General features: G+C 39.1%; 1 long non-coding RNA gene across 1 annotated transcript; it reads right to left on the bottom strand.

Moving 5' to 3' along the window:
- Positions 34,135 to 137,729, bottom strand: LOC106503198. Its single transcript, XR_001296840.2, has 4 exons — positions 137,673 to 137,729; positions 48,281 to 48,371; positions 34,873 to 34,983; positions 34,135 to 34,238 (listed from the first exon to the last, which is right to left on the bottom strand). It is a non-coding gene; the product is annotated as an uncharacterized LOC106503198 (long non-coding RNA).

Here is a 144,179-nt window from a genome sequence, read left to right as displayed (position 1 = left end):
CTTTCTGCATTCCTTGGCTACTGTTCACCCTCCATCTTCAAAGCCAGCAATGGCTTTCTAATATTGTACCTTTTTAAAAAAAAATTTGACTGCACTGGGTCTTTGTTGATGTGCATGGGCTTTCTCTAGTTGTGGCGCACAGTCATAGTTGCCCCGTGGCATGTAGGATCTTAGTTCCCCAACCAAGGGCTAAACCCATATCCCCTTTACTGCAAGGTGGATTCTTAACCATTGAACTACCAGTAAGTCCCTCATATTGCATCATTTTGACACTAACTTTTCTGCCTCCCTCTTCCATCTTTTAAGATGCCTCGTGATTACAGTGGACCCACCCAGGTAATTAAGGATAATCTCATCACTATTTTAAAGTCAGCTGATTAGCAAACTTAATTCCATCTGAAACTTTAATTCTCTCTTGCCAGATAATAATGGCATATAACAATATATTCACAGATTCCTGGGATTAAGACATAGACAATGGGATTGGGGGTGGGGATACATTATTCTGCCTACCACACTTGTCAAACCCATGCAGGTCAAGTGAATTGTTGATTTCTGTCCTATTACATCTAAGTATGACACACAATAATAGCCACTTAACTGCCTCTGAATTGAATTTATTAACAAATCATACTGCTATTTTAGACACACTGATCACAAGATTGTTCAATATTGAACGATGAGTTTATTCTTTACATCCTTTTATCAGCAGCCATGTAACTGGCATGAATCTCACTCTGTACAGCATAGAACCAATCTAATTCTTATCCTGTCTGATATTGTCTTAGCCATAGAGCAAAATATTATGTATTAAAGCAATATTGTTAAGACATCTGCAATAACCTGGCTAACAGTTGTGGTTATTTCCATTTTCTTAACCAAACTGAACTTCTCTTTCAGTGATTGCTTTAGTCACTCTTACAATTAGAGAGAAAAATGTCAAACAATCTTTACTTGCTCATTTTTAATGGAAACACAACTTTAAGATGTCCAGGGGAGTAAGTGGACCAGAAGAACTTAAGTTTCTTCAAGTTCTAGCTTTCCATGATTCTACAGAAGCTTAAATGATGATTGAGGAGGACTACCTGTTTGGTGTTCTTTACTGAAGGTCTTTTGCCCTTGTGTGTCTAACTCTCTTATCAGAGAATTATTCCACACTTTAATTCATTGAGAAATAAGAAATAAGTCCATGAATCTGGACAGGAGACCAGACCCAGGAGATGCAGACTCATGTCGTTACCCTGAGATGGGACCAACCTAGCCTCACCTCCCACTCTGCCTTCTCTGGATCATTTTAACTCTCTCAACATCCCCTAACAGTCATCTGTTTTTCAACAACCTCCCTGTGCACTGGGATGACCCAGAGGGAGCGTACGGGGAGGGAGGTGGGAAGGGGGTTCAGAATGGGGAACACATGTACACCTGTGGTGGATTCATGTTGATGTATGGCAAAAACCAATACAATATTGTAAAGTAATTAGCCTCCAATTAAAATAAATAAATTTATATTTAAAAAAAAAAAAAAAAACCTCCCTGTTATGTGGGAGCAATCCAAACACCCATACTCCTTGGCTCTACTCCTTGGCTGCTGAAATCCTCTAGGAGAAATTATTGAATCCTACAGATTCCTTTTTCTATAGATTTTTGGTCTCCAATATCAGTGATATCTACAGTGACCAATGGTTCTGGCTTGTCTCAAACTGAAGGAGTTCCTGGGATGTGAAACTTAAAAATTGGAACAGTTTCTAGCTTACTGGGACAACTTAGTTTCATCCTTAACAAGTCTCAGTAATCCTTTTCATGACCCAATTCAGTTTCTCTCCCCATCCCACACATTCACACCCCTCCTCTCTCTTACACTCCCCAAAGCATATGACTTTTCCTCTTTACTGAGTAGACTGAGACCAGTAAACTGAGACCATCATTTGAGAAGAAACGGATACATATAGGAATGTGACAACAAAGATTCTTTCCTTGGCCAAATGTACTCCAGCTATTCTAAGACCTTTTTCACCTAGGCCCTGACTTTGGGTCTTATGTTTGTCTCTGCATTGTCCAATTTTAGCAAAAATCCTGCTAAGTCTGTTTAAGCCAGAATGTCCCATTCTCAGTAACTAAACACCCTTAGTATCTGATCATTTTCCATGTGATGTCTGATCACCCTGGACTGCCTTCAGCAAGAATCCCCCCTTACTCCTGATGTTTTTTCTTAGTAAATTTTCATTCATTAACCCTCCTGCTTGGCTATAAAGTCCCACTGACTCATGCTGCATTTGGGGTTAAACCTAATCTCTCTCCCCAACTGCAAACCCCATTGCAGTGGTCCCTACACCTACTTCAGTAGTCCCATCCTGAGTAGCCTTTCTTACCATCTTCTACAAGTACCATGAATAATTTTATCTTTAACAGCATCAATAGGAAAAGGTCAGATGACTGCCTGAAATGAAACTGAACAAGTAAGTGTGAAGTTGCTCAGTCATGTCTGACTTTTTGTGACCCCATGGACTGTAGCCTACCAGGCTCCTCCATCCATGGGATTTTCCAGGCAATAATACTGGAATGGGTTGCCATTTCCTTCTCCAGGAGATCTTCTTGACCCAGGGATTGGACCCAGATCTCTGGCATTGTAGGCAGACACTTTACCATCTGAGCCACCAGGGAAGTCCCCTGAACAAGTAAAACTGAGCTTAATGAATTCACCACAGTCTAGAAACTGGCCTCTAACTTGCAAGAACAGGGGGAGATCTATCATTTTGTTAGTGTACTGAAGTAGGTCTAACTCAGAGGGGTTAATCAAGTTTAATTAATCAAGTTCTCACTAACCACTATTATACACCAGAATGATGATATATTCATTTAAGAGAGGCCCAACCATCAGGCAGAAACACTCATGTCAGCATGCCAACACAGTCTCTTTTTGTGGTCAAGTGACATGAAGAACCAAATTATCATCAGAAGACCACTTTATTAATGTTCAATTTAAAAACAGTTATCAAGCAGAGCAGAGTCTCTGATCCATCAGCCTGATTGTTGAATATCCTTGAATAAACATATAAGTGGGAACTTAAATGATCAAAAGATTACTCTTATGAATATTGACCAGAATAAAGGAATATGAAGAATGTTAAAAAGCAAAGGTAATGTGAAGCACTGTCTCTCACACCAGAGGGATGTCACCTAAAAGACACACAGTCACCTAAAAGACACACAACACAGATCCAGAGGCATATCATTCACATATTAGTACACAGTTCACATGACCATTTGTCATAGCCCTGGCAGGATAGAATATTTACCTTTTATTTTGCATTCACAATATATACTAGAGAATGTCCCATACCGATGCTAAAGAATGACTTCATTCTTCCGTAGGGTTGCAGAGATGGCACCAGTGGTAAAGAACCCACCTGCCAACACAGGAGACCTAAAAGATTTGAGTTTGATCCTTGGGTTGGGACAATCCCCTGGAGGAGGAAATGGCAACCCACTTCAGTATTCTTGCCTGGAGAATGGACATAGTAGCCTGGAGGGTTGGGTTTATGGGGTCACAAAGAGTCAGACATGACTGAAGCAACTTAGCATGCACACATAGCATTCCTTGCTTTATGGTCCTTAATTTGTTTATGCTTCCAATTCAGAAGACCTGGAGACTCTTAATCTAAACTCACCTTGTTTTCTCCAGTATCTTGACCAATTTGTTAGTTCTTCTCTCTCCTCTATTTTGTTTCTGCACTCCACTCACACCTTCCCTAAGACCAACACATGTGTTCAAGTCTTTTCCTTGATCGTTTAAACCTTTCTCTCACTAGAATAACATTGCCCTTTTCTTTCACAATCAAGATGTTAGAAAGGATGGCCTTTACTTAGACTCCCTTTCTCCACCCATTCCCTATTCAATCCATTGCAGTTAAGCCTCTGCCCTCATGGTTATACTGAGAACGAGCCAGATACAATCATCAGTGTCCCACTATTTGCCCCAAACTATTTAATCATTTTGTTTTGCTTTCTGGCCATCTGGCTTCTGGGCTGGAGAATTCCATGGACTGGCTAGCCCATGGTGTTGCAAAGAGTCAGACACAACTGAGCGACTTTCACTTCACTTTCACATGGGGTATTAGTTCCCCAATAAGGGGTTGAATCCTGAACCCACGGCAATGAAAGAATGGAGTGGTAACCACTGGGCTGTCAGAGAATTCCCCCAAACAATTTAATCTTAAAATCCAACTTATTTGGCCTCCTTATTGACCATGACCCACTTGGAAGGAATTCTTTCCCAAACTAGATTTGATGACAATGCTCAGTCCTGAATCTCCTTGGATCTAGCTCTTTTTCCTTTCTCAGTCTCTTTTGCTAGTTTCTCATCTTTTCCAGGCTCTTGTAAGCCAGGATTCTGCCTTTGACCGTCTTTTCACTTTATTCTACACCCTCTTTAGACTGTCTCAGGCTTTCAACATTCTAAATATCCACATTTCTAGCCAATGTCTGTCTGAGTTCCATCCTGTGCACCCCACCACCTGCCAGGTACTCCCATCTGGATGTCTCACAGCTACCTGAAACTTAACACTCAAACTCCAAACTAAACTAAATTTTTCAATATTTGCTTCTTAATGCAGCTGTTTCTGTTTTCCCTTTTTTTCTTTTGTCTTTCATAAGTATTCAGAGACCTACAGTATCCTCAGCACTACCAAATGTATCTTTTTGTTAGGCTTGTCACATATATTTCCAGGATTCAAAAATCTGCTGCAATATCAAATAGCATTTGATGGACAAAATGAAGATGAAGCGATGTTGGTTTTCTCTTATGGAACCTGCCAACATGTGGCTTCTGAGAAATTTTCACAGATCCTTTCCTGGACAAACGTTGGGAGTTCAAATTCTCCCATTTTGACAATTTCTCCTGTGTGCCCTTGTCACAGCATTTAGTCAGACAGCCACTCACCTCTCAGATTTTTCAGGTGTGAGTCAGAAATTGGCCTAACGTGTCATTCAAATCCATAGAGGTATTACAAAACTATGTGAGGTGAGGAAAGCTGCAAGCACACCGCATTCATTTCCTTGGAGGGGAAGAAGAGAGACTCACAACAAATGAAGAACTTGCACCTAAAATCCCCTCTAAAATTCAAATCATGATCCTTTCATACTCTTGATGTTACAGGAGAATTAAGACAAATGTAACTGGCTTTTAGTAATCTCCTTGAACTTTAGCTTCTTGGGTGGCAGCTCCTCTGTTGTACCTTGTTACCTCAGCCAAAGCCTCCATTTCACTATCTCATTATATGATCATACCCTTTGACTAAAACCTCTACCCTAACAAATCAACCATAGAAAGGCACTCCAAATACCAGAAAAAGCCACATTCACAGAGATTTCTGTCTCAGTTCTACTAAAATAGTGAAAAATTGTAAACTTTCCACTTGAAAAGTAAAAAAAAATTTTATTGAAAATTTTAATATTCAAAAGTATGATAATGGCTAAGTAAGTCAGGAAACACCCACTCAAAAGAACTCTCAACTCATTAATAGCTGTAATTTGAATTAACATCAGACATTGTTAGGTCAGAATGTTCAGCTGAAAAAAAAATGTTCAAAATGGAACATATGGATGGACAACTATATATGAAAAAAAGTCTCTGCACAGAAAATATTTTAAAAATAAAATTAAAATATCAATAGTTTCCTTCCTATGAAGAGATTTTTTAGTAATTTAGTTTTCCTCTTCAAATCAAGTTTTCTATAATGAACATTTGTTACTTTCATGAGGAAAAAAATAAAGCAACTTTTTCAATGTGTATTCATAAAATCCCAGTCTGCCCAATAAATAGATTAACTTCGGCAGTAGTCTTGAGACCACTGTCTTTGAGCCAAAGCCCCATACTGGAGTAGATGGAAACTTCTAAACTGAGTCATCTTTCTTTAGCAAAATAAACTGGCCACCAAGTGTTTTAATTGTATGCACAAAAAACCTAACATCTGGTAGTAAGACACTGGGCTTTTCATCTCACCATCCAGAAAGGATGCTTGAGGAATAACTGAAAAATATCAGAGACTGAATAATTATCCAATATTTTCTGAATCATACCAGGTAGTTCTCTAAAGACTGGAAAAATACTGAAATTTTTATTTTTTAATCAGTACACCAAGTAAGAAAACACAACTCTGAGAGATAGTGAAGCTACAGCAATTAACCCAGCCATGTTTACTACTTTGCAGAATTAGTTTACCTGCCAACCTCAATCTGCCAAGATTCTCCTAATTTTTTAAGTGTGAATTGTGGCAATTTTGCCACAGAAGCTATTGGGCAGTCTGTCAAGAAATAACTGCTACTGTCCATTACATTTTGTCTTTCCTAATGGAGTTATTGAGGAATACTTCAGGTTTTTAACATTTTTAAATTGACATGTTTATTGATTCTTGCTCTCTTTATGTGCATTATACACATTACTGCCATTGCATGTCAAAATGCTCAACTTTACAACTCAAAACTCACCATCACAGTAGGTAACTTCCTTAGGTTATTAGCAAATGTCACCAATGCAATTGAATAGCGAGTGTTAAAATAAAATGTCTTTAGAACTTCTTGATAATCTAAAACCATAATTATATGCATTAGTAATACTTTCTGACAGTGAAGTCCTTAATTTTTTTAATCCAAAGTGACCTTTTCTACAATTTCTTAGAAAAAGTGGAAAGAAACCTCAATTAGGCTATCAGGACCATGTTATCATCATCATCTTCTTTTAATCCAAAACAGTGGGTGATATAAGAGGGAAAGTTCTAAAGTTATTTAATTGAAACTAATTCCTATCAACCTCCAGCAACTTTAGCAAAGCTCAAAATAGCAGATAATAGGATGATTAATGCTTTAATCCTCTAACAAAAGGATATTGAGCCTGCTACTATTGCTCATTCCCTTCTCAGAATTTATTTTTGTTTTCCTTGATTCAAAACAGTTGCTTTTAAATGGGAGAATCATGTCTAGCCCAGTAATGTGCTACTTAACAGCAAGAGGAAACGCGGTTCAGGAATAAGGCTGAATGGACGGGGATTCTATTAGACTCTGAAAACTGTTCCCTTCATTTTATGGTGCTGTGGTATTTGCATGATCAGTTGCTTCAGTTGTGTCCGACTCTTTGTGACCCTATTGACTGTAGCCCACCAGAGTCCTCTGTCCATGGGATTCTCCAGGCAAGAATACTGGAGCGGGTTGTCATTCCCTCCTCCAGGGGAGCTTCCCAACCTAGGGATCGAACCTGCCTCTCCTGCACTGCAAGTGGATTCTTTACCCACTGAGCAACCTGGGAGTGATATTTAATTTGTATTAAATGCCCCCATCACTCAGTGACTTTCTCTGCTTCTGCAGTCTTTATCAGCATCCAAGTGCATATATTATGTGCCTAGCATACTAGCCGAGAGGAGAAATGTAAGATGTCCCTGCCCTCACAGAGTTTATAATTCCACGTTGAGATATATGACTACTTAATACATATCTATGAAACATTAGAAAGTATATGACTCAAACTGATCCTACTAGTGTGGGGTAGATTATTAATAAGATAGAAATTCAGAGAAGGAAAATTTAAAGGGGTTCTTGAGCGATCTCAGAAAAGCTGCCCAGGGAATGTTGAATAGGACAGCCTTGAAAGACAACTTGACTTTGAATGAGTGGGAAGGAAGGGTCTGTCCTAATCTCTTGTAAGATCTATCACTCATCTCACTTTGTCTTTTCTTATTTTCTACTTGTGTGATTACCTGCAAATTTTTTTAGATAAAAATAATAAAATAAAATTATTTTTTTCTTTTTCTATTTTTTTTGTTTAAATTTTTATTTTTACTTTATTTTACTTTACACTACTGTATTGGTTTTGCCATACATTGACATGAATCCGCCACAGGTGTACATGCATTCCCAAACAAGAACCCCCCTCCCACCTCCCTCCCCATAACATCTCTCTGGGTCATCCCCGTGCACCAGCCCCAATCATGCTGTATCCTGCATCAGACATAGACTGGCTACTCGATTCTTACATGATAGTATGCATGTTTCAATGCCACTCTCCCAAATCATCTCACCCTCTAAAGAGACCTCAATAAGGAAAATAAATACTGGAGAAAACCTTGGGGAACTCATAATCTTAACTCTTCTTTTCTTACATGATATGGAATTTGAGGAATTGGCCTGGGTCAAGAAAAAAGAAATTTTAGCAGATGGTCAGTGGGTCAAAGGAGATGCTAAAGAAGCATATTTGTGACCAGTTGATGATGACAAGTGTTTCTTTTTAATGTTTCAGTCTTTGCAAAGGGTTTCATAAGTCTCCACATCCTACTCTTCATCACCAGTCTTAAGTAACAGCCAGCTCTAACGTTCCATTCAGGTACACAGCCTTATTTATATGAGACATACGACAGGCAAGCTAGCCCAGTTTCTAGTCCAGGTTAAAAATACTTTTCAATAGGTTCTTAGGAGCCAGAGGCTACAGAGCAATTGAAAAATATGAAATAAATATACCAGTAAAAACTTTTAAATATAGTACATCACCTTTTCAGACCACTATAGAAAATAGTATCTTTGAGCATGCTTTGGATTTTGCTTTGTTTTGAAGTTTAAAATGTTCTTAAGGATTTTCTCTTCAGATTGATCCAACACTTCATTGAAAATAAATTTCTGACCTAGAAAAACAATAGCCCTGGTTTATTCTCAGTCAGTTTGGTTCCCAGCATTTATATGATGGAGCTTCCATCTCTGCTCTCCAAACTGTAACCTGAGACTAGTCAGTTCTTTGCAAGCCACTTGATTTTCTCAGAATGTCTCTAAAAATTTCCCACTACCACACCCAAAACAAAACAACTTTGAAATTCTATTCATGCTTTCTCCTGCCCTTGGAATTGTTTATAGAAAATAGATTTCTCTCTTTATTACTAAGAAGTGAAACAAAAGAATTATGAAGCTCAGAAAAAGTTTTCCAAATTGGGATACCCCAAAGCTGTATATTTATTTTGGTAAAAGGAGTATTTTACCATTTCTCCCTAAAATCGCAAGGTTGCTGTTGAAAACAGATCCTCAATCAATGTTACCTCCCCATAGCAGTTAATAATTTTAAAGTCTTTTGGCCTGTCGTTACTCTTTGTCTCCTCACAACTTTGTGGTAAATGTGAAGCTCATGATAGAAATTTCCTTGAGCTGTGGGTTTACTCTTTCAGCAGATCTGGAGTGCTCAAAACCTTCACTCCCTGGCTGTTGCCACCATACCCTGCTGCTTGATGTCAAAGCCAAGGCCACAGATGGCCACAAAAGAGTTTCCTAAGGATCACGAGTGTCTTCAATCACAATGGACAGCCCTGTGATGCTACTGGTGGCCTGGTGGGCCTGGAATTCTAGTCTCAAGGCCAGGATAAGCAAAACAGTGTAAGCATGTGGAGACACAACATACTGTTCCTCTCTCTAGGTCTGAGAGGGGTATGGGTATGGAGCACCCATCAGAGATGCCAGCTCATGGCACAAATAGTGTAATAAAGCTATCTTTTAACATGTTCTATTTCATGTTTTACTGTTAAAGGAATGTTGTGAGGCAGGTATTTAGGGTTTGTGGGGTTAAGCACACCAGAACTGGGGGTTTATACTTACATACTCTTCATGAAAGGTCCAGGTATACAGTGTGGTAAGAGAAGTTTAGTGACTTGTCCAAGGCTACTCAAACATCAAAAAAGAATAACAAACAGTAATAACAGTAAAAATAACCCCTCTTCTCTGAGCCTTCAATTCTTAACATTTAGAAGTACTCTCCAATTGACAAAGCATGTCATCAGAAATAGAATAATGTGAATTAATTTCTGTTATTAATAATATGTAGAGCATTTTGAAACTATAAGACCTTCATTACCATGTAATTTTTTTTCCTAATATCACTAAAATGAATATTGGCAGTGTCAACCTAATTTTTCAGATGAGGCAAATAACACACTTAGACTTATATGTTGGTGAATAAGAAAGGACTAGAGACTATGATCAATCTAATGAACAGTTAATGTAGAACAAAGAGAAGTATAGAGTTTGAATGCCTTTCAAAATTTTCTCTGATTTTGAAAGTTCCTTGTCTTTGAAAGTGTCATTACTTAAATCTAAGCCAAAGGCCTTGACGATTTCTAAGGGGAAGGAAGCATATTGCATCAATCACAGAGCAATGTTCTCCAACTCAGACTCATCTTTAATTTTATAGATAGTGAATGAAGCACTCTGTCTTCTCTCTTTTTGACTTGAACAAAAGTAAAATCTCACTAAATTATTCTTCTCTTTCTCCATTACTTTCATAGTTGTTCATCACGTCAGTGATTGGAAGCACACTAATTCTTTTTCTCCCAATTTGATCCTGGATTAGCGACTAGTCTACTTTGGAAAGAAAAAAGTTCGAAATATAAACAATGTATTCTCATTGATTATAGATTTTAAGATTACGGATGTAAGCACCTAATAGGAAAACATTATTTCCATATTCATTCAAATAATGCTCCTTCCATAATGGGCATCAGGAATATTACCAAGCTTTTTATTACATGGATATTTCGGTTAAAAATCAGAAAAACGTCAGTGGTAGTAAGTGAAACAATTAACCTATTGAAAAATCACTAGAAGTGGTAAAATAGCCATTACTCATACAAAGAGGATATAAAACACAAAAAGCATTCAGAGGAGTGAAAAATTCTTCTATGTTAGAAGTGGATTTGGTAATCTTAATAGGTCTATTTTCTGTTATGAGGATTTCTGATTCTGTCTCCTTTCCTTGTACTTGGGAAAAAAAAAAAGATCTTTTTGTTGTCAGTCATCTGTGATGTGATTGCTAGTCAATCAAGTCATTTGGCCCCAAACGACAACAAAGCAATCATCCCTGTGGTTTTGTGCAGCTTAGTAAGGAGCAGGACTCTCAGACCTATGCAGGAGTAGGGGAAGGAGGAATATCAGAAATCATTTCCAAGTGGAGCCTGGTATAATCTCAACCTTTTTTAAGAGTCACTATCAAAGGTCAGTAGAACAAATGCCCCTGAAGTGCTGAGGCAGAGAAAAGCATAAGCAATTCTCTGCCAATGCCCTCTGCTATTAACCAATGTACACCCCTCCAAAAGGGACATTCCTAAACCAACACTCTGGACAAGTTAATCCTGCTCCAGAGTCACCCATGGCTCCCTGTTGCCTGCATAACAAAAAGAAGGCTTAGATGTAAATATCCACCAGGACTTAATCCTACTCTTGTAAATATTATTCTACACATTTCCTCTTCTGTATATTCACCACTCCTTGAGCTTTTCCATGTGTTGGCTCAACATGTTCTACCTGCTAAAGTGGCCCCCTCCAGTCTACTACTTTCTGTCATGACCCAGCCCAAGTCATAACTCCTGACAGTTTCCCTCAGTTGCCCCCTTTCATAATCATCTCACTTCTAAGTATTTACCCTCACTCTTCATTGGTCATTCAGCATATGCTGCCCTCTTTTATCCTAAGGTTATAACTTTAGTATAACTTTACTGGAGGCAAGGGCTATATCTTAAGCAACGTTTGTCCTATATCCACCATAGTGTCCAGTATATGGGAGTAATATTACACATTTGTGTAGCACTGGAGTATACAAAGCTCTCTCAAGGCAGCTCTCAAGGTAACCAAACTCCCAGCAATATTATCACTGGACCCCACTGTCCTAGCCTCTGAGAATCCCCCAAGCCATTCATCCACTGTTCTCACCTTTACCTGTCTATCTGCATTTTACAGATAAAAAAAACCAAGACTCAAAAAAGCTGCTTCCCCTATATTTATGGGTTTGTGAGAACCTGAAGGCAAGTCGTGGTCTTCTAACTCCAAATTCAAGTATCTCTCTACTTTATCATGCTACTTCCATGAGAAGCATTCAAAACATTTTTGTGTATTTGGACCTTGACTATCAGCACCACCACCGACTCCAGTAACTTGATAGGGAAAGATGTGTATATGTGTGCATGCACATGCATATGTGTACGTGTTGTGTCAATAACTGAGTGGGGTGGATTAAAAACATAGAAGTAGTAAAGGCATAAAATTAAAACAAATGAAAGTTATGACTATTAGGAAGTTCCAAGTGCTAAGCCTGAACCGATTTGCTATATATTCTTGGGCAAGTCATCTTTCTAAGCCTGAGTCCATTAATGTCAGATTGAACAAGACAAACTCCAAAGTGCCTTCAAGTTCTAACATTCTGTGATGCCCTGTTTAGCTCTGGAAGGAGGTTATGCCAGAACCTCATCCCCTTCCAAGCCAGCATCAAGAAACCTAGTAGCTCTTAATCCACGTACCACACTTACACTCTTCATGCTCTCACAGAAGAAAACGAAAGTGTTCATCATTCAGTCCAACTCTGCGACTCCATGGACTGTAGCCCACCAGGCTACTCTGTCCATGGAATTCTCCAGGCAAGAATACTGGAGTGGGTTGCCATTTCCTTTTCCAGGGGATCTTCCTGTTCCAGGGATCAAACTCGAGTCTTTCACATTGTAGGCAGATTCTTTACCATCTGAGCCACCAGGGAACAGAGGAACCCAAAATCAAACCTGTCTTGATGCTCAACCCACAAATGCCCCCCTTTTAGCTCTACTCCAAATCCATATTTGGTGCCCCAACCCAGGGCAAATATGATGTGACTCCAAACACACTTGTCCTTGGTCCCTTAGTCCAAAATAAGAGTCCATAGATCTGTGAAAAATGGTACCACATTTCTGACCATAATCAATATCTAAACAAGAAAGATAAAGATAATTATTACTCAAAGTGCCAGCAGATATCAATTGAAATCAAAGCTGAGGCACCAAAGAATCCTATCACTTACACTGGAATTTTTTGTAAAGAAAGATCATTACATGTCTGGAATGAATTTTTTAGGTATATCTGGTTCTGTTTAAAGCAGGAATATGGACTTAGCTATAAGCCTGTTACCACCTTTCATAATTTCTGATTCTAGAATTTATATGTGAAAACAATATGAAACTCTAAGCTTGGAAACTGGATTCTAGTGAGAATTAGCTGTGTAAGCAGGTGGAACAGTTCACTTAATCTTTTGGCACTCAATAATCCCATCTATGAGATGAGGAGAGTGAGTGATAGGGAGGAGATATTAAAGTAATATACATATATAAAAATTGGTTATTTAAATTCATCAAATGCTAATGATGAATTTAAAATAGCCTCTTCAAAGAAGTTTTTTTTGAAAATCCAAGCTGAGTTTTGACTGAGCTTTATAGCTACAGGACAGGGATGTTAAACAGTACATTCAGTGAGTACAACTTTTTAGAACTTAACCACTAAGCTTAATGAATGTTACTCATTCATGCCCAGATATCAACCTGAATCTTTACCACGATTTTAGGTAAGTGGTACCTCTCTCTGTGATTCTGTCTGAAAGAAAATAAAAGCCCCAAAATCTTCTTTAAGAATACTGTCATGAGGGTACATGAAACAAAGTCCCCTGCTATGAACTCCAATTCCAAGTCATGGCCTCAGGAAGGGCTGGGAGGAAGCTCAGCATAAGTCAGAATAACAGGCTCTCTTCCTATATTTCTTACTGACCATTGGATAAAGAGTAATGAGTAACAACTTGTTCTTTCTCATCTTTATTCAGTTGTAAAGTGGAGGTACTCCTACAGTCAGGGGCTGTTTTCCCCACAAGCATGGGCAGAAAAGATCCATTTCCATCTCTCACATGATTCCCAAATGGCCTGCAAGAGTTTTCTTGTTCTATTTACAAATTAAAACAAATTTAGCAGCTTAAAACACAGTCCCTATTATTTCAAAGTTTCTGTAACTCAGGAGTCAGAGCAGCTTACCTGGGTTTGAGGTCCAGGTTTACAGGCTGAAATTAAGGTGTTGGCTGGGCCGCATTCCCATCTGGAATCTCAACTGAGAAAGAATCTGTGTCCAAATTAATTCAAGCTGTTCACAGGTTCATTTCTTCTTGACTCTACTACCAAGGGCCCTGGCTTTTTACTAGGTATTGGCAGGAGGTCACCCTCAGGTCCTGGAGGCTACATGCCATATGGACTTCTCCAACACGGCTGTTTACTTCATCAGGACCACAAGAAAAGTCCCCAGACCCAATCTACTAAGACCAAAGTCATATAATGTAAGATAATTACAGGAATGACAATCACCTTTACCATATAAATAACCTAATCATGAGAGTGATATCTCATCATCTTGCCAGGTTCTATTGCTTAGACACAAGTCATGGGTCCTACCTAAAGCAAAAAGTGGAACATGGAACAAATCTGTCAACACCAGGAGGTTGGGTTTTCTGGGGGTCACCTCACAGTCAGTCTGCCCTACTGGCCCCCAACAGTGAAATCAACCATGACACTCTACAGCTGAAGCCCTCCATTCTTACCAGAGAATTTCTTCCTTACCACCTCCCAATTACCACTGCTTTCACAGTTGTTCTAACAGCCCTGAGACTTAAAGCCACTCATACTCACAAGAGATCCTGTCCATTCATTCTGCAAATTTATCTCCGAACATAAGTCAGATGCTATGCTAGTGTGGTGGGCAGAATAATGCCACATGGATACACATAGACACAGCAAAAAATATGCCCAGGTCCTAATTTCCAGAATCTATGAATATGTTTGGTTAAATGTCAAAGCAGAATTTAGATTGCACATGGAATTGAGTTTGTGAATCAGCTAACCTGGAGATGGAAAGATTATCCTGAATTATCTGGGTAGGTCCAATTTAATCACAAGCATTCTTACAAATGGGGAAGAGAGGCAGAAGAGAGTGTGTCAGAGTGATGCAATGTAAAAAAGACTCATCCAGCCCCTGCTGGCTTTGAAGATGGAAGGAAACCACAGGCCAAAGAATGTGGGAAGCCTCTGGAATCTGGAAAAGAGAAGAATGTGGAGTCTTCCCGTAAGCGTCCCAAAAGGAACTCAACCCTGCCAACACCTGACCGTAGCCTAGTTAGCTTAATTTCAGACTTATGGTCTCTAGAACTATAAGATAATAAATTTGTGCTGTTTTAAGCTACTAAGTTTGTGGTGATTTGTTACAACAACAATGGAAAACCATTGCTGCTAAGATCTGGGGACACAAACATAAAAGAGGCATGATTCTCGCCCTCAAGAAACTAACTCATAGGGAAATGGGATGGGAGACAACACAGATAACCTCAGAAGAGGGGACAGAGCGGCCACTAGCCTTAGCACCAAGGTCAATTTCTCAGCACCACTTACCACCCACAGTGAACTCCTCCTGAGCCACTGCATAAGCTCCTTGTGGCTTTGGGGCAAGAATTTTCCCTTTAGTAATGCAGAGGTGGCAGTTTCTGCCTCACATTTTAAAACGGAGGAAAAAACAACAACAACAACAACAACAACAAGGTTTAACACATCCAATTCAACACACAACTATAGAAAATTTTATTAAGTGCCAAGAACAGGAGATACAAAAATGAATAAAACAGGGGGAGAGGGAAAGATGGCGGAGAAATAGGACGGGAAGACCACTTTCTCCCTCACAAATTCCTCAAAAGAACATTTCAACGCTGAGCAAACTTCACAAAACTACTTCTGTAGGCTGGCAGAGGACATCAGGCAACCAGAAAAGCAGATCATTGTCTTCAAAAACAGGTAGGAAAAAATATAAAAGACGAAAAAGGAGACAAAGGAGGTGGGGAGGGAGCTCCGTCCCGGGAAGGGAAGCCCGTCCCGGGAAGGGAATTTTAAGAAGAGAGGTTTCCAAACACCAGGAAACACTCTCCCTGCCGAGTCTGTGGCGAGCCTTGGAAACACAGAGAGCAACATAACAGGAAGGAAAAATAGATAAATAATTAAAACCAACAGATTACAAGCCCAACAGTAACTCCCCCAGGGGAAAAGCAGCACAGACTGCATCCGCCACTGGGAAGTGGGGGCAGGGCAGGGACGCGCGGGAGGCGCGGGCTGCAGAGCTTTGTAAGAATCGGGCAGGAACGCCCCACGCACAACCAGAACGATCTAACTTGGGCTAGTAAACCAGACTGTGGGATAGCTACCACGCGAAAAGCTCGAACATAAGACACCGCCAGGACCGAGCACAGAACAAAGGACAGAACGGGAAAAGCCGGCTGCAGACCATCCCCCGCCGGGGACAGGCAGCCAGAGCTGTAAGGACTGGAAAGGGGCAATTGCAGACCCGGAGAGACTGTACTTACCTAACTGCAAGCAAGCTCCTTTGCTAAGACTTCTGGGGGTGCTGGACAGTCACAATCTACCGCACGGGGTGCGCCAGCGGTCCACCCAGAAAGCTGAGCAGCAGCGGCAGAAAAGGTGACAAGCCGCGGCGATCGCGCTCGCCAAACTCCTGAGCTACTCGGACCTGGGAAGGGCACAAAGCACAGTTCCAGCCGAATCTGTGCCTCTGAGGGCTGCCTGAGCACCGAACCTGAGCGGCTTGGACCGGGGAAGTGCACGCAGCCTAGGGCCGGCCCCAGACGGTTCCCGGCTGAGCATCCTAGAGCCGGAGCGGTTTGTGCGCCTCGAGAAAGGACAGGTCAAGCGGGGCAGAGATACTGTGTGCACACGACAGTGCTGTTTGTTAGCAGCAGCCCCCCTCCCCACAGCGCGACTGAACTAGTGAGCCTAAAAAACCAGCAAACAGAAGAAGTTAAACAGAGGGAACCACCTTGGAAGTGATCCCACACGGCCCATTACACCAGAAAGGGCCAGATATTTTTAATATTTTTAAAATCATTCCTTTTTTTTTTTTTTGCTTTTTTTTCTCTAACTTTTTTTAATTGTTAAGTCTTCTATTTCTCCTCTAATTTTTATTTCTATAACCTATTATTACTGTATTTTTTTTGTTTGTTTTTTAAAAAAGACTTTTTTTCTTTTTTTTTTTTTAAGACAAACACCATATACAGTCTTTGGATGGTTGTTGATGGCTTTTTTTTTTTTTTGGTTGTTTGTTTGTTTGTTAATAATTCTTTTTCTTTCTTTTTTTTTTTCTTTCTTTCTTCCTTTTTCCTTCTGCTTCTCTCTAATATTGTATCTTTGAAAATCCAACCTCTACTCTAGATTTTTAATCTTTGCTCTTAGGTTTTTGTGGTCAATTTTGTACATTTAAAAACCCAAACTTCACTATCCCAGTTTACCTGAGAGCAAAATTACTGGCTTGACCACTCTCTCCTCCTCTGGACTCTCCTTTTTCTCCACCAGGTGGCCTCTGTCTCTTTTCTCCCCCATCTCTCCTCTATCCAACTCTGTGAATCTCTGTGTGTTCCAGACGGTGGAGAACACCTAAGGAACAGGTTACTGGCAGGATTTGTCTCTCTCCTACTCATTCCTCTCTCTGATCCTCCTGGTCACCTCTGTCTACTTCCTCCCTCTCCTCTTCCCCGTATAACTCTGTAAATACCTCTGAGCGGTCCAGACTATAGAGCGCACATAAGGAAGTGACTACTGGCGCACATAAGGAAGTGACTACTGGCTAGCTTGCTCTCTTCTCTTTTGATCTCACCGCATCTCATTCCAGTTACCTCTAACTACCCCCTCCATCTTCTCTTCTCCTTATAACTCAGTGAACCTCTCTGAGTGTCCCTCAATGTGGAGAAACTTTTCATCTTTAACCTAGATGTTTTATCATCGGTGCTGTATAGATGGAGAAGTCTAGAGGCTACTGTAAAAATAAAACTGAAAACCAGAAGCAGGAGGCTTAAATCCAAAGCCTGAAAACATTAGAGAACTCTTGAATTCAGGGAACATTAAGCAATAGGAGCCCATCTAATGCCTTCATACCTACACCGAAACCAGGCTCCACCCAAGGGCCAACAAATTCCAAAACAAGACATACCACACAAATTCTCCAGCAACACAGGAACACTCCCCTGAGCTTCAATATACAGGCAGCTCAAAATTATCCCAAAACCTTTGATGTCTCGTAACCCATTATGGATCACTCCATTGCACTCCAGAGAGAAGAAACCCAGCTCCACCCACCAAAACTCCAACACAAGCCTCCCTAACCAGGAAACCTTGACAAGCCTCTGATAGAACCCCACCCAAAGTGAGGAAGCTCCATAATAAAGAGAACTCCACAAATTACCAGAATATAAAAAGGCCACCCCAAACGCAGCAATATAACCAAGATGAAGAGACAGAGGAATACACAGCAGGTAAAGTAACAGGAGAGTTGCCCACCAAACCAAACAAAAGTGGAAGAAGTAGGGAATCTACCGGAGAAGGAATTCCGAATATTGATAGTGAAAATGATCCAAAATCTTGAAATCAAAATGGAATCACAGATAAATAGGCTAGAGACAAGGATTGAGTAGATGCAAGAAAAGTTTAACAAGGACCTAGAAGAAATAAAAAGGAGTCAAAATATAATGAATAATGCAATAAGTGAGATCAGAAACACTCTGGAGGCAACAATTAGTAGAATAACGGAGGCAGAAGATAGGATTAGTGAAATAGAAGATAGAATGGTAGAAATAAATGAATCAGAGAGGAAACAAGAAAAATGAATTAAAAGAAATGAGGACAATCTCAGAGACCTCCAGGACAATATGAAACGCTCCAACATTCGAATTATAGGAGTCCCAGAAGAAGAAGACAGAAAGAAAGATCATGAGAAAATCCTTGAGGAGATAATAGTTGAAAACTTCCCTAAAATGGGGAAGGAAATAATCACCCAAGTCCAAGAAACACAGAGAGTTCCAAATAGGATAAACCCAAGGCGAAACACCCCAAGACACATATTAATCAAATTAACAAAGATCAAACACAAAGAACAAATATTAAAAGCAGCAAGGGAAAAACAACAAATAACACACAAGGGGATTCCCATTAGGATAACAGCTGATCTTTCAATAGAAACTCTTCAGGCCAGGAGGGAATGGCAAGACATACTTAAAGTCATGAAAGACAATAACCTACAGCCCAGATTACTGTACCCAGCAAGGATCTCATTCAAATATGAAGGAGAAACCAAAAGCTTTACAGACAAGCAAAAGCTGAGAGAATTCAGCACCACCAAACCAGCTCTCCAACAAATTCTAAAGGATATTCTCTAGACAGGAAACACGAAAAGGGTGTATAAACCCGAACCCAAAACAATAAAGTAAATGGTAACGGGATCATACTTATCAATAATTACCTTAAACGTAAATGGGTTGAACGCCCCAACCAAAAGACAAAGACTGGCCGAATGGATACAAAAACAAGACCCCTCTATATGCTGCTTACAAGAGACCCACCTCAAAACAAGGGACACATACAGACTGAAAGTGAAGGGCTGGAAAAAGATATACCACGCAAATAGAGACCAAAAGAAAGCAGGAGTGGCAATACTCATATCCGATAAAATAGACTTTAAAACAAAGGCTGTGAAAAGAGACAAAGAAGGCCACTACATAATGATCAAAGGAACAATCCAAGAAGAAGATATAACAATTATAAATATATATGCCCCCAATATAGGAGCCCCGCAATATGTAAGACAAATGCTAACAAGTATGAAAGGGGAAATCAACAATAACACAATAATAGTGGGAGACTTTAATACCCCACTCACACCTATGGACAGATCAACTAAACAGAAAATTAACAAAGAAACGCAAACTTTAAATGATGCATTAGATCAGTTAGACCTAATTGATATCTATAGGACATTTCACCCCAAAACAATGAATTTCACTTTTTTTTCAAGTGCTCATGGAACCTTCTCCAGGATAGATCACATCCTGGGCCATAAATCTAAACTTGATAAATTCAAAAAAATCGAAATCATTCCAAGCATCTTTTCTGACCATAATGCATTAAGATTAGATCTCAATTACAGGAGAAAAACTATTAAAAATTCCAACATATGGAGGTTGAACAACACACTTCTGAATAACCAACAAATCACAGAAGAAATCAAAAAAGAAATCAAAATATGCATAGAAACTAATGAAAATGAAAACACAACAACCCAAAACCTGTGGGACACTATAAAAGCAGTGCTAAGAGGAAAGTTCATAGCAATACAGGCGTACCTCAAGAAACAAGAAAAAAGTCAAATAAATAACCTAACTCTGCAACTAAAGCAACTAGAAAAGGAAGAGTTGGAGAACCCCAGAGTTAGTAGAAGGAAAGAAATCTTAAAAATTAGGGCAGAAATAAATGCAAAAGAAACAAAAGAGACCATAGCAAAAATCAACAAAGACAAAAGCTGGTTCTTTGAAAGGATAAATAAAATTGACAAACCATTAGCCAGACTCATCAAGAAGCAAACAGAGAAAAATCAAATCAATAAAATTAGAAATGAAAATGGAGAGATCACAACAGACAACACAGAAATACAAAGGATCATAAGAGACTACTATCAGCAGTTGTATGCCAATAAAATGGACAATGTGGAAGAAATGGACAAATTCTTAGAAAAGTACAATTTTCCAAAACTGAACCAGGAAGAAATAGAAAATCTTAACAGACCTATCACAAGCACGGAAATTGAAACTGTAATCAGAAACCTTCCAGCAAACAAAAGCCCAGGTCCAGACAGCTTCACAGCTGAATTCTACCAAAAATTTCGAGAAGAGCTAACACCTATTCTCCTCAAACTCTTCCAGAAAATTGCAGAGGAAGGTAAACTTCCAAACTCATTCTGTGAGGCCACCATCACCCTAATACCAAAACCTGACAAAGATGTCACAAAAAAGGAAAACTACAGGCCAATATCACTGATGAACATAGATGCAAAAATCCTCAACAAAATTCTAGCAATCAGAATCCAACAACACATTAAAAAGATCATACACCATGACCAAGTGGGCTTTATCCCAGGGATGCAAGGATTCTTCAATATCCACAAATCAATCAATGTAATTCACCACATTAACAAATTGAAAAATAAAAACCATATGATTATCTCAATAGATGCAGAGAAGGCCTTTGACAAAATTCAACACCCATTTATGATAAAAACTCTCCAGAAAGCAGGAATAGAAGGAACATACCTCAACATAATAAAAGCTATCTATGACAAACCCACAGCAAACATTATCCTCAATGGTGAAAAATGGAAAGCATTTCCCCTAAAGTCAGGAACAAGACAAGGGTGTCCACTTTCACCGCTACTATTCAACACAGTTCTGGAAGTTTTGGCCACAGCAATCAGAGCAGAAAAAGAAATAAAAGGAATCCAAATTGGAAAAGAAGAAGTAAAACTCTCACTGTTTGCAGATGACATGATCCTCTACATGGAAAACCCTAAAGACTCCACCAGAAAATTACTAGAGCTCATCAATGAATATAGTAAAGTTGCAGGATATAAAATCAACACACAGAAATCCCTTGCATTCCTATACACGAATAATGAGAAAGTAGAAAAAGAAATTAAGGAAACAATTCCATTCACCATTGCAACGAAAAGAATAAAATACTTAGGAATATATCTACCTAAAGAAACTAAAGACCTATATATAGAAAACTATAAAACACTGATGAAAGAAATCAAAGAGGACACTAATAGATGGAGAAATATACCATGTTCATGGATCGGAAGAATCAATATAGTGAAAATGAGTATACTACCCAAAGCAATTTACAAATTCAATGCAATCCCTGTCAAGCTACCAGCCACATTTTTCACAGAACTAGAACAAATAATTTCAAGATTTGTATGGAAATACAAAAAACCTCGAATAGCCAAAGCAATCTTGAGAAAGAAGAATGGAACTGGAGGAATCAACTTGCCTGACTTCAGGCTCTACTACAAAGCCACAGTCATCAAGACAGTATGGTACGGGCACAAAGACAGACATATAGATCAATGGAACAAAACAGAAAGCCCAGAGATAAATCCACACACATATGGACACCTTATCTTTGACAAAGGAGGCAAGAATATACAATGGAGTAAAGACAATCTCTTTAACAAGTGGTGCTGGGAAAACTGGTCAACCACTTGTAAAAGAATGAAACTAGATCACTTTCTAACACCGTACACAAAAATAAACTCAAAATGGATTAAAGATCTAAATGTAAGATCAGAAACTATAAAACTCCTAGAGGAGAACATAGGCAAAACACTCTCAGACATAAATCACAGCAGGATCCTCTATGATCCACCTCCCAGAATTCTGGAAATAAAAGCAAAAATAAACAAATGGGATCTAATTAAAATTAAAAGCTTCTGCACAACAAAGGAAAATATAAACAAGGTGAAAAGACAGCCTTCTGAATGGGAGAAAATAATAGCAAATGAAGCAACTGACAAACAACTAATCTCAAAAATATACAAGCAACTTCTGCAGCTCAATTCCAGAAAAATAAACGACCCAATCAAAAAATGGGCCAAAGAACTAAATAGACATTTCTCCAAAGAAGACATATGGATGGCTAACAAACACATGAAAAGATGCTCAACATCACTCATTATTAGAGAAATGCAAATCAAAATCACAATGAGGTACCACTTCACACCAGTCAGAATGGCTGCGATCCAAAAATCTGCAAGCAATAAATGCTGGAGAGGGTGTGGAGAAAAGGGAACCCTCCTACACTGTTGGTGGGAATGCAAACTAGTACAGCCACTATGGAGAACAGTGTGGAGATTCCTGAAAAAATTGCAAATAGAACTACCTTATGACCCAGCAATCCCATTGCTGGGCATACACACTGAGGAAACCAGAATTGAAAGAGACACATGTACCCCAATGTTCATCGCAGCACTGTTTATAATAGCCAGGACATGGAAACAACCTAGATGTCCATCAGCAGATGAATGGATAAGAAAGCTGTGGTACATATACACAATGGAGTATTACTCAGCCGTTAAAAAGAATTCATTTGAATCAGTTCTGATGAGATGGATGAAACTGGAGCCAATTATACAGAGTGAAGTAAGCCAGAAAGAAAAACACCAATACAGTATACTAACACATATATATGGAATTTAGGAAGATGGCAATTACAACCCTGTATGCAAGACAGGAAAAAAGACACAGATGTGTATAACGGACTATTGGACTCAGAGGGAGAGGGAGAGGGTGGGATGATTTGGGAGAATGGGAATTCTAACATATATACTGTCATGTAAGAATTGAATCGCCAGTCCATGTCTGACGTAGGGTGCAGCATGCTTGGGGCTGGTGCATGGGGATGACCCAGAGAGATGTTGTGGGGAGGGAGGTGGGAGGGGGGTTCATGTTTGGGAACGCATGTAAGAATTAAAGATTTTAAAATTTAAAAAATAAAAAAAAATTTAAAAATTAAAAAAAAAAATGAATAAAACAGATCTTCACCCTCAGAGATTTTAAACTCCTAAAGAAAGCAGACACATACATTCATAAATTTAATTCCATGATAAGTGCTGTGATAGAACTACGGACATGATCCCTTGGGAATACAGATAAAAAGGAATTAATTATGCTGAGAAACATGGAAAGGGAGGGAGTGACATAAAGTCCCAAGAAGAAGGTGACCTGTGAAATAGGTCTTGAGGAGTCATTAGGAGGATGACATGTAGATTTAAAAAAAAAAAGTAAAGCAGAAAGAACAAGATGAAAATGCACGAAAAATAAAGGAACACATTGCATTTGAGAAATCTGCCCAAAGCAATTAGAACCTGGGATACAAAGCAAAGGGACAAACTGAGGGGATATCAAACGGAGACTGACAAGGCTAGAAAGACCCAGTGGAGAAAGGATCCATATGTCTACAAGCATGGACCTGAGGGCCCATAAGGGACCCTGCCATTAGGGGCATCATCCCCCATGTGTTTTATGTTTATTCTTGTCACAGTATGGACATTGAGCTGAAGGGACGAGAAAGCGGGGAGGGGTGCCTGATTGGAGGTCAACCATGAACCAGGAGAAAAATTAGGAAGATTTGACTTAAGTCAGTGAATGAAGAAATAGAGAGGAAAGGGAGATTTCTGAGAGTGATGTTTGAGGTTTGAGCAAATGAACTTAATATGGGACATAAGGGAAAGGAATTAGAAAGAATTCCTTCCGTGTTTCTACTTAGGTGACTTAGAGGGAAGGGATGGTGTTTCTGATTCAGTTGCCTAGTTGGCACATAGCTGTAAACTGATCTAGGGAAGGCAAGTGAAGGAACGGGTTTTAAGAGATGATAATGCAACTAAATTATTTCATAAGAAAAGGAGGATCAGTCTGAATCCCTTTAGAGAAGGAGCTATATAAATTTGAACTGTGTTATCTTTAAAGGAAAATTTCTGTCAAAAGCTAATCAGGCTAGGATTAATTGGCTTTGTATTATCTGAGAGATTTATCAGAGACTGATAAGTATTGACTAGAATCTAGTTGCTACTTCAAATCTAGAGTATCCTAATGTCAATTACAACAAGGTTTCATCAATGTAGAGACAGAAAAGATGAAATGCAGCATTACTTTAGCTGCTAAAACAAAAAATGTTTCAATTAATTTTACTTTCATCAATTACCAACATAATCATCCTCTAGGTGGCTCAGAGGTTAAAGCATTTGCCTGCAAGGCGGGAGACCCGGATTCAATCCCTGGGTTGGGAAGATCCCCTGGAGAAGGAAATGGCAACCCACTCCAGTATTCTTGCCTGGAAAATCCCATGGACGGAGGAGCCTGGTAGGTTACATTCCACGGGGTCGCAAAGAGTTGGACACGACTGAGTAACTTCACTCACTCACTCATTATTTAAAGGGAGAGGGCTGGGAAGAGAGAGAAAACTAGACAGTGAAATTTCTCATGGGAATTACCTATAATGTATTTTTAAATCTAAGATTATGGAGACTGGACAGTTCACACTTCATGCCTCATTGATGATTATCTCTCTTCCCACTTCTCTTTGTTAAAATGTCCACAAGTATGCGCTGACTCAAATGTTCACATTTATCTATGCAACTGTATGGCTGAACCTTGATTTTTCTCTGGTTTGTTTTACTGTATAAGCAATAACAAGATTATAATTAACTAGAAAGTTACGGTTTAAGGTCATAATTTCACTGATCCTACTGAGAACTGAAGAAAAGTCTGACATTCTGGAAAAAGAAAGGGTCGTTTGTCACATGAATGTGGTTGTGAGAACACAGACCCTTCACATCAGCACATGAAACTCAAAGGAGCATTTTTGTAAATTTCCGAGTGCTGAGAGGTGAAGAGAAAGCCTGGAAGATGAGCATGTTGCTGTATGAATGTTATAAGATCACAGAGAAAGATGCAACTTCTCTGCTGAGGGAGCTCACCTCAGAAAAAGACTCTTCAGGGACTCGACAGTCACCATGCATCTGACCCATTCTTTCCACTGAGTACTGTTTGCTGTGCAGCTGGTGGCGGTGGTGCTTTGGTCGCCAAGTCATGTCCAACTCTTGCGACCCCATGGACTGTAGCCCGCCAGGCTCCTCTGTCCATGGGATTCTCCAGGCAAGAATACTGCAGTGGGTTGCCATTTCCTTCTCCGTACTGTTCCAGGCTACAGTCACAGAATACTCTCCACCATCATTATCACTATCACCAAGAATTTGTACAGTACCCACTCTGTACCTGGCCAACTTCCCTTATACCTGTGGAATTAACAGATTGGAATTGAAATAAGTGAAGCTACAAAACCTGAAGCACAAACCTAGTGTTACTGTTATTTTTTAAATTGACTTTTTGTTCTACAAAGTAGTCACTCTCCTCTCATCACAGCCCAGCTGGCTGCTACTAAGCAGCTGGCAGCTCATCACACACACGTGTGACATTACAAATACGTGAGTAAGGGAGAAAAGTAAAAGAGTTTGCATCTCCATATTCAGCATGGATCATGCTTGAAAGATGAAATTTGAGGCTCAAAGAAATGTCATGTCTTCCCTAAACTGAATGAATCAGAGTCAGAGGAGAATTAGACCCAGGACATAGGTCTCCCAATCCCTACCTAGTCCAGAGTTATTCCCACAGTTACTCACCTTTAAAAAAATCATTTATTTGGGCTTAAAAGTGGATTGACTTAGAACTATTAAGCTAATGAATCCTATGCTTGCCTGCTTCTGAGCTGTACTCGAACCTGTTACAGTTTTCCACTGATAATGCAAACACATGACCACCAGCTATTTTTCTAGCCCCAGAAAAGAGCTTGTGTCAAGGTTTTCATCCACTCTTATCTGGTCTGATAGTATAATATCAGGGCTGGTAGAAAGTAAGAATAAGCTTTGTAGTGATGGACTTTTCAATGCAAAACTGACCAAACTGTAAATCAAATCTGTGCACCTAACAACTTAAAATACAGTCAGTGGACCAGCAATATTAACATTTCTTGGGAGGTTGTTAGAAATGCAGAATCTCAGGCCCAGTTGCCCATCTACTGAATCAAAATCTGCACTTTAATAAGATATCCAGGTGACTCACATACACATTAAATTTCATGAAGCACTGTCCTAGACCTGGTGAGCACCAAGTCACCAGAGCTTCCCAATTGCAGTGAGACAAAAGCCTTATAGCTGTGCTGAGTCAGCAGTTTCCTCAGCTCTTAGCAGAGGTGGGCAGAGCCTAAATTCTTCAAAGCCGCTGGGCCAGCTGCCTCCAGTCATGCACAGCCTGTCCACTTACCCTGGCATACCACATAAACACAGGCTTGTATTTCTTGCATGTACATGAGAAAAGGTCATGTACTTTTCACGTATTCTCTGCATGAGAAAGATTAAATACTGTTCTAACAACTGAGTGAACTTGAACAAGTATTGGAAGCATGAATTCAATTTTATAGGGTTCTTTGATGTCACAAAACATGCCATAAAATCATCAAGGGGTTATTTTTATCAACGCTAACGGGACACACTGGGATTCCAGAAGGCACACAGCTGCTGCTTTGTTCCGAGAACTTACTATTTGGTATCCCAGAAGGCAGGATGATATCCCAATCCCAGTACTCTGTGACAGTGACTTTCGGAGTAGGTTTGAGGCATCTCTTTTTATCTGATGGGAAATAGCCATTACATTGAATTATAAGATGACAGCACACTCTAAGAATGAGAGGAATTCAGGCTTATAAAACAGCCCCTTCTATTTTCCTATTGAGAAAATATCTGCAACTTATTTTTCTCTGGAAATATTTGATTTTACATGCTTATTAGAAAGGGAGCATCAGTGTAAATGAAAGCATGCCAGTTTCTTTGTAATGCAAGGCACTCCAGTGCAAAACATTCAGCGCGCTTAGCCATCTTCAGTCTCAGCACAACCCAGGTACTCTCAACCTACCTACTTTAGTCCAACATAGCCGACATTAGTTCAGTTCAGTCACTCAGTCATGTCCAACTCTTTGTGACCCCATGAATCACAGCACACCAGGCCTCCCTGTCCATCACCATCTCCCGGAGTTCACTCAAACTCAGGTCCATCGAGTCCGTGATGCCATCCAGCCATCTCATCCTCTGTCATCCCCTTCTCCTCCTGCCCCCAATCCCTCCCAGCATCAGAGTCTTTTCCAATGAGTCAACTCTTCGCATGAGGTAGCCAAAGTACTGGAGCTTCAGCTTTAGCATCTTTCCTTCCAAAGAAATCCCAGGGTTGATCTCCTTCAGAATGGACTGGTTGGATCTCCTTGCAGTCCAAGGGGCTCTCAAGAGTCTTCTCCAACACCACAGTTCAAAAGCATCAATTCTTTGGTGCTCAGCCTTCTTCACAGTCCAACTCTCACATCCATACATGACCACTGGAAAAACCATAGCCTTGACTAGACGGATCTTAGTCGGCAAAGTAATGTCTCTGCTTTTGAATATACTGTCTAGGTTGCTCATAACTTTTCTTCCAAGGAGTAAGCGTCTTTTAATTTCATGGCTGCAATCACCATCTGCAGTGATTTTGGAGCCCAAAAAAATAAAGTCTGACACTGCTTCCACTGTTTCCCCATCTATTTCCCATGAAGTGATGGGACCAGATGCCATGATCTTCATTTTCTGAATGTTGAGCTTTAAGCCAACTTTTTCACTCTCCTCTTTCACTTTCATCAAGAGGCTTTTTAGTTCCTCTTCACTTTCTGCCATTACGGTGGTGTCATCTGAATATCTGAGGTTATTGATATTTCTCCCAGCAATCTTGATTCCAGCTTGTGTTTCTTCCAGTCCAGCGTTTCTCATGATGTACTCTGCATATAAGTTAAATAAGCAGAGTGACAATATACAGCCTTGACGTACTCCTTTTCTTATTTAGAACCAGTCTGTTGTTCCATGTCCAGTTCTAACTGTTGCTTCCTGAAAATAAGATGAGTTGAAGTTTAAATTTAAATATAAATTAATTTAAATCAAACAGGATAAAAAATTCAGTTTATAATTAGCCTTTACTATATTTCAAGAGTTCAAAAGTCTCATATGAAACTTAGTAGTGGATATGCATATACAAATTATTTCCACTACCACAGACAGTTCTATTAGAAGGTGCTAATCCAGGTTATGCAAAGAATGTATGTTCTGGCCCTAAATTCTTGCAGGACAAGGGTCAAAGGGCCTTTCTTTATCATATTTCTATTCTTTTTTTTTTTTTACTTCATATTACTATATTTTTTTATTTAATTTGCACTTTTTGTGGCATTTATTTCCAGGCCATAAGTTTTTGTCTCTTCTGCTTCTTCTGGGATATCTTTTTCTTCTGTGCAACCTCTTCTGGTTTAGGAACAACCTGCTCTTTTTCAGTAAGGATCATCTCATTGTGGCAGGGAGAGCTCAGGTATGGGTTGATCCAACCATGAGCTCTGTTAGTCGTGGGCTGCATCTTGGGGCTTTGTCCACCTGGATGTACTCAATGACCAAAGAATCTATATCTAAGCCTCCAGGTTCAGCATTACCCTATGCCTTTTTGAGCATGCATAGTAAAATTCAGTACTTTTTGTACCACTAACCCTGCATCCAATGCCACTGTTTGGCCTGGGCACACCTACCAACTTCACCATTGTAAGGCTAGAATGAAAAGTGACATCCTTCAGATGTTGTCATTGTTCAGTCACTAAATCATATCTGACTCTCTTGTGACCCCATGGACTTCAACAGGCTCCTCTGTCCTCCACTGTCTCCTCAAGTCTGCTCAAATGCATGTCCACTGAGTTATGAATTGGAGCAAATCCTTCAGATGCTTGGTGGCTTTTTATAGGCACGTCCTTAATGGCCTGGGCAGTTTCACGAGTGTTTTTAATGTGAACATGAAGAACCTACTGATTTGTATAATTTTGTGGGGTTTTCTGGGTTAAGAAAATAGTGAATCATTTTTAGAGGTCACCGCAAGCCGCTTACCAGAAAAGCATCATATTACTATTCTTAACACAACCAGCTTTAGCCCAGTAAGATAAGATTGTGAGCCAATCATACATTTACTCTCAAGAGTGTCTTCCCTCTGTCTCCACTGCCCAACCCCAGGATCAGGAGCTAGTGAGACTTCCTAGAACACTGCAGGAAGATCACTCCAGGAGAAACATAGTTTGTGTTTTCTAACCATGCCTCACATCCACCCTTTACGGTAAATTCTTAAAGCATGCCCACTCCATCCCTACAAACCCAAAATACTCCACCAAAATGGCCACCATAAAAAGAATTATATAATGTCTGCTAGCTCATTAATTCTCATGAGGTCATCCATCTTACAAATGTGAATCAAAAGATCTCTCTCTACCAGGCACTGTGCAAGGCACAGAAGATACAGTGATGGATACAACAGTCATGGTCTCCTTCCTCAAGGAATTGATAGTCTAGCAGGAAATAGTGAGCAAGCTATTACAAGTGTGCCACAGACAACACAGGGGAGGCAGCAAATGATCCAAGAGGAAGGTCTGACCTAGTCTGCTGGGTTAGGGAAGGTCTCCTTAGCAAGTGATGTTTGAGGTGAGGTTTGAAAGGGAAAATGCTAGTTAGAAAAAGAAGAGAGGAATGGCATTCCAGGCAGTGGTAATGCCATGGCCCAAGGCTTTGAAGTTGGGAAGAACACAGAATTGAAAGAGAATTGGTGTGATGGGCTCCCAGAGACTAAGTGGAGAGGGGCAGAAACAAGGGGAAGAGAAAAAGTGGAGGCCACTCAGGCTGCAGAGAACAGATAGGAAGGGAGCAAAAATGCATTCACAGAGATTATATTTGAAGTCCTGCACAGGATCAAGGACTATGATGAAGGCACAGTAAAAGTGAACAGATTAACGAAACATTTGGACATAAAGAGAATCAACAGGCCCTAAGGCTGAATGGATATCAAGAGTGAGAAAGAGAGAAGTTTTAAATTGATCTCAGATTTCGGGGTTTCAGGACGGTTTAGATGGTAAACTGGCAAACACTGTAAAAGGAGAATGTTGCAGAGATCCAAGTATTAAAGTTAAGATGGAATTAACAATGTCTGTGAGACACTCACTCATCTCACATGCTAGTAAAGTAATGCTCAAAATTCTCCAAGCCAGGCTTCAGCAACACGTGAACCATGAACTTCCAGATGTTCAAGTTGATTTTAGAAAAAGCAGAGGAATGAGAGATCAAACTGCTAACATCCACTGGATCATAGAAAAAGCAAGAGTCCCAGAAAAACATCTATTTCTGCTTTATTGACTATGCCAAAGCCTTTGACTGTGTGGATCACAATAAACTGCGGAAAATTCTGAAAGAGATGGGAATACCAGACCACCTGACCTGCCTCTTGAGAAGGTCAGGAAGCAACAGTTAGAACTGGACATGGAACAACAGACTGGTTCCAAATAGGAAAAGGAGTACGTCAAGGCTGTATGTTGTCACCCTGCTTATTTAACTTATATGCAGAGTACATCATGAGAAACGCTGGACTGGAAGAAGCAGAAGCTAGAATCAAGATTGCAGGGAGAAATATCAATAACCTCAGATATTCAGATGACACCACCGTAATGGCAGAAAGTGAAGAGGAACTAAAAAGCCTCTTGATGAAAGTGAAAGAGGAGAGTGAAAAAGTTGGCTTAAAGCTCAACATTCAGAAAACAAAGGTCATGGCATCCGGTCCCATCACTTCATGGGAACTAGATGGGGAAACAGTGGAAACAGTGTCAGACTTAATTTGGGGGGGCTCCAAGATCACTGCAGATGGTGATTGCAGCCATGAAATTAAAAGACGTTTACTCCTTAGAAGGAAAGTTATGAGCAACCTAGACAGCATATTCAAAAGCAGAGACATTACTTTGCCAACAAAGATCCGTTTAGTCAAGGCTATGGTTTTTCCAGTGGTCATGTATGGATGTGAGAGTTGGACTGTGAAGAAAGCTGAGCACCAAAGAATTGATGCTTTTGAACTGTGGTTTTGGAGAATACTCTTGAGAGTTCCTTGTACTGCAAGGAGATCCAACCAGTCCATTCTGAAGGAGACCAGTCCTGGGTGTTCATTGGAAGGACTGATGCTAAAGCTGAAACTCCAATACTTTGGCCACCTCATGCGAAAAGTTGACTCATTGGAAAAGACTCTGATGCTGGGAGGGATTGGAGGCAGGAGGAGAAGGGGATGACAGAAGATGAGATGGCTGGATGGCATCACCAACTCGATGGACCTGAGTTTGAGTGAACTCCGGGAGTTGGTGATGAACAGGGAGGCCTGGTGTGCTGTGATTCATGGGGTCACAAAGAGTCAGACACGACTGAGCGACTGAACTGAGCTGTGAGACATAGTATAAAAGGCAGGTGTCTTTTATACAAAAAGTGGCTAGCAGTTATATCCGGGGATAGCCATCAGCGGTGTAGATGAGATTGAAACCCACGGAGTCAATGGTATCACCTCAGGAGAGAGCACAGATTAGGAAGAAAGGAAGCTGATGCCCCACCGAGCCCCACAAGGAACCTGAAGCCCATGGCGGGCTGCAGCTACCTTCACGAGATCCACAATCTCATCAGTGATCCATTCAGAAACATCCAAGATTCAGTCTCAGCAATCAAGCGTCTGCAACTGGCAAGAGACTGTTTTTCCAAGGTTTTCTGCAAGATTTGACATATTTGAACACTTTCAGATCTTCATTTCTGTCTCTGGCTTAAAGCAGATAGTGCTCAGTTAGACTTCTGGCAGCTCTGCTCCAGTAGAGCCGTCTTCGCTCGATTCCTTGAGGTCCACTGCCACCTGGTGGCCATTGCCTGACAGAAGCGATCTCGCCCTGCTCTTCCTTCCTGCTGGTTTGAGATCCACAAACTCATAACGTTGCCTTCTACCCAAACTAAGCTATTTTAAGCTTCTTTCACGGTCTCATTGAGCTTGAAGTGCAACTGTGCAGGAAGGTAACTGAAGTGTAACTGAGCAGCAATCACTGATTTTTTTTCCCTCCTCTCTTCAAATATTTTTGTAATACAGGTTGGAACTGTTAATGGAGACAGGAAGTACAAACGACAGAACTCATAAATTGCTATAACACCATAGATATGTTCCTACTAATGACATTAATCATATTTTTAATTTATTTGTATATAATTTAATTAACTCGTGGTAGCTTTTCTTCCCACTAGCATTAAACCAAATTCCAGGCAACAAAATATATTTAATGGCTGATAAAATAAACCAACACAGTTGTTTAATTTTCCATTTTCAGAGTCAGTTACAAGCATTAAAATACAGAAAGTTATTTTAACAGTAAATATAAAGCTAATTCATAGTATACTCTTCTATTTTTTCCCATACTTTTCCTTTCACAGATAATATGTAAAATTATGGAAAAATAAGATATTTTGCACTTTTAAGGATGAGCTAAGTTATGATGATGGTGTCCTCTGAACAATTCTATCTAAAAAAACAGTTTTCAATTTAGGTTAAATGTAAACAACAAAAAGTATTTAATACTAATTTTTGTTTTTGTCCAAACTTCCCAATTATATATCATATGAAGTAATTATAAAGGTTCTAATTTACTGAGAATTTCTAATTGACAAGAGATCAAACACCCTGTGTTACATGATATTCAGTCACTTTAAGAGAGGTGAAACTCAACCAAAGACAAATTTTAAAGCAAAATTAAACAGATAACACAATTATAAAACAAAAGAACTAGTATGAACTGTGTGCTTTCTTAATTATCTCAGTTTATTTCAGTTCAGATGTTTATAAAAATGTATATTTGGAATATTTGGTCTTCTATCAGAAACATGCCCAGAACTTTTATTTCTCTAAATTCTACCATAATTATTGAATAAACCATCGGTGAATAAATATGGAGAATGCCAGGCTGTGTAGCACTCAAAGACGAATGATATAAAACAATTCTTGATCTTGTATTAACTTGAAACCTGATTACCAATGTGTAAATCAATTCAAATAGAAGATTGGAAAGCACTCAAAATTATACATCAGGCAAATCTAAATAAGTATTATTCTCATAATAGAGTTACCTCACCAACATCATTGTAAAGGAGAGCTCCATCACAAACACACATGTACAATTTTACCAAATAGATGAAGTAAATTAGATGAGGAAATACACAGCAGAAGTTGAAAACTTATGGCCACTGCAAAAGTAAGACCCAGCTTTGAAACTTTCCATTAACTTTTGGTTTGAAGACTGACTGTTTGTGAGACAGCTTCTTCTTATTTTTTTCATCATAATTCTCTGATTTTCTATCCTAATTCTCAGAATGAATATGGAGCAGCAACCAAACAGAGACCAGAAGGCCAGACTGCCAGCAGCACCTATCTAAATACTATTGTGCTGGGCAGAGAGCAGTGATGTGTGTCCAGTCGAAGCACACAGCAAATTATGTGGAACATCCAATCCCCAAGTGTCCTGTGATGCCATGTAGGGAAACTCACAGTGCATATCTGAGGGAGCTCTTTGCTCAGGAAGGTTTAAGCAAAGTTCAAAACAAAATCTGCTCCCCAGTGGATAATCTTAAATCAAAATCAGGATGCCACAGGCTTGATTCATGAGCCTATAAAACCCTATGAGTCCTGACACATATAGACACATTCTCAGATTCCCAGCAATCCTTTTGCTCTTTCCTCTAACAATGTCAACTTTCCTTGGGTCATCATCACATCCCAGCAGTTTGTATAGGAAAAGTAGGATCACAGAAGAAATTTAAAAAGCTCTTCTTACAGAGAAATTAAAACTCTTGCTCCTTGGAAGAATGGCTATGTCAGACCTTGACCATGTTTTAAAAAGCAGAGACCTCACTGTGCCGACAAAGGTCCATATAGTCAAAGCTATGGTTTTTCCAGCAGTCAAGTATGGATGTGACAGCTGGACCATAAAGAAGGCTGAATGCCAAAGAACTGATGCTTTCTTACTGTGGAACTGAGGGGAAACTCTTGAGTCCTTTGAGTTGCAAGGAGATCAAACCAGTCAATCCTAAAAAAAAAAAAAAAAAATCAACCCTGAATATTCACTGGAAGGACTGATGCTAAGCTGAAGCTCCAATACTTTGGCCACTTGATGTGAAGAGATGACTCATTAGAAAAGACCCTCATGCTGGGAAAAATTGAGGGCCAGAGGAGAAGGGGGCAAAAGAGGATGAGGTGGTTGGATGGCATCACTGACTCAGTGGACATGAATTTGAGGAAACTCAGGAAGACAGTGATGGACAGAGAAGCCTGGCATGTTGCAGTCCACGGACTAGCAAAGAGTTGGACCTGACTTAGCAACTCAAGAACAGCATTTGTTTACAATTTGTAACAAATGTGAGTACATTTGTTTACAATTCCTGAATGTTCTCTTAGACGCTTATTGAAGAACAAATCATTAATATCAGGATCTAGACCCCAGCCAAAGATTCACTTTGCTGCTGCTCTGTTTTTGCCACACAGACTTTGAGATGATCTGCATCACCAATTACCCTAGAGGAACTGATAGTGACCTTTCATGGCAGTGGCTTCTAGAGACACCACCTCATGTCTCCCCAGTTCAACTCTGTACTAGGCAGCCAGGCTGCCTTAACAATATACCACAGTCAGGGGGCTTAAATAACAGAAATGTGTTTTCTCACAGTTCGGGAGTCTGGATGTCCACAATCAAGCTGCCATCGGGGTTGGTAACTTGTGAAATTCCTCCACTTGCAGACAACAGTTTTTCCATGTCCTCACATGGCCTTTTCTCTCTGTGAGTGCATGAAAAGAGAAAGTTCTTTATCTCTGCACTTATAGGGACACTAATCACATTGGACTAGGGCCCCACCCATATGACTCACTTAACTTAATTACCTCCTTAAACATCCTGTCTCTAGATAACAGTCACATTAGGTTAGATCTTCAACATATGAATTTTGTGAGAACACAGTTAAGTCCATAACAAATTCATGTTTATCGATAGTCTAGTATAAGAAAGATATGTCACTAGACTCAGGAAATACAAAAGTAAATAAGACATTTTCCCTGGCCTCAAAAAGTACACAACTTAGTGAGGAGATCAATGTGTATATAACTATCTAGGACCCAAGTCAGCTGCAAAAGTACAGATATTAGAATCTAAAAGAGTGATAAAATGCTGCAGAAGAAAGGGACCATGGATGAGTTTAAACAAAGGGTGTGATGTATCCTTCTGCCCTTTAGAATGATCACTCTGGTAAAGTAAGGAAATGGACTGGGATAGAGACTGAAAAGCAAAGAGGAAAGTTAGAAATTTCCTATTAACCTAGAAGATGAAGAAAGAAAACTGAAACTATATCAGAGAAATATGATTAAAGGCAAGGAAACAGATCTGAGAGACTTTTAAATAATAAGGTCAAGAAAATTTGGGGAAATTAATGATTTCTATCACAAAGAACTTCTGGGGAGCATCACTCTATTTTTCACTTTTCTCAGTGTACTCAATTAGCATTTCCACATCTCCTTGATTTATAACTAAATTAGTACATGTTGAAAAATATCTTTAATTCAATCGAACTTGCTTTCTAACATACTCTGATCACCTTTCCCAAGTACACTAATTTTACAAATTTAAACATGCTAGGCATTGTCAACTTGATATTGAAAAAAAAGATCTATTAATGCAAATCTAACAGCCTTGGATATTAATATATTCCTCAATATATATTTAGGAATTATATCTCAGAGTTTACCTGTAGACTCTAGACATATATTATTCTTAAAGCCAATACTAGTTGGGCACTCTTTTTTTTCTCCTTTTGTGGCCATGATACACCACCATTCTTTTGGGTACCCAGCTCATGCCTTAGAATCATCATGAACCTTTCCTTCTCCCCAAATTCTTCACCCAGTAAGTCACAGAGACCTGCAAGCCTTCCTTCAGATTTTAAAGTGAAATTTGTTGCTATTGAGTCTCCAGGTGTGTCCAATTCTTTTGCAACCCCATGGACTGTAGCCCACCAGTCTCCTCTGTCCATGGAATTCTCCAGGCAAGAATATTGGAGTGGATTGCCATTTCCTTCCACAGGACCTTCCCAACCCAGGGATCGAACTTGCTTCTCTTGTATCTCCTGAACTGTAGGCAGATTCTTTACCACTGAGCCACCTAAAATGGCTTTATCAGTCATCTTTTCCTTTCTATTTCCAGGGCCAATCCTCAGTAGCACCAGAATTATTCCAAGCCATTCCACTGGCGGCAACTACATGCCTTCCAAAGACATGATTCCATTCAGGCACTCAGATTAGGGCTTCCCCTGACCCAATCAGAGCTAGCACCTTCTCTTAGAAATTGTATCACAGTTATCTGTATGTGCCTCCCTCCAACTAGAAGATGAAATTGTTAACTGCAAGAGCGTACCTTGTTCAATCAAATCCACACACATGCTTTGGACCTGTATATACTTTGTGTGTTGAATTAATTGCTTAAAAGATTCCTGGTGTGAAGAGAGTTTACATTAGTGATTGTGTCAAATACAGTGTTGCAGGAGTATATGCTGTTCTCCCACTCATATGTAAAGTATTTAACTGCCAGGCCAGGGTGTTCCATTTCTTTATACTTCAGAGAATCTAAGGCAATGCCTTAAAGTTAGTAGGTGCCCAGGTGGTAACTTGTATTTGATGTAGGCAGCATCTTTCTACTCAATGCAGCACAAACTGGAACCAGGTTGCAACCAAAACACATTTCCCTACTTCTCCTATATTATAAGCTACATTCAAGAGATCATTTAAGACTACCATTTTGCAGATACTCTTCCAAAATCTATTATGCTAACATGAAGTGTAAGTTGGCCCCTGAATCTTATTTGGCTTCTAACACTGCTTTGTGTGGAAGTACAGGGTGATAAAGGGAATTTAGTCACTACAGGAGGTTAAAAACCAGACTTTAAAACTGAATTCTGTAGCCAAAGCCAACTATTCCTCTTCTGTGTTTCTTGAAATGCTATCCTGCCCAGGTTCCTTAAAAGCTTTGGCGCCAACTAGCTGCCAAATTTCAGCTGATCCTGATCACTACAGAACCAAGAAGTTAAGCTATGGGAGTAAAAAATAAGCCCTGTTCTCACTCCACTTTCATTCCATACTCCAAAATGACAGTGTTTTATTTATATAGGTTGTCTTACTGAGAGAAGTCAGACATGGAACAATGAACTCGTTCAAAATTGGGAAAGGAGTACATCGAGGCTGTATATTACCACCCTGCTTATTTAACTTCTATGCAGAATACCTCATGTGGAATGCTGGGCTAGATGAAACACAAGATTGCAGGGAAAAATATCATTAACCTCATGCAGATGATATGCAGATGATACCACCCTTACGGCAGAAAGCAAAGAGGAACTGAAGAGCCTCTTGATGAAAGTGAAAGAGGAGAGTAAAAAAGCTGACTTAAACCTCAACATTTAAAAAAATAAAATCATGGCATCCAGTCCCATCACTTCATGGCAAATAGATGGGGAAACAATGGAAACAGTGGCAGACTTTATTTTCTTGGGCTCCAAAATCACTGCAGATGGTGACTGCAGCCATGAAATTAAAAGACACTAGCCCCTTGGAAGAAAAGCTATGACAAACCTAGATGGCATATTAAAAAGCAGAGACATTATTTTGCCAACAAATTTCATATAGGCAAAACTCTGGTTTTTCCAGTAATCCTGTATGGTTGTAAGAGTTGGACCATGAAAAAACTGAGCGCCGAAGAACCGATTCTTTTGAACTGTGGTGCTGGAGAAGACTCTTGGAGTCCCTTAGACTTCAGGAGATAAAGGAGATAAACCAGTCAATCCTAAAGGAAATCAATCCTGAATATTCACTGGAAGGACTCATGCTGAAGCTGAAACTCAATATTTTGTCCACCTAATGCAAAGAGCTGACATATTAGAAAAAAACCCTGCTGGGAAAGATTGACGACAGAGGAGAAGGGGATGACAGAATGAAATGGTTGGATGGCATCACTGACTCAATGGACATGAGTTTGAGCAAGCTCCAGGAGATGGTGAAGGACAGGGAAGCCTGGTGTGCTGCAGTCCATGGGGCCGCAAAGAGTTGGACACATCTGAGTGACTAAACAATAACAATAACTGAGAGAAGTACAAACCAAAAGGAGCAACACTAAAGCAACTCTGATATTTTCTAGGTTTCTTTTACATCGTAGAAAGCCATGCTTAACTTGGTACCATTGAAAAGACCAGATTGTTTACATGCAGTGAATGAGAACACATGAATGGTTCAGTGTAATATCCAAATGACTTGTTCCTACACTGGTAATGTCTATTAGCTTGCTCTGTATTGGTACCATACTAAGTGCTTTATATACTTTCTGTCCTTCTGTGCACATTCTATCATTTAACCTTCACAACAATTCTATGTCGTCACAATTACTCCTTTTCATGGGTGGGAAAAATGAGGCTGAGAGAGGCCTGTTTGTACCTATGGATACACAACAAGTAAGCTGGAGGAGCTGGGATAAACCTAGTTCAGTTTAACTCCAAAACCTATCATCTTTACCACTGCTCCTATCTAACCTTAACTGAAAAATTCAAATGTGAGGAGTAACCACTGGTTTGGCCGCAAGGACTCAAAGTCACAGGATAAACAGGATAAACCTTCCTAGAACAATTTCGCACAAATTGTTGTTGCATTGCACAAATTGTTGTAACAAATTTTGTTACATTTTGTAACAAAATGTACTTCAATATATTAAAACAAAAAAGAATGCATATAAGTCTAATATGTAATTCATACACATTTTTTAAAATAAAATAGAAGGCACCAAAATATTATCTTTTTTGAAACAGTCCCACCTGAGACTATGTCTCACATTCTGCCACCTTTCCTTCCCTTCCTACTACCAGGGTTATTTATTTGGCCCTACATTTCATTAAAAGGTTCAGGTGTGACCCAGGCAATATCTACACATTAGGAGGTACACTCTAGGGGCAGAGACATAGGAACAAGATGGACAGTTTTATTTAAGGGGGCTATTTGTGTTTATAAGACTGTAGCCTCCAGCCAGAGGACAGAGGATTGGGTACCGTGTCCATCAGAGGAGAAGTTCAATACAGGGCCAAGTAAAATCCAAGACAAAGTGAAAGCAGAGAGAAAACAAAGTGGGAGAATCCAAAGCTGGAAGAGCACCCTTCGGGTTCCAGATCCAAGACCTTCTGGACCATAAAGAAGAGAAAGAAAGGGAGGGATGGAGAAAAACAGAAAGGGTAGGGGAGACATACATTAGCAGAGAGGAAGTGGGGAAGAATGCGCAGGACAGAGGAGGTGAATGGGAGAAAGGAAGGAATACTAGCTGAAAGAAAAAGAAAGTTGGGGCACTAGTTGCGCTCAAGTATCTTACCAATTGTGGGTGAATTTAGTCTTGGTCAATATTCCAATATCGCTGTTATTCGTTGCCGGCGCATGTGTCCTAAACAATTCACTCCTGCTCAACTCTGCGACGCTATGGATTGTACCCTCGCCTGTCCAAGGTATTCTCCAGGCGAGAACACTGCAATGGGTTGCTGTGCCCTCCTCCAGGAGATCTTCCTAACACAGGGATGGAACCTGTGTCTCGTCAGTCTCCTGCATTGGCAGGTGGGTCCTTTACCACTGGTGCCACCTGGGAAGCCCTGAACCAGCATCTAAATCATTTTCCTCTTCTGTGAATTTCTTAACCACGGGACTCTTAGTAAGAGGCAGAAATTAGTACCCCCCAAGAAACCAGACACTTCCCATATAGGACCACAACTCTGCTGATGAAAGGCACTTACACAGAGGCAGCTGCTACCCCTCCTGCTGTGAGGAGTTCTTGGGATTTGGGGCTGGCGTGGGCTGAAAGCAAAGGCCTTTAGTAGTTTCAACTGCAAAAATACTGAAAAAATGCCCAAACCAGGCAAAGGTAGGGACTGCTATTTAAGGATGACACAATATAATTTTTGCATAAAGTCAAAAGATCTTTCCTAGTATGTGAGATGAGTGCAATTGTGCAGTAGTTTGAGCATTCTTTGCCATTACCTTTCTTTAGGATTGGAATGAAAACTGACCTTTTCCAGTCCCATGGCCAACTGCTCAGTTTCCAAATGTGCTGGCATATTGAGTGTAGCACTTACACAGCATCATCTTTTAGGATTTTAAATAGCTCAACTGGAATTCCATCACCTCCACTAGCTTTGTTCATAGTGATGCTTCCTAAGGCCCACTTGACTTCGCATTCCAGGGTGTCTGGCTCTAGGTGAATGATCACACCATCATGGTTATCTTGGTCATTAAGACCTTTTTGTACAGATCCTTTGTGTATTCTTGCCACCTCTTAATATCTTCTGCTTCTGTTAGATCCTTACCATTTCTGTCCTTTATTGTGCCCATCTTTGCATGAAATGCTCCCTTGGTATCTCTAATTTTCTTGAAGATATCTCTAGTCTTTCCCATTCTATTGTTTTCCTCTTTTTTTTTTTTTTTTTTTTTTGCATTGATCACTGAGGAAGGCTTTCTTATCTCTCCTTGCTATTCTTTGGAACTCTGCATTCAAATGGATATGTTTCCTTTTCTCCTTTGCCTTTCACTTCTCTTCTTTTCTCAGCTATTTGTAAGGCTTCCTCAGACAACCATTTTACCTTTTTGCATTTCTGTTTCTTGGGGATGGTCTTGAGCCCTGCCTCCTGTACAATGTCATGAACCTCATCCATAGTTCCTCAGGCACTCTGTCTATCAGACCTAATCCCTTGAATCTATTTGTCACTTCCATTGTATAATCGTAAGTGATTTGATTTAGGTCATACCTGAATGGTCTGGTGGTTTTTCCTACTTCAGTTTAAGTCTGAATTTGGCAATAAGGAGTTCATGATCCCCCTCAGTCAGCTCCCGGTTTTGTTTTTGCTGACCATATAGAGCTTCTCTATCTTCAGCTATAAAAAATATAATCAATCTGATTTCAGTGTTGACCATCTGGTGATGTCCATATGTAGAGTCTTCTCTTGTGTTATTCGAAGAGAGTGTTTGCTATGACCAGTGTGCTCTCTTGGCAAAACTCTGTTAGCCTTTGCCCTGCTTCATTCTGTACTCCAAGGCCAAATTTGCCTATTACTCCAGGTATCTCTTTACTTCCTACTTTTACATTCCAGTCCTCTATAATGAAAATGACATCTTTTGGGGGTGTTAGTTTTAGAAGGTCTTATAGGTCTTCATAGTACAATTGCACTCATCTCACACGTTGGTAAAGTAATTCTCAAAATCCTCCAAGCCAGGCTTCAACAGTACATGAACCATGAACTTCCAAATGTTCAAGCTGGATTTAGAAAAGGCAGGGGAACAAGAGATCAAATTGCCAACATCTGCTGGATCATCGAAAAAGCACGAGAGTTCCATAAAAACATCTACTTCTACTTTACTGACTATGCCAAAGCCTTTGACTGTGTGGATCACAGTAAACTGTGGAAAATTCTGAAACAGATGGCAATATCAAACCACCTGACCTGCTTCCTGAGAAATCTGTATGCAGGTCAAGAAGCAACAGTTAGAACTGAACATGGAACAACAGACTGGTTCCAAATAGGGAAAGGAGTATGTTAAGGCTGTATATTGGCACTCTGCTTATTTAACTTATATGAAGATTGCATCATGCGAAATGCCAGGCTAGATGAAGCACAAACCGGAATCAAGGTTGCCGGGAGAAATATCAATAACCTCAGACATGCAGATGCCACCACCCTCATGGCAGAAAGAGAAGAACTGAAGGCCTCTTGATGAAAGTGAGAGAGGAAGTGAAAAAATTGGCTTAAAACTCAACATTCAGAAGCTAAGATCATGACATATGGTCCCATCACTTCATGGCAAATAAATGGGGAAACAATGGAAACAGTGACAGACTTTCTGGGGAGTAGGGGCTCCAAAATCACTGCAGATGGTGACTGCTGCAGCCATGAAATTAAAAGATGCCTGCTCCTTAGGAGAAAAGCCATGACCCACCTAGACAGCATATTAAAAAGCAGAGACATTACTTTGCCAACAAACCTTCATCTAGTCAAAGCTACATTTTTTCCAGAAGTCATTTATGGATGTGAGAGTTGGACTATAAAGCTGAGCACTGAAGAACTGATGCTTCTGAACTGTGGTGTTGGAGAAGACTCTTGAGAGTCCATTGGAATGCAAGGAGATCCAACCAGTCCATCCTAAAAGAGATCAGTCCTAAGTGTTCATTGGAAGGACTAATGTTGAAGCTGAAACTCCAAAACTTTGTATGGCCACCTGATGCAAAGAACTGACTCATTTGATAAGACCCTGATGCTGGGAAAGATTGAAGGCAGGAAGAGAGGGGACTACAGAGGATGAGTTGATTGGATGGCGTCACCGAATCGATGGACATGAGTTTGAGTAAACTCCGGGAGTTGGTTATGGACAGGGAAGCTTGGCGTGCTGCAGTCCATGGGGTCACAGAGTTGGACACGACTGAGTGATTGAACTGAACTAAAGATCTTGCAACAATCTTAGACCTCAAGCCAATATTTTCCACCAGTGTTCAAAGGAATGAGATTCATGCATTCTGTCTGTGATAAAACCTGCCATGTTACCTAATGACAGATACGCTTCCCCCTTGGCTTCTGCACCGTCAACCTGATAAACAACCCAGGGATACTTTTCTGCATTCCTCTACCTCCATCTAGTGGATTAAGAGTCAACTGCAGTTCAGCCTTCCCTGTAGTCTGCAATCCGCGCAGTCTTTTTCCCAAGTCTGTAACTGCAAATCTGTTCAGGCTTTTGTGGCTGGAAAATACCTCTACCTCTCATGGGGAAAAGTATCCACAAACTATGGAAAAACCAATACCTTGATGTATCTTTAGAAGCCTAGGGCTAGAACTACACACTCTGAAGTTGTTGATTTAGCGAAGAATGATGCTTTTGTGTTTACAGTATTTCCTATTGAAAATTCTACCTTTAGAATATTTTGTTCTTGCCAGAAATTTCTGCTGCAGTGCAGCACACAAAAAATAGTGCACAAAGAACTGACAGAGAAACAGGAGCTGTTGCTAACAAATAAATGTGCTCTCTGGGATCTAACTTGCATGGAAGTCAAGCAGAGATGCTGTAGCAGAGAATCTAAGAAGTTTTGAGCTGAGGAACTCTTAATGACCATCTGATAAAAATGGAAAATAACTTAGAGCAAAGCAAAAACAAGAGATAGGGCCCAGTGAATTTATTTCGGGCCAGAGTCACCAGTGAAATTTCTATGAGCTGCTCTGACTTTCTCTTCTCTCTCTCAAGGTCATTCCACCTGCACATCCAACCCATTCCTCCTTCTCAAGATTTATTATGGATTTTTTATTGGCAAAAAGTTAACCCTTTCCTCTGACAAACTCATTAAAGCATAGAATCACAGAATGTTAACGTATTTTTGCAGATTATTTCACTTCTCTCCTATGTATAGGATGTACGCACTTTGAATAACTTGGCTACAACTAAAATCAGTTATTTTCAGAACCAGTGGACAACTCTAATGCAAGTAAGCAACACTGAAAAAGAAAAGGTCATCATAGGGTAAAGATAGCCATATGTAGCAGTGTCCATAGGACTTCAAGATAAGAAATAGTGTTTTGACTAGAGGAGGCGGGGGGATTCTTTGAAAGGCCTTTCTTTCCTCACTTTCTTTTTCAGATGTCTGTTCCTGCCCTGGAGAAATGCCTTCAGGGACCTGGTGGATGACAGAAATGTCTGGAACCCTATGTATGTGGTATCCTACAAAGTGGTGGTATTATCGCTGGGAAGCCTATAGACAGTTTGCCCATTTGAAGACATGAAACTTTAAAACTGTGAACCCTATGCTACCCAAAAAGACTACTCATCTTGGTGACAACTCAGTCATAACCTGTAATTTATGGCATCACCAAGGAAGAGTTCCAGAGTAAGGCTTTCAGAATGATTATCAATGAGTCATTTCCAATAAAGGAAACTGAGTTCTACTACAGCTGTCCTCTTTAAGTCATATTGAAGAAGAATAATTAAAAAAAAAAAAAGAGGAGGAAAGCAATACATATAGGGCCAAATACAATGGTACATGTTTTAAGTGTCTCTCTCAGGTAGACCAAGCCCATGGCTGAGTATAAACTGTAAAACTGGATAGACTTGAATATAGTGATCATTCCATTCAGTGCACACTTTATATGCCATCTGCTAGAATTGTGTAATTGATTGCCACAGGACATAATCATTTTAAAATACAGTTAATTTGATCACCAGTGATGAGGTTTTTATCTATACAAACTAGGAGCCTGGCAATGAGATGAAGAAAGTAACCAAGTTCCAAAATCAGAATGCAAAATGCATAATTCAGGAGGCTGGAGAGAGGAGCCCATCACCTGGGAAACGCTGGACTGAGAAACTGCGTTTTGAGGATTGGTGATGCCCACTATTAGTGATGGTAATCTCACTTCCCGAAACAGATCTTGAACTACACTGAATTCATCTCCTCTTTTATGTGCATAATATACTGTTAGAAATTTTATTTATTGATTAAATGAAGGTACAAACAGGGAATATTGCTGAGCATCTATTGAGTACCACGCAGCCAGCTAGATACATCATCCATCCTTTATTTTAACCCTCACAACCAATTATAAGAAGGAGGTCAAGATGATAGGACCAAGATCACACAGCTGGTAAGAGATTGTGCCAGGTGAATAATGGTTCCAAAAGATGACCATGCCCTAATCCCAAAAACCTGTGAGGGTAATACGGCAAAAGGGACATTGCAGGTATGATTAAATTAAGGATCTTGACCTAGGAAGATTCTCCTAGATTATCTAGGTGTCCTCTAAATGCAATCATATGTGTCTTTATAAGAGGGAAATGTGGCTACTAAAGGGAAGGTGATATGACCAGCCATGGGAACAGAGACTGGGGTGCTATATAGGCAGGAGCCAAGGGATGCCAACAGCCCCAAGAAGCAGAAGAGGTGAGAAACAAATTCTCCCTTGGAGATTCCAGGAGCCAGCCCTGCTCACACCTTGCTGCCCCTTGAGACTCACCTTGGAATTCCAGCCTCCAGAGATATAGAATATATTTGTATTGTTTCAGCCATTCAGTTTGTGGTGATGTGTTACAGCAGCAATAGAAATTAATACAGAGATGAGCCAGAATTCTACCCAGGTCTGTTCAAACTTGAAACCTGCATTCTTTTTCCCTACTTTACACTGTCTGCAATTTTATTGAAGACTGGGAACTAAGTACACAAAGACTCATATCTTGTCCTGGTTTGAACATTCCCAAAATCTGGAATTGAGTATTGAATCAAATTACCAAATGTTCCTCTAATTAAATCACAGCTATCCCATGTATTGATTATTGTCATGATAGTTCTAAAGAGTATATTCATAGAAGAAAAAAAAAAAAACAGAAATTCACCATTAGAAATAGGCTTCCTGATGGTGCAGCGGTTAAGAAGCTGCTTTGCAATGCAGGGGACATGGGTTTGAACCCTGGTCAGGGGCTAAGATCTCACATGCCACTGAACACTTCAGCTGATGTGAGCCACAACTAGAGAGTTTATTCACTGCAGTGAAAGATCCCACTTGAGGCAATGAGGATCCGGAGTGCCACAACTAGACTCGAGGCAGCCAAATGATTTTTTTTTTTTAAGAATATTTATCACTCATTATCAGAGAAATGCAAATCAAAACCACAATGAGGTACTATCTCATGCCAGTCAGAATGGCTGCTATCAAAAAGTCTACAAACAATAAATGCTGGAGAGGGTGTGGAGAAAAGGGGATCCTCTTACACTGTTGGTGGGAATGCAAACTAGTAGAGCCACTATGGAGAACAATGTTGAGATTCCTTAAAAAAATGGAAAAGAACTGCCATATGACCCAGCAATCCCATTGCTGGGCATACAAACCGAGGAAACCAGAATTGAAAGAGACACATGCACCCCAATGTTCATCGCAGCACTTTATAATAGCCAGGACACGGAAGCAACCTAGATGTCCATTGACAGATGAATGGATAAGAAAGCTGTGGTACATATACATAATGGAATATTACTCAGCCATTAAAAAGAATGTATTTGAATCAGTTCTAATGAGGTGGATGAAACTGGAGCCTATTATACAGAGTGAAGTAAGTCAGAAGGAAAAACACCAAAATAGTACACCTCTTGAGAAACCTGTATGCACGTCAGGAAGCAACAATTAGAACTGGACATGGAACAACAGACTGGTTCCAAATAGGAAAAGGACTACATCAAGGCTGTATATTGTCACCCTGCTTATTTAACATCATGAGAAACGCTGGGCTGGAAGAAGCACAAGCTGGAATCAGGATTGCCAGGAGAAACATCAATAACCTCAGATATGCAGATGATACCACCCTTATGGCAGAAAGTAAAGAAGAACTAAAGAGCCTCTTGATGAAAGTGAAAGAGGAGAGTGAAAAAGTTGGCTTAAAGCTCAACATTCAGAAAACTAAGATCATGGCATCCACTCCCATCACTTCGTGGCAGATAGATGGGGAAACAATGGAAACAGTGGCAGACTACTTTTCTGGGCTCCAAAATCACTGCAGATGGTGATTGCAGCCATGAAATTAAAAGATGCTTACTCCCTGGAAGGAAAGTTATGACCAACCTAGAGAGCATATTCAAAAACAGAGACATTACTTTGCCAACAAAGGTCCATCTAGTCAAGGCTATGGTTTTTCCAGTGGTCATGTATGGATGTGAGAGTTGGACCATAAAGAAAGCTGAGAGCCAAAGAATCGATGCTTTTGAACTGTGGTTTTGGAAAAGACTCTTGAGAGTCCCTTGGACTGCAAGGAGATCCAACCAGTCCATTCTGAAGGAGATCAACCCCAGGATTTCTCTGGAAGGAAAGATGCTAAAGCTGAAGCTCCAGTACTTTGGCCACTTGATGCAAAGAGCTAACTCATTGGAAAGATTCTGATGCTGGGAAAGATTGAGGGCAGGAGGAGAAGGAGACAACAGAAGATGAGATGATTGGATGGCATCATCAACTTAATGGACATGGGTTTGTGTGGACTCTGAGAGCTGGTGATGGACAGGATGGTGTGCTGTGGTTCATGGGGTCGCAAAGAGTTGGACACGACTGAGCAACTGAACTGCACTGAACACATATATATGGAATTTAGAAAGATGGTAACAATGACCCTATATGTGAGACAGCAAAAGAGACACAGATGTATAGAAGTCTTTTGGACTCTGGGAGAAGGTGAGGGTGGGAGGATTAGAGAGAATAGCATTGAAACATGTATATTATCATATGTGAAAGAGATCACCAGTCCAGGTTCAGTGCATAAGACAGGTTGCTCAAGGCTGGTGTATTGTGATGACCCTGAGGGGTGGGATGGGGGGAGGGTGGGAGAGTGGTTCAGGATGGGGAACACATGTACACCCGTGGCTGATTCATGTCAATGTATGGCAAAAACCACTACAATATTATAAGGTAATTAGCCTCCAATTAAAACAAATAAATTAATTTAAAAATAAACACTATTAGAATCAATGTATTAAACATAAAAAAATGTTTCAACTGCAGTCAGTAATTTTGATTGAGTTTCCATATGCTTTCAACTAAAATATTCAGATATTGAACTGAAACTGCCTTGATGATTTTGACTCACAGTATTCAAAAAGCCATTAAGTTTGTATATTTCAGCTTATCCTTATCAACATTTAAACATATTTTCATATTGATTTTTCTTTGATGAAAGTGTCATATTTGCATGGAAATATAAAAGCCTGGATTCTATCGTTAGTGTCTTTACTATCAATTAGCTCTTCAATCTTTCAGTCAAATCACTCAACATTTCTAGACCTCAGTCTCCTCACCTGCAGAATGGAGCAGTGGGTGGGATGCTTGCTAAGCACATCATCTCTAAGATTTCTTCCAGTTTTAAAATAAAACATGGCAGGATTTCCACAGCAAAGCTTCTAGGTATATTTCAAGTGTGCTCATTATTACCAAATGCCACTAGAGGTCAGATTAAGTTTGGTAATTCCATCTAATCTGGCATACACATTGAACAAATGCAGAAGCTTACCTTATATTGATGCCTTGCCAGCATGCCTGAACCTAGATCCTTCTGAGCTAATGAATGTTGATCCCAGTGTTATAGAGTAAAATGGGAAAATCTGTGAAAACAAAATCACATTCATTAGTCTGTAATTTGTAATTGCCTGGTACCAGAATGCTTATCTTTCTTTGCATGCCTGAATGTCATTAATTGAATGTGTCACCTGAAGCCCGGGGCTTAGTGCTTGCTCATGTTACTGTGCTAATCAATCAGTTGCAAGGAAGTGGGGCTGCAAGACTAAAAATGGTTCCTGTCCTCTTTGTGCGTCTAGATGTGACTGTGTTAATAATACGTGACTGCCTGTGTATGTGGCACTTGACCCATTGCCTGTATTCCTATTGAAGTGTAAAGGAATGAGTGGGAAAAGAATGAGTAATAGTGAATACACATTATCCTTGGATAGCTGCCTTGTCAGTCTACCAATCAGGACCAGTTCTAGGCATAACTGTGGTGTCTGTAAACTCAGATATTTTGTAGCTACTATTCCCCTGTCTTTTCATCACTCCTACTCTCTCTCTCTTCTCAATATCCTTAGTCAAACTCTCCTCTCAGGAGAGATCGAAAAAACTCAAATTCAGTAAGATATATGGATCTGATGATGAAATTTTGCTCTCCTGGGCACATTTGCATTTTGTCAGAGAACAAGACTTTTTATTGGTGGAATTCCAAAAGTAGAATTGCAATCATCCAGAAGCATAGTAACTGGGGGAACAGGGTGATTGACAGCAACTTCAAATCATCCCATGGAACTGACATTATAGGCCAATGACAAAGGCTGGCCTTGCCTCCCCAGTGATGCATGCAGCCTGACTGGGTAAGGCATTCTTCTTCTTTTTTTTTTAACAGCAGTTATTGAGCATTTACTGCATATGAGGTTTTGTGTGAGGACCCAAGATCAGGTTACTGCACATGAGAAACACACTAACTGAGTTCCTGACCCAAGTGCCCTGGGTTCGCTTCCCTAATGCATGGGATCACTGCTTGAGGTTGTGATTTCTTCCTGCACAAGGTACCAAAACGCAGCTGGAGCCTCAGCACCATCTCCAGGGCAAGAATCTGCAGAATGGGGATCATCATCCTCTTTCCTCTACAACCTCTATTCAACAATAAATGACAGGGACAGGGATGGGAGGTTCTGAGAGTTGCACTGAGGGATGGAATTACAGGGTCTTGAACTGAAAATGGGGGTTTCCGAATATTCATTATTTCTAGATAGCTCTGTGAAATGAAGATAAGACAGAATTTTCTAGTGGCCATAACTTAATAACACTAGAGGCAAACAAATCTTAAAGCCTTAGGGACCTCGAAACTCCCAAGGTGCTAATGCATTAATACTTGGGATCACAGCCTTGACAACCTTGTCTCCAGATTCTTCTCTGTGAAATCAACATCATGGTTGCATCTGCCTTAAATCTGCCACAACCAGTGCACAGAAAAATTCTCTTTGACATTTATTGTCTCAGAAACAGAAATGTCACTTTATATTTACCTAGTAATTTACAGAGTGACTCGGAAAATCCCTTTGTTTGTCCCATAAGGTACAATGTTCTCACACCTCACGGATTTTATAGAGTTGGTAGAACCCAGTGGCTCAGCAGCAAAGAATCCACCTGCAATGCAGGAAATGAGGGTTTGATCCCTCAGCTGGGAAGATCTCCTGGAGAAGGAAATGGCAACCCATTCCAGTATTCTTGTTTGGGAAATCCCATGGACTGAGGAGCATGGTGGGCTATAGTCCACAGGGTCCCAAAGGAATTGGACACGACTTGGTAACTAAACACACACAGAGAAAATGGTCTATATCACCTTTTGCTCACACTAACCCACTTACAGTGCTGGATGAAATGCCTAGCACTTCCTGACCAACACCCCTTACCCAGACCATCCAACACCATCTTTCATAAGCACCATATTTCAGATAGTTGAATTGAGACTCAGGTATGTTAACTGACTCTCTTAGCAGTAGAAATGGGTCTCAGAATAACTGAGAGACTTTTCATTCTCATTTCATAAAACATCCCTGCAGCACCCAACACTGTTGACCCCTATTGCTTTCCTGAACCATCTCTCCCAGGGTTACCTCTGCACACACCCTTGATTTTTCTACATAGACCTTATTCTCTTTAAGGAGATAGAATTGGCCAGTCTTAGTTCTGAGCTCTCCTATGCTACAGTCTTACCTTGTTTTGTCTCTTATTCTCATGGTTTTAAATATTATCTCTGCCACATATATTCCCAAATTTCTATATCTCAGTCATGCCTCCTTTATGAGTTCTGGGTTTATTCATCCAAATGTCAACTTGTTATTTCCATCTTGTTATTTTCACACATCTTAAACTGAAGTCTTCATTTTCTCCCTCTCACCACCTCTACATTTCTCCTCATATCAGCATACAATACCCTCACTCACTCAAAAAATCTTTACCTTCAAACTCTTTTCTCCCACATTAAACCAAACAGAAAGTACCATGGCAGCTACTCCCAAAATGTATCCTCAACATATTACTTTAATCTCAAAAATAAAAATGAAGTTATAAAACAATAGCAGAAATTTGAACACTAAATATTTAATAATATTTTAAAGCATCATTCATTTTAATGTGTTCAACATTATAATCATTTTTGAAAGTATATACCAAAATATACACAGGTAAAAGGATACATTGTCTGAGAACTGATTTACAATAATCTGAGGTGAGATGAGTAGGAAGATATATATATAGGGGAAATAAGATATACCATACAGTGATAATTACTAAAACTAGGTGAAAGGCATATCAGGTTCATTATACTCTTTTATTTATTTTATTTATTTGCAAAATTCCGTAATAAAGTAATGGAAAAATTTTTGAATGGCTTGCCTCAAATTTTCCAGGCTAGAATACTGGAGTGGGTTATCAGGGTATCTTCCCAACCCAGGGATCAAACCCATATCTATTTTTTTTTTTAATTTTAAAATCTTTAATTCTTACATGCGTTCCCAAACATGAACCCCCCTCCCACTTCTCTCCCCATAACATCTCTCTGGGTCATCCCCATGCACCAGCTCCAAGCATGGTGTATCCTGCATCAGACATAGACTGACGACCCTGTATGCAAGACAGGGAAAGAGACACAAACCCATATCTTTTGAATCTCCTGAATTGGCCAGCAGATTCTTTATCACTGTGCCACACTGGAAGCCCATTTGCCTCAAGTAATTTAAGGCAATAAGACAATGTCAGACTTTTTACTTTTATTCCAAGTAAGTTGTCACCAATTTAACCTAATAAGAATTTGCCCCAAATTATTCAAATTGTCAAGAAGAGTCTGTGAAATACACATTTATATTCACCATCATTAAAGATCTACCTTGACATAAGTAGATACTGTACCTTGAAACAATGACAGTTTGAAAGCCATCATCATTACTAAGACACACACTAATCATGTGGAACATGATGACAAATGTCAAAGTTTTTTTGGTAGTGGTTCAAAGTACCATGCTACACCTAACCCAGGCCTTTATAATATTTCTCTAAATATGTAATACATACTAAATTCCCTGCTGCTGCTGCTAAGTCGCTTCAGTCGCGTCTGACTCTGTGCAACCCCAGAGATAGCAGCCCACCAGGCTCCCTGTCCCTGGGATTCTCCAGGCAAGAACACTGGAATGGGTTGCCATTTCCTTCTCCAATGCAGGAAAATGAAAAGTGAAAATGAAGTCGCTCAGTTATGTCCGACTCTTAGCGACCCCACGGACTGCAGCCCACCAGGCTCCTCCATCCATGGGACTTTCCAGGCAAGAGTACTGGAGTGGGTTGTCATTGCCTTCTCCGACTAAATTCCCTACTTAAGCACAAAAAGAAAAACTATGTACCATTAGTAATGATTGTCCTTCCTACAGTAAAAATAGCTGAAAAAATATGAGAAGTAATATGGCTATAAATTAAAACATTTTTTATCAGAAAATACTATTGGAAAATATAAACATATTGCATATTTAAAGAAATAAGTATGAACCAGTATGGGAGGTTTACTATACAATTGGATGAAAATATATATTTTTTATGTCTATACTTATTATATACTCTAGTTTTTTTTTTCCAATACCAACATTTATGTAGCACTAATTTCCTTGTGAACAACTAGACTAAAAGGATATGCAAAGATTTATTCTAGTTAGTAAATTACTTCTCTGATATAGGAATGAAAATCATTTAAGCTAACTCTTGATGGATTGAAATCTTTGAATGTAATAAAAATAATAACAATTTAAATTTTGGGAGTACATTTTGGAGAGAGCAAATCAAATGAAATCTATGTACTCTATCATTAAAAGACAAGCAATTACAGCAAAGAAAATGAAACGGAAGTGCACAAAGTATTACACAATGTCATTAATGCAACTGATTTTATAAAAACAAGATCTCTGCAATACTTTGTAATGAGATGGAGAGTAATGATAAAAATCTTTTAAAGTGCTTAAAATTTCCTGATTATTTCATGGCAAAGTACTAGAAAGGTATCGAACTTACTGATAAGATAAGTTTTCTTTCACAAACACAATGGATCCAAATTTGCTGACTTTTTCTTAATGATTAATTTTTAAAATGAATAAGCAAATGAAACCTGTCTGAGTAAGGCTGTAGCTGATTTTCAATAAAAATTATAGAAAAAAGATTCTTAAAGTGAATACTAAGAAATATTTTCAGCATTATGGGTTTGTGTTGCTATAAATGATGTGTATCACCTATGACAACTTCCATGTCTGTACACTTTAAAATATAGGGACAGAATTATTTAACCCAAATAAAAATCTTCCAAATGAAATACTTCAGTATATATTGAATTCATTTTGATGAATTTTAAAACAGTAACTGTCATAAGGGAAGATAGATATTACAAGCTGAATTTTAATAAAACTTTAGCATAATTGATGCATTGAGATTAAAAATTATCACATAAAGCAATAGCAGCTAATGACATACTTCTTCATTAGGGTCTATATATCAATGTGAGGTATCTTTTCCACCTATAACATTATGCCACTAAAAGTAAGTGCTGAAATGAACTATACTTAAAACAAGAACTTAGATTCTCAATATCACATTGTTTTAAAATAACAAAGATATCCAATAAAATAAATATTATTATTGGCAAGATTTTTTATCGTTTAAAAATTATTTGGAAGTTGATTTATTTCATCTTATCCCTTTTTACTTCTACTCTTCTATGTGTTTTATAATGTATATAATGTATCAGTATGGTAGTACCTCTATACAGAATAAGTATACATTTGGGGGGATAGTTGGCTACTTTATTGGGTAAACTACCTCCAGGAATTCAAGTTGGAGGGTAGAAGTTTAAAGTAGCCTCATGTTCAACCATAAACAGTTCTTGAGGACCTCCTTCCTTATGTTTATAAAAGTGAAATCAAGCCTTGGAGCACGAAGAAGAAAAGAGGATGTCTTGAGAGTTCAGCTCATAGACTATGTTTAAGATGTCTGTTGCCAGGTAGCCAGAATGCGGGCCTTGGTGAGCACTGATTGAAATGGCATGAGGAAATTGTACAGGATAGAAGAGTAAAGAATCGTTAACAGCTAAATCCTCTCCTCTATACTGACAATATAAACTATGCATGGTCTCAAACTTTCCTCATGTCCACGGATAAGAACCAGAAAAAAAAGATTTATTATTCAAGGTTATTATTATTTTTGAGAATATGTTATGATTAGAACACCTCAGCAAATCTGCTGGATGACAAGCCTCTTACACAATCCTTTGCTAATGGAATTTTCCCTGAACTTGTGACAAAGCGGTTTGTTAAGCAACTAAATAATATAAAGACAAGTCTTCTCAAAAGAGAGGAATTTAGGTTTATCCTATTAAATCCATTAGTACTGCCAATTAAGAATTATCCCTATCTAATTATTAAAAAACAAGATTATCTTATAGTTATTAAAATACAAGGTTTTATTTCAATCTTAAATATATTTTAAATTATAAATTAAATATAATATTTAAAATTTATTAAAATACAATATTTTTATTTTAATCTTTTTAAAATACAAGATTATCTAAAAATTAGAAAGCTTGTCTAACTTCTAGATGAAGACTCACAGTAGGAAATGCATGTTTCATCCTATCCCAATACACACATAAATATGCAATTGAAAAGGATTCCATAAAACAATTTTTGTCTGGATAATGTAGAACAAAATGAAACACATCTACTTTATTCCATTTTTAAAATTCTAGTCACACCTTCCTCAACCGGTTTCCCTTTCCACTAACGAGTCTACCTCTGTGGTTTGAAACACACCACCCGAGCATCAAAAGCCCAGCTCAGCAAGCCCTGATGGCAGCATTATCCTACATGTCTGAAGTAGCCAACTACATTTCTCCCTCTTTAATATTGTTATTTCATACGTAAAAAAAAACTCCAGACAGACTGTCCCTCTGGATGAGAGTGAGCTTGTAACATTTCACTATTCTTAAAACTTCTGATGGAAAACTCAGAGTCAGAGATTTGGTGTTTGGAAGACACACAGGCGTGTGAGGGAGCTGCACACAGAGAACAGGAAGGGTACACAAATGGGATAGGCTTCTTGGTGCTAAGCAAGCTTCACAACAACATGACTATAAAAATAAGAAGTAGGTGACATCAGACACACGCAGCACTTGCCAAGTACCAGGCACTGTTGTGGGCACTTTACACATATTGCCATTTATTCCTCTATATTCCTCTAACTCTTCCACACCCACTTAGTAAGAAGTCTAACTGGGATTTGAACCAGGGCTCTCAGCTCCAGGAATCACGGTCTGTCCACCTCCAGATCTTTTCTGAAATCCTCCATTTTTAAATAATGACAAATGATTTATTTTTACTTATATTCAGGCCAAACAAAAGTTGCTCATGGGTTAAATGTGGCTCCTGAGCTGGCAACGGAAAGGTCTACGTTAGAGAAAGAGAGGGAAAGAGAGCCCACTGTGGAGGGGAACTGAGTTGGGGGTCAGAGGACAGGGCTCCTGTTCTGTGAACTCTGTGAACTCTGAGCAAATCTTGTTACCTGACTGGGCTTCAGCATCTTTACCTTAAAGATGAGTCTTGAAGCAGATGATCTCTAAGGACCTGCTGCTTCCAACATGCTATGAATCTAAAGTGCTCAAGAGAAAAGAAGGCCCAAATCAAGAGAGAACATAGGAAATAAATGTTATCTAAACTGGAGCCTATTATACAGAGTGAAGTAAGCCAGAAAGAAAAACACCAATACAGTATACTAACGCATATTAGAATTTAGAAAGATGGTAATGATAACCCTGTATGAGAGACAGCAAAAGAGACACAGGTGTATAGAACAGTCTTTGGACTCTGTGGGAGAGGGAGAGGGTGGGATGATGTGGGAGAATGGCATTGAAACACATATAATATCATATAAGAAATGAATCACCAGTCCAGGTTCGATGCAGGATACAGGATGCTTGGGGCTGGTGCACTGGGATGACCCAGAGGGATGGTACGAGAAGGGAGGTGGGAGGGGGGTTCAGGACTAGGAACATGTGTACACTCATGGGGGATTCTTGTTGATGTATGGCAAAACTAATACAATATTGTAAAGTAATTAGCCTCCAATTAAGATAAATAAATTTTTAAAAAATAAAAAAAATGTTTTAAAAGTTATCTACCCAAGAAAGTGCGAAGGAAGAAGAAAGAGATGAGAAGAAACAGAATGAGGGGAAGAGGAGAGAAAAAATAGAAGACCCACAAATGAGAAGAAGTTCATGGATGTTGCAACTGAGTTAATGAGTTCTTCTAGCATCCTATTAAAGAAAGTAAAATGCTGCAGGTTAGATTATAGTTCCAGAATATTTGCATGACTTTTTTTTCTTTAAAATAAAGATGGGGGAAAAAAAGATAGGAAAGCCAGACAGACACTAAAGACACAACTTGAGTGTAGAGCAAGAAATGTCTAACATAATTTTTGCCAGTTAACTGAGACACTGACCCAGGGTAAGAATTTGGATATGGAGGTTGCAGGAAGTGCAACAAGAAGGCATCAGAAAAGCAATGTGCCTGACTGGCTTAGAATCAGGGTCTAAAGATACTTCTCATGGCCAAAATAACTCCTGTCACTGAGCCATCTGTTCTAAATCGCTCCATTTTTCTTCAGAAATTCTTTTGACAAGATGCAGAAACTCAGCCATGGAATGCCCAGAAATGAATTCATGTTGAGAATTAATTGCTTTTTGAAATCCATCTGTCTTAAATGGTTTGAAGAGAGCCTCCTAGAAACTGGGAGTTATGAAAATAAATAAAGGAAACATTTAAAATAGAATCATAAATGAGCTTTCACTAACTACTCAGATCCCTGTAAAGGAAGGTGCCTGAAGAAAAAAGAATTTCTCCTTCCCCAGCAACAGTTCAGCCATTGAGAGGCATTTACCACCTTGGGTTCCTTGAAACAATTCTTCCCAACTTCCTTTTTTCCTCTATAAAAGCAAGTGCTTCTCTTCTATTCTTTGGACTTGCCTGTAGTCACCATAATTTGCATGTCCCGAATTGCAATCCTCTGATATTGCTGAATAAATTTGCTTTTACGGTAAATTACTCTTTTTATTTAAAGATCAAAAGAATTAAGCAGTCAGTCCCTCAACATTCCCCACTGCCAAGGAAGCCTGTTCCATCTCCTTGTGCAAATGGAGCAACCATGAGACATGTCTTTAAAACCCTGACTGGACATGAATTTCCCATGAAAACTAATGCCCTTGATGTGTACATAAATTAGGCCAGTTTTCCCTTTAATTGTGGCTCTTGTTTAAGATAATTACAAAGATGCTAAATTAAAGTGAAGATTCATAGGCCTCACCCTCAAGGAAGGGAAATTTTCATTCTTACCAAGTTCCCAGGTAAAAGGTGGGCAGATGTTTCTGGCTAAGCCCTTGGCTAGACCACATTCTAAGGGGCTCAGCTGAGATCTACAGGTACCCAGAGTTGCTGCAGGAACTAGTACAGGCCAGAGACTCCAAGTTCTGTCACTTATTTCACCACTTACAGCAATGATTCACTTCATCTATTTGAGAAGTGAAATCTTCCCATCCTGAGAGAATATACTTTTGCACCCAACATATCGGAAGACCTTCCTTTTCTCTGAGTTATTAGACATTATTCCAGGATTATGTGCCAACATTCACATTTTTCTTTTAATTATCATCATTGAGTAACTGTTATGTTCCAGGAATATTTCTTTTTACTGGAGACATTAAAGTCCACCCTAATGGAACTCATGTACTATTTGGATAGATAACAAACAGACAAAAAGTAAATTATACAGAATGTTACAAGGTGATGAGTTCCATGGGGGTAAAAAAGAAAAAGAACAGGGTGAGAGAGTGACTGGAGTGCTGAGGACATTGCAATTTTTAAACCCAGTAGTCCAACTGGCCTCATTATAAAAATAAGATCTGAGCAAGGACTTTAAGAAGGTAAGGTACTCATTTGGAAAGAAATTCCAGGCAAAGGGAAGAGCCAGTGAAAAGTATATGTACCTAAAGTATAAATGTACTTAGTTTAACGGGGAATCATTTAGGAGGCCAAGATGGTTGGAGCAACATCTAAGGTCAGTAATGTAATAAAGTTGGGCAGAAAAAAGTCCTAGGGACTCCTGAGGCCTTTGGAAAGATCCTGATTTTACTCTGGCTGAACTGAAATTACTATAGGGTCTTGAGTAAAGTGTTCTGACTGACTTGTTTTTTTTTAATTAGCATTAGATTTATTGCAATTTGTTAGACTGCTAGATTAGATGCAACATCTAATCTAGACATTATCTAGACATAGTTAGACATTATCTAACTCGATAATATCCAACAATGCCTTCAAGCCATCACCTTTGTGTTTCACTAGCAGACATTATTTACATTTTTTACTGAACAAAATTTATAACAAAGAGTTGAGGTTATTTTCTCTGGAATGTTTCCCATGACTATTTTAAATATCAAACTAGCAGATGCATTTTGAATTTCATAAAACTCTGAATCTGGTAGAACATTTGTATCCCCATTTTATAGTTGATAAATTATAGAAAAGCAAAGTGACATGCTCAAAATTAAAATATATAAATACTTACATATAATAAGCATGTACATATATATATATTACTTTTCTAAAAAATATATTTATCTCATAGATGGCAGAGCTAGTATTTTACTTTCTTTTTTTTATTTTATTAAAGGATAATTGCTTTACAGAAATTTGTTGTTTTCTGTCAAACCTCAACATGAATCAGCCATAGGTATACATATATCCCCTCCCTTTTGAACCTCTCTTCCATCTCCCACCCCATTCCACCCCTCTAGATTGATACAGAGCCCCTGTTTGAGTTTCCTGATCCATACAGCAAGTTCTCATTGGCTCTTTATTTACACATGGTAATGTAAGTTTCCATGTTACTCCTTCCATACATCTCACCGTCTCCTCCCCTCTCCCCATGTCCATAAGTCTATTCTCTATGTCTGTTTGTCCATTGCTGCCCTGCAAATAAATTCTTCAGTACCATTATTCTAGATTCTGTATCTATGCATTAGAACATGATATTTATCTTTCTCTTTCTGACTCACTTCACTCTAATAGATTCTAGATTCATCCACCTCATCAGAACTAACTCAAACGCATTCCTTTTTATGGTTGAGTAATGTTCCATTGTGTATATGTACCACAACTACCTCATCCATTCATCTGTCGATGGACATCTTGGTTGTTTCCATGTTCTAGCTATTGTAAATAGTGCTGCAATGAACAATGGGATACATGTGTCTTTTAAATTTTTGGTTTCTTCAGGGTAAATGCCTAGGAGTGGGATTGCTGGGTCATATGGTGGTTTTATTTCTAGTTTTTTAAGGAATCTCCATACCATCTTCCATAGAGGCTGTATCAATTTATATTCCCAGCAACAGTGCAAGAGCATCCCCTTTTCTCCACACCCTCTCCAGCATTTATTGTTTGTAGACATTTTGATGAGGACCATTCTGACCGGTGTGAGGTGATATCTCACTGTAGTTTTGATTGGCATTTCTCTAATAATGAGCTACATTGAGTATCTTTTCATGTGTTTGTTAGTCCTCTATCTGTCTTTGGAGAAATGACTGCTTAGGTCTTTTTTCCACTTTTGGATTGGTTGTTTGTTTTTCTGGCATTGAGTTGCATGAGCTGCTTGTATATTTTGGAAATTAATTCTTTATCAGTTGTTTCATTTGCTATTATTTTCTCCCATTCTGGGGGTTGTCTTTTCACCTTGCTTATAGTTTTCTTTGCTGTGCAAAAGCTTTTAAGTTTAATCAGGTTCCACTTGTTTACTTTTGTTTTTATTTCCATTACTCTAGGAGGTGGGTTATAGAAGATCTTGCTTTAATTTATGTCACCGCGTGTTCTGCCCATGTTTTCCTCTAAGAGTTTTATAGTTTCTGGTCTCATATTTAGATCTCTAATCTATTTTGAGTTTATCTTTGTGTATGGTGTTAGGAAGTATTCTAATTTCATTCTTTTACATGTAGCTGTCCAGTTTTCCCAGCACCATTTATTGAAGAGGCTGTCTTTGTCCCACTGTATATTCTTGCCTCTTTTGTCAAAAACAAGGTGCCAATACGTGCTTGGGTTTATTTCTGGGCTTTCTATCTTGTTCCATTGGTCTGTATTTCTGATTTTGTGCCAGTGCCATACTGTCTGGATAACTGTAACTTTGTGGTATAACCTGAAGTCAGGAAGGTTGATTCTTCCAGCTCCATTCTTCCTTCTCAGGACTGTTTTGGCTACTCAGGGTCTTTTGTGTTTCCATATGAATTGTGAAGTTTTTTGTTCTAGATCTGTGAAAAATGACATTGGTAATTTTATAGGGATCACACTGAATCTGTACATTGCATTTGGTAGTATAGTCACAATATTGATTCTTCCTACCCAGGAACATGGAATATCTCTCCATCTGTTTATGTCATCTTTGATTTCTTTCATTAGTGTCTTATAATTTTCTGTGTACAGTTCTTTCATCTCCTTAGGTAAGTTTATTCCTAGATATTTAATTCTTTTTGTTGCAATGGTAAATGGGTTTGACTCCTTAATTTCTTTTTCTGATTTTTAATTGTTTGTATATAGAAATGCAAGTGATTTCTGTGTATTGATTTTATAACCTGCAACTTTGTTAAATTCACTGATTAGCTCTGGTAATTTTCTGATACTATCTTTAGGGTTATCTATGTACAGTATCATGTCACCTGCAAACAATGAGAGCTTTACTTCTTTCCCAATCTGGATTCCTTTTATTTCTTTTCCTTATCTGATTGCTGTAGCTAGGGCTTCCAGAACTATGTTGAATAATAATGGTGAAAGTGGACACCCTTGTCTTGGTTCCTGATCTTAGGGGGTGTGCTTTCGGTTTTTCACCATTGAGGATAATGTTTGCTGTAGGCTTATCATATATGACCTTTACTATGTTGAGGTAGCTTCCTTATATGCACATTTTTGGAAGAGTTTTAATCACAAATGGGTGCTGAATTTTGTCAAAGGCTTTTTCTGCATCTATTGAGATGATCATGTGGTTTTTTCTTTCAATTTGTTAATATGGTATATCACACTTTGACTGATTTGTGTATATTAAAGAATCCTTGCATTCCTGGAATAAACCCAACTTGATCATGGTGTATGAACTTTTTGATGTGTTGCTGAATTTTGTTTGCTAAAATTTTGTTGAGGATCTTTGAATCTATGTTCATCAATGATATTGGCCTGTAGTTTTCTTTTTGGGTGTTGTCTTTCTCTGGCTTTTGTATCAGGGTGATGGTGGCCTTGTAGAATGAGTTTGGAACTGTTCTTCCTCTGCAAACTTTGAGAGTTTTAGAAGGGTAAGCATTAGCCCTTCTCTAAATGTTTGATAGAATTCTCCCGTGAAGCCATCTGATCCTGGGCTTTTGTGTTTTGGTAGATTTTTGAATACAGCTTCAATTTCAGTGCTTTTAATTGGGTTATTCATAATTTATTTTTTTCCTGGTTCAGTCTTGGAAGATTGAACTTTTCTAAGAATCTGTCCATTTCTTCCAGGTTATCCATATTATTGCCATATAGTTCTTCATAATAATTTCTTATAATCTTTTTATTTCTTCATTGTCTGTTGTAACCTCTCCTTTTTCATTTCTAATTTTGTTGATTTGATTTCTACTCTTTTTTTTTATTGATGAGTCTGGCTAAAGGCTTGTCAATTTTGTTTACTTTCTCAAAGAGCTAGCTCTTAGCTTTATTAATCTTCCTTATGGCTTCTTTCATTTCTTTTTTATTTATTTCTGCTTGGATATTTATTATTTCTTTCCTACTACTAATTTTGGTTTTTTTGTTTGTTTGTTTCTCTTTTACAGTTGTTTTAGGGGTAGAGTTAGCTTTCTATTCTATGTTTTCTTGTTTCTTGAGGATTGTATTGCTATAAACTTCCCTCTTACAACAGTTTTTGCTGCATCCCATAGGTTTTGAGTGTCATGTTTTCATTGTCATTAGTTTCTAGAAATTCTTTGATATCCCTTTTGATTTCTTCAGTAACCTTTTATTTAGAAACGTGTTGTTTAAACTCCATGTGTTTGTGTTTCTTACAATTTTTTTCTTATAATTGTTATTTAGCCTCATAGTGTTGTGGTCAGAGAAGATTCTTGCTAAAATTTCAATTTTCTTAAATTTACTGAGGTTTGATATGTGACCCAAGATGTGGTCTATCCTGGAGAATGATCTGTGTGCACTTGAGAAGGTATATTCTTCTGCATTTGGATGGAATGTCCCAAAGAAATCATAGCGGTCCATCTTATCTAATGTACCGTTTAAGATCTGTGTTTCCTTATTAATTTTCTGTTTTGATGATCTGTGTGTGAGTGGGATATTAAAGTCTCCTATTATTGTGTTACTGTCATTTTCTCCTTTATGTCTGTTAGTGTTTATCTTTATGTATTGACATACTACTATGTTGGGTGCATAGATATTTACCATTCTTATGTCTTCCTCTTGGATTGAGTCCTTGATCATTATGCAGTATCCTTCATTATCTCTTGTAATCTTCTTTATTTTAAGGTCTATTTTGTCTGGAATGGGTGAATTTAACTCAGATGACCATTATATCTACTACTGTGGGCAGGAATTCCCTGGAAGAAATGGAGTAGTCATCGTTGTCAACAAAAGAGTCCAAAATGCAGTACTTGGATGCAATCTCAAAAATGACAGAATGATCTCTGTTCATTTCCAAGGCAAACCATTCAATATCACAGTAATCCAAGCCTATGCCCCAACTAGCAACACTGAAGAAGCTGAAGTTGAACAGTTCTATGAAGATCTACAAGACCTTTTAGAACTAACACCCCAAAAATATGTCCTTTTCATTATAGGGGACTGGAATGCAAAAGTAGGAAGTCAAGAAACACCTGGAGTAACAGGCAAATTTGGCTTACAGAATGAAGCAGGGTAAAGGCTAATTGAGTTTTGTGAAGAGAATGCACCGGTCATAGCAAATACCCTCTTCCAACAACACAAGAGAAGACTCTACACATGGACATCACGAGATGGTCAACAGAGAAATCAGATTGATTATATTCTTCGCTGCCAAAGATGGAGAAGCTCTGTACAGTCTAGGGTCTTGGAGTCAATGCTCCCACTCCAAAGGCTCAGGGCATGATCTCTGGTCAGGAATGAAGATTCCACAAGTGGTTTGTTATGGCATTAAGTTAGATTAAAACAAAAATGAGAAATGAAAGATGATCCCCAGGCAAATGGCAGTTACAAGATCAGAAAAATAATATTAAAATAATAGAATATACACATATACATATACACCCATGAGCAAAGTCAAAACAGTCCAACAAAAATAAAGTACAGTAGATTGACTCTGTGAACAAAGGAAATCAAAATTATACTTATCAGTTAAGAACAAAACTACAGCACAAACTGGAAAACAAAACTAAAGCAAGGTGCCAAGTGGGGAATAAAGCAATGAAAACAAAACTAACAAATATGTTGAGAGGAAAGGAAAGAAAGAAAGATAGAAAGGATATGCAAAGTTAAATAGAGGTAGGTGAAGATTTATATACATTAAAGATTAACTGCAAGGGGAAAAGAACAGTAGGAAAAGCAAACAAAAGAATAAATGTAGAAAAATAATAATAGGTTTAAAAAATTAAAATAAGAAAAAAGAGATAGAAAAAAAAGGAAAACTCCGCAGAACTGTAAAAGCTCAATATAGAGGTACAGGTTTATAACAGTAATAAAAAATATGACTAAGAAGGAAAAAAAAGCCCTCAAAAGCTTAATTAGATTTCATAGTACTAATAAAATCAACAATTTCAATGGGGTGGAGGGGTAAGGAACAAAAAAAGAAAAAAAAAATCCAAAATCTTCCCAACCCAGGGATCAAACCCGGGTCTCCCACATTGTAGGCAGATGCTTTACCGTTTGAGCCACCAGGGAAGTAAAAGAATCTACAGAGCTAATCAAAACATAAGAATAATAAATGTTTTTCTTGAGTCACTGCTGTCAGAGTCCTTTCCCTTGCTGGGAGTCACAGTCCACCTCACCTCCCCAGGATGCCCTCCAACACTGTGCTGATCCCTGGTCCTGCTGTGGGGGGGGCTCAGATTCTAATCTGATCCTACTCCTATGTGTTCTTGCTTCCAATGTCCACAGCTATCAGAACTAGCACATTTTCTTTTGTAGGAGTTCTCAATGACCCTTTATATATTCCAAAGACACAGAGTCTGCCTAACTGATCATGTGGATTTAATCTGCAGCTTGTACAGCTGGTGGGAAGGTTTTGGGTCTTCTTCCTTAGCCACACTACCCCTGGGTTTCCATTGTGGTTTTATTTCCACCTCTACATGGGAGTCATCCACTGGGGTTTGCTCCTGAGGCTTCTCTGGAGGACTTGGGCTTGCCCCTGTGAGGGCCAGGTGTGGAGTTGTTATAGCCAAGTGTTCTGTGAAACAAACTCACTCAAAGGACATCGCAAGTGGTGGAGTTCAGTTTATTACACCCATGGGCCCAAGGCAGAGTCTCCTCTTAGCTAAGGACCCTGACCAGTTTTTGCCAAAACTTTATACACCTTAAGTGTACATGCTCAAACCCACCTCCCCAAATTCCCTGAAACTAGTCTGGACAAAGGAAAAGAGAGATAAAATCAAAGTGAATCCATGACTCATGTGCTTAAGCCTAAGTAGTTAACAGTGTACAATTGTCAATAGGCCTGTGGTCATACCCCAATAAGCATAATATTTATGACTCCATTCTGTTACAGAGATAATTAGAGTATTATTTTTGGCAATGGAGAGTCTAGGTACAAATCCTGCTGCTCTTCCATCTGGGGGGCCGGTTTTCCGTTGGTAGCTGTTTCCATAGACACAGGGTACAGAGTTCAGAGTCCATTTGGAGGGTGACTATGCATGTAGCCCAGTGTTCACAGTCCGGCCTGAGATAGAGTCATGCTTTCAAGATGGATCCTGTTCTGTCTGTTCCCTCCTTCTGAGGTGGCGCAGGTGCTTGGATCCCAGGGCTTCTGGTGACACCAGGTACTCAGGGGAGTTGGCAGCTAGAGCAGCAGGAAATATAGTGCTCTAGAAGGGTATAGCAACTAGTATTGGCCAATATGCTCCACTATCATTGCCTGGAGAACCCCCCTCCCTGACAGAGAAGCCTGGCAGGCCAGTCTACAGGGTAACAAAGAGTGGGACGCAAACGAAGCAACCCTGCACACATAGATGTAAGACTTTTCTGCATGTGGCAGCTCTTCCCCAGTGAGAGCTGAGTGTGAAGGTGGCACAGCTGCTTGGTTTGTGTGGATTCTGGCGGCGCCAAGTGTGCAGGGACACGGACTGCCTCCGCGGCAGGAGTTATGACCCTATCAGAGTCTTTTTTTGAGCCTCTTGTAGCTAGTGATCAGAAGGCTTCTTTGGCCAGTCTTTCTCCGTTGCTCCACCTGTTCAGGCACTTAGAAGGCTCCTTTGCCTGGCGTCCGTCTCTGCTGTACATCGTGTCAGTCACATGGAGGGGCCCCCTTGGCCGGGGTCCCACTCTGTAGATAGGCATATCAGGCACTTAAAGGAGCACCCTGGGTGGGTTCCTGCTTTGTAGTTCAGTGCATCCGGCATTTGATGGGCCAGCCTCTCTATTGTTCAGCTGCTGTCACTGGTGTGCGGGGGGAGAGAGAGGCTGTGGTGATGGCTCCACCCACTACGCAGGACTCAGCAGTATCGCCTTGCCTCCACGACTTCCCAGCTTTCCTCCGCAGGCAATTCCCATCACAATCTCCTCCCTCACCTTCCTTCAATCCATCTCTCCACATTCAACAACAGCCCTCACCCTGGGGTTGCTCCACACTCCTCATACTCCAGTTCTAGGCTGCTATGCCTTCCAGGGAACCCTCATCCCTGTCTGGGGTATGTATGGCTGCAACAAGGACCACGTGATTCTCATTCTATTTAGGCCACAGATCAGCTGTTTCACTCTCAGCCTTAAATGCTTCTCTGACTCAAACAATTGCCCTGATGTGGGGATAGGACCCCTGCTTCAGTTCCCTCACTCGCCGAGGGCAGGTCCAATTTTCCTAACACTCCTGTTTTTACCCCTGGTTCCTTCATGCTCCCAAGATTTGTGTGGTTCTATATATTCTTTTCCACTGGTTAGGTACTCCTATCTGCTCTCGAGTGATGTTCTCCATGCACTTCTGTGTCTGAAGGTGTATTCCTGATGTATCCGTGGGGAGAGATGTACTCCATGTTCACCTACTCCTTCACCATCTTATTATGCTTTTATTTTCTTTATTAACCTGGAAATACCAGACCACCTGACCTGCCTCTTGAGAAACAACAGTCAGGAAGCAACAGTTAGAACTGGACATGGAACAACAGACTAGATCCAAATAGGAAAAGGAGTACACCAAGGCTGTATATTGTCATCCTGCTTATTTAACTTCTATGCAGAGTACATCATGAGAAACGCTGGACTGAAAGAAGCACAAGCTGGAATGAAGATTGCCGGGAGAAATATCAATAACCTCAGATATGCAGATGACACCACCCTTATGGCAGAAAGTGAAGAGGAACTAAAAATCCTGATGAAAGCGAAAGAGGAGAGTGAAAAAGTTGGCTTCAAGCTCAACATTCAGGAAACGAAGATCATGGCATCTGGTCCCATCACTTCATGGGAAAGAGATGGGGAAATAGTGGAAATAGTGTCAGACTTTATTTTTTGGGGCTCCAAAATCACTGCAGATAGTGACTGCAGCCATGAAATTAAAAGACGCTTACTCCTTGGAAGTAAAGTTATAACCAACCTAGATAGCATATTGAAAAGCAGAGGCATTTTGCCAACAAAGGTCCATCTAGTCAAGGCTATGGTTTTTCCTGTGGTCATGTATGGATGTGAGAGTTGGACTGTAAAGAAAGCTGAGCACTGAAGAATTGATGCTTTTGAACTTTGATGTTGGAGAAGACTCTTTAGAGTCCCTTGTACTGCAAGGAGATCCAACCAGTCCATTGTAAAGGAGATCAGCCCTGGGTGTTCATTGGAAGAACTGATGCTAAACCTGAAGCTCCAATACTTTGGCCACCTCATGCAAAGAACTGACTCATTGGAAAAGACTCCTATGCTGGGAGGGATTGGGGGCAGGAGGAGAAAGGGACGACAAAGAATGAGATGGCTGGATGGCATCACTGATTCAATGGACATGAGTTTGGGTGAACTCCGGAAGTTGGTGATGGACAGGGAGGCCTGGCGTGCTGTGATTCATGGGGTCGCAAAGAGTCAGACATGACTGAATGACTGAACTGAACTGAACCATACAGTTTACTCAGAAAACTTGGAAATGAATCTTTAAAGGAATCAAATATTTATATTCTTATACTTCTGGTGGTATTTTTATGAGTAGCTAACATATGGTAGGAATTAATTTAGTGGTTTAGACAAAAAGGAGTGCACTTGTGGCTTACTAATCCTAAAGAGATTGACTAGGTGTTCATAAAATATGCTGGCCAAAGAGGCAAAACTGTCATGTGCACAGTTAACAGATGCAATAGTCACATGATACGTGTTTTGAAGTGGGAACCATATTTTATTAACTTCTCTATTCCTCACACTTGAAAGCACAAAATAGACATTAGATATGCATACTAGTCCTTGATCTCTAAATAGAATTCTCTTCATGTTCAGATTTGGAGTTCACAATCCAAGCCTCTGGCATGGTGGTGCCTCTGCATTCAGGCTAACTTGGCCTCAGTGTCAGCCTTCATGGACAACTTGTACATACAAGTTAAGTGGTAAATAATAGTAGCTGAAGGTTTCAGCCACAGATTTAATGCAACTCCTGTCAAAACACCCATGACATTTTTCACAAATTGCTAAAACTTATACGGAACCACAAAAGACCCCAAATTGGTAAAGCAATCTTAGGGGGGAGAAGCACAAAGCTATATTTCTGCCCAGATGTATGCACTTGCTTAGATTCAGGTGTGGAGCAGACAGAAAATTGGTTTTAATCAGGGATGGAGTTTTGACAAATGAGTACAATAAAGCAAGAGAGCAGTTTGAGGGATTTGAAGTTGTATACATGAGAGTAAGTAATAATTGACATAGAATCAGATCTAGATAAAGAGAAATAAAGGCATGGAGAGTAATAAGCACTGAAAAGGCAGAAGAATCAATAACTTGAAACCCATGCTGGGATGGAGGGACTGATGAAATTTGAGTACTACAGAGTGTGACCTGGAAATACAGGTCACTAAAGGGAGTGATCAGAGGTTGGGATATATTTGAACTAAGACTTTGAGGGAGTTGTAGTTATTGAAAATAAGGCCAAGAATATCACCAAGAAAATGGATAGTTAAGGTAGAGTAGAAGGTGACATTATCAGCAGAGAAAAGTTTCAGAAGTGAAAAAGGCAGAATGTTGGAGAGGTCATTTACCTGAGTGTTCATATATGCAAGAATTAAGGCAGGAATCATACTGAAGAGAATAACAAAGAGCAGTAGCTAATATCATCCATAAATGAATGACCCAAGGAGGACAAGATGAAAGAGAGTAGATGACATAGTCTAAATGAGATTGAGATTCAAACTTGAAATGCCTTACAGAGAATGGAAGAACAGTACGAAAATGGCGGTAAGAAACAAGCAGATATTTGACTCACATATAGATTCAATAGGATATAAAAGCTGTTCCAAATTGGAAGTACTGCTGAGGAAATAGGATCCTCAGAGACAGATCTTGGTTTCAGTCAGAGCAGGAAGGTGAAAAAAAGTGTATTTAAGGGATTGGGTCAGAAGAAAACCCACACAAGGTAGCTCCTTTTTTTTTTTCTTTTTCTTTATAGCTAACATTATTTTTTATTTATTTTTTTAATTGGAGGATAGTTGCTGTAAAATATTGTATTAGTTTCTGCCATATATCAACAAGAATTTGTTCAGTTCAGTCGCTCAGTCAAGTCCAACTCTTTGTGACCCCATGGACTGCAGCACTCCAGGCCTCCCTGTCCATCACCAACTCCCAGAGTTTACTCAAACTCATGTCCATTGAGTCGGTGATGCCATCCAGCCATCTCATTCTCTGTCGTCCCCTTCTCCCACCTTCCATCTTTCACACGATCAGGGTCTTTTCCAATGAGTCAGCTCTTTGCATCAGGTGGCCAAAGATCGGAGTTTCAGCTTCAACATCAGTCCTCCAATGAACACCCAGGACCAATCTCCTTTAGGATGGAATCTCCTTGCAGTCCCAGGGACTCTCAAGGGTCTTCTCCAACACCACAGTTCAAAAGCATCAATTCTTCGGCACTCAGCTTTCTTTATAGTCCAACTCTCACATCCATATATGACTACTGGAAAAACCATAGCCTTGACTAGATGGACCTTTGTTGGCAAAGTAATGTCTCTGCCTTTTGATATGCTGTCTAGGTTGGTCATAAGTCTTCTTCCAAGGAGCAAGTGTCTTTTAATTTCATGGCTGCAGTCACCATCTGTAGGAATTTTGGAGCCCAAAAAAATAAAGTCTGACACTGTTTCCACTGTTTCCCCATCTCTCCCATGAAGTGCTGGGACCAGATTCCATGATCTTCGTTTTCTGAATGTTGAATTTTAAGCCAACTTTTTCCACTCTCCTCTTACACTTTCATCAAGAGTCTCTTTAGTTCTTCTTTTTCTGCCATAAGGGTGGTGTCATCTGCATATCTGAGGTTATTGATATTTCTACCTGCATTCTTGATTCCAGCTTGTGCTTTAATCAGCCACAGGTATATGTATGTCCCCCTGCTCTCCCACCTCCCACCTCCTACTTTATCCCACCCCTCTAGGTGTCACAGAGCAGTGGATTTGAATTCCTTGCATAATACAGCAAATTTCCACTGGCTATCTGATTTTACATATGGTAATATATATGTTCCAGTTCTCTCAGTTTGTCTCACCCTCTCCTTCTTCCCACCACCACACCCCTGTCCACAAAGACCTGGTTATAAAGGTCCTTGGAACAGCTGAAGGTACAGCAATGAAACTCAGAGATTGGCAAGAGTATGCCCATCACCGATTTGTCTGGGGAGCCCAGAGGAGGAGGTGATGGTACCAGAGCCCAGGAACTGGACCACCTGGCAGGAACTGGAATTTGTGGGAACTGGGGCCACAGAGGAAAGTCATCCAAAAGGAGTAATAGCCAAAGAGAAGCTGTAGCCACTGTTGGAGACTGAAGGGGAGAGAATAAGAAGGGTGCCCTGGCCTCTCTTTTCCTGTCACCCTTTAATGTCCCATCTATACTTTCTATTGGCTGAATCTAGATGGCAGCCAGCTAACAGGGGAGTTTTCAGGAGCTCTGCCCTCTGTAATAAAGGGCATGGGAGGGGAGAACTGGAATGTGGGCTTGAAAACATAAGGACACAAGAATTTAAACAGCTGATGCCTTTAAATTTTCACTATGATGTCTCAGGAGTTCCAAAAGGTCCAATAGAAGTTCAGGAGTTGGGGAGGAATTGAACATAATACAATATTGTAAATTTCCCAAACTATATGAGAACTTAAGTGTTAGATGAAATGGGACCTGGGAGTCTAGTATTTTCTATATCAATTGACACAAACAGGAGCTAAGAGAATAATGAGATTATTTGAAGTCTGGTGGGCTTCAAACAGACTGTATTAATAAGGTATAGGTCCTGGGTTTTACAATTTTTTGGCATCAGTGTTAGAAAAGTCCTGAATATGTATGTAAATCAAGATGAAAGAAGCTATGGAAAGTGACAGAGATGGATAATACAAAATGAGAAAGCAGAAGAAAGGAGGGAGGGAGAGAGGGAAAGTAATGAGAGAGGGAGAGAAGGAAGCAAGGAGGAAGGAAAGGAGAGAACCGAAGGAAGGAGGGAAGGAAGAGAGAAAGAAGGAAAGGAAGAAAGGGAAGAAGGAAGAAAGAAATAAAGGCAGAAACAGACTTACTGATATAAAGAACAAACTAGTGATTACTAATGGAGAGAAGGCAGTGCGGAGGGACAAGGTAGGGTAGACAATAAAGAGGTATGAACTAGCATGTATAAAGTAAATAAACTACAAAAATAAGTTGTCAATATTTTCTGAAAACTAAAAAAGGAGTATAAACTATAAATATTTTGAATCTCTATGTTGTATACCTAAAACTAACATAATACTGTAAATCAACCATACCTTAATTTTTAAGAAACAAAGAAAAAATGAATTTAAATTTTTTATATTTTGTAACTATATAAGCATCTGAATGCAGAATTCCAAAGAATAGCAAGGAGAGATAAGAAAGCCTTCCTCAGGAATCAATGCAAAGAAATAGAGGAAAACAACAGAATGGGAAAGACTAGAGATCTCTTCAAGAAAATTAGACATACCAAGGGAACATTTCATGCAAAGATGGGCTCAATAAAGGACAGAAATGGTATGGATCTAACAGAAGCAGAAGATATTAAGAGGTGACAAGAATACACAGAAGAACTGTACAAAAAAGATATTCACGACCAAGATAATCACGATGGTATGATCACTCACCTAGAGCCAGATATCCTGGAATGTGAAGTCAAGTGGGCCTTAGAAAGCATCACTATGAACAAAGCTAGTGGAGGTGATGGAATTCCAGTGGAGCTATTTCAAATCCTGAAAGATGATGCTATAAAAGTGCTACACTCAATATGCCAGCAAAATTGGAAAACTCAGCATTGGCCACAGGACTGGAAAAGGTCAGTTTTCATTCCAGTCCCAAAGAAAGGCAATGCCAAAGAATGCTCAAACTACCACACAATTGCACCCATCTCACATGCTAGTAAAGTAATGCTCAAAACTCTCCAAGCCAGGCTTCAGCAATACGTGAACTGTGAACTCCCTGATGTTCAAGCTGGTTTTAGAAAAGGCAGAGGAGCCAGAGATCAAATTGCCAACATCTGCTGGATCATTGGAAAAGCAAGAGCACTCCAGAAAAACATTTACTTTTGCTTTATTGACTATGTTGTGTGGATCACAACAAATTGGAAAATTCTTAAAGAGGTGGGAATACCAGACCACATTACCTGTCTCTTGAGAAGCAACAGTCAGAAAGCAACAGTTAGAACTGGACATGGAACAACAGACTGGTTCCAAATAGGAAAAGGAGTACGTCAAGACTGTATATTGTCACCCTGCTTATTTAACTTCTATGCAGAGTACATCATGAGAAACGCTGGGCTGGAAGAAACACAAGCTGGAATCAAGATTGCCGGGAGAAATAACAATAACCTCAGATATACAGATGACACCACCCTTATGGCAGAAAGTGAAGAAGAACTAAAGGGCCTCTTGATGAAAGTGAAAGTGGAGAGTGAAAAAGTTGGCTTAAAGCTCAACATTCAGAAAACAAAGATCATGGCATCTGGTCCCATCACTTCATGGGAAAGAGATGGGGAAACAGTGGAAACAGTGTTAGACTTTATTTTGGGGGGCTCCAAAATCACTGCAGATGGTGACTGCAGCCATGAAATTAAAAGACACTTACTCCTTGGAAGAAAAGTTATGACCAACCTAAATAGCATATTCAAAAGCCGGGACATTACTTTGCCGACTAAGGTCCATCTAGTCAAGGCTATGGTTTTTCCTGTGGTCATGTATGGATGTGAGAGTTGGACTGTGAAGAAAGCTGAGTGCCGAAGAATTAATTCTTTTAAACTGTGGCATTGGAGAAGACTCTTGAGAGTCCCTGTACTGCAAGGAGATCCAACCAGTCCATTCTGAAGGAGATTAGCCCTGGGTGTTCTTTGGAAGAAATGATGCTAAAGCTGAAACTCCAGTACTTTGGCCACCTCATGCGAAGAGTTGACTCATTGGAAAAGACCTTGATGCTGGGAGGGATTGGGGGCAAGAGGAGAAGGGGACGACAGAGGATGAGATGGCAGGATGGTGTCACCAACTCGATGGACGTGAGTTTGAGTGAACTCCGGGAGTTAGTAATGGACAGGGAGGCCTGGCGTGCTGCAATTCATGGGGTCGCAAAGTCGGACACGACTGAGTGACTGAACTGAACTGATCGTGACAAATGGTCATTGTAGTGATCATGTTGATTATATCTCAGTAAAAAAAAAAAAATAACGTAAAAGAGAAATAAATAGAAAGAAAGGATAGTTAATAAATTGTGGCAGATATATATCTTAGTCTACAAAGCCTGATGTGTAAAAAACACAATTTATTTTTTCCAGAATCCAATCTGTCTTATTCTCCAGTTCACTACAGTAGTAGAAATGTAATCTAAGTTTCCTTGAGTTTTGTTTTCACCTAAATTCTGGAATCTTACCTAGTGTTAGGGTATGCGTGTATATGTACATGTTTGATGTATACAGGCAAGGCTGACATGTGTTTGTCTGTATGTCTATGTGTCTTGTGTGTTTGCAGTAGGGATGGAGAATTGAAAGAGCACTTGCATTCCAACCTCTAAGGCATCTCCCCACACTGGCGCCTGCTGACCCATCCATAGTCACAGCTTGTCTGTGGCGGCTAGTGCATCTGGGAACCTGGAAACATATCCTTTGATTTCTGTCTGCACTGTCCCTTCTGCAGCAGCCTTTAATGCAAAGGCATCATTGGCTACTACCCTCATCACAGTGCACAATAGTATGGGACACTCTATGAGGTGTCCCATCTGGCTGGAATAATACCACAGAGCCATTTTTCTCTATTGTCTCACTACCTACCCAGAGCTCTAAAGGGAAGTGAGTTATCGGCTCTTTCTGCTCTCAGGTCACACAAGTTTTCTGGAGTTATTGCCAAAGCCCTGGACGTGACCCAGAGCAGGATGCATGACTTTCCTCAGAAACTCCCCAGCTTTCCTGCCCTTCCTTGTCCATCTGTATTCTGACAACCCAAGGAATCCTTAGTGGTGAGGGAAGTAAACAGAGGGAAGTTACATTCCTTACTATTCAAGTCACATTGATCTAGGTCTCTCTCTTCCTCTAATCCTTAAGAGGAAAACAGAAGTCTCAGACCTTTCTCCCACTCTTGAGACAGTGAGTACGGGCTTGTTATTTTTACAGAGGCAAGGTAGAAAGAAAAATGGAAAAGAAAGTATCTGAGGGAAAAACAACAGCACCAGTTAATATTTCAAAAACATCACACTTACAGAATCAAGTTCTGAAAGAAGGTAGCAGACTGAGCTCAAAATTAGAGAGGGACAGAGAAAGATTGGACATAAAGGAACATTTTGAGTGGAAATTACAAATCAACTGAATGACTATGGTTTTTTAGATATTTCCCTCTCAATTAGGAATAAGATAAGGTACTTTCTGGAAGAAAAATGAAGTTGAGTTGAAGAAAGCTTACAAAAAAGAAATCAGCTATGTAAACCCTCCGTACCATTATCACATGAATTTCTCACAACAAATGGCAAGTTTGGCATCATAATTCTCTTTCACATATGAGGAAACTAAGGCAAAGAAAGGTTTGGAATTTGCTGTAATTCACACAGACCAGTAGGGGTGCTCTGAAGGCTTGAGGCAAATGGAAAGATTTAGTCCAAAAACTTACTGCTTGCTTCTTCTCTAAGTTCAGTTTAGTTCAGTCACTCAGTTCTGTCCGACTCTTTGCAACCCCATGAACCGCAGCATTCCAGATCTCCCTGTCCATCATCAACTCCCAGAGTCTACCCAAACCCGTGTCCACTGAGTCAGTGATGCCATCCACCATCTCATCCCCTTCTCCTCCTGCCCTCAATCTTTCCCAGCATTAGGGTCTTTTCAAATGAGTCAGCTCTTCACATCAGGTGGCCAAAGTATTGGAGTTTCAGCCTCAGCATAAGTCCTTCCAATGAACACCCGGGACTGATCTCCTTCAGAATGGACAGGTTGGATCGCTTTGCAGTCCAAGGGACTCTCAAAAGTCTTCTCCAACACCACAGTTCAAAAGCAGCAATTCTTTGGCGCTTGGCTTTCTTTATAGTCCAACTCTCACATCCATACATGACCACTGGAAAAACCATAGCTTTTACTAGACGGATCTTTGTTGGCAAAGTAACGTCTCTGCTTTTTAATATGGTATCTAGGTTGGTCTCTTAGAATTGAACTTAAAAATAAACCTTGTCTTTAAGAGTGTAAAACTCTCTAATTAGTAAAATGTTTTTGTGTCACTGACAATAACTATCATCTGACTTGAGAATATGAAAGAAGCAGGACATGACTCAGCACGGAAAAGTAGGAAGTGATTTTGTGGGAACATGTTTGCTATAGTAACCATAGCAGGCTCCAATTTTGTTAAGCCTTCATTGGGCTAATCAGTTAAGCTTCCTTAGAAACAGCTATGTCTCCATCACATAACTCCTAAACACAGTACCCTTGTCCCAGCCCCCCAAGCAGCTGGCAAGAGTGCACACTCCTGCCGGGATTTGTGCCCCAGGGTTCAAGCTGGATGGGTAGAGGTGGAATACTGTTACAAAACAAGCTGCAGCAGGAAGAGCCAGGGCTGTGTAATTAATTGCTCAGTCTTTGCAGAGCACCGAAAATCAGCCACAGGAAACAGAGCTCAGCCCTGGAGTTTAATGCAGATTGGAAACTGGGAGCAAAGTCTGAAAGTCAGAAGCTAGGAGAAGCAGTGCAGAATTAAAAATCATAGTCATACATTTGAATCAGTTCTAATGAGATGGATGAAACTGGAGCCGATTATACAGAGTGAAGTAAGCCAGAAAGAAAAACACCAATACAGTATACTAACACATATATATGGAATTTAGAAAGATGGTAATGATGACCCTGTATGCGAGACAGCAAAAGAGACACAGATGTGTAGAACGGACTTTTGGACTCTGAGGGAGAGGGAGAGGGTGGGATGATTTGGGAGAACGGCATTGAAACATGTATACTATCATGTAAGAAACGAATCACCAGTAAAAATAATAATAATAATAGTCAAATACAAATAGCCCATATCATATGAAAAGATGTTCGACCTTGCTAATCATTAGAAAGTTGCACATTAAAATTATAATGAAGTATCACATCACACTGGTCAGAATACCCATCATTAGAAAGTCTACAGATAGGTCCTAAGATGGTGGAGGAATAGGACAGGTAGACCACTTTCTCCCTCACAAATTCATCAAAAGATCATTTGAACGCTGAGCAAATTCCACAAAACAACTTCTGAACACTGGCGGAGGACACCAGGCAACCAGAAAGGCAGCCCATTGTCTTTGAAAGGAGGTGGGACAAAATATAAAAGATAAAAAGAGAGACAAAAGAATTAGGGATAGAGACCCAACCAGGGGAGGGAGTCGTGAAAGAGGAGAAGTTTCCAAATGCCAGGAAACCCTCTCACTGGTGGGTCTGTGGGGAGTTTTGGAATCTCAGAGGGCAACATAACGGGGAGGAAAAATAAATAACTAAATAAAACCCACAGATCACGCGCCTACCCGCAACTCCCAGTGGAAAGTAGCCCAGACGCTTGCATCTGCCACCAGCAAGTGGGGGCTGAACAGGGAGGCATGGGCTGCATTGCTTAGGGTAAGGATCCAGCCAGAATGCCCTGAGGACAATGTGAGGGACCTAACATGAGATAGCAACCCAAACTGTGGGATAGCTAGAGAGAGAGAGAGAGAGAGAGCTCTAACCTAAGGCACTGCCGGCCCGCTCACAGAACAAAGGACTGAGTGAATACCAGAGGAGAGCTAACCAGCTTCATACCTGCCCATCTCCCACCAGAGGCAGAGAGGCAAGCAGGGAACAACCAGAGCCAGAAAGGGGCAATCTCGGCCCCAGAGATGGCATCCTCTACCAAACTGCAAGCAGGCTCCCAGTTGCTAATGAAGTCTTCCTGGGATCCTGGACTGTTGACATCTGCCAGGAGGGTCGCAGCCAGAGATCAGCTCCCCAGAGGAAACACCGCACACCTGAGATAGCTATCAAGCTGTGCACCCAGGAAACCAAGCAGCTGGGAACGGGGAGGTGATAAGACACACCACACACCTGGGGAGAGTGCACTCGCCAAGCACCTGGTCGCCTGAGATGCTAGGACCTGGGGAGGGCACAAAATGCAGGCCCAACCTAGTCTGTGCCTTTGTGGAGTACCTGAGAACCTGAACCAGAGGGGCTTAGACCTGAGAAGTGCAGGCAACCCAAGGCCCACTTTAGACAGTTCCCCTGCAGAGCAACCTGGAGCCTGAGCAGTGTAGACCGGGAAAGCATACACGCCATGAGCAGGGGCAAATCCAGTGTGGCCCAGACACTGTGAACATTCCCTACACATGCCAGATATATTTGTTTGCAGTGTTCCTCCCTCCCCACAGCACAACTGAACAAGTGAGCCTAAATAAGTGACCACCTTGACCCCCTTGTGTCAGGGCGGAAATTAGACACTGAAGAGACTTGCAAACAGAAGCCAAAATAAACACAGGGAACCGCTTTGGAAGTGACAGGTGCAATAGATTAAAACCCTATAGTTAGCACTGACTACATTGGAAGGGGCCTATAGACACTGAGAAGAGTTAAAAGCTGGAACAAGGAACTATCTAAAACTGAACTGACCCCACATTGCCTGCAACAGCTCCAGAGAAATTCCTAGATATATTTTACTATTATCATTTTTTAATTTCTTAAATATTTTTATTTTTAGGTCCTTTATTACTCCTTTAATTTTCATTTTTATAACTTACTATTACCTTGGGGAAAAAAAAAAGACCCTGTTTTTAAAGCAAATCTCATCAGTTCAGTTCAGTTCAGTAGCTCAGTTGTGTCCGACTCTTTGTAACCCCATGAACTGCAGCACGTAAGGCCTCTCTGTCCATCATCAACCCCCAGAGTCTACCCAAACCCATGTCAATCAAGTTGGTGATGCCCTCGAACCATCTCATCCTCTGTCGTCCCCTTCTCCTTCTGCCCTCAATCTTTCCCAGCATCAGGGTCTTTTCAAATGAGTCAGACTTCGAATCAGGTAGCCAAAGGACTAGAGTTTCATCTTCAGCATCAGTCTGTTCAATGAATACCCAGGACTGATCTTTAGGATGGACTCGTTGGATCTCTTTGCAGTAAAAGGGACTCTAAAGAGTCTTCTCCAACACCACAGTTCAAAAGCATCAATTCTTCAGCGCTCAGCTTTCCTTATAGTCCAACTCTCACATCCATACATGACTACTGGAAAAATCATAGCTTTGACTAGACAGACATTTGTTGGCAACGTAATGTCTTTGCTTTCTAATATGCTGTCTAGGTTGGTCATAACTTTTCTCCCAAGGAGTAAGTGTCTTTTAATTTCATGGCTGCAATCACCATCTGCAGTGATTTTGGAGCCCCAAAAATAAAGTCTGACACTGTTTCCACTGTTTCCCCATCTAGTTCCCATGAAGTGATGGGACTGGATACCATGATCTTCATTTTCTGAATGTTGAGCTTTAAGCCAACTTTTTAACTCTTCTCTTCCACTTTCATCAAGAGGCTCTTTAGTTCTTCTTCTCTTTTCTGCCATAAGGGTGGTGTCATCTGCATATCTGAGGTTATTGACATTTGTCCTGCCAATCTTGATTCTAGCTTGTGCTTCTTCCAGCCCAGCTTTTCTCATGATGTACTCTGCATAGAAGTTAAATAAGCAGGGTGACAATAGACAGCCTTGACGTACTCCTTTTCCTATTTGGAACGAGTCTGTTGTTCCATGTTCAGTTCTAACTGTTGCTTCCTGACCTGCATACATGTTTCTCAAGAGGCAGGTCAGGTGGTCTGCTATTCCCATCTCTTTCAGAATTTTCCACAGTTTATTGTGATCCACACAGTCAAAGGCTTTGGCATAGTCAATAAAGAAGAAATAGATGTTTTTCTGGAACTCTCTTGCTTTTTCCATGATCCAGCGGATGTTGGCAATTTGATCTCTGGTCCCTCTGCCTTTTCTAAAATAGCTTGAACATCTGGAAGTTCACTGTTCATGTATTGCTAAAGTCTGGTTTGGAGAATTTTGAGCATTACTTTACTAGCATGTGAGACGAGTGCAATTGTTGGCAGTTTGCAGTACTTGGATGCAATCTCAAAAAAGACAAAATGATCTCTGTTCATTTCCAAGGCAAACCATTCAATATCACGGTAATCCAAGTCTATGCACTGACCACTAACACTGAAGAACTGAAGTTAAACTGTTCCATGAAGACCTATAAGACCTTCTAAAACTAACACCCCCCAAATATTTCATTTTTATTATAGAGGTTGAATGCAAAAGTATGAAGTCAAGAAACACCTGGAGTAACAGGCAAATCTGGCCTTGGAGTACAGAATGAAGCAGGGCAAAGGCTAACAGAGTTTCGCCAAGAGAACACACTGGTCATAGCAAACACCCTCTTCCAACACAAGAGAAGACTCTACACATGAAATCAGATTGATTATATTCTTTGCAGCCAGAGATGGAGAAGCTCTATACAGTCAGCAAAAACAAGATCAGGAGATGACTGTGGCTTAGATCATCAACTCCTTATTGCCAAATTCAGACTGAAATTGAATAAAGTAGGAAAAACCCCTAGACCATTCAGGTATGACCTAAATTAAATCCCTTATGACTATACAGCAGAAGTGAGAAATAGATTTAAGGGACTAGATCTGATAGACAGAGTGCCTGATAAACTATGGGGGGACAGGGGACAGGGATCAAGACCATCCCCAAAAAAAGAAATGCAAAAAACCAAAATGGCTGTCTGAGGAGGCCTTACAAATAGCTGTGAAAGGATGAGAAGTGAAAAGCAAAGGATACAAGGAAAGATATACCCATTTGAATGCCGAGTTCCACAGAATAGCAAGGAGAGATAAGAAAGCCTTCCTCAGTGATCAATGCAAAGAAATAGAGGAAAACATTAGAATGGGAGAGATTAGGGATCTCTTCAAGAAAATTAGAGATACCAAGGGAACATTTCATGCAAAGATGAGCTCAATAAAGGACAGAAATGGTATGGACCTAACAGAAGCAGAAGATATTAAGAAGAGATGGCAAAAATACACAGAAAAACTGTACAAAAAAGATCTTCACGACACAGATATTCATGATGGTGTGATCACTCACACCCAGCTAGAGCCAGACATCCTGGAATGAGAAGTCAAGTGGGCCTTAGGAAGCACCACTACAAACAAAGCTAGCGGAGGTGATGGAATTCCAGTTGAGCTATTTAAGTCCTAAAAGATAATGCTGTTAAAGTGGTGCACTCAATATGTCAGCAAATTTGGAAAACTTAGCAGTGGCCACAGGACTGGAAAAGGTCCATTTTCATTCCAATCCCAAAGAAAGGCAATGCCAAAGAATGCTCAAATTTCATATATACTTTTTATGATTTTTCTGATTCTGCTTCATTTTTTTAATATTATGTTTTTGAGAGTCTAACCTCTACTCTAGATTTTAATTTTGCTTTTTAGTATTTGTTATCAATTTTGTACCTTTAAGAATCCAATCTTCAGTACCCATTATGAGTGTGATTACTGGCTTGGTTGCCCTCTCTCCCTTTTGACTCTCCTTTTTCTCCCCCAGATCATCTCTATCTCCTCCCTCCCCCTTCTCTTCTCTACCTAACTCTGTGAATCTCTTTGGGTTTTCTGGGCTGTGGGGAACACTCTGGGAATTGATTATTGGCTAGTTCTGTCTCCCTCCTTTTGACTCCCCTCCTGATCACCTTTATCTCCTTCCTCCCTCTTCTCTTCTCTATGTAACTCCGTGAACCTCTCTGGGTGTTCCAGGCTGTGGGGAGCATATAGGGATTTGATTATTGGCTAGATTGTGCTCTCCCCTTTTGATTCCCCCTCTTCTCCCCTTGCTCACCTCTGTCTCCCTCCTCCCTCTTCTCTTCTCTTCTCCATGTAACACTGCAAACCTCTCTGGGTGTCCCTCACTGTGGAGAATCTTTTCTCCACTCACCTAGATGTTTTATCATTGGTGCTGTATGGATGGAGAAGTCTTGAGGCTACCGTAAGAATAAAACTGAAAACCAGAGGCAGGAGGCTTAAACCCCCAAATCTCAGTTTTCTGAGAGCACCAGAAAACTCCTGACTCCAGGGAACATTAATCGACAAGAGCTCATCCAAAAGCCTCCACTGAAACCAAGCTCCATCCAAGAGCCAACAAGTTCCAGAGCAAGAAATACCATGCTAATTCCCCAGCAATGCAGGAACATAGCCCTGAGCATTAGTATACAGACTGCCCAAGGTCACACCAAACCCATAGACACCTCAAAACTCACTACTGGATACTTTATTGTACTCCAGAGAGAAGAGATCCAATTCCTCTTGTGTCAGTGATCCACCCACCAGAACACTGACACAAGCTTCCTGAACCAGTAAGGTTGACAAGACACTCGTCCAACCCTACCCACAGGGAGGAACCTCCACAATAAAGAGGAACCACAGACTTCCATTATACAGAAAAGCCACCCCAAACACAGCAATCTAAACAGATGAAAAGGCAGAGAAATATTCAGTAGGTAAAGGAACATGATAAAAGCCCACCAAACCAAAGAGGAGGAGATATGGAGTCTACCTGAAAAAGACTTCAGAATAATGATAGTAAAAATGATGCAAAACCTTGAAAACTAAATGGAGTTACAGACAAATAGTCTATAGACAAGGATTGAGAACATGCAAGAAATGTTTAACAAGGACCTATAAGAAATAAAAAAGAGTCAATCAATAATGAATAATGCAATAACTGAGATCAAAAACACTCTGGAGGGAACCAACAGTATAATAACTGGTGCAGAAGATAGGATAAGTGAGGTGGAAGATAGAATGGTGGAAATAAAAGAAGCACAGAGGAAAAAAGAATTAAAAGAATTGAGGACAACCTCAGAGACCTCTGGGACTATGCCAAACGCCCCAACATTCAAATCATAGGAGTCCCAGAAGAAGACAAAAAGAAAGGCTATGAGAAAATACTTGAGGAGATAATAGTTGGAAACTTCTCTAAAATGGGGAAGCAAATAGTCACTCAAGTCCAAGAAACCCAGAGGGCCCCAAACAGGATAAACCCAAGGTGAAAACACTCTAAGACACATATTAATCAAATTAACAAACATCAAACACAAAAAAAACACAAATATTAAAAGCTAATATGTATACTATCATGTAAGAATTGAATCGCCAGTCTATGTCTGACGCAGGATACAGCATGCTTGGGGCTGGTGCATGGGGATAACCCAGAGAGATGTTATGGGGAGGGAGGTGGGAGGGGGGTTCATGTTTGGGAACGCATGTAAGAATTAAAGATTTTAAAATTTAAAAAATAAAAAACTAAAAAAATAATAATAATAATAAATAAAATAAAATAAAAGCAGCAAGGAAAAAACAACGAATAACACACAAGGGGATTCCCATAAGGATAACAGCTGATCTTTCAATAGAAATTCTTCAGGCTAGAAGGGAACAGCAAGACATACTTAAAGTGATGAAGGATAAAAACCTACAACCCAGATTACTGTACCCAACTAGGAACTCATTCAAACATGAAGGAGAAATCAAAAGCTTTACAGAGCTGAGAGAATTCAGCACCACCAAACCAGCTCTCCAACAAATGCTAAAGGATTTTCTCTAGACAGGAAACACAGAAAAGGTGTATAAACTCAAACCCAAAACAACAAAGTAAATGGCAATGGGATCATACTTATCAATAATTACCTTAAATGTAAATGGGCTGAATGCCCCAACCAAAAGACAAAGACTGGCTGAATGGATACAAAAACAAGACCCCTATATATGCTGTCTAGAAGAGACCCACCTCAAAACAAGGGACACATACAGACTGAAAGTGAAGGGCTGGAAAAAGATATTTCACTCAAATGGAGACCAAAAGAAAGCAGGAGTAGCAATACTCATATCAGATAAAATAGACTTTAAAACAAAGTCTGTGAAAAGAGACAAAGAAGGACACTGCATAACGATCAAAGGATCAATCCAAGAAGAAGATATAACGATTACAAATATATATGCACCCAACATAGGAGCACAACAATACATAAGGCAAATGCTAACAAGTATGAACGGGGAAATTAACAGTTACACAATAATAGTGGGAGACTTTAATACTCCACTCACACCAATGGATAGATCACCTAAACAGAAAATTAGCAAGGAAACACAAATTTTAAATGATTCAATAGATCAGTTAGACCTAATTGATATCTATAGGACATTTCTCCCCAAAACAATGAATTTCACCTTTTTCTCAAGTGCACAAGGAACCTTCTCCATGATAGATCACATCCTGGGCCATAAATGTAGCCTTGGTAAATTCAAAACAATTGAAATCATTCCAAGCATCTTTTCTGATCACAATGCAGAAAGATTAGATGTCCACTACAGGAAAACAAAAATATTAAAAATACCAACATATGGAGGCTAAACAACACGCTTCTGAATAACCAACAAATCACAAAAGAAATCAAACTATGCATATAAATGAATTAAAATGAAAACATAACAACCCCAAACCTATGGGACTCAATAAAAGCAGTGCTAAGGGGAAGGTTCATAGCAATACAAGCTTACCTCAAGAAACAAGAGAAAAATCAAATAAATAACATAACTCTACACCTAAAACAACTAGAAAAGAAGAAATGAAGAACCCCAACGTTAGTAGAAGAAGAGAAATCATAAAAATTAGGGCATAAAGAAATGAAAAAGAAACAAAGGAGACCATAGCAAAAATCAACAAAACTAAAAGCTAATTCTTTGAGAAGATAGATAAAATAGACAAACAATTAGCCAGATTCATCCAGAAAAAAAGGGAGAAGAATCAAATCAACAAAATTAGAAATGAAAATGGAGAAATCACAATAAACACAGAAATACAAAGGATCATAAGAGACTACTATTTCAACTATATGCCAATAAAATGGACAACTTGGAAGAAATGGACAAAATTCTTAGAAAAGTATAACTTTGCCAAACTGAACCAGGAAGAAACAGAAAATCTTAACAGACCCATCACAAGCAGGGAAGTTGAAACTGTAATCAGAAATCTTTCAGCAAACAAAAGCTCAGGACCAGACAGCGTCACAGCTGAATTCTACCAAAAATGTAGAGAAGAGCTAACACCTATCCTACTTAAACTCTTCCAGAAAATTGCAGAGGAAGGTAAACTTCCAAACTATAAGGTGAAAAAACAGCCTTCAGAATCGGAGAAAATAATAGCAAATGAAGCAACTGACAAATAATTAATCTCAAAAATATAAAAGCAGCTTCTGTAGCTCAATTCCAGAAAAATAAATTACCCAATCAAAAAATCGGCCAAAGAACTAAACAGACATTTTTCCAAAGAAGACAATACAGATGGTTAACAAACTCATGAAAGATGCTCAACATCACTCATTATCAGAGAAATGAAAATCAAAACCACAATAAGGTATCATCTCACACCAGTCAGAATGGCCACTATCAAAAATTCTACAAAAAATAAATGCTGGAGAGGGTGTGGAGAAAAGGGAAGCCTCTTACACTGTTGGTGGGAATGCAAACTAGTAGAGCCACTATGGAGAACAGTGTGGAGATTCCTTAAAAAACTGGAAATAGAACTGTCACACGACCCAGCAATTCCACTACTGGGCATACACACTGAGGAAACCAGAATTGAAAGAGACATGTGTACCCCAATGTTTATCTCAGCACTGTGTACAATAGCCAGGACAAGGAAGCAACCTAGATGTCCATCAGCAGATGAATGGATAAGAAAGCTATGGTACATAAACACAATAGAATATTACTCAGCCATTAAAAAGAATGCATTTGACTCAGTTCTAATGAGGTGGATGAAACTGGAGCCTATTATACAGAGTGAAGTAAGTCAGAAAGAAAAACACCAATACAGTATACTAATGCATATACATGGAATTTAGAAAGATGGTAACAAGGACCCTATATCTGAGACAGCAAAAGATACACAGATGTATAGAACAGTCTTTTGGACTCTGGGAGAAGGTGAGGGTGGGATGATTTGAGAGAATAGCATTGAAACATGTATATTATCATATGTGAAAGAGATCGCCAGTCCAGGTTCGATGCATGAGACAGGGTGCTCAGAGCTGGTGCACTGGGATGACCCTGAGGGATGGGATGGGTGGGGAGGGAGGTGGGAGGGGGGTTCAGGATGGGGAACACATGTACACCCATGGTTGATTCATGTCAATGTATGGCAAAAAAGCACTACAATATTATAAAGTAATTAGCCTCCAATTAAAATAAATAAATTTGTTTATTTTTTAAAGCCTACAGATAATAAATGCTGGAGAGGGTATAGAGAAAAAGAACCCTCTTCCACTTTTGGTGAGAATGTAAATTGGTGCAGCTACTATGGAAAGTAGTATGGAAGCTACTTTAAAAACTAAAAATAGAAAATTACCATATGATCCAGCAATTCCACTCCTGAGCATATATCCAGAAAAGATGAAAACTCTAATTCATAAAGATATATAACCCAAATGTTCATAGCATCAAAACGTACAATTTCCAAGATATGGAAACAACCTAAATATTCATCAACAGATAAATAGATAAAGATGATACACATACACATACTACACACAGGTACGCCTATACACACACAATGGAATACCATTCAGCCATAAAAAAGTGACATAATACAGCAACGTGGATGGACCTAGAGATTATCATACTCAATGAAGTAAGTCAGATGGAGAAAAACAAATATCATATGATATAACTTATATGTGGAATCTAAAATATATAAATGAACTTGCTCACAAAACAGAAAAATATCACATAGTAACATATATACATGGAATCTGGAGAAATAGTACTGATGAACCTGTTTGCAGGGAAGGAATGGAGATGCAGACACAGAGAATGAACTTCCTCTTGTGGAAGGGGAAAGAGAGGGTAGGGCAAATTAAGAACGTAGCATTGATGTATATACACTGTCATGTGTAAAATAGATAACTAGTGGGAAGCTGCTACATAACACAGGGAGCCCAGTCTGGAATTCTGTAATGACCTAGATAGGTGGGATGGGAGGGAGACTGAAGAGGGAGGTTTTTATATATATACATAAATAATATTGACTGATTCACATTGTTATATGGTGAAACCAATACAACATTGTAAAGCAATTATCCTCTGATTTAAAAAAAAAAAAAACAGAAACAGATCATAAATACAGAAAACAAAGTCATGGTTACCAAAGGGGAAAGTAGGTAGAGAGAAGATATAAATTAGGAGTTTGGGACTGGCAATACAAGTTACTATGTGTAAAACAGATTTAAAAAAATCCTACTATATAGCACAGGGAACTATGTTCAATATCAGATAATAAAATATAATGAAAAATGATAAAAGACAAATAGTATGAGAAGCAAATGAGGGAGAAAAAAGGGTGGGGGGGGAAGCTTGAACTTTCACTCTTTAAAAACAATTAACAATTGGTATTACCAAAGAAATTATTATGCTTTAATGACCATCACCAATGTAAAAATTTCTTAAATCTCTTCATTGTTTTAAGTAAACAATTAGTCATACTAGGTACACGATTTTCTAATCTGATTTTTCCTTTAGTATGTAAATATGTCCTTTTATTTTTCAACAAACAGCAGTTTGGTTTTGTCAAGACTACTCCATTGCCTGCCCTGACCAAGGAAATAAGTGATATAATAATTGCCAGATTTCATGGCCACCTCTAATTCTGGCTCACTTGGCTTATCTTCCTTGACAACTCCTTCCATAGTTAAACATGCCTCCTTTGACTTCCCCAACCTTTCTCTATCCTGCTTTTTTATTTATCTCTGACTGCTCATTCTGATCCCCTTCAAAGTCTATTTCCTCTGATAATCCTTGAATATGAAAGACAGACATCCTGGAAACACGGCTTCTCCTCTTTATCTCAAACACTCTTCTTGGACATTCTCTTTGAATGACCATCTCTGCATCTTAACACACAAATTCAAACTTTCTGCTTTGTCCCATTCTGAACTCTAGACCTTGAGCTATAATTCAACCCAGATTTCCACTGACTTAATAAATTCAACATGCCCAAAGAAGAACATCTCTCTTCTTTCTCAAATACAAAGAAATCTCCCTTAACGCTAGGAGACAGAAAACCCTCCTGGTGCCATCTTGCCTCTTCACCTGGATAACATTAATAAACACGCAGATAACACTGACTGAACTCAAATAGTATGTAATGTGCTTTATGGAAATTATCTCACTTAACCCTCACAATGTACTTTACAACATGAACAGGGAAGATTAGGAAAGTAATGACATTTGCTCAAAGACACGCAGATAGTAAGCACAAAGCTAACAGTCTTAGAGGTTTGTCTCCAGAGTCCACAGTGTGTGCTCTTAACTCCACACTTTTATGAAAGTCTCAATAAGTGTGGACTTTTGCAAAAGAATTTTTACTCAGAAACCATGCAAAAAGAAAACAAAATTCAAAATGTAAAAATGGAGTAAGATACAAAGTGTATATTGTTTGTTCAAATGAAATAATGTCTACCTGCATCAACCTAGCCAGCTCAGCTGGGCACCCAGCCCTGGTTCCTTCTACTCAACACAACCCTCTCTTTTGGCTGCTAGACCAAATCAAACATTCTCTTTGCCCAAGAAAAGACCTGAGCAAAGAGTTTAGTTTTTCTCCAACTCATTCTTTGAAAAGTTAAACAAAATTGATAAACCCTTAGCCAGGCTCATCAAGAAAAAAGGGGGAGAACTCAAATCAATAAAATTAGAAATGAAAATGGAGAAGTTACAATGGACACCACAGAAATACAAAGAATCATAAGAGACTACAATAAGCAAATATGCCAGTAAAATGGAGAACCTGGAGAAAAGGTCAAATTCTTAAAAGGTTACAATCTATCAAGACTGAAACAGGGAACAACAAACAAACAAACAAACAAACCAGAAACAGGCCAACTGGACTTCCCTGGTGGTACAGTGGATAGGAATCCACATGTCATTGCAGGGCCAATATGTTCAATCCCTGGCCCATGAGGATTCCACATGCCACGGAGCAACTAATTCCATATACTACAACTACTAAGCCGGTGCCATAGAGCCAGCAAGCCGCAATTACTGAGCTTGTGTGCTGCAGCTGCTGAAACCCGTGCACCTAGAGCCCATGCTCTGCAATGAAAAGCCCATGAACCACAGCTACAGAGTAGCCCCCACTATCTGCAATTAGAAAAAGACTGTGTGAAGACCCAGTACAACCAAAAATATAAAATGATTTTAAAATTAATTTTAAAAAATTTAAAAAGGAAACAGATCAATCACAAGTACTGACATTGAAAGTGTGATTTAAAAACCCCTACAAGCAAAAGTTTAGGACCAGATGGCTTCACAGGTGAATTCTATCAAACATGTAAAGAGTTAATACCTATCCTTTTGAAACTATTGCAGAACAAAACTGCAGAGGAAAGAATTCTCCCAAACTCATTCTGCCAGACAAAGATACTACAAAAAGGAAAATTACAGACCACTATCACTGATGAACACAGATGCAAAACTACTCAACAAAATACTAGCAATCCAAAGCCAGCAATAAAATGCATGGTTATACACCATGATCAAGTGGGATTTATCCACCTGAGACAAGTGGATAATACAAGTGGATAATCCAGGGATACAAGGATTTTTTAGTAATGCAAATCAATCAGTGTGATACACCACATTAACAAACTGAAGAATAAAAACCATGTGATCATCTCAAAAGATACAGAAAAAGCTTTTGAAAAAGTTCAGCACACATTTATGATAAAAAACTATCCAGAAAGTGGGGATAGAGGGAACATAACCTAACATAATAAAGGTCATATATGATAAATGCACAGCTAACATCATACTCAAACGTGAAAAGCTGAAAATATTTCTTCTAATATCAGAAACAAGGCAAAGATGTCCACTCTTGCCACTTTTATTCAACATAGTTTTCTTTGGAAGGAATGATGCTAAAGCTGAAGCTTCAGTACTTTGGCCACCTCATGCGAAAAGTTGACTCATTGGAAAAGACTCTGATGCTGGGAGGGATTGGGGGCAGGAGGAGAAGGGGATGACAGAGGATGAAATGGCTGGATGGCATCACTGACTCGATGGATGTGAGTCTGAGTGAACTCTGGGAGTTGGTGATGGACAGGGAGGCCTGGAGTGCTGCGATTCATGGGGTCGCAGAGTCGGACATGACTGAGCAACTGAACTGAACTGAACTGAGCCATGGTAATCAGAGAAGAAAAATATATAAATGAACCCAAAATGGAGAAGACATCAAGCTGTCACTGTTTGCAGATGACATGATACTACACATGCTGCTGCTGCTAAGTCACTTCAGTCGTGTCCGACTCTGTGTGACCCCATAGATGGCAGCCCACCAGGCCCTCCCGTCCCTGGGATTCTCCAGGCAAGAACACTGGAGTGGGCTGCCATTTCCTTCTCCAATGCATGAAAGTGAAAAGTGAAAGTGAAGTCTCTCAGTCGTGTCCGACTCTTAGTGACCCCATGGACTGCAGCCTACCAGGCTCCTCCATCCATGGGAGTTTCCATGCAAGAGTACTGGAGCGGGTTGCCATTGCCTTCTCCAATACTACACATAGATAATCCTGAAGACACCACCAGAAAACTACTTCAGTTTATCAATGAATTTGGTAAAGTGGCAAGATACAACATTAATACACAGAATTCTGTTGCATTTCTATACACTAACAATGAGAAAGAGAAATTAAAGAAACAATTCCATTTACCATCATATCAAAAAGAATAGATACCTAGGACTAAACTTACCTAAGGAGACAAAAGACCTGTACTCCAAAAACCATAAAGATGTTAATAAAAGAAATCAAGGATGACACAAACAAATGAAAAAATACCCTATGTTCTTGGATTGAAAAAATCAATATTGACAAAATTACTATACTACCCAAGACAATCTTCAGATTCAATGCAATCTCTATAAAATGAACAATGGCATTTTTCACATAACTAAAACAAGATCTTTGTGTAGACACACAAAGGGCTTCCCTAGTAGCTCAGTTGGTAAAGAATCCACCTGCAAAGCAGGAGATCCTGGTTCAATTCCTGGGTTGGGAAGATCCTCTGGAGAAAGGATAGGCTACACACTCCAGTATTGTTGGGCTTCCCTATTGTGGCTCAGATGGTAAAGAATCTGCCTGCAATGCAGGAGACCTAGGTTCAATCCCCAGGTTGGGAAGATCCCCTGGGGGAGGGCATGGCAATCTACTCCAGTATTCTTGCCTGGAGAATCCCCATGAACAAAGGAGCCTGGCAGGCTACAGCACAGCACATAGACACAAAAGATCTCTGTTATGGTCTTCTTGACAGACCAGAACCTGGGGACAGAAGTCAACAAAAAGAAGGCGAAGAAAAGAACGATGCGGGGGACTCAAGTCTCTAGTGGAATAAGGGTGCTTTATTCATGGCAGTGTGTGCTTATATATTGTAATGCAAGGAAGCTTTAGGCAAAAAATAAAGTTAAGTAAAAAAACACCAAAACCAAATGCATAATAACAGTAACTAAGGGAATAACAATAGTCATAGGGCCATAACAACAGTAACTAGGGGAATAACAATCAATACAGGGCCAGAAGACAATCCATGTATTGGAAATAGGAACATGACTAAGTAGTTTTACAGTAAAGTAAAAGGTTACTGAAATGAATCCATGTATGCGTTCTGCCTGATGACCTCAGTCTTGAGAACTGTGTGCAGCTCTGCTCGTTCCTGTTTTCCAGGAACTGATAAGGGACAGAGGGCCCTTGAGAAACAGAAAACAACTTATAGGATTCCTTACAATTAAACGTTCCTTGACAGATCCCCAACAGACAAAGCAATCTTGAGAGAGAAAAATGGAACTGGAGGAATCAGGCTCCCTGACTTTAGACTATACTACAAACTATAGACATCAAAACAGTATAGTACTGGCACAAAAACAGAAATACAGATCAATAGAACAGATTGAAAGCCCAGGAAAAACCCCATGCACCTATGATCAATTGCTGCTGCTACTGCTGCTAAGTCACTTCAGTCATGTCCCACTGTGTGCACCCCATAGACAGCAGCCCACCAGGCTCCCCCATCTCTGGGATTCACCAGGCAAGAACACTGGAGTGGGTTGCCATTTCCTTCTCCAATGCATGGAAGTGAAAAGTGAAAGTGAAGTCGTTCAGTCGTGTCCAACTCTTAGCAACCCCATGGACTGCAGCCTACCAGGCTCCTCTGTCCATGGGATTTTCCAGGAGAGAGTACTGGAGTGGGGTGCCATTGACTTCTCCGTATGATCAATTAATCTATGGCAAAGGAGACAAGACTATACGATGGAGGAAAGGCAGTCTCTTCAATAGATAGTGCTGGGAAAACTGAACAGCTAAATGTAATAAAATGAAATAAGGACACTTTAACACCATGCACAAAAATAAAATCAAAATGGATTGAAGACCTATACTATACTATCCACTTAGAATACTATAAAATTCCTAGAGGAAAACAAGGCAGAACACTCTTTGACGTGAATCACATTATCTTTTTTGATCTATCTCCCACAATAGGGGAAATAAAAGCAAAAATAAACAAATGGGACTTAATTAAACTCTAAAGCTTTTGCACAGCAAAGAAAACCATAAACAAAATTAAAAGACAACACACTAATCCTTTGTTTAACAAAGGATTAGCCTTTAAAATTTACAACAGTTAAACTTCTTTATTTACAGTTCATGTGACTCAATAACTTAAAAACAACCCAATCAAAAAATGGGCAGAAGATCTAAACAAACATTTCTTCAGAGAAGACATACAGATGGCCAAGAAGGCACAGGAAAAGATGCTCAGCATCACTAATTATTAAAGAAATGAAAATCAAAACTACAATGAGATATCACTTTACACCAGTCAGAATGGGCTTCATCAAACAATCTACAAACAATAAATGCTGGAGATGGTGTGGAGAAAAAGGAACCCTCCTATGTTGTTGGTGGAAATGTTAATTGGTAGATTCACTATGGAGAACATTATGGAGGTTCCTTAAAAAACTAAAAGTAGAGCTACCATATGATCCAGGAATCCTACTCTTGGGCATATATCCAGAAAAAAACTTGGTTTAAAAGAATACATGTGCCCTAATCTTCACTGTAGCACTGTTCACAATAGCCAAGTCATGGAAACAACCTAAATGGCCACCAACATATAAATGAATAAAGAAGATGAGGTGCATATATACAATGGGATATTAGGCATCTATAAATAAGAATGAAATAATGCCATTTGCAGTAAAATGATAGACTTGAAGATCATACTAAGTGAAATCAGACAGCAAAGACAAATATCATGGTATAACTTAGAAAAGGAAAAATATAAGCATCTGAATGCAGACTTCCAAAGAATAGCAAGAAGAGATAAGAAAGCCTTCTTCAGCAATCAATGCAAAGATAGAGGAAAACAACAGAATGGGAAAGACTAGAGATCTCTTCAAGAAAATTAGAGATACCAAGGGAAGATTTCATGCAAAGATGGGCTCAATAAAGGGCAGAAATGGTATGGACCTAACAGATGCAGAAGTTATTAAGAAGAGAGGGCAAGAATACACTGAAGAACTGTACAAAAAAGATCTTCACGACCTGGATAATCACGATGGTGTGATCACTCATCTAGAGCCAGACATCCTGGAATGTGAAGTCAAGTGGGCCTTAGAAAGCATCACTATGAACAAAGCTAGTGGAGGTGATGGAATTCCAGTAGAAATTCCAAATCCTGAAAGATGATGCTGTGAAAATGCTGCACTCAATATGCCAGAAAATTTGGAAAACTCAGCAGTGGCCACAGGACTGGAAAAGGTCAGTTTTCATTCCAATCCCAAAGAAAGGCAATGCCAAAGAATGCTCAAACTACCACACAATTGCACTCATCTCACACGCTAGTAAAGTAATGCGCAAAATTCTCCAAGCCAGGCTTCAGCAATACATGAACCGTAAACTTCCTGATGTTCAAGCTGGTTTTAGAAAAGGCAGAGGAACCAGAGATCAAATTGCCAACATCCGCTGGATCATGGAAAAAGGAAGAGAGTTCCTGAAAAACATGTATTTCTGCTTTATTGACTATGCCAAAGCCTTTGACTGTGTGGATCACAATAAACTGCAGAAAATTCTGAAAGAGATGGGAATACCAGATCACCTGACCTATATGCAGGTCAGGAAGCAACAGTTAGAACTAGACATGGAACAACAGACTGGTTCCAAATAGGAAAAGGAGTACATCAAGGCTGTATATTGTCATCCTGCTTATTTAACTTCTATGCAGAGTACATCATGAGAAATGCTGGGCTGGAAGAAACACAAGCTGGAATCAAGATTGCCTGGAGAAATGTCAATAACCTCAGACGTGCAGATGACACCACCCTTATGGCAGAGAGTGAAGAGGAACTAAAAAGCCTCTTGATGAAAGTGAAAGAGGAGAGTGAAAAAGTTGGCTTAAAGCTCAACATTCAGAAAACGAAGATCATGGCATCCGGTCCCTTCACTTCATGGGAAATAGATGGGGAAACAGTGGAAACAGTGTCAGACTTTATTTTGGGGGGCTCCAAAGTCACTGCAGATAGTGACTGCAGCCATGAAATTAAAAGACGCTTACTCCTTGGAAGAAAAGTTATGACCAACCTAGATAGCATATTCAAAAGCAGAGACATTACTTTGCCAACAAAGGTCCGTCTAGTCAAGGCTATGGTTTTTCCTGTGGTCATGTATGGATGTGAGAGTTGGACTGTGAACAAGGCTGAGCACTGAAGAATTGATGCTTTTGAACTGTGGTGTTGGAGAAGACTCTTGAGAGTCCCTTGGACTGCAAGGAGATCCAACCAGTCCATTCTGAAGGAGATCAGCCCTGGAATTTCTTTGGAAGGAATGATGCTAAAGCTGAAGCTCCAGTACTTTGGCCACCTCATGCGAAAAGTTGACTCATTGGAAAAGACTTTGATGCTGGGAGGGATGGGGGGCAGGAGGAGAAGGGGACGACAGAGGATGAGATGGCTGGATGGCATCACGGACTCGATGGACATGAGTCTGAGTGAACTCTGGGAGTTGGTGATAGACAGGGAGGCCTGGCGTGCCGCGATTCATGGGGTCGCAAAGAGTCAGACACGACTGAGCGACTGAACTGAACTGAACTTTTATGTGGACTCTTTTTAAATGATACAAATGAACTTATCTACAAAGCAGAAACAAACTCACAGACTTAGAGAATGAACTTGTGGTTACCAGGGGGAAAGGGTGGGCAGGAGGGACAGACTAGGAGCCTGGGATTGACATGTACACACTGCTATATTGAAAACAGATAAATAACAAGGACCTACTGTATGGCACAGGGAACTCTGCTCAAAATTCTGTAATAATCTAAATAAAAGAATTTGAAAAAGAATTTAAAAAAAATTTTTTTTTAATTTTAAGAGTTCAGCTTTTTCCAAACGCTGTTCATTAGAATTAGCCTGTGCTCTCTGACAGTGGATATAAGTACTCTTCTTATGTTCTAACCTGATCCTCTGAGCCTCATCCCATCCCTTGCATTAAGGAGAGAGCCTGCCTATCTTGGCACTGAGCCTCAGACTGCTCTGAATCTACCTCCTGCTCTTCTCCCTGTAGATGACTCAAACCCTGGAGTTCTAGTGCTTCTTCAACTCATTCCCATGTGTGTTATTGGGTACTGAATGATGTACTTGATTCCTGATGCTGGGGCACCCCTGAGTAAAGACCAACTTCTTTGTAATGGTCTGTCTGGTGGCTTTCTTCCCAAGACACGGTCATCCTTGAACCAATTAGGCTTTGTCAGCTCCCGCAATCACCTCCAATCCACCCCTGATCCCATCCTCAATGCCTAGGAGGAGACTTCTTAATTATTCCTCCAGTTCTTAAGCCACTGTACCTCCGCTTGTCTTTCTTAGGATTTCTTCTGGTTCTCAACTCACTTGCAGAGCACAATTATGTTTATAAAGTAATCCTCCCTTATCCATGGTTTTCTTCCCACAGTTTCAGTTACCTGTAGTCAATTGTAGTCCAAAAATAATAACTGAAAAATTCCAGAAATAAACAATTCAAGAGCTCTAAGTTGTGCATGCAAATAGAATGATGAAATCTCACACAGTCGCATCCCATATAGTCTGGGATGTAAATCATCCCTTTATCCAATTTATCTTCCTTTTAGTTACTGCATAGCCACCTTGGTTATTGGATAGACTGCCATAGTGTCACAGTACTTGTCTTCTAGTAACTCTTATTTTACTTAATAATGGCCCCAAAGCGAAAGAGTTGGGATACTAGAAATTCAGATATACCAAAGAGAAGCCGCAAAGTGCTTCCTTTAAGTGAAAAGGTGCAAGTTCTTGATGTACTAAAGTGCTGAGGTTGTGAGGATCTATGATAAAAACAAGTCTTCTATCCATGAAATTGTGAAGGAAAAGAAATCCATGCTATATTTGCTTGTGCACTTCAAACTGCAAAAGCTACATCCACAGTATATGATAAATGCTTCATTAATACAGAAAAAATCATTAAATTTGTTTAATATTTTAAGAGAGACCATATTTATATAACTTTTATTGCAGTATATTATAATTTTTCTATTTTATTAGTCATTAATATCTTACTGTGCCTAATTTATCAGTTAAAATTTATCATTGGTATGTATGGAAAAGGGGGAAAATGTAGTATACACAGGATTTGATACTATCCAATATTTCAGGCACCCACTGGGGTCTTGGAACATATCCCCTTCCAATAAAGGGGAATTATTGATATTAAGTCTTCAAGTTAGTGTTTTTGCTTTCTTTGGATAAATACCAAGAAATGAGATTACTGGATCATATAGTAGCTCTAATTTTTAATTTTTTAAGGACTCACCAGAATGTTTTCCGTAGTGGCTGCTTCAATTTGTGTTTCCACTAACAATACCCAAGGGCTCCTTTTTCTCCAAATCTTCACCAACACTTGCTATTTGTTGTCTTTGTGAAAATTTGTTCTAATATATGTGAGTGATATTTCATTGTGGTTCAGTTTGCATTTCCCTGATAATTAATGATGTTGAGCATATTTTCATGTACCTGTTGACTACATGAATGTCTTCTTTGGAAGAATGTCTTTTCAGATCTCCTGTCCATTTTTAATTGAATTGTTTGGGTACTTTGACTGAATTGTATGAGTTCTTTATATATCTTGGATATTAGCCCTTTGTCAGATATATCATTTGCAAATATTTTCTCCCCTTCAGTAGGCTGCCATTTAGCTTTATTAACAGTTCCCTTTGCTAAGCAAAAGTTTTTTAGTTCAATGTAGTTCCCCTTATTTTTGCTTTTGTTGCTTTTTCTTTTGGTTCCAGATTTTAAAAAGCATCACTAAGACCTATGTCAAGGAGCTTACCATCTATGTTTTATAGGAGTTTTATGATTAAGGAGGGATTCCTGTATAAGCATTTATAAACACATACTCTTATATCAACCATTGTGCTTTGAAATTCTGTGAACATTCAAAGAGAAAAAGAAATAATCCCTTCCCTTTAGAAAATGTCTGTCTGGAGAACTAATTAGCATAAAGATTATATAAGGAAGTGAATCAAATGCTCAATGAAGTCTGAGAATGAAACCTCCAAGCTGAAGTGGTACAGAAGCCCTGTGAGCATGATACCTAGGATTCTTAAGGACAGAGACTGAATCTTATTCATTATTCTGTCTCAATTCATAGTAATTACTTGGTATAGATCTAGTGTACAATAAGCGGTCCTCAATAAATGATTAAGCCCACATACAAATTCCAGATGATTTGAGTTACATTAATCAGGTGTCACAGAGCCAGACCAGATAAATAAGAACACTTTTAAACTAGCTTTAAGCTGTGTGATTCGTGGATAGAATTCCAGTGTCTGGCTGGCCCTGATATCAGTGAAGCATCTCACCCCTCCTGGCTGCTTCACCTGCTCACATTGCTTATCTCTAATGAAGATATCTCATGGATCCTCAGGCTCAAACAGGCACTCAAGTCTTTGTGCAATCTTTGTGCAGACTGTTTGAATATCTCCTAATACAGAAGATTCACTTCCCTGCAAGACTCTATAGAGATAGACAAATTTAGAAATCCTTCTTTGCAGTAAGATAAAATCTGTCTTTCTGAAACTTCAGCCCAGTTGCCCTAGTTTTAGGCTCCGCTACCACAGGAAGCACATCTTGAACCTCTTCATTGAACAGTCCCTCAGATACAGGAAGACTAAAGCTCATTGAATCCTTTCTTAAGCTGACTAAAAACATCCTCAGTATTATTAATTATCCCTCCCATTCCACATCCCCTTACTTCTCTGGCTAGTCTCCATTAAACACATTTTTATTTACATATGTCATTTATTAATATTAAGTACAGCATACAGAATAGAACATAGGTACTCCAATACCAGCTGACCAGCATAAAGAAGACAAGTACTATCACCTTCTCTATTCTATATATCATATCTTAATGGGACTTGTGATCATATTAAATTTCTATCATAATCATAGCACATTGCTAATTTATGTTGTACTTACTGTCAACTAAATTTTTCACATTAGAAACCACCAAGTTATATTTCCCCATCTGGGAACATTTTATAACCAAACTTTGAACCCATGGCAGGGTTTCCCATTTTTCTTACTAAATTTTACCTAGTAAATTCTGCTTATAGTTTCAACAGATCTCGTTAGCTCCTTACTCCATCGTGCAACATCTTTAATATTCCCCTGTTTAAATTTATCCACTTATTAATTTTTTTTATTTTTTATTTTTTTATTTTTTTAAATTTTAAAATCTTTAATTCTTACATGCGTTCCCAAACATGAACCCCCCTCCCACCTCCCTCCCCATAACATCTCTCTGGGTCATCCCCATGCACCAGCTCCAAGCATGCTGTATCCTGCATCAGACATAGACTGGTGATTCAATTCTTACATGATAGTATACATGTTAGAATGTCATTCTCCCAAATCATCCCACCCTCTCCCTCTCCCTCTGAGTCCAAAAGTCCATTATACACATCTGTGTCTCTTTCCCTGTCTTGCATACAGGGTCGTCATTGCCATCTTCCTAAATTCCATATATATGTGTTAGTATACTGTATTGGTGTTTTTCTTTCTGGCTTACTTCACTCTGTATAATCGGCTCCAGTTTCATCCATCTCATCAGAACTGATTCAAATGAATTCTTTTTAACGGCTGAGTAATACTCCATTGTGTATATGTACCACAGCTTTCTTATCCATTCATCTGCTGATGGATATCTAGGTTGTTTCCATGTCCTAGCTATTATAAACAGTGCTGCGATGAACATTGGGGTACATGTGTCTCTTTCAATTCTGGTTTCCTCGGTGTGTATGCCCAGCAGTGGGATTGCTGGGTCATAAGTTAGTCCTATTTGCAATTTTTTAAGGAATCTCCACACTGTTCTCCATCGTGGCTGTACTAGTTTGCATTCCCACCAACAGTGTAAGAGGGTTCCCTTTTCTCCACACCCTCTCCAGCATTTATTGCTTGCAGATTTTTGGATCGCAGCCATTCTGACTGGTGTGAAGTGGTACCTCATTGTGGTTTGATTTGCATTTCTCTAATAATGAGTGATGTTGAGCATCTTTTCATGTGTTTGTTAGCCATCCGTATGTCTTCTTTGGAGAAATGTCTATTTAGTTCTTTGGCCCATTTTTTGATTGGGTCATTTATTTTTCTGGAATTGAGCTGCAGAAGTTGTTTGTATATTTTTGAGATTAGTTGTTTGTCAGTTGCTTCATTTGCTATTATTTTCTCCCATTCAGAAGGCTGTCTTTTCACCTTGCTTATATTTTCCTTTGTTGTGCAGAAGCTTTTAATTTTAATTAGATCCCATTTGTTTATTTTTGCTTTTATTTCCAGAATTCTGGGAGGTGGATCATAGAGGATCCTGCTGTGATTTATGTCTGAGAGTGTTTTGCCTATGTTCTCCTCTAGGAGTTTTATAGTTTCTGGTCTTACATTTAGATCTTTAATCCATTTTGAGTTTATTTTTGTGTGGGGTGTTAGAAAATGGGGAAGGAAATAATCACCCAAGTCCAAGAAACACAGAGAGTTCCAAATAGGATAAACCCAAGGCGAAACACCCCAAGACACATATTAATCAAATTAACAAAGATCAAACACAAAGAACAAATATTAAAAGCAGCAAGGGAAAAACAACAAATAACACACAAGGGGATTCCCATAAGGATAACAGCTGATCTTTCAATAGAAACTCTTCAGGCCAGGAGGGAATGGCAAGACATACTTAAAGTGATGAAAGACAATAACCTACAGCCCAGATTACTGTATCCAGCAAGGATCTCATTCAAATACGAAGGAGAAATCAAAAGCTTTACAGACAAGCAAAAGCTGAGAGAATTCAGCACCACCAAACTAGCTCTCCAACAAATTCTAAAGGATATCCTCTAGATAGGAAACATGAAAATGGTGTATAAACCCAAACCCAAAACAATAAAGTAAATGGTAACAGGATCATACTTATCAATAATCACCTTAAACATAAATGGGTTGAACGCCCCAACCAAAAGACAAAGACTGGCCGAATGGATACAAAAACAAGACCCCTCTATATGCTGCTTACAAGAGACCCACCTCAAAACAAGGGACACATACAGACTGAAAGTGAAGGGCTGGAAAAAGATATACCACGCAAATAGAGACCAAAAGAAAGCAGGAATGGCAATACGCATATCTGATAAAATAGACTTTAAAACAAAGGCTGTGAAAAGAGACAAAGAAGGCCACTACATAATGATCAAAGGAACAATCCAAGAAGAAGATATAACAATTATAAATATATATGCACCCAATATAGGAGCACCGCAATATGTAAGAGAAATGATAACAAGTATGAAAGGGGAAATCAACAATAACACAATAATAGTGGGAGACTTTAATACCCCACTCACACCTATGGACAGATCAACTAAACAGAAAATTAACAAAGAAACGCAAACTTTAAATGATACATTAGATCAGTTAGACCTAATTGATATCTATAGGGCATTTCACCCCAAAACAATGAATTTCACCTTTTTTTCAAGTGCTCATGGAACCTTCTCCAGGATAGATCACATCCTGGGCCATAAATCTAAACTTGATAAATTCAAAAAAATTGAAATCATTCCAAGCATCTTTTCTGACCATAATGCATTAAGATTAGATCTCAATTACAGGAGAAAAACTATTAAAAATTCCAACATATGGAGGTTGAACAACACACTTCTGAATAACCAACAAATCACAGAAGAAATCAAAAAAGAAATCAAAATATGCATAGAAACTAATGAAAATGAAAACACAACAACCCAAAGCCTGTGGGACACTATTAAAGCAGTGCTAAGAGGAAAGTTCATAGCAATACAGGCATACCTCAAGAAACAAGAAAAAAGTCAAATAAATAACCTAACTCTACAACTAAAGCAACTAGAAAAGGAAGAGTTGGAGAACCCCAGAGTTAGTAGAAGGAAAGAAATCTTAAAAATTAGGGCAGAAATAAATGCAAAAGAAACAAAAGAGACCATAGCAAAAATCAACAAAGCCAAAAGCTGGTTCTTTGAAAGGATAAATAAAATTGACAAACCATTAGCCAGACTCATCAAGAAGCAAAGAGAGAAAAATCAAATCAATAAAATTAGAAATGAAAATGGAGAGATCACAACAGACAACACAGAAATACAAAGGATCATAAGAGACTACTATCAGCAATTGTATGCCAATAAAATGGACAATGTGGAAGAAATGGACAAATTCTTAGAAAAGTACAATTTTCCAAAACTGAACCAGGAAGAAATAGAAAATCTTAACAGACCCATCACAAGCACAGAAATTGAAACTGTAATCAGAAATCTTCCAGCAAACAAAAGCCCAGGTCCAGATGGCTTCACAGCTGAATTCTACCAAAAATTTCGAGAGGAGCTAACACCTATCCTCCTCAAACTCTTCCAGAAAATTGCAGAGGAAGGTAAACTTCCAAACTCATCCTATGAGGCCACCATCACCCTAATACGAAAACCTGACAAAGATGTCACAAAAAAAGAAAACTACAGGCCAATATCACTGATGAACATAGATGCAAAAATCCTCAACAAAATTCTAGCAATCAGAATCCAACAACACATTAAAAAGATCATACACTATGACCAAGTGGGCTTTATCCCAGGGATGCAAGGATTCTTCAATATCCGCAAATCAATCAATGTAATTCACCACATTAACAAACTGAAAAATAAAAACCATATGATTATCTCAATAGATGCAGAGAAGGCCTTTGACAAAATTCAACATCCATTTATGATAAAAACTCTCCAGAAAGCAGGAATAGAAGGAACATACCTCAACATAATAAAAGCTATATATGACAAACCCACAGCAAACATTATCCTCAATGGTGAAAAATGGAAAGCATTTCCGCTAAAGTCAGGAACAAGACAAGGGTGTCCACTTTCACCGCTACTATTCAACATAGTTCTGGAAGTTTTGGCCACAGCAATTAGAGCAGAAAAAGAAATAAAAGGAATCCAAATTGGAAAAGAAGAAGTAAAACTCTCACTGTTTGCAGATGACATGATCCTCTACATGGAAAACCCTAAAGACTCCACCAGAAAATTACTAGAGCTAATCAATGAATATAGTAAAGTTGCAGGATATAAAATCAACACACAGAAATCCCTTGCATTCCTATACACGAATAATGAGAAAGTAGAAAAAGAAGTTAAGGAAACAATTCCATTCACCATTGCAATGAAAAGAATAAAATACTTAGGAATATATCTACCTAAAGAAACTAAAGACATATATATAGAAAACTATAAAACACTGATGAAAGAAATCAAAGAGGACACTAATAGATGGAGAAATATACCATGTTCATGGATCGGAAGAATCAATATAGTGAAAATGAGTATACTACCCAAAGCAATTTACAAATTCAATGCAATCCCTATCAAGCTACCAGCAACATTTTTCACAGAACTAGAACAAATAATTTCAAGATTTGTATGGAAATACAAAAAACCTCGAATAGCCAAAGCAATCTTGAGAAAGAAGAATGGAACTGGAGGAATCAACTTGCCTGACTTCAGGCTCTACTACAAAGCCACAGTCATCAAGACAGTATGGTACTGGCACAAAGACAGACATATAGATCAATGGAACAAAATAGAAAGCCCAGAGATAAATCCACACACATATGGACACCTTATCTTTGACAAAGGAGGCAAGAATATACAATGGAGTAAAGACAATCTCTTTAACAAGTGGTGCTGGGAAAACTGGTCAACCACTTGTAAAAGAATAAATTTATCCACTTATTAATTTAAAAATAAGTGATTTATAGAATGCTCACTGGGTGCTATGGACTGTTCTAAGCACTGAGGATTTAACAGTGAATAAGACAGACAAAAGCTCTTGTTCTGTGCTGCACTCAGTCATGTCCGACTCTTTGTGATCCCATGGACTGTAGCCCACCAGGCTTCTCTGCCCACGGGATTCTCCAGGCAAGAACACTGGAGTGGGTTGCCATTTCCTTCTCCAGGGGATCTTCCCAATCCAGGGACTGAACCCTCATTTCTTGTGTCTCCTGCATTGGCAGGTGGATTCTTTACCACTGTGCCACCTGGGAAGGCCCTGGAAGCTCAGATGGTAAAGAATTTGCCTGCAATGCAGGAGACCTGGGTTTGATCCCTGGGTCAGGAAGATCCCCTGGAGGAGGAAAGAGCAACCCACTCCAGTATTCTTGCCTGGATAATTCCATGAACAGAGGAGCCTGGTGGACTACAGTTCACAGGACCGCAAAGAGTCGGACACAACTGAGCAACAAAACCCCTTTCTTATGGAAAATTCACATTCAGAAGTGGTAAGAGGATGGGTAAAGGGAGAAGGGCTGAGAAAGGGAGCATCATAGGGTGATGGAGACAGATAAAGCTTCTCTTTGCACTAAAAGTAAATGAGCATCTCTATCCATTCCTCTGTTGATGGACATCTAGGTTGCTTCCATATAAAGGACTGCTGCTGCTGCTGCTGCTGCTGCTGCTAAGTCACTTCAGTTATGTCCGACTGTGTGCAACCCCATAGACAGCAGCCTACCCAGCTCACCCGTCCCTGGGATTCTCCAGGCAAGAACACTGGAGTGGGTTGCCATTTCCTTCCCCAGTGCATGAAAGTGAAACGTGAAAGTGAAATTACTCAGTCGTGTCCAACTCTTCGTGACCCCATGGACCGCAGCCTACCAGGCTCCTCCATCCATGGGATTTTCCAGGCAAAAGTACTGGAGTGGGGTGCCATCGCCTTCTCTGATAAAGGTCTGCTACTCAGCCCTAATGGAGAAGGCAATGGCATCCCACTCCAGTACTCTTGCCTGGAAAATCCCATGGATGGAGGAGCCTGGTAGGCTGCAGTCCATGGGGTCGCTAGGAGTTGGACACAACTGACCGACTTCACTTTCACGTTTCACTTTCATGCATTGGAGAAGGAAATGGCAACCCACTCTATTGTTCTTGCCTGGAGAATTCCAGGGATGGGGAAGCCTGGAGGGCTGCCATCTATGAGGTTGCACAGAGTCGTACATGACTGAAGCAACTTAGCTTTAGTAACACTCAGCCCTAAATAGGAATGCAGTTTTGGCATTTGCAGAGATGTATATAGACCTAGAGACTGTCATACAGAGTGAAGTAAGCCAGAAAAACAAATATCATTCTATTAATTTATATATATGGAATCTAGAAAAATGGTGCAGATGAACCTATTTGCAAAGCAGAAATAGAGACACAGACAAAGAGAACAAATATATGGACACCAAAGGGCAATAGTATTTTATGCGACTATGCATAAAATGGTCAACTAATGAGAACATACTGTGTAGCACAAGAAATTCTAATCAATGCTCTGTGGTGACCTAAATGGAAAGAAAATCCAAGAAAACAGGGGATATATGTATACGTATAGCTGATTCACTTTGCTATACAGCAAAAACTAACAAAAATTATAAAAGCAACTATACTATAATTAAAAAAATGTTAAGAGTGAATGAGCATGCCTTCTCTCTCTTATGCCTTTCATACAAGTTAGGCTGATCCTTCTCTGGACAAAAATGCTCCAGGGATGTCCTCTCAACAAGTTGTTCCTCTCTGTGGTCAACAGGAATGTCCTCTGAAAACTTGGCATAAACTATTGGTTGCATTTCCTTGATTTTTGTCCAAGGAATCACTCAGGTGCCCTAAGATAAACTTTCATAAGCCCCATGGGAGTAAAACTGGGTTGACCCACTTTACCAGTCTGAGGTGCAAATATAATTGCATCTATTTTAGTTTTTTTACTTTATTATTTAAACCCCAACTAGTTTTCCTGCATACCAAGAGACACTGCCTTTATAAAGTCCACAAGTCTCCATGGGACCCTTTCTTAAAATATCAGACTCCTACAATACATAACTGAAGGAAATTCCAATTCTTCAAGTGTACAGAACTGATCCAAAGGTAACACGATAGCTCTTCCTCTATATTTAGAAAATGAGGCTAGAATGTTAATTTTGGCAAGAACACTATTTTCATTAGCAATTAGGGAAGGGAGACATTTCTTCAGGAATAAATCTTAAAAATCTTGATTTGTGTATATAGTGAAGATGAAAAAGAAGGTAGAGACCAGGGATCTAAAAGTCTAATCAACTTTTCCATCAGGGGACCAGAGGGGAATGTTTTTTTCTTTTTTCCGCATCTTCTATTTTCTTTCCCTTTTTAACTTTGCCTCCCAGGGGAAGCCAAGACTGAGAGGAAAGATACTGGGCTGAACTGGAATAACTATACAATTAGCTGGATCAGAAGAGACTGAGCGGGCCAAAACTGTAAGTCATTTTTAATTTGCAGCCTTCCAAACTAGCCCTGAAATCTCTCCTCGGGCATTGGCAACATACTGCACAGCCAGAGAGCTACAGGCAGCCTGCTGGGAATTTTAGTGACACATCAAGCATTCACCCGCCCTCAGCAAAGTACTCTCCCACACCCTCCTACCTCCATCATGCTCAACCTGGTCCTAGAGGCGCCAGGAGCTTGGCACCACACAAAGCCATCCCTCCCAAAAAGTCAGTCTTTCATCATCGGCTCTGAGCCCAAGATTCCCTTTCCTGCCCACTCCAGGCATGAACACATCCTCATGCTTTATCTGATCTTGGCTATCAACTCCGGATGAGAAAAACAAAGCCCAGCTTACTTACATCTTAGAAAGGGGTTTATTAACCAAAATATCTCTTAGAAATGGGATACTAGTTATTAGGTTTCAAATTACTCCACAGTGACTTGTCCCATTTAGTCAAGAGTGACAAATACAAGGCACCCACAGTACTCAGCTGAACACAGCTGCACCCCTGTGATAGTTTCACAAATGACTTATCCCAATGGCATGGGACTCAGTCAAAGTTTCAGATGCTTCAGTTTCACACGTGTATACATATGTCCAAACCCATCAAATTTAGATATTAAATGTGTTTTTTGAATATTAATTATACCTCAATAAATCTGTTTTTAAAAAAGTCATCACTTAAAAGGAAGTGAAATTTGAACAGAAAATTCTTCAAACCCTGATGGAAGTGTAAGGACTTCAGGTGTATATAACAATTATAATAACAACAGTAGCTAGCACATATATATGTTTCCAATGTACTGTACATAGATCCAGAAAGGCAATGGCACTCCACTCCAGTACTCTTGCCTGGAAAATCCTATGAACGGAGCCTGGTAGGCTGCAGTCCATGGGGTCACTAAGAGTCGGATACGACTGAGCGACTTCCCTTTCACTTTTCACTTTCATGCATTGGAGAAGGAAATGGCAACCCACTCCAGTGTTCTTGCCTGGAGAATCCCAGAGATGGGGGAGCCTGGTGGGCTGCCGTCTATGGGGTCGCAAGAGTCAGACACGACTGAAGTGACTTAGCAGTAGCAGTACATAGATCATCTCATTTAACATATGCAACAATCCTATAAGATCATTGCTATTATCACAATTTCTGTTTTAACTAGTCCTACAAGTATCAGTGAATTTAATATTATCCTCTTAGGACTGGGAAGGTGGGATTTTAAGGCCAGAAAGACTCATAATTAGAGTCATTGGCCCTTTTTCCCACACACCATACCCATAGGCCACTACCTTCCCTTTCCTGCTGCAGACAAGTTTACCACCTTCTGTTGCTGCTGCTGCTGCTGCTGCTAAGTCACTTCTCGTGTCTGACTCTGTGCAACCCCAGAGACAGCAGGCCACCAGGCTCTCCCATCCCTGGGATTCTCCAGGCAAGAACACTGGAGTGGGTTGCCATTTCCTTCTTCAATGAATGAAAGTGAAAAGTGAAAGTGAAGTCGCTCAGTCATGTCCGACTCTTAGTGACCCCATGAATTTCAGCCCACCAGGCTCCACCATCCATGCGTCTTCCAGGCAAGAGTACTGGAGTGGGTTGCCATTGCCTTCTCCGCACCACCTTCTATAGATGGGACCAAATGATTTCATACTGTTTTCAACAACTATATGAAGAGATACAATTAAAATAGCCTTTTATTCCCCTTTCTCAACAACTCCCACAATACTGCATTTACAGAATTCTCCGCTTGAACAGGTTTCCTTTAGTTTAAACTTCTCTGCAAGAAATACTGCCTCAGACACATTGGTATTATGTGACCTTCCTAAAATAATCCATGTAGGCACAGGTATTTATTAAAACAAAGACCATGTTGTCTAGCATTAAAAACCAAGGCAGGGTATGAGAATTTAATCACTAGCTAAAGAGAGGACAATCATGAACATGTATCTGCAGGTAAAATACTACATAGAACACTCCCTAATCAAACTCTTTCCTGGGTGGCAACTTTGAAGAGAAGCCAACCAGAAGTGTTTTTTTATAGTTGCACTTGTGTGTGTAAACTTATGTTACTTTTCAATGCATTGAGCTTGCTGTCAATTGCCTAATAAGAAAATGTCCATGGTATGGAGAATCAAAGTGTTTCAATTGCCTAGACATTTTGAAGAAGAAATAAATTAATGAATAAAAAATGGGAAATGGGAAAACATTCTTAGGAAAGATATTTGTTTTGAGCCACATTTCCTCTAGAACTTGATTTCTATCTTCTGTCTCTTGTATAGGATTATCTTTGAAAGTATTTGTTGCACAGTGAGTATAAGCAATTTCTAGGGACATCTGAAAGAAGAGGTTTGGCTGAAGAGGCTGGATTTTTTTTCTCCCCTTTTTTGCAAATTTTATTTTATTTTGGTAATCCCAAAGAAAGGCAATGCAAAAGAATGCTCAAACTACCACAAATTGCACTCATCTCACATGCTAGTAAAGTCATGCTCAAAGTTCTCCAAGCCAGGCTTCAGCAATACATGAACCGTAAACTTCCTGATGTTCAAGCTGGTTTTTGAAAAGGCAGATGAACCAGAGATCAAATTGCCAACATCCGCTGGATCATGGAAAAAGCAAGAGAGTTCCAGAAAAACATCTATTTCTGCCTTATTGACTATGCCAAAGCCTTTAACTGTGTGGATCACAATAAACTGTGGAAAATTCTGAAACAGATGGGAATACCAGACCACCTGACCTGCCTCTTGAGAAACCTATATGCAGGTCAGGAAGCAACAGTTAGAACTGGACATGGAACAACAGACTGGTTCCAAATAGGAGAAGGAGTACATCAAGGCTGTATATTGTCATCCTGCTTATTTAACTTCTATGCAGAGTACATCATGAAAAACACTGGACTGGAAGAAACACAAGCTGGAATCAAGATTGCTGGGAGAAATGTCAATAACCTCAGACGTGCAGATGACACCACCCTTATGGCAGAGAGTGAAGAGGAACTAAAAAGCCTCTTGATGAAAGTGAAAGAGGAGAGTGAAAAAGTTGGCTTAAAGCTCAACATTCAGAAAACGAAGATCATGGCATCCGGTCCCATCACTTCATGGGAAATAAATGGGGAAACAGTGGAAACAGTGTCAGACTTTATTTGGGGGGGCTCCAAAATCACTGCAGATGGTGACTGCAGCCATGAAATTAGAAGACACTTACTCCTTGGAAAAAAGTTATGAGCAACCTAGATAATATATTCAAAAGCAGAGACATTACTTTGCCAACTAAGGTCCGTCTAGTCAAGGCTATGGTTTTTCCTGTGGTCATGTATGGATGTGAGAGTTGGACTGTGAAGAAGGCCTAGCACTGAAGAATTGATGTTTTTGAACTGTGGTGTTGGAGAAGACTCTTGAGAGTCCCTTGGACTGCAAGGAGATCCAACCAGTCCATTCTGAAGATCAGCCCTGGGATTACTTTGGAAGGAATGATGCTAAAGCGGAAACTCCAGTACTTTGGCCACCTCATGCAAAGAGTTGACTCATTGGAAAAGACTCTGATGCTGGGAAGGATTGGGGGCAGGAGGAGAAGGGGGCAACCGAGGATGAGATGGCTGGATGGCATCACTGACTCAATGGACGTGAGTCTGAGTGAACTCCGGGAGTTGGTGTTGGACAGGGAGGCCTGGCGTGCTGCGATTCATGGGGTCACAAAGAGTCGGACATGACCAATCGACTGAACTAAACTAAACTAAGAATGCTTAACATGAAATCTACCTTCTTATCACATTTTTAAGTGTACAAGATAATATTGCTGACTAGGTAAAGTGTTGTGCACCACATTTCTAAAACATATTTATCTTGCTTAACTGAAACTTTGTGCCTGTTGATTAATAACTCCCCATTTCATCCTCCACCTTCTAAGAATTTGACTCTTTTAGATACCTCATACAAGTGGAATCATGCCATATTTTGCCTTCTGTGACTGGCTTATTTCACTTAGCATGATGTCCTTAAGGTCATCCATGTTTGCACATTGCAAAATTTCCTTCTTTTTTATTGCTGAATAATATTCCATTGTATGCAGATACCATATTTTCTTTATCCATTCATCTATTGATGGAAATTTAGTTTTTCCATTGCAAATAGTGCTGAAACAAACATGCAGGTGCTAATATCACTTGAGATCCTAATTTCATTTATTTTAGATAAATATCAAAAAGTATTATTGTTGGATCATATGATATTTTTAGTTTTGAACAATCTATTTTCCATAGCATCTACATCATTTTGTATTCCTACGAACAGTGTTCCTGGTTTACAATTTCTTCACATCCTTGCCAACACATGTTGTCTTTGTTTTTTTTCATAATATCCATCCTGACAGGTGTGAGGTGATATCTGTGGTTTTTTATTTTCATTACATTCCAATGGCATTTTTTTCAGAAATAGAAAAAAATGATTTGATTTCAAAATTCATATGTAATCACAAAGGACCACAAATAACCAAATCAATCTTTAAAAATAAGAACAAAGCTGGATGCATCATACTTCCTAAATTCAAAATATATTACAAAGCTACTGCAATGAAAACTGTATAACACTGGCATAAAGACAGATATAGAGATATAAGGAACATAATAGAGAGCCAAGAAATAAATCCAAACATATCTAGCCAGCTGATCTTTGACAAGGATGCCAAGAAAACACAATGGGGAAAGGATAGCCTTTTCAAATAATGGTGTTGGGAAAGTAGATATCCATATTCAAAAAAATGAAGTTGGACCTTTTTCTTACATCATGCAGAACAATCAAAATCAAAGTTGGTTTATAAACTTAAATGTAATGTCTGAAACTCTTAAATTTCTAAAATAAAACATGTTTAAAGTTCATGACATTGGTCTTGGCAGTGACTTCATGAGTATGACACTAAAATCATGGGTAACACATGCAGTGATTTCATCAGTATGACACTAAAAGCACAGGTAACAAAAGTAAAAATCGACAAGGGAAACATCAAACTAAAAAGCTTCTGCACAGCAAAGGGAACAATCAACAGAGTGAAAAAGCAACTTGTGGAATGGGAGAAAACAATATATCTGATAAGAAATTAATGTCTAAAATATATAAGGATCTCACAAAACTTGAAAGAAAATAAACATTAAATTCAAAGGAATAATTTCTTAAAAGAAAACTGTAGCTGCTGCTTCTTGCTCTACCTTTTATTAGTGTTGAGAGGTAAGCAACTGCAGGATAAAACATTAAGTGGAAGTTTAATGTCTGGAGAATACCTTAGGCCTTTGACAAATGTGAGCTCTTTTTAAGACATAAGCTTTATCTGTCTTTCTCATCCCCAGGCCTAGCACATGCCTGAAACTCAAGGAGGGGATCATTATGTGATCAATTTACTTGATTCAAAATTAATACCCATCTGATCTATTACCCACTCAAGGAGAGGAGAAGCTCTTTGGGGTACAGTGAATCAGCACAGTAGTAACAGACCCAGAAGAACCATCAAGTTCTTCCCAAGAAGAATAAGTAAGATGTTGTTAATTAATAAAACTAGACATGAAATACTTCTTGCTGTAAAGACAAAAAACCCTATTTTCAAACACCATTAGAAAATAGAAAACAAATAATTAAGGTAACTGTGCATATACCAAAGGAAAGTTAACCAGTCCTTTGCTGCTCACCAAGGTTACTATGCATGTTCAATGTGAATACATGAAGTCAACAGAAGTTTGTTAGTGAATTTTTCAGAACTTGTCCAAAAAGAAATCAACATCTTTGGATTCTGTAAAACTTATGTGTTCTGCCTGCAGGATAAATCTAGTCTTTTGGTTTTGTTTCCCCTGTAGCTCAGTTTGTAAAGAATCTGCCTGCAACGCAGGAGACCAGGGTTCGATTCCTGGGTCAGGAAGATACCTTGAAGAAGCAAATGGCAACCCACTCCAGTCTTCTTGCCTGGAGAATCCCAAAGACAGAGGAGCCTGGAAGACTACAGTCCATGGGGTTGCAAGAGTTGGACATGACTTAGTGACTAAACTACCACCATTGTTAATTTTAAAGAAAGCAGTTTTAGCCATTCTGAGCTTAATAATAATTGAAGCAAACAGCTGTCCTGGGGAAAGTGGGAACCGATTTCCATCTGCAAGCTTCCTATTTTAAGAAAGACAATTTTATTTTTAATTGGAGGATAATTGCTTTACAGTGTTGGGTTGGTTTCTGCCATACATCAACATGAATCAGTCATAGGTATACATATGTCCTGACCCTCTTGAACCTCCCTCCTACCTCCCACCCCATCCCAGCCCTCTAGGTTGTCACAGAGCACCTGGTTGAGCTCCCTGTGTTATACACCGACTTCTATTAGCTATCTATTTTACATATGGTAATATATATACATTTCAATGCTACTATCTCAATTCATCTCACCCTCTCTTGACCCCACTGTATCCAGAAGTCTGTTCTCTATGTCTGAGTCTCTATTCCTGCCCTTCAAATAGGTTCATCATTACCATTTTTCTAGATTTCATATATATGTGTTAGTATATGATATTTTGTTTTTGCTTTTCTCTGACTTACTTCACTTTGTATAACAGGTTCTTGGTTCATCTACCTCACTAGAACTGATTCAAATCTATGTCTTTTTATAGCTGAGTAATAGTCCATTGTATATATGTATCAGAGCTTCTTTATCCATTCATCTGTCAACAGACATCTAGGTTGCTTCTATGTCCTGGCTATTGTAAATAGTGCTGCAATGCACTTGGGAGTACATGTGTCTTTTTTAGTTATGATTTTCTCAGGATATGTGCCCAATAGAGGGATTTCTGGGTCATATGGTAGTTTTATTCCTAGCTTTTAAAAGAAATCTCTGTACTGTTTTCTATAGTGGCTGTATCAGTTTACATTCCCATCAATAGGAGAGAGACAATTTTGCAGGAACAAAAGCACATGTACTTAGAATACTTTTCCTCAGCCTAAAGTTTAGAATCAATGGGCAGTCTCTCTCACTCTACTACTATTAAAGCAAAAATGAAAAGCTTTAATTCTCTCTTTATGTTTGCCTTTGCTCCCATGGCTACTTTGAAAAACCTGGTCCTCAGCACCTAAAGAATAAATGTGCCAACAAGACTTCTGATTGCTCCAGCTTTTTCTCCCAGGCTTTCCCTGTAGGCTACTTGTGCTTAGATTTCCTTAAGACCAACCACTTTGTTCATTTGTACTCCAAGCACCTTATGCAACCTCTAACACTGTGAGGCTCCTTTAACGTCTAATTCACAAAGAGTGAATGACTGAGTAAGCTTCCTAAATATTACTCATTGTGTCATTCCTCTACTCTGTCTCATTAATGGCTGGTTACAGCATACTCACCAATATATAGTTTATCATTACTCAGATTTCCTATTTGCAAACTTGCCAACTTGCTAAAAAATTTATTTGTAATTCCACAATCAATACGAGGGCACATTCAAGATCATTCATGAACATGTGCAAAGTAGTTAAAATTTTGCATCACTAGTATACCTATTCCCAGCTGATTTTGAATAAGGTGATGCTCTGCCTTCCTGTTTCAGCTCTTACACTATAAAAAAATTGTCCTTTTATAGCCTATTTAGTGCCATGGTTTTTATATTTATGTGCTGTTTGTTGTTGATTTTGTTGTTTATAAGGGCCCATAAGCATAGTGCTGAAGTCCTGTCCACTGTTCCTGAGCCTAAGAAGGTTGTGATGTACCTTATGGAGAAAATACGTGTGCTAGGTAATCCCTGTAACAGGCATGAGCAATAGTGCTGTTGGCTATAAATCTAATGTTAATAAATCAATGATATGTATTAAATTTGAAGTCTTTGAATAGAAACAAACATCAAAAAAGGAAGAAAACGTTTTAAACAGAAGCTTACAGGAATGACATTGTATTTCCCCTAAGACAAGCAGTTTGGTATTTGTTAATTCAGTGTTCATGATGACTTTATGCAACATATTTGTCACACATAATTAGAATTAACTGTAAACTTTCTCTAACTGCTTCCCAGGGGCCTTAATAATCTGACTATGATATCTCTTACCTCAGCCCCTCCCTCTCTCAGTAGGCTGGCTGTGCCAGTCACCTTGCCACCACCAGCCCATGCTTCTGTGGTCTGTGGTTCCTCTATGCCTTCCTTCATGTTGTTATACCATGTAAACCAACTTTTAGGCAAAAAATAAATAAATAAAGATGAATAGCTCCATGAGAGATTTATTAGGTTAAACGATTGTGTTTTAAATTATTTTCATTTTAGTCATTAGTGTGCTGTTCACTTTTTGCATTTAGGTCCTGTAGTCACAAGAAACTTTTAAAACAATTTATGTATATCAAGAATGAAGGGATGGAGCCAAAGCAAAAACAATACCCAGTTGTGGATGTGACTGGTGATAGAAGCAAGATCCGATGCTGTAAAGAGCAATATTGCATAGGAACCTGGAATGTCAGGTCCATGAATCAAGGCAAATCAGAAGTGGTCAAACAAGAGATGGCAAGGGTGAACATTGACATTCTAGGAATCAGAGAACTAAAATGGACTGGAACGGGTGAATTTAACCCAGATGACCATTATATCTACTACCGTGGGCAGGAATCTCTCAGAAGAAATGGAGTAGCCATCATGGTCAACAAAAGAGTCCGAAATGCAGTACTTGGATGCAGTCTCAAAAACGACAGAATGATCTCTGTTCATCTCCAAGGCAAACCATTCAATATCACAGTTATCCAAGTCTATGTCCCAACCAGTAACACTGAAGAAGCTGAAGTTGAACAGTTCTATGAAGACCTACAAGACCTTTTAGAACTAACACCCAAAAAAGGTGTCCTTTTCATTCTAGGGGACTGGAATGCAAAAGTAGGAAGTCAAGAAACACCCGGAGTAACAGGCAAATTTGGCCTTGGAATGCAGAATGAAGCAGGGCAAAGACTAGTAGAGTTTTGCCAATAAAATGCACTGGTCATAGCAAACACCCTCTTCCAACAACACAAGAGAAGACTCTGCATATGGACATCACCAGACGGTCAACACCAAAATCAGATTGATTATATTCTTTGCAGCCAAAGATGGAGAAGCTCTATACAGTCAGCAAAAACAAGACCAGGAGCTGACTGTGGCTCAGATCATGAACTCCTTATTACCAAATTCAGACTCAAATTGAAGTAGGGGAAACCACTAGACCATTCAGGTATGACCTAAATCAAATCCCTTATGATTATACAGTGGAAGTGACAAATAGATTTAAGGGCCTAGATCTGATAGATAGAGTGCCTGATGAACTATGGAATGAGGTTCGTGACATTGTACAAGAGACAGGGATCAAGACCATCCTCATGGAAAAGAAATGCAAAAAAGCAAAATGGCTGTCTAGAGAGGCCTTTCAAACAGCTGTAAAAAGAAGAGAAGCGAAAAGCAAAGGAGAAAAGGAAAGATTTAAGCATCTGAATGCAGAGTTCCAAAGAATAGCAAGAAGAGATAAGAAAGCCTTCTTCAGTGATCAATGCAAAGAAATAGAGGAAAACAACAGAATGGGAAAGACTAGAGATCTCTTCAAGAAAATTAGAGACACCAAGGGAACATTTCATGCAAAGATGGGCTTGATAAAGGACAGAAATGGTATGGACCTAACAGAAGCAGAAGATATTAAGAAGAGGTGGCAAGAATACACGGAAGAACTGTACAAAAAAGATCTTCACGACCCAGATAATCATGATGATGGGATCACTAATCTAGAGCCAGACATCTTGAAATGTGAAGTCAAGTGGGCCTTAGAAAGCATCACTATGAACAAAGCTAGTGGAGGTGATGGAATTACAGTTGAGCTCTTTCAAATCCTGAAAGATGATGCTGTGACAGTACTGCATTCGATATGCCAGCAAATTTTGAAAACTCAGCAGTGGCCACAGGACTGGAAAATGTCAGTTTTCATTTCAATTCCAAAGAAAGGCAATGCCAAAGAATGCTCATACTACCACACAATTGCACTCATCTCACATGCTAGTAAAGTAATGCACAAAATTCTCCAAGCCAGGCTTCAGCAATACATGAACGGTGAACTTCCTGATGTTCAAGCTGGTTTTCAAAACGGCAGAGGAACCAGAGATCAAATTGCTGACATCCACTGGATCATGGAAAAAGCAAGAGAGTTCCAGGAAAACATGTATTTCTGCTTTATTGACTATGCCAAAGCCTTTGACTGTGTGGATCACAATAAACTGTGGAAAATTCTGAAACAGATGGGAATACCAGACCACATGACCTGCCTCTTGAGAAACCTATATGCAGGTCAGGAAGCAACAGTTAGAACTGGACATGGAACAACAGACTGGTTCCAAATAGGAAAAGGAGTACATCAAGGCTGTCTATTGTCACCCTGCTTATTTAACTTCTATGCAGAGAAACGCTGGACTGGAAGAAACACAAGCTGGAATCAAGATTGCTGGGAGAAATATCAATAACCTTAGATGTGCAGATGACACCACCTTATGGCAGAAAGTGAAGAGGAGCTAAAAAGCCTCTTGATGAAAGTGAAAGTGGAGAGTGAAAAAGTTGGCTTAAAGCTCAACATCCAGAAAATTAAGATCATGGCATCCGGTCCCATCACTTCATGGGAAATAGATGGGGAAACAGTGGAAACAGTGTCAGACTTTATTTTTGGTGGGCTCCAAAATCACTGCAGATAGTGACTGCAGCCATGAAATTAAAAGACGCTTACTCCTTGGAAGAAAAGTTATGAGCAACCTAGATAGTATATTCAAAAGCAGAGACATTACTTTGCCAACTAAGGTCCGTCTAGTCAAGGCTATGGTTTTTCCTGTGGTCATGTATGGCTGTGAGAGTTGGACTGTGAAGAAGGCCTAGCGCTGAAGAATTGATGCTTTTGAACTGTGGTGTTGGAGAAGACTCTTGAGAGTCCCTTGGACTGCAGGGAGATCCAACCAGTCCATTCTGAAGGAGATCCAACCAGTCCATTCTGAAGGAGATCAGCCCTGGGATTTCTTTGGAAGGAATGATGCTAAAGCTGAAACTCCAGTACTTTGGCCACCTCATGGGAAGAGTTGACTCATTGGAAAAGACTCGACTCATTGGAAAAGACTCTGATGCTGAGAGGGATTGGGGGCAGGAGGAGAAGGGGACGACCGAGGATGAGATGGCTGGATGGCATCACTGACTCGATGCACGTGAGTCTGTGTGAACTCCAAGAGTTGGTGTTGGACAGGGAGACCTGGCGTACTGCGATTCATGGGGTCACAAAGAGTCGGACATGACTGAGCGACTGAACTGAAATGAATATATTCTTTAACTTTTATTTCAGATTGGAGTATAGCTAATTAACAATGTTATGATAACTTCAGGTGTACAGCAAAGTGATTCAGCTGTACACATACATGTATCTATTCTTTCTCAAATTCTTTTCCTATTCAGATTGTTACATAGTATTGAGCCGAGTTCCCTGTGCTCTACAGTAGGTCCTTGTTGGTTATTCATTTTAAATATGGCAGTGTCTACATGTCAATCCCAAACTCCCTAAATATTCCTTCCCACTAGCAACCATAAATCCATCTCTAAGTCTGTAAGTCTATTTCTGTTTTGTAAATAAGTTCATTTGTATCATTTCTTTTTAGATTCCTCATGTAAGTGATATCCTAAGATACTTCTCTTTCTGACTTACTTTACTCATATGACAATCTTTAGGCCCATTTATGTTGCTACAAGTGCATTATTTCATTTTTTAATGGCTGAGTAATATTTAATTGTATATATTGATCGCATCTTTATCCATTCCTCTATCAATGGGCATTTATGTTGCTTCCACGTCTTGATAATTTGTAAACAGTGCTGCAATGAATGTTGGGGTGCATGTATCCTTTTGAACCAAATTTTTTTCTGGATATATATACCCAGGACTGGGATGGCAGGATCATATAGTAGCTCTGTTTTTAGTTATTTTAAGGAATCTCCATACTATTTTCCATAGTGGCTGTACCAATTTATATTCCCACCAGCAGTATAGGAGGGTTCCCTTCTCTTAACACTTTTTCCAGCCCAATACATTAAAAGGATCAAATACCATGATCAAAAGGGATTTATCCCAGAGATACAAGGATTTTTCAATACCTGCAAATCAATCAATGTGATACATAACATTAACAAATTCAAGGATAAAAACCATGTGATCATCCCAATAGGTGCAGAAAAATCTTCTGATAAAATTCAACACACACTTATGATAAAAAAAAATATCCAGAAAGTGGGCATAGAGGGAACGTACCTCAATATAATAAAAGTCATATACAACAAACCTACAGCTAACATCACACTCAATGGTAAAAAGCTGAAAACGTTCCCTCTAAGATCAGGAACAAGACAAGATGTCCACTCTTGTTTTTGAAGTCCTTGCCATGGCAATCAGAGAAGACAAAGAAATAAATGGAATCCAAATGGGAAAAGAAGAAATAAAACTATCACTGTTTACAGATGACATGATACTACACATAGAAAATCCTAAAGATAGTACCAGAAAACTACTACAGCTTATCTGTGAATTTGGTAAAGTGGCAAAATACAAAATTAACGCACGGAAATCTGTTGCATTTCTATTCACCAACAATGAAAGATCAGAAAGAGAAATAAAGAAACAATTCCATTTACCATCACATCAAAAATAATAAAATGCCTAGGAATAAACCTCCCTAAGGAGGCAAAAGACCTGTACTCCAAAAACTATAAGATGCTAATGAAAGAAAACACACACACACACACACACACACACACACACACACACACACAACAGATGGAATGATATACCATATTCTTGGATTGGAAGAACCAATATTGTGAAAATGACTATACTATGCAAAGCAATCTACAGATTCAATGCAATTCTATCAAATTAACAATGGCATTTTTCACAGAACTAGAACAACAAAAAATCTTAAAATTTGTATAGGAACACAAAAGACCCCAAATAACCAAAGCAATCTTGAGGGGAGAAAAAAATAAAGCAGAGCTGGAGGAATTAGTCTCCTTGACTTCAGACTATACTGCAAGGATGAAGTCATCAAAACAGTATGATACTGACACAAAACATAGAAATACAAATCAACGTAACAGAATGGAAACCCCAGAAATAAGTCCATGCACCTATGGTCAATTAATCTATGTCAAAGGAGGCGAGACTATACAATGGGGGGCAGGGATGAACAGCCTCTTCAATAAACGGTGTTGGGAAAACTGGACAGCTACATGTAAAAAGAAGTGAAATTAGAACATTCTTTCACACCATACACAAAAATACTTTCTAAATGGATTAAAGACCTAAATGTGAGTCCAGACACTATAAAAATCTTAAAGGAAAATATAGGTAAAAACTCTTTGACATAAATCATAGCAATATCTATTTTGATTCATTTCCTAGAGTAATAGAAATAAAAACAAAAATAAATAAACTGGTCCAATATTTATTTTTGTGACAGGAAAGTGTGCTTCCAGTTCAAGATGGCAGAGTAGAAGGATGTGTGCTCATCTCCTCCTGCAAGAGCACCAACATTGCCACTAGCTGTTGAACAACCATTGACAAGAGGATGCCAGAACCCACCAAAAAACGATACCCCACATCCAAAGACAAAGAAAAAGCCGCAGCAAGACAGTAGGAGGAGTACAGTCAGGATAAAATCAAATCCTATAACCACCAGGTGGGTGATCCACAGACAGGAGAACAATAATACTGAAAAAGTTCTCCCACTGTTGTAAAGACTCTGAACCCCACATCAGGTTTCCCAGCCTGGAGACTCAACAAACTGCCTGGGAATCCCCAGGGCATCTGGCCTTGAGGGCCAGTGGGATTTGATTATAGGGCTTCCAGAAGACTGGGGGCAACAGAGACTTCAGTCTTGGGGGGCAAAAACAAAATTTTGTGTGCACCAAGACCCAGAGGAGAGGAGCAGTGACCCTACAAGGGACTGAATCAAAACTACCTGCTAGTGTTGGAGGGCCTCCTTTGGAGGCCTGGGTCGGCAGAGGCTCACCACAGGGATAGGGTCACTGGAAATTTCCTCTTGGCATAAACCCTCTTGGAGTTCACCATTAAACTTACCATAGAGCCCAGAGATTCCAGGGCTGGGCTGCCTGAGGCCAAACAAATACCAGGGAGGGAGTGCAACCCCACCTATCAGCAGATAATTGGATTAAATATTGAGCAAGGCCCTACATACCAGAGCAAGACCCAGTTTTTCCCATTGTCAGTTCCTCCCACCAAGAAGCCTGCACAAGCCTCTTGGCCTCAGCCATCAGAAGGCAGACAGAAGAAGCTCTAGAAAAAGCACAGTCTCACAGTGGCTAAAATAAAAACCATATTACAGAAAGTTAATCACAATGAAAAACCAGAAAGTCCAGATGAATGGATGATATAAAACCACAGAAAAACAACTAAATTAAGGCAACTTTCCAGAAAAAGAATTTAGAATAATGATAGTGAAGATGATCCAGGATCTTGGGAAAGAGTGGAAGGCAAGGAAAAAAAAAAAATAAGAATGGAGCCAAAGATTAAGAAGAGGCAAGAAATGTTTACCAAAGACCAGAAGAACTAAAGAACAAACAAACAGATGACTAATACACTAGAAGGAATCAATAGCAGAATAACTGAGGCAGAAGAACAAATAAATGAGCTGGAGGACAGAGTGGTGTAAATCACTGCTGCAGAACAGAATATAGAATGGAAAGAAATGAAGACAGCCTTAGACACCTCTGGGGCAACATTAAATGCACCAACATCCACATTATAGGGGTACCAGAAGAAGAGAGAGAAAGGACCTAAGAAAAAATTTGAAGAAATAATAGCTGAAAAATTCCCTAATGTGGGAAAGGAAATAATCAAGCAAGTCCAGGAATCATAGAGAGTCCCAGGCAAAAGAAACCCAAGGAAAAACAACCCAAGACACACAGTAAATCAAACTGACAAAAATTAAAGACAGATAAAATATTAAAAGTGACAAGGGAAAAACAATAAATAGCATACAGGGAAACTCCCATCAGGCTATCAGCTGATTTCTCAAAAGAAACTCTACAAGCCAGAAGGGAATGGCATGATACATTTAACGTGATGAAAGGGAAGAACTTACAACAAAGAATACTCTACCCAGCAAGACTCTCCTTCAGATTTGATGGAGAAATCAAAAGCTTTCCAGACAGGCAAAAGTTAAGAGAATTCAGCACCACCAAATCAGCTTTACAACAAATGCTAAAGGAACTTCTCTAGGCAGGAAACACAAGAGAAGGGAAAGACCTACAGAAAATAAACCTAAAACTATTAAGAAAGTGGTAATAGGATCATGCATATGGATAATTACTTAAATGCAAATGGATTAAAAGAACCAACCAAAAGACAAAGCCTGGCTGGATGGATGTAAACATGTGCGTGTATGCACTTCCTCTTACCATATCACTCTACTTGACCCCCCCCCCCCAAAATTGTATGTAATTATTTTACATTGTTCCCATTATGGCTTGCAGTTGTAATTCTTTCTTATTTTTTGTCTGGCTATTGATTGTAAAACTGATAAACATTTTTTTACTATTATGATTATATAACTATTACTTAATAACATTGTATCACAATTGGTCAACAGAAAAATAATAGAACTCTATATATCACCAAACTATGGTCTAATAGAAAAGCCTGTAATCTCGTTTTTAAATCTATATGCAGAGAAAGCCTTTGACAAAATTCAACATCCATTTATGATAAAAACTCTCCAGAAAGCAGGAATAGAAGGAATATACCTCAACATAATAAAAGCTATATATGACAAACCCACAGCAAACATTATCCTCAATGGTGAAAAATTGAAAGCATTTCCCCTAAAGTCAGGAACAAGACAAGGGTGCCCACTTTCACTGCTACTATTCAACATAGTTCTGGAAGTTTTGGCCACGGCAACCAGAGCAGAAAAATAAATAAAAAGAATCCAAATTGGAAAAGAAGAAGTAAAACTCTCACTGTTTGCAAATGACATGATCCTCTACATAGAAAACCTTAAAGACTCCACCAGAAAATTATTAGAGCTAATCAATGAATACAGTAAAGTTGCGGGATATAAAATCCACACAGAGAAATCCCTTGCATTCCTATACACTAATAATGAGAAAGTAGAAAAAGAAATTAAGGAAACAATTCCATTCACCATTGCAGCAAAAAGAATAAAATACTTGAGGATATATCTATCTAAGGAAACTAAAGACCTATATATAGAAAACTATAAAACACTGATGAAAGAAATCAAAGAGGACACTAATAGATGGAGAAATATACCATGTTCATGGATTGGAAGAATCAATATAGTGAAAATGAGTATACTACCCAAAGCAATCTACAGATTCAATGCAATCCCTATCAAGCTACCAGCGGTATTTTTCACAGAGCTAGAACAAATAATTTCAAGATTTGTATGGAAATACAAAAAACGTCGAATAGCCAAAGCAATCTTGAGAAAGAAGAATGGAACTGGAGGAATCAACTTGCCTGACTTCAGGCTCTACTACAAAGCCACAGTCATCAAGACAGTATGGTACTGGCACAAAGACAGAAATACAGATCAATGAAACAAAATAGAAAGCCCAGAGATAAATCCACACACCTATGGACACCTTATCTTCGACAAAGAAGGCAAGAATATACAATGGAGTAAAGACAATCTCTTTAACAAGTGGTGCTGGGAAAACTGGTCAACCACTTGTAAAAGAATGAAACTAGAACACTTTCTAACACCACACACAAAAATAAACTCAAAATGGATTAAAGATCTAAATGTAAGACCAGAAACTATAAAACTCTTAGAGGAGAACATAGGCAAAACACTCTCAGACATAAATCACAGCAGGATCCTCTATGATCCACCTCCCAGAATACTGGAAATAAAAGCAAAAATAAACAAATGCAATCTAATTAAAATTAAAAGCTTCTGCACAACAAAGGAAAATATAAGCAAGGTGAAAAGACAGCCTTTGGAATGGGAGAAAATAATAGCAAATGAAGCAACTAACAACTAATCTCAAAAATATCAAGCAACTTATGCAGCTCAATTCCAGAAAAATAAATGACCCAATCAAAAAATGGGCCAAAGAACTAAATAGACATTTCTCCAAAGAAGACATATAGATTGCTAACAAACACATGAAAAGATGCTCAACATCACTCATTATCAGAGAAACGCAAATCAAGACCACAGTGAGGTACCATTTCACACCAGTCAGAATGGCTGTGATCCAAAAGTCCACAAGCAATAAATGCTGGAAAGGGTGTGGAGAAAAGGGAACCCTCTTACACTGTTGGTGGGAATGCAAACTAGTACAGCCACTATGGAGAAGAGTGTGGAGAGTCCTTAAAAAATTGCAAATAGAACTGCCTTATGACCCAGCAATCCCACTGCTGGGCATACACACCAAGGAAACCAGAATTGAAAGAGACACGTGTACCCCAATGTTCATCACAGCACTGTTTATAATAGCCAGGACATGGAAGCAACCTAGATGTCCATCAGCAGACAAATGGATAAGAAAGCCGTGGTACATATACACAATGGAGTATTACTCAGCCATCAAAAAGAATACATTTGAGTCAGTTCTAACAAGGTGGAGGAAACTGGAGCAGATTATACAGAGTGAAGTAAGCCAGAAAGAAAAACACCAATACAGTATACTAACACATATATGTGGAATTCAGTAAGATGGTAATGATAACCCTGGATGCGAGACAGCAAAAGAACAGACTTTTGGACTCTGTGGGAGAGGGAGAGGGAGAGGGTGGGATGATTTTGGAGAATGACATTGAAACATCTATACTATCATGTAAGAAATGAATTGCTAGTCTAGGTTCAATACAGAATACAGGATGCTTGGGGCTGGTGCACTGGGATGACCCAGAGAGATGATATGGGGAGGGAGGTGGGAGAGGGGTTCAGTGTTGGGAACTCATGTACACCTGTGGTGGATTCATGTCAATGTATGGCAAAACCAATACAGTATTGTAAAGTAAAAAAAATAAAAAAAAAAGTTTTAAAAAAGTTTTTTAAATAAATAAAATCCATATGAATATGAGAATTTTTTGAAAAATACAAATGCTTAGGTATTGCTTTTTATCTCCAGAGCTCCAGATATGTTTCTAATGAGAAGTCATGTTTAAAAACAACTGGACTATTTGAAACTCCAATCCTTTGGCCACCTGATGCAAAAACTGACCCATTTGAAAAGACCCTGGTCCTGGGAAAGATTGAAGGTGGGCCAAGAAGGGAATGACAGAGGATGAGACAGTTGGATGGCATCACTAACTCAATGGACATGAGTTTGAGTAAACTCCAGGAGTTGGTGATGGACAGGGAGGCCTGGCATGTTGCAGTCCATGGGGTTGCAAAGAGTTGGATATGCCTGAGCAACTGAACTGAACTGAACTGGACTATTTGATGATCTCTTACTTTTGTCTAGTTTCACTTTTCATATTTCATAATCACTGCTCCCAATTCATTTAGTTTGTGTTCTCCAATTTCTCCATCTCTTCTTTTTTTTTTGATGTTACTTCTCAAGCCTTTATCAAGTTCAGTAGAAAAACTTTTGTATACATATATATAAATATGTATTTATATATTCTAAAAAATTTATGAATTTTTGCCTACCTAAAAATTTACGACATTTGATTCCACTTGTTTGACTTATTATGAATAGAATACTAGATTTCTAATTGAAAAATAGACATGCAACAAGCAACAAAGGTTTACTGTATAGCATAGCGAACTATAGTCACTATCTTGTAATAACCGATGATGGAAAATGATTTCAAAAATGGTATATGTGTATTTGTGTAACTGAATCACCTTGCTGAACACCTAAAACATTATAAGTCATCTATGCTTCAATAAAATATATATATTTTAAGAAAAAGTGTGATAAGGGAATTAAGACTTTCAAAAATAAGACAATATATTAGCATAAATCTAGGAAGGAAAAATGAAACAAAGTATAAGTTCAAGAAGTTAACAAAATAATATCAGACAGAAGGAGGGATCAATAATGACATAGTAGGCTCCTGAATATCCCTACTCTCACAGATGCACTGAATGTACAGCTATATAAGGAGTATCTGTCTCCCTGAAAGAAAGCCAGTTACTAGCTAAGTGACTCCTACACAATGGGCAAAAGAAAAAAATTGAACTACATAAGAAATTGTAATACATAAGAAGGGCAGAGACACATTCTCACCACAAAGCCCACTCCCAGAATAGTGCCATACAATTGGAAAGGAAGCCTCAATTCTTAACTTGTACTGAAGATCAAAGGGCTTAGACCACACATCTAGCCCTCTGACTTTTATTACTACCACATGAGAGATGATCCTCAAAACACCTCTTAGCTCCTGAAAGCCAATGGGGCTGGAGTCTACAAAATTCACAGGACTAGAGAAGAGAAGCAGTTTCTAATGGGCAAGCATCAAAGTAGATATCTCCTTAAGGGCTCAATGCAAAAGGAAAGGAAAAAAAAAAAAGGCTATCTCTAGGGACATTCTAGTCTTTCCCTGAAAATGGTTTGACTGTATACTTTACAAGCTGCTACCTGAGGGTCTGACTTCTAATTAACATGATTCTGGAAGCTGGCTGTTATTTCATGGAGCCAGGGGATTCAGTGGACACTTCCACTGCCTTCTCCCAACAAGAAAACCAGGTTACTAGCATCTCTAGAAGAAACTTGTACAAGCCTGGTGCCCCAGCATTTGCACCAGAAAAACAGGCCCCTGGATTCCCTAGCTCTAATAGGGGCTTGTATTCACCAGTCCCACAGGACTGTAGCAAACTAGCATGCAGTTCTTGGAAGCCCAATGGGCATGCCAGTACTCACCAAAGCTATCTCCCCAGGGCTTAGCACAAAAGCAGCAGCAAAAATGCCCAATTCCCAGTCTTTCACTGCAAGGGGTTTGACTGCATCTTTTACAAGTTACAACTTGAGAGTCCAGCTTCTAATTAGCAGACACTTTGGTGCTAATTATGATCCTCTCTGGAATCCAAAAGAGCCAGTGGGCACTTTCCTTGCCTTCTCCTTCCTGCTCACTTCAACAAGAAAAGCAAGTCACTGATATTTCCCTATAAGGAGTTTGTACACATTTCTAGCACCCCGATTTTTACAGCTTGCAGTGTAGGGACTGGCTCTAAATTACCTCACTCTGATAGCCAACAGGCCTTGCATTCATGAGTTCCACAGGATTATAGCAAACAAAAACAGTCTTTAAACACATGCACCGCCAACAATAATACACTCAAACTCTTTGCAGAAGGAACATGCAGAAATGCCCGTTTCCCAGTTTCCCAGCTGCTGCCTGAGAATTTGGTTTCTAATCAGCTTACACTGAGGTGTTAACTGTTAACCCTCTTCTGTGGCTCTCTAATGGGTCTTAGTACACCCTCTACCATTCAGAGGGGCTTCTCAGTGGTAAAGAATCTGCTTGCCAGTCTAGGAGATACAAGAGACTTGGGTTTGATTCCTTAGTTGGGACGATCCCCTGGAATAGGAAATGGCAACCCACTCCAGTATTCTTGCCTGGAAAATTCCATAGACAGAGGAGCCTGGCAGACACAGTCCATGGAATCGCAAAGAAATGGACAAGACTGAGTGCTGGACCCACACATATACTACTACTCAGAGTTGCTAAGACCAAAGATGGAAGCTTGGACCAATACAAAGGTTTGAGAGATAACAAGGAGTTCAATCTGGGCTAGTTGATGAAGTTAATCTCCTACACAAAACTGGGAGAGGTGGCTGTTCTACCTAACATATATAAACCAACACAGAGAGTCAAGGTAAATAAAGAAACAAAGGAATATGTTCTAAGCAAAAAGAACAAGATAAATCTCTAGAAATCAATCTTAATGTAGCAGAGATAAGTCATGGACATGATCATAAAGATATTAATCAGGGTAGAGCATTAATGAACAAAGTAAGAATTTCAGTAAATAGAAAATATTAAAATGTACTAAAAGATATCCTAGAACTGAAGAATTCAATAGCTGAACTAAAAAACTCAATATAAAAGGATTCAAATAGCAGACCAGGTCAGTGGGAAAAGGAGTCAATGAGCTCAAAGACAGGGCATTGGAATTATTCTAGTCAAAGAAGCAAAAAAAAAAAAAAAAAAGGAATTAAAATGTCTTAAAGGACCTATGGGACAACATCTATGGGTTGTCAACTGGATCAATATACTCTTCTCCCAGAAGAGAGAGAGAAAGGTGCAGAAAGCTTATTCAAAGAAATATGGCCTCAAACTTTCTTAACCTGGGGAAAGAAACAAGCAGTTAGATCCAGGAAACTTAAAGAGTTCCAAAAAAGATGAATCTAAAGAGATCCTCACCAAGATACACTATAATTCAACTGTCTAAAGTTAAAGACAAGGAGAGAATCTTAAAAGCAACAGGAGAAAAATAATTTAAGTTCAAGGGAACACCCATAAATCTATCATCAGACTTTTCAGCCAAACTTTACAGGCTGTTAAGGAGCGGCACAGTAGACTCCAAGTGCTGATAGAAAAGCCAACAAAGAATACTGAAAGTGGCAAAACTGTTCTTAAGAACTGAAAGAGAAATAAAGAGTTTCCAAAACAAGCAAAAGCTGAAGGGGTTCCATACCACTAGACATGGCTTATAAGAAACGTTAAAGGGAGTTTTTCAAGCTGAAGATGAAAATGAAAGTATAAAATTCTATGGTGAAAGTAAAAATTAATACATAAATTTGCAATACTCAAAGACTGTCATGGTAATGAGTAAATCACTTAACACTCTAGCATAAAGTTAAAAAGAATATTGACTGAAACTCTAATAATTTATCAATACACAATATAAAAGATGTAAATTGTGACAGTAAACACATAAAATGTGGAAAGGGGAATACAAAGATATAGTGCTTTTGAATGCATCTGAATTTGTTTTAAAATAGACTGTTAAAACTATAAAAGTTTAAAATGTCAGTAGAGACAACAGACTAGAAATTACATTTGCAACTACTAAGACATACAGTTAAAAAATGTAGTTATCAGCTGCTAATATATGATGAGGTACCTAGTTTTACCCAAGTATTTTAAGGGGTATGTGAGCAAAAACATTTGATCACCATTGCTTTAAGCTGCTTGAAGTTGCATCTTGGCTAAAGGCACTCATATTGTCTGTTAGATGCAACTTGTTTGATACCATCTGTTGCTCCTGCTGCAACATCACACTTCCCATTTGCCTCAGTGAATTTTCTCTCTGCAGAGGTGTTCACCTGAACTTCCCCAGATTTCAAGAGTAACAGCAGAGGGAAAAAAAAAAGACAATTACAGTAACTCAGTGGCCCAGAACCTCCAGAGACATGAGAATGTAGGTGGGGAGATTTCTGAGAGGAAGTGGGATCTGCATGTCTCTGTAACACCTGAGCATCTTGTGCCTAGCAAGCAGGCTCTCGTGGTTACAACAATAAATTTCATCTCTAAGGACCAAATCATGTAGGGCGCCTTGTACCCACCTGAGCAAGACATCTGAATCAGGAAGTAGAGTGAAAAACTCTTTCTATCAGGGAAGATCACAGAGTGATGAAGGCTTTGAAATCTCTCAAGGCTGGTAGTGTACAATCTTGGTGCAAACTTAGGGCCTCCTTTTCAAGGAATGGGAACTGGCTATGCAAGTGATGATTATCAGGATGCTATTTTTAAAGTAAAAATCATGTATTTCCGTAACTTAAATCCTTTCAACAATTTCCTGTAACTTTCAGGTTAACATTCAAACTCCTTAATTTAGCACTGAAGAACTTTACAGGCTTGCCCCTGCCTTTCTCTCTAGCTTCATCTTTCAACACTCCCAGGAAACACTCTGCATTTATTCCACCATCCCATATGACCATCAGATCCTAGTTATGTTTGGCTATTGCCCCAGCTCAGTGACTATACAAATGCTAGTGTGTCTGCCTGGAAAGCTCTTCCTGCTTCCTCGTTTAATTTCTCTTCCTTCAAGACACAATTCAAGCATAATCTCCCAGGCCTCAAATTTTTATATTTTTCCTTCTTTATGCCCTCAAAGCAACTGTACTCCATTCATTTCATTGTACTGTATCCACTCATTCATTCACTTAGTAGTTCTCCTTGTAATTTCCGAGCAGACAAAGCCTGCTACCTTAGAGATAAATCAGTGAGTGAAATGAGAAATAAATTAATATATAAATGAAAAAAAGATTTACATACAAGGAACACGGAAATAGAGGAGTTGTGATTTTGAAAAAAAGCAAAAAATGAGGAAGCAGGAAGAAGAGCAGGGTAGAAATTGAAGAGACAGAAGGGCAGACGAAAGCGATAGCCTCTTCTTGCCTGCTTCTCATCACAACACACAGGCCTCTGTCCCTGCTCAGATGCCCATGGCCTGCTGTAACAGACCAGCAGGACTCAAAAATCAGCCCTGCCCCTCTTATTAGCTATGTGACTGGGTATAAATTACTAATCCTCCCTAATCCCCAGCTTCCTCATCTCTGAAATGGAGATCAGTATATTAACCTCTGTCATAGAGTTGTTTTGAAGATTAAAATGGGTAATGCTTATGATGTACCTGACCTAGTGTCATGTACATAATAAACACACGACAAATGTTAGCTGAAAATGCATTTCTAGCTAATGTTGAGGAATAAAAGAAAAGCCTTTTTCTCAGGGCCCATAAAGCACATAACCTGGACTAAGACATTGAACTAGTTTGACTTGGAATCATTCTCTGATCTAGGACATTTTAGCTCAGTGCTGAATGCAACAAAGAAAACTTAAATCAGCAATGCTACCATCATTTGAATTCACTCTTTAGCTGAAAGGCACATTAATTGTAAGCTTGAGGTTGAGGTCAATAAGATTTTTCTATTTCTATGTTAATGATGTAGTTGTAGCATTTTAAGTTTAGAAAGCAAAAAATATATATATATATGATATTGCCACATGAATGTTCTAAGGAACATCCCGCTCTATAGCAAAAGAAGCTTCACATGTGGAGCCTGTTCCTCTCAAGCCTCTTGAAGCTGCCAAAATACTCTTCACAAATGAACAGTAACAGTGTTTGCCTATTTACCCAACCACTGGGTTGGTTTTGAAGGTAAAATATTACCCAGTTGGATTAATTACTATATCACATTGGGTCAGATGCCTCTACCAGGCACCAAGTTTCTTGGTTGGTCACATATTAACAATCATCATCTTGACATTCTAAACATGCTGCCTGATTAGTAGTTCCTGGCAGCAGTGACTGATAGCAGTTACTGGAATCTCTGCTTACTGAGTGATTGCGTAATATCTACACCTAGCTGCATGGCTAGTCACGACATTTTGTGACGTTTGGACTGAAGAATTTCATGTTCACCAGACTGATCTGATTTGTTGCACATATTTTACTTTTCCTACCTTTGTGTCTTTGCTCATTCTCTTTCCTCCACCCAAAATGACTTTTCAAATTGCTCAAATTCTAGAAGTCTGTTAAGGTTCTGTTCAAATGCTCCTTTTGTCTGTAAACCACCCAAGTTAAAAAACAGTTTGCTTCTGAGTTCCCACTGTGCTTTATTTTCTGTAGAGTGCTTTTTGTTTTATAACCTATATTTTCCTTACTAAATGATGCCTTACCCACAATTAGCACTAAATAAAAGTTCACTGAAGATATGAATGAGTGACCCACTACAACTAAGGATACTATAGATTACTTGAAAATATAAACAGACCTATCATTTAATGAAAATATCTTACTCCTTTTGAGGAAATCCTGCTTCTAAACCAACAGCTAAATCCACTTCCTGATCATGTGCCTCCCAAAGGGTTTGGAAAAGAGATTCTAGACAGGATAAATTCTAGAATTTCATCTCTGGCTTATCATAAAAATAGCCTGTCCTTGCTCCCAGTTCTTAGACATTGAAACACTGCTCTAAGTAGTGGCAGCAGAATTCAGAATTAGGGAGGTATGGAAAGAGTGGATTTACATTGGTGCTTTGGACTGAAAAAAAGGTCAAAGATGCTTTCCACTTGTTCCCTTTATTGATCTGCTTTTTCCCAGAGATAAGAGTCCTAGTGAGGTTACAGATGACCTAGAGTTAGAGTGTAAAATTGGGAGGCTAATAGAGGATATTATATGGACTCAGTATTAGATGATATTAAGGAATCATTCTTAGATTTGTCAGATTGAGTAATGGCATACTTATTGTGAAATATAAAAGGCTTATCAGTTAGAGATGCATGCTGAAAAATGACATGATTTCTGGGATTTGCTTTGAAATACTCAAGAGAAAAGAGAAAGAATTGAGAAAAATAACAAAATTGGCAAAATGTTGATAATTATTGAGCTGACTGACCAGTATTAGAAGTTCATTACACTATCCTCTATAGTCTTGTGTACCAAACCATTTCTACACTGGAAGTTATAAAAGAAAAATAATCTTTTAAGGTAACAGTTATCCTCATATAGCTGATTCTCAAACTAGATGTTTGCCTGAAATCACAAATAAGGGTATGAAAGGGAATTTTTATTATCTAGATCACCAGTCTGTGCCATTTGATTTAATCCACACTATTCCAAATCACTGCTATGGGATGTTCTCTTTTAAGTAAGTCAGAAAGCTATACATACGCAGCCTGGAAAAGATATCTGTGGTTTTAACTTCAAACAAACTACAGTTATTTGCATTGTGTCTTTAATCAATATTTCAGGCATCATAGTAAACCTGTTCTTTGGTGTTTGTTTGCTGATTCTTGAAATCATAGTAATTAAAAAGAAATGTTATACTTTAAAAAGGAGAGAGGGAAAGATGGGGGGAAGGAGGATCAGAAATAGTCTATAGGTTAATAACTTTCTTGGTAAGACATCCAGGTAATAATCTAGGTGAGCACTTAATTATCTGAAAGATCTGGCCTTAATTAAAATTTAGCTCTGCACTATTAATCAAACAGTATCTTTTGCAGAAGTTAATTAATAACTCTGTACCTTTCTCCACCCTTTTTTGTAACAGCAGGCAAATGCCTAGGAATTTAGGAATTTTTCCCTTAGATTTAATCAAAATAGTCCCAAATTTCTATTCAATGAATAATATAAGGAATCAAAAGTCTTTATCACATTAAATGTTACTTGCTGCCTTTTGCAACAAATGCCAACAAAGACTGGAATCCTCACATATCTGAGGAACATATTTCTTCACTTCTGTTTTTTCCTGGGATGAGCATGTATTTCCCCCCAAATCTATACATTTTTCATCCCAACTTTACCAATCAAATGGTAGAAGTTGGTAGAACCAACTTTACCTATCAAATGGTAGAATTTGGTAGAAGTAATTTTATTGATTTGCCAAATAGGACTGGCTTGAATAAAATAAATTTATTGATTTGCTTAACAGAAATAGAATTTGCCTAATAGAACTTACTTCAGAAAAAGAAACATTCCAGGTTTGTTTTTTTTTTCTTAACTTTTTGAAGTTTTAACAAGCTCCTTTATTATTGGCTACTTGCGTAGAAAAGATTTTATAGTTTGGTGACCTAATAGTGCTTCAGCAGATCAAAGCTTTAAGAATTGGAATTGACTGAGGTAAGCTTAAAGGAACCAACAAAAACTTTGGAACTGGTATCAGACTGTATTTTCACGTGCCTCTGTATACCTCTGGCTATTGTAGACATAAAAATCCTTCAGAAAAAAGTATATAATTTAGTATTTCCTAATACATTTACTTATAGAACTGAGATATTATTAATGGTGGCTCAGACAAGTAAAGAATCTGCCTGCAATATGGGAGACCCAAGTTTGATTCCTGGATCAGGAAGATCCCCTGGAGAAGGGAATGGCTACCCATTCCAGTATTTTTGCCTGGAAAATTCCATGAACAGAGGAGCCTGACAGGCTATAGTCCATGAGCTTGCAAAGAGTGGGACATGACTGAGTAACTAACACTTACACTTTTCACCTGAACAAAGGGCTTCATGGTCAAGTGAAGTTGGAGAAATTCTGGGTCAAAAAAAGTTCAACTATCTTTTCACTTTGGGACTTTCTGCTGCTGCTGCTGCTGCTGCTGCTGCTGCTAAGTCATGTCAGTCATGTCCGACTCCATGTAACCCCATAGATGGCAGCCCACCAAGCTCCCCCGTCCCTGGGATTCTCCAGGCAAGAACACTGGAGTGGGTTGCCATTTCCTTCTCCAATGCATGAAAGTGAAAAGTGAAAGTGAAGTTGTTCAGTCATGTCCGACTCTTCGTGACCCCATGGACTGTAGCCCACCAGGCTCCTCCGTGCAGGGGATTTTCTAGGCAAGAGTACTGGAGTGGGTTGCCGTTGCCTTCTCCGTTGGGACTTTCTAGTCTCTTTAATATGATAATAGTACTATGAACGTATAGGAAGGGAAACATCATATAAAAGTGCCGTTCAGAAATTACCTTGTGAAACTAGTGTTCCAAAAATATATTGATGGCTATGACCTGAAAATACATCCATGTACACATACAAACACACACATTGCTATCAACATACTAGAAGACATGAGTGAACCATTTTTGCACTGGTGTAAACAAGTATTAAGGCCAATAAAACTGTGCCAGCAAGACAAGGAATATCTCCCTTTCATTCAAAGAAATAAGAGAGATCTATTTTTCCAGCATCCCTTTGGACTGTGGATTCTGGGCAGCTATTTCCTTCCTGCTGTAAAAACATTGAATCCAGGAACTAAGAAACTGATAAAGAAAGGGATGTCCTCTGTGCTGCCTTTAGGTTAAGAACATTTAGTACTGTGCGGCAAAGAATCAGGCTGCCTGTAAACTCCAGGAAACTTACTAAGATCTAGCCCTGATTCTGCAAAACCTGGAAATGAATTCATAGATAAATTAGTTTTTTTCTTCAGTCTCCTCAATTAGAGTAAAACAAATCTTTCTTAGCTATCTCAAAGGCCATAGTTATATACTCGAAGAACATTTAGTTTACACTGTGAGTGAAAATAATAAAAAGAATACAGGAAATCACAAAAAAGAAAATTGTCATTTTGTTGTTGTTCAGTCACCCAGTGGTGTCTGACTGTGGTTGCATGGACTGCAACACATCAGGCCTCTCTGTCCCTCACCATCTCCTGAAGTTTGCCCAAGTGATGCCATCCAGCCATCTCATCCTCTGACACCCTCTTCTCCTTCTGCCCTCAATCTTTCCCAGGGTCAGGGCCTTACCCAGTGAGTCAGTTGTTTGCATCAGAGGACCAAAATACTGGAATTCAAACTTACAGGCCAATATTATTGATGAATACATATACAAAAATCCTCTACAAAATATTAGCAAACCAAAATCACTTCAGTTCAGTTTAGTCGCTCAGTCGTGTCTGACTCTTCACAACCCCATGAATCGTAGCACATCAGGCCTCCCTGTCCATGACCAACTTCCAGAGTTCACTTAAACTCACGTCCATCGAGTCCATGATGCCATCCAGCCATCTCATCCTCTGTCATCCCCTTTTCTTCCTGCCCCCAATCCTTCCCAGCATCAGAGTCTTTTCCAATGAGTCAACTGTTCGCATGAGGTGGCCAAAGAACTGGAGTTTCAGCTTTAGCATCATTCCTTCCAAAGAACACCCAGGACTGATCTCCTTTAGAATGGACTGGTTGGATCTCCTTGCAGTCCATGGGATTCTCAAGAGTCTTCTCCAACACCACAGTTCAAAAGCAGCAATTCTTCGGTGCTCAGCTTTCTTCACAGTCCAACTCTCACATCCATACATGACTACTGGAAAAACCATAGCCTTGACTAGACGGACCTTTGTTGGCAAAGTAATGCCTCTGCTTTTGAATATACTATCTAGGTTGGTCATAACTTTCCTTGCAAGGAGTAAGCAAGGAAAGTTTAATTTCATGGTTGCAATCACCATCTGCAGTGATTTTGGAGCCCCAAAAAATAAAGTCTCACACTGTTTCCACTGTTTCTCCATCTATTTCCCATGAAGTGATGGGACCAGATGCCATGATCTTTGGTTTCTGAATGTTGAGCTTTAAGCCAACTTTTTCACTCTCCTCTTTCACTTTCATTAACAGGCTTTTTAGTTCTTCTTCACTTCCTGCCATAAGGATGGTGTCATCTGCATATCTGAGGTTATTGATATTTCTCCTACAATCTTGATTCCTGTTTGTGCTTCCTCCAGCCCAGCGTTTCTCATGATGTACTCTGCATAGAAGTTAAATAAGCAGGATGACAATATACAGCCTTGACATACTCCTTTTCCTATTTGGAACCAGTCTGTTGTTCCATGTCCAGTTCTAACTTGTTGCTTCTTGACCTGCATATAGGTTTCTCAAGAGGCAGGTCAGGTGGTCTGGTATTCCCATCTCTTTCAGAATTTTCCACAGTTTATTGTGATCCACACAGTCAAAGGCTTTGGCATAGTCAATAAAGCAGAAATAGATGTTTTTCTGGAACTCTCTTGCTTTTTCCATGATCCAGCGGATGTTGGCAATTTGATTTCTGGTTCCTCTGCCTTTTCTAAAACCAGCTTGAACAGCAGGAAGTTCACAGTTTACGTATTGCTGAAGCCTGGCTTGGAGAATTTTGCGCATTACTTTACTAGTGTGTGAGATGAGTGCAATTGTGCAGTAGTTTGAGCATTCTTTGGCATTGCCTTTCTTTGGGGTTAGAATGAAAACTGACCTTTCCCAGTCCTGTGACCACTGCTGAGTTTTCCAAATTTGCTGGCATACTGAGTGCAGCACTTTCACAGCATCATCTTTCAGGGTTTGAAATCCATTAAAAGAATCAAATGGAATTATCCTACAGATGCAAGGATGGTGCAATATTTTCAAATTAGGCAATGTGATATACCATATCAACAAAATAAATTAAAAAATCACATGGTCATCTCAATAGATGCAGAAAAAGCTTTTGACAAAATTCAACATCCTTTTATGATAAAAAAAAAAAATTCTCAACAAAGTGTATATAGAGGAAATATACCTCAACACTGTTGTTGTTGTTGTTCCAGTCACTAAGTCATGTCTGACTCTTTGCAACCCTATGAACTGCAGCACACCAGGCTTCTTGGTCCATCACTATCTCCTTAAGTTTCCTCAAACTCAAGTCCACTGAGTCAGTGATGCCATACAACCATCTCCTCCTCTGTCACTCCCATCTCCTCTTGCCCTCAATTTTCCCCAGTATCAGGGTCTTTTCCAATAAGTCAGCCTTTTGCATCAGGTGGCCAAAGTACTGGAGCTTCAGCTTCAGCATCAGTCCTTCCAGTGAATATTCAGGGTTGATTTCCTTTAGGATGGACTGGTTGAATCTCCTTGTTGTCCAAGTGACTCTCAAGAGTCTCCTTCAACATCACAGTTCAAAAGCATGAATTCTTTAGTGCTCAGCCTTCTTTATGGTCTAACTCTCACATCCATACAAGACTACTGGAAAAATCATAGCTTTGACTATATAGACCTCTGTTAGCAAAGTGATGTCCTCTGCTTTTTAAAACACTGTCTAGGTTTGACAAAGCTATTCTTCCAAGGAACAAGCGACTTTCAATGGTAAAGGCCATATATGACAAACACATGGCTAACATCATACTCGACAGTGAAACACTGAAAGCAATTCCTCTAATGTCAGGAGCAAGACACTCTCACCATTCTTACTCAATATACTACTGGAAGTCCTAGCCGTGGAAATCAGACAAAAGAAGAAAGAAAGACAAAGAATCCAAATTGGAAACAAAGAAATAAAACTGTCACTGTTTCCAGATGACATCATACTAAGGAGGCATCAAGGAACTACTAGAGCTCATTACTGCACTCAGAAAAGTTACAGGATACAAAACTAATATGTGGAAATCTGTTGCATTTTTATACACTAAAAACAAACTATCAGGAAGACAAATTAAGGAAATAATTCCATTTACCATCACATCAAAAAAAAATTAGGAATAAACCAACATAAGGAGGTAAAAGAACTGTACTTGGAAAATTACAAGATGTTGATGAAAGAAATTAAAGATGACACAAACAAATGGAAAGATATACCATGTTTATGGATTGGAAGAATTATTATTGTTAAAATTATACACTCCAAGGCAATCTACAAATTCAATACAATACCTATCAAAATACTCAGCATTTTTTCACAGAACCAGATCAAATAATTTCAAAATATGACTGGAAACACAAAAGACCCCAAATAGCCTAAACAATCTTGATGAGGAACAGTGCTGAAAGAATCACATACTCTGATTTCAGACTAAAATACAAAGCTACAGTAATCAAAACAATGTTATACTGGCACAAAACAGACACACAGATTAATGGAACAGAACAGAGAGCTCAGAAATAAACCCACATTTACATGGTCTGTTGGCTTGTACAATGGGGAAGACAGCCTCTTCAATAAACGGTACTGGGAAACTAGAAAGCTAGATGCAAAAGAATCAAGCTGGAGTACTTTCTCACACCACATACAAAAGTAAACTCAAAATGGATTAAAGATTTAAATGTAAAACCTGAATCTATAAAAACCCAGAATAAAACAGGAAGTACACTCTTTGACATTGATCTTAGCATTATTTTTTGGATTTGTATTCCCTAGGCAAGGGAAATAAAAGCAGAAGTAAATAAATGGGACTACAGCAAACTAAAACACTTTTGCACAGGCAAGGAATTATCAACAAACTGAAAAGGAAGCCTATGAAATGGAAGAATATATTTATAAATGATATATCACTAAGGAGATTAACATCAAAAATATACAAATAACTCATATAACTCAACATCGAGGGAAAAAAAAGACCCTATTTTAAAAATGGGCAGAGGACCTGAATAGACATTTTTCCAAAGAAAACACACAGATGGCTGACAGACCCATGAAAAGATGCTCAACATCATCAAGCATCCAGAAAATACAAATCAAAACTGCAATGAGATAATACCTCACACCTGCCAGAAAGGCTGTTTTCAAAAGAACAACAAATAACAAGTGTTGCCAAGAGTGTAGAGAAAATGGAACCCTCTTGCACTGTTGATAGGTTTGTAAATTGGTGCAGCCACTATTTTTTAAACAAAAATTAAAAATAGGGCTGTCATATGATCTAGCAATTTCACTTCTGGGTATCTATCTGAAGAAAACAAAACCACCAATTTGAAAGGATATATGCACTCCTGTATTTATTGCAGCATTATTTATGATAGTCAAGATATGGGAGAAATCTAAATATCCATTAATAAGCAAAGAAGATATGGTGTGTACACACTCACACAATGGAATACTACTCACCATAAAAAAGAAAAATCTTGCCATTTCTGATACCATGGACAATCTAGAGGATATTTTGCTAAGTGAAATAATAAATCAGAAAAAGAAAAATTCCACACATATATGGAATTAAAAACAAGCAAACAAAACAAAAACAAAAATAGACTCATAGATATAGAGAATAAACAAGTGGTTGCCGGAAGAGAAGAGGGTGAGGGAGGGCGGCCAAAAATAGGTGTAAGAGATTAAGAGGTACCAGCCTCCAGCTGTATAGTAAATAAGCCATAGGAATGCAATGTATAATGTAAGGTATATGATCACTAATATAATAGCTTTATATAAAGTTATATGGTTATTAGAAGTCACGATCATTTTATAATATTTTCATAGGTCAAGTTATTATTTAGTATACTACAAACTGACAAAATACTAATTTCAATAAAATTAATTTAATTTTTACATTTTTTTAACTTAAAAGTAAATCTGCAAGTCCTAAGTCCTAAAAATTTCAAATATCACAGTCCCTTTAAAGATTCTAAACTAGTAGTAGTCAGGACTAACTAGGAAAAAGGCATACTCAGCCAACACCTGTGGCTTTTGATGAAAAAGTGCTGTTTCATCTTGATCCTGGGGTAGACAGAGAGGTATGTTTGCAGAGTCACCGGTGATCAGTACAGCCCTTTATAGCCTCCCTTCTATTGAAAACAAAATGACAATATATCTAAAGACATAGACTCGTGGGTTTTCATCTTTCTGCTTTCTTTTTCTCAGTTTTACCTCTCTTCCATGCAGGCCAATGCAGTCTCTACCTGGATCATTCCACTGTAGTCTGGGTGCCAGCTTCAGCTCTACTTATACGATTGCTGCATCAAAGTCTAAGAGGAAGTCTGTTGGTGATGATTGCCAAGCCAACTGTAGCAGCTACTGGGGAAAGAATTGAAAGTTCAATTTAAGCCCATAGAATTTAGGAAGACAAAAGCAAGGTGCAGTCCTACCAGATGGAGCAACAGAGCTAAGATTGAAGAGCAGAGGGTGGATTTCAACAAGGTCAGAAATAAAATCCAACTATGACAACAATCTGGTACTTGTGGAGAAATGAAAACTTTGGAGGGTCTTAAAAGCAGCCAGAGACCCCAAAGACCCACCATCAAACTTGATTTATTATAACAAATCTAATTTCTAGATTATGACAGACCTGAGCAAACAGAAGGTTATCTGTAATCATTGTTAAAGCATTCTCATACTATTCACCCATGCTACTTTTCTAAACAATATGTATCTACAAATAAGCTCTTTTGGAGTTTTTTAGAATCATCCATATTGAGAAAAGAACCTGGAGGCCATAATTTAAAAAAAAAGGTATAACTCAAATCTTTGTCTTTTAGAAGTAAACATCCTGATAAGGATGAACTGGAAATGATTAATGCTTTTCTTCTTTCCTGGCCAAGAGACAGGCATTTGCTTAATTGAATAGAGACAGAAAAGCTTGTTCTCCATATATGGTATGGAACTCAAGCTATTTTTATAGGCAGAAAAAAAAATAAAGTTCTCAGATTATCTATGGAAGTAGTCCAACACTGGAATAACACCATTCTTCTAGTGGTTTTCCATGAGACTATTTGACTTGCGTTTGTTACACGTCAGATACAAAGCTGGTTCAAGTGAGTCCACTGTCCCATAACTCCATGGATACCACAGAAATTTCTGTATGAGGAGAGGAACCACAGATAAGTGTGGAGAAGTAAAAAGCAGAGCATATAACAAGGGGAAGATTTTAACAGGAGATGTAAATCTATGGAGGATTTTTTCATGTATTTTTTGGTAGAATACTGGAACCCTGATGGAGCCTTCCCATGCTGTTATGAAGACAGCAAGCAGTTTCTGTGCTATCTTTCTGCCAGGTCTGCTTCCCTTTGTGGTCACTTTTTATTCTTACACCTCTGAGAATTTAATCCAACTAGACTTCTCGCACGCAACTCTTGTTTATTTAGCACAGATTATGTTAAAATCTGTATTGAAAGAATGAGTAATCGAATTAATGTGTAGCTTAAATATCATTTGTCCTATTTACTTTGCCACCTCCTTCCTTTAGTTATTCTTTCTCTGGAATGTTTTATCATTTATTTCACATTTTGCTAATTGTATATAGAAAATTATTTTGGCATTGCTAAAAGACAAAATTCAACCGAGCAAATTTTAAAGATCTTATTGGCTTTATTCAGAAATGTATGAACTAGGTGGTGTCTCATCTAGCAGGTAGAAAGAAGCTCTGAGGAGCTGTATGAAAGATCTCTACAGGCAGCAGGGACCAGGAACAAGCAAAAACATGGATTGGTTGTGGCAAGATCATTTCCTTTTAGGGGGTGGCAGGGGTCTATCCAGAGAAGGCAATGGCACCCCACTCCAGTCCTCTTGCCTGGAAAATCCCATGGACGGAGGAGCCTGGAAGGCTGCAGTCCATGGGGTCACTGAGGGTGGGACACAACTGAGCAACTTCACTTTCACTTTTCACTTTCATTCATTGGAGAAGGAAATGGCAACCCACTCCAGTGTTATTGCCTGGAGAATCCCAGAGATGGAGGAGCCTGGTGGGCTGCCATCTATGGGGTCACACAGAGTTGGACACGACTGTAGTGACTTAGCAGCAGTAGCAGGGGTCTATCAGGAAGATTGCCTCACGAGTGCACACCAGGTGATTCCTGATTGAATGGTTTAAGATTCCATTTCTGACTGAAACTAATTGACAGTTTGGTGATGTGAGGTTTAGTGTAAGTGACTCCATTTTGAGCCTGCTGTCTTGTTTTTAACAGTTACATAGTAAGGGAGGTTTTGTTGAATATTTGTATTCTGTGTACTCTGAATCTGGGGGGACTTTTTTTTTCTATCTTCCATATTCAGTGAAACCCCCCAAAAGTATATAGGTCACTTTATTTCTATATTTTTTTAATGAAATTCAACAAACTCCTCTTTATAAATCCCTCTTTTTCCTACTTTGCAAGAGTTTGGAAGTCACAATAATGTCAATGTTGTCTTAGTTTCAAATCTTATTCAAAAAAATTCTAGCCCAATTTTCATGAATGGACATTTGGTATGTATCTGTTGGTTTTTATAAACAAAGCAATACAGAAAAATACAAATAGGAGGATGACTATATCCTAAGTTTCAGCATCTAGAGATTTCCAGTATTAGCATTTTACTGAACACGCACATGGAGAAACAGTGGAAAAAGTGGCTGACTTTATTTTGGCGGGGGCAGGGGGGGGCTCCAAAATCACTGCAGATGGTGATTGCAGCCATGAAACTAAAAGATGCTTACTCCTTGGAAGGAAAGTTATGACCGACCTAGATACCATATTCAAAAGCAGAGACATTACTTTGCCAACAAAGGTCCGTCTAGTCAAGGCTATGGTTTTTCCAGTGGTCGTGTATGGATGTGAGAGTTGGACTATAAAGAAAGCTGAGTGCTAAAGAATTGATGCTTTTGAACTGTAGTGTTGGGGAAGACTCTTGAGAGTCCCTTGGACTGCAAGGAAATCCAACCAGTCCATCCTAAAGGAGATCAGTCCTGGGTGTTCATCGGAGGGACTGATGTTAAGCTGAAACTCCAATACTTTGGCCATCTGATGCAAAGATCTGACTCATTTGAAAAGACCCTGATGCTGGGGAAAATTGAGGGCAGGTTGGATGGCATCACCGACTCAATGCACATGAGTTTGGGTAGGCTCTGGGAGTTGGTGATGGACAGGGAGGCCTGGCATGCTGCAGTTCATGGGGTTGCAATGAGTCAGACATGACTGAGTGACTGAACTGAACTGAACTGAATATGTACACCCCAATTTTCTCTGTTTTTAGACATATATGGAAATGAATATAGAGTTTTATAAGAAGGGTATCTTTTTATTCAAGCTGTTCAAAACAATGTTTTTCACTAAAGCATATCTTGGGCATAATTTCATATTCATAAATATAGAACTCCTCCTGAAGCCTGTGAGGCTGAGTGTAATCTGGCCCCACCTACATCCTATCTCATCTGCAACATCTCTCTTCTTTACACATCCCACTTCTACTGACCTCCTTGCTAGTTCCCAAGCACACAAAGTTTCTGGCTATCTGATGGCTTTTATATATTCTGTTTCCACATTCTCATAATGCTCTTCCTCCAGAACTCAGGACTTCAAGGACAATGAGCATTATTGTAGAATAACTTACAGATCATCAATTTATACTTTCTAACAGAAAAAAAAAAGGAAAAATCACTGAAATTTCCTCCAGAACATAGCAAGAAGCATCACAATTATTATTTGTAACTTAAAGCTTTAAGCCAATTGGCCATAGCTAATTAGATAAACTAAGAGAGCTGCTAAAGTCTAAGTTTTAGGCAACATAAGGTTCCAACTAGTTCAATTTATGTTGTGAGAAATATTTAAAGTGCAGTTTAAATGATGAAGTCCTTAAGACATAAAAATAATAATAAAAAGCTTTTTTCCCAAAATTATACTGATCAATAACCAATCCTTCAATGGGATTTATAGCCTGATTTTCTATGAGTAATTGTAAATATAAATAATACTATCATTTGACAAGAAATATTTATCTATTCTATGAGGAAAAATTCAATTTTTAGAAACATTTGTAAATGATGACCTGGTTCAATTACCATGAATACCTTAGAAATCAGAAGAAAAAAGAGACCAGTGATTTTAAAAGTCATATAATAAAAAGGAACTCATTTCAAATAAAAAATGAAAAACACTATTTTGAGAGGGGACTTTTTTTTTTTTTTTGGTTCTTTCTCAGTCATAAACCTGCAGGGCACTAAGACTCATCTAGGAGTATTCATTTAGAGCAGCCTGAAAAAAAAACGTGAACATTAATGCTTGAAAATGTATACAATAAGAAGCAATTGGTAGAAAAACATTGCTGAAGGGTTCCCCATGAAGTTCTTGTAGTTCACTTAACTAAAAATGTATTTTTCAATTTAAAAGCTATTTGAAATTAAACATTTTCTTCCTCCACCTGAATCATAATTTTTTAGGCAATTTATGACCTGTGGTTGCTCCTAAGTAACTATTAAATACGGACTCGTTACCTCTCTAAAAATCAATAATCAAATTCTCCCATTCTATTTGCACAGCACAATAGTCAGTCTTTCAGATGACCTTCTAAATATTTTTAAAGGTCCCAATGATTGCTCATATACATTCCACAATCTGTGTAGGCTATCATGTGTGTGCGTATGTGTGTGTGTGTGTGTGTGTGTGTGTGCATATTTGTAAGTCACTAAGTCGTGTCTGACTCTTTCTGACCCCATGGACTGTAACCCACCAGGATCTTCTGTCCATGGGATTCTCCAGGCAAGAATACAGGAGTGGGTTGCCATTTCCTTCTCCAGGGGATTTTCCTGACCCAAGGATCAAACCTAGGTCTTCTGTATTGCAGGCAGGTTCTATATCATCTGAGCCATCAGGAAAGCCAAGCAGGTTATTATACATTCACTGCAGATGCTCCATGAATCTCTGTTGCTACACCTCTCAAGTGTCCAGGCTTCTTTACTGAAGATTAGCACATTAAAAAAGGAAATTAAAAGTCAAACTAAAAGCTTAAAAAAGAGGACAATAAAGAACAAAAATGGTATGGACCTAACAGAAGCAGAAGATATTAAGAAGAGGTGGCAAGAATACACAGAATTATACAAAAAAAGGTCTTAATGACCCAGATTACCATGATGGTGTGATCATTCACCTAGAGCCAGACATCCTGCAATGCAAAGTAAAGTGGGCCTTAGGAAGCATGACTATGAACAAAGCTAGTGGAGGTGATAGAATTTCAGATGAGCTATTTCAAATCCTAAAAGATGATGCTGTAAAATTGCTGCACTTAATATGTCAGCAAATTTGGAAAACTCAGCAGTGGCCACAGGACTGGAAAAGGTCCATTTTCATTCCAATCCCAAAGAAAGGCAATGCCAAAGAATGCTCAAACTATCGCACAATTGCACTCATCTCTCATACTAGCAAAGTAATGTTCAAAATTCTCCAAGCAAGGCTTGAATAGTACATGAACTGAGAGCTTCCAGATGTTCAAGCTGGATTCAGAAAAAGCAGAGGAACCACAGATCAAATTGCCAGCATCTGTTGGATCATCGAAAAAGCAAGAGAGTTCCAGGAAAACATCTACTTCTGCTTTATTAACTATGCCAAAGCCTTTGACTGCATGGGTCACAATAAACTGTGGAAAATTCTTCAAGAGGTAAGAATACCAGACCACCTTACCTGCTTCCTGAGAAACCTATATGCAGGTCAAGAAGCAACAGTTAGATCTGGACATGGGACAACAGACTGGTTCCAAATTGGGAAAGCAGTACATCTAGGCTGTATATTGTCACCCTGCTTATTTAACTTATATGCAGAATATATCACGAGAAATGCTGGGCTGGATGAAGCACAAGCTGGAATCAAGATTTCAGGGAGAAATATCAATAACCTCAGATATGCAGATGACACCACCCTTGTGGCAGAAAGCAAAGAGGAATTAAAGAGCCTTTTGATGAAAGTGAAAGAGGAGAGTGAAAAAGCTAGCTTAAAACTCAACATTCAAAAAACAAAGATCATGGCATCCAGTCCAATCACTTCTTGGCAAATAAGTGGGGAAACAATGTAAACAGTGACAAACTTTATTTTCTTGGTCTCCGAAATCACTGCATATGGTGACTGCAGCCATGAAATTAAAAGATGCTGGCTCCTTGAAAGAAAAACTATGACAAACCTAAACAGCATATTAAGAAGCAGAGATATTACTTTGCTGACAAATCTCCATCTTGTCAAAGCTATGGTTTTTCCAGTAGTCATGTATGAATGTGAGAGCTGGACTGTAAAGAAAACTGAGCCCTGAAGAACTGATGCTTTTGAACTGTGGTGCTGAAGAAGACTCTTGAGAGTTCCTTGGACAGCAAGGAGATCCAACCAGTCAATCCTAAAGGAAATCAGTCTTGTATATTCATTGGAGGGACTGATGCTGAAGCTGAAACCCCAATACTTTGGCCACCTGATGCGAAGAACTGACTCATTGGAAAAGACCCTGATGTTGGTAAAGATTAAAGGCAGGAGGAGAAGGGGACGACAGAGGATGAGATGGTTGGATGGCATCACCGCCTCGATGGACATGAATTTGAGCAAGCTCTGGGAGTTAGTGATGGACAGGGAAGCCTGGAGTGCTGCTGTGCATGGGGTTGTAAAGGGTCGGACATGAACTGAAAAGCTTAAAAATAGATATCACCCATTTCTC

This window comes from Capra hircus, chromosome 1 (genome assembly GCF_001704415.2).
Source record: "Capra hircus breed San Clemente chromosome 1, ASM170441v1, whole genome shotgun sequence".
NCBI lineage: Eukaryota > Metazoa > Chordata > Mammalia > Artiodactyla > Bovidae > Capra > Capra hircus.
The sequence above is the reverse complement of the archived record's forward strand: the minus strand, read 5'-3'. Positions and strand labels throughout refer to the sequence as shown.